Here is a 144179-nt window from a genome sequence, read left to right as displayed (position 1 = left end):
GTGTTAGAGGCAGGAGTTGAATATAGGTCTTCCTGTTTTTTAAGGTCAGTAGTCTATCTACTAGGCTAGGTGCTGAAAATACAACTTAAAAATGAAAGAGCCTATGTGTTCAAGGAACTTAAGGTTTAGATGATCATAGAGGAGAAGAATAGATAGGTAGATAAAAACAAAATATTTTCAGAATAAATATATGCTCTCAGAACCAGGCTTCTCCCCCCATGCCAAGTAACATAGACTTGATCTAATCTCGGAGGCTTCCCCAAAAGGCTCATCATGCCCATATTCAGTTTACTCTAGGAAAAATCACCAAATATTGCATGTTTCAACAGCTGTGGGAACAACGGGATCCCTTGAGCTAAGTATGAAAGCTCTTCTTAATTAGGGAATAAGGTCAACCAATCACATATGATCTAGAAAGGGATTGCTGCCTTAAAAGCCAGTCACTGGATTTTAGATCTTTTAAGGCAGGAATTGTTTAACTTGAGGCAGTAAAAAGACACACACACACACACACACACACACACACACAAAACAACAACAAAAAAACCCCCAACAAAAAACCACATATATACATATAGATAGATAGATATAATTTTGATAATTATATTTCAGTATAATTTGTTTCATTTCTAATATTGTGTATTTTATTTTATGCACTTAAGAAACATGATTTTGAGAAGGAATCCAGTCTTCACCAAAATGCCTAAGGGGTAGGGCCACGCTAAGGGAAATATTTTCAGCCTAGATTAATTATTTGTCGTTGAGAGCCTCATAGGGCACGTTTTTTGCTGGTCTCAATTGATGGCCCATTTCCATTTCTTTTCCTCCATTTCAGTTTCTCTGGAGAATGTCCTTCTTGATGTCAAGGAGCTCCAGAGAGGCATGGACTTGACCAAACGAGAGTACACAATGCATGACCACAACATGATGCTGAAAGAATTTATCCATAACAATGAAGGGAAGCTCAAGAAGCTACAAGACGATGCCAAGATTGCACAGGCATGCAGTGTGACCCCCATTTTGTCCCCCAGATAATATTTCCCCTAAAATATGAAAGGCTCCCTTCTTCTGTAGCTCCCTACTCTCTTCTGGTCCCCATCTTGATGTCTTCACCCAGTGGCTAACCAACTTGAATAGCTATGCAAGTGTAGATAGGGTGGATGATGCTGCTCAAAGCAGTCATGGTATTAGTACATTATAACCAAGTCCAGCAGAATGTTACAGAGCCCTGCAGCAAAGTCATCCCTACAACCAATTACCAAAAACACAAAGAGAGTGAGAAATCAGAATGTTGCTTTGTAATCAACTGGAAACAATGAAAGAGGTTTTTTTTGGTTTTTTTTTTTTTGGTAAAGAAATTTTTTCTGCTCTGCAGGCATACTTTCATACGGCCAAACCTGTGACCATCTCCTGTTGTCTCCTGTGATAAATCCTTCCAGGAAGTTGGTCACCACATCCAGCTTCCTTTAATGGTTGATGTAGTACAGTCCTTTGCCTTTCTTTTCTCATAGATGATGCCAAATCTGACCCCTTCATCTTTGGGGACTCAGTCAAGGCGCTTGGCTCCCCTATGATTTCTGCTACTCCCTGACCCTCAAGGTGGAGAGAGATAACACAACCAAAATATTACCCCCTGAATGCAGCCACTTAAATGGCTTTGGTTCATCTAGAGAGCTTGTAGCAGCGGTAGTGCCAATACCTGCCTTCTGCCTGATACTCCTTCTCCACCAGTCCCAATCCCTGTTCCTCTCAGATCACCCCTTGGCACTTTTATTTCCTGCTGGAGTTCATCCCTCTAAAAGACTAGTTATAACTTACGTTGTATGAATTGTGACTGCCTAGGAACATAATTCCCACTTATATTCTTGTTCCTGTGGAACAAGTTGTCCCCTATAATATTGTCTCAAGAGTGTTTTCTCAGACTCAAGTCACATTAGATTAGATGGGGAAAGTTTAGGTTATAATCTTTGTGTGAATTTTCCTTCCAGGTTCTAGCGACTAAAATTTCTCCAGTTATTTAAATCTGTCTTTATTTTTCTAAAGAATGTTTTATACTTGTATTCTATAGTTCCTATGTGTGTCTTGGTATATAGACTTTCAAGTATTTTATCTATTGATTTTGTGTTATAGTATTTATCTATTTAACTATTATCCTATTTTAATTGGAATTTGACTTTTTTTTCCTTCCATTGGGGTTTGTGTATCCTCTTTTGCATTGTTTGTATATCTTCTTTTGCATTGTTCAGAATATTCTGGATGGGATCTCTGTGAGAAAACCCAGAGGGAAAAAAAAGATAGAGGAAGGGAAGAACAGCAGATTGTGGCCAGTGAAGTTTATGTCTTCATTGCTTCTCCTTCAGTCAGCCCACTCTCCTTGGCAGAGTTGAACATTGAAAGCAATTCACTTTGGTCATATGAGAGGGGAAAAAATGAATGGGAATGAATGTACCAAAAAAAAAAAAAAGTGAAAACGAAAACAAAAACCCAAACCCAATGGAGACTATGAGAGAGTGAACTATAAGTTGCAATGACTTTTATGGGATGAGTTCTGTTTTTTCAATTGCTAAGTAGCTGTGAAGTAAGTTGTACCATATTGATATTCAGTAGTTTTTAATAAATATTTAAAAAAAAAAAAGAAAGCAAATCCTGGGATTCATGAAACTTAGAAATGTGCCTCTTTGCAGGATGCCTTTGATGATGCTGTAAAGTATTTTGGAGAAAATCCCAAGACAACGCCACCCTCTGTCTTCTTCCCAGTCTTTGTCCGGTTTGTTAAAGCTTATAAGGTAAATAGGAATACTTGCTGTTTCCCTCTGTACAGTTTGTCTGATTGACTGAGACCTGGGGCACAGGGACATCCAGCGTCCTGCTGTGAGACAAATCTCTTGACTTCAGAGGAGACTTTCTGCACCCTGACTTTTGGGGTTGAATGTTTCCAAGCAGTTCCACTTTCTTGGACCGAATGCCTGCTGCTCTTAGGAAAGGGTGGGCAACATCATACTAACAAGCTGATCCTGAGGCAATAGAGTACCTTTAGTGTACCTTTGGGTGTGTTCGAGTGAGTCAGACAAAGCTGATGAGCAGCGCCATGTGAGCATCACAGTATCCTGTAGTCATGGCGACACCTTGTGGCCACTTCTGTGCCTCAGGTACAAACAGCCCCTAACTCATCGTAGGTTTATATTTCTCTAATGACTGAAAAGAGTGTGTGAGCCATAGCTAAGTAAATTGTATCTGTTAATCCACAGTGAGGCAAGGGTTAGGTAAGGCCTGAGATTGCTGTGGCTTTAGGGCTAAGAGGAAAAGACAGTGGTAATTGATGACATTTTCACTTTCCAAAGTATCATCATCCCAGTGCTATTACTTCCAGAAAATAGAAGGGGAAGGAAAGGAAGGGAATAATGATTTATTAAGTGCCTATGTGCTAGGTACTGTGCTTAGCGCTTTTTACAAATACTACCTCATTTGATCTTCACGACAATTCTGTGAGGTAGGTGCTATTGTAATCCTCATTTTACAGATGGGGAAACTGAGGCAAAGAGGTTAAGTGACTCGCCCAGGTTCATACAGATAGTAATAGTAATAATCATAATAATAGTAATAGTAATAATAATAATAGCAATAGTAATAATAATAGCTGAGCTAATTTGATCCTCACAATAGTTTCGGGAGTTAGGTACTATTGTTATCTCCATTTTACAGATGGGGAAACTGTGGCATAGAGAAATTAAATGATTTGCCCAGGTTAGTAAGTGTCTGAGGCCAGATTCAAACTCAGGTTTTCCTGACTTTAGGCCCAGCACTATATCCACTGTGCCACCAGTGGCCTCTAATACCACCTTCTGACAACTTTGTGAGGTTGTTAGGATGATGTTTATCTTATCTATAATTTTTGCTGTTGTTAAGTCATTCGGTCATGTCCGACTCTTTTTGACCCCATTTGGGGTTTTCTTGGCAAGTATACTGAACTGGTTTGCCATTTCCTTCTCTAGTGTGTTCCCATTTTAGGGGTTAAGTGATTTTCCTAGGGTTGTATGCCTAATAAATATCTGAGGCCAGATTTGAACTCGAGTCTTCCTGATTCCAAATCCAGTACTCTATCCGCTGTGCCATTTAGCTGCCCCGTAGTGATAGTACTAGGGAGCTCTTATTACTTGCCAAAGGAATAAGTGACAGAGACTCAGAATTAGAATGGATCTCAATGACCATGTAGGTGAACCTGTCTGGAACACCCACTGCCACATCCCAAACAAGTAGTTAGACAAGCTTTGCTGGAATTCAGACCTGAGAGGTGGAAACCCAGGGCTAGTCCATTTCACTTTGGATTACCTATGTTAGGAAGCTTTTTCTTATATCAAACCCAAATCTGCCTCTGTGGAACAGATTATTCATTGCTCCTAGTTCTGTGGTCTTGAGACCAAGCAAGGTGGGGAAATCTAATCCCTCTTCATGATAGTCCTTTGAATGCTTGAAGACAGCTATCATGTTCTCCCATCTCCCATCACTTTCCTCCCTCAAGGCCCCCCCCCTCCAAAAAAAACCAACTCTGCAACTCATCACACGCTTATTGAATGTCTAATATATGCTGAGCACTCTTCTAGGGGCTAGGGACAAAGGCAATCTCAGTTCTTTCAGTTAATCCTTCTTTGGCAGCATCTTAATGCCTCTCACCATTCTGCTCTCTTTCTGGATACTTTCACAAGAGCTTTGAAAGCAATCATAGTATGCCTAGCACTGTTCTAGGTACTTTAGGGGAGGACACAAGAGAAATAGAACATTCTTCTTTGCTTTAAGGGACCTCACAATTTAACTGGGGAGCCAAAATATACTTAATAGAATTATAAAATTCCAGACCTTGAAAGTATGTAAAGATTTAGTTCATCTGCCCTTGTTTTATAGATGAATTGAGGCACAGAAAAGGGAAGTCGAGGGTCACATAGATCTTTAATGACTGACCTGGGACTTGAATCAGGTTTGCTGATTCTGCTCATTCAAATCCTAATACACATACACACAACATTGATTGAGCTCCTTTACAAACAAGGCATCATACTGGGTTGCATGAAAAGGACAAAGAGGAATAGGCCTGGTCCCTCCCTACCAGTAATTTGTAATCTAGTGGTGGAAAGAAGACAAAGACACAAAGAACTTTAATCCAAGGTGGAATGTGACAAATACTAGAGGACAGCTAAAAAGAACCCAAGGAGAGGAGGAAGGGGAGCCAGCTTCCAAATCGAGGCCATTAGGATCAAAGGTGTTATGGAAGAGGTGGCATTTGACCTGGGCCTTGTAGAGTGTTTAGGATTTCACCAGATAAGGTTGAAGGAAAAGAGGAAATATGGTGTAGAGACATTGTGGCCTGGTGCATGGAGTGCTAGGCTTGGAGTCAGGAAGACTTGGGTTCAAATCTAACCTCAGGTAATTATTAGCTATGTGACCATGAACAAACCACGTAACCCCTTTCTGCCTCAGTTTCCTCATATGTAAAATGAAGTTGGACCTGATGACCTGTTGGTTCCATGCCAACTTTAATTATCATACTTTGATCCTGTGAATAAAAGAGGCAGAGTTATGGAGATGAGAAAGCATAGCATATGTTCAGGGACTACATAGTCTTGGTGAGGAGTTCAGGTTGGATGAGAGGTAAGGCTCGCTGCCTCTAAAATGACATAAGAATCTCTGCCCAACCCCAAACCTGTAAGTGCAAAGAATGTACACAATTCCTATGATTGCTGAACAGTTTCAGAGTCAAGCAGGGATTAGAGTGAATTGGGGCTAAGGCAGGAAGGCTTCCTAGAAGTCACATATTTTGCATTAGGCTTTAGAAGTGAGTAATTGGGACTGGAGATCCTGTAGAATCAGTGGTAAATCCTGGGCTGAAAGTTTGCAACCTGCTGGATTCGGTTTCTGGGCCTGGCTTCTCTTAAATCATTGCCTAACAAAATCTAGCCCCCAGTCACGCGCTATTTAAAAGCAGTTCCCTTGTCTTTTAAACAGCAAGCAGAGGAAGAGAACGAACTGAGGAAAAAGCAGGAGCAGGCCCTCATGGAAAAACTCTTGGAACAGGAAGCACTAATGGAGCAACAGGACCCAAAGGTATGGAATCCATGCAGGAGCTTGTTAGTTGCTGCCTGATGAGCAGTGAAGACCTCTGGCCACCCCTTGGTGGTAGGTGACGGAAAAGCTTGCCTTGAATATGCTGCAGGCGTGTCCTAGTTATGAAGTCAGAAGAGCAAGGAGAGACCATCTCATCCACTGGCCATGCTAAGTGGTCAGCTCAGCCCACTTAACAGGCCTCTCTGCTGTCATATACAACCTGCGGGGAAGAAGATTGCTTCACCTTGCTGGACAACTTGTTCTGCTGTCTGAAAACACTTCTAGCTAAATGTTTTTCAGTTATTAAGCAAACATCTATTGAGTGCCTACTGTATGAAAGGCATTATGCTAAGCCCTGGGGGAAGGGGCAGTATAAGGCTTGGGTCCTGCTTACGTAGTTGAGTAGGAAAATGAGACTTGTACACTCATAACTGCAATACAAGGCAGTGTGAGGCGTAGAGGTCAGGGAGGACATTTGAGTTGAGGAGAGCAGAAAGAGTAAAAGTATGTAGGCAGATTACTCCTCATAGCTCTTTGAAGTCCTCCAGTATAAGGAATCATCAGTTAGCATCCCTTTTGTGTAGACTTTGTTCTTGGTGGACCAGATTTGTGGTTTCTTTTTTTTTTTTAACCTTTTTAGGAAAAGTTTTAATCCAGAGTTATATTTTTTCTTCCTCTCTCCTGAAACACTCTCTTGATGCCATTTTATTCCAGTGATCCAATGAGGTTTCTTTTCTTTGGGTTCCAGATGGTAGAATGGGGCCATTTGCCTCTGATTAGCAAGCACTCCTTTAAGTATTTTGAGTTTCCCTGAATTTCCTGTAGGCCATGGAGCACCATTGATCTCTTTCCTTTTATTCCAGTCTCCTTCCCATAAAACCAAGAGGCAACAGCAGGAATTAATTGCAGAGTTAAGAAGGCGGCAAGTGAAGGATAACAGACATGTATATGAGGGGAAAGATGGTGCTATTGAGGATATTATTACAGGTAAATGAGCCTTTTTTTATCTTAAACCCATGGAGATCCCCCCGTGACCCTACCTCCACTCGATGCATGCTGAAGACCCTCTTGCCATACTTGCCCAGTGTTTGCAAGTCCTTCAGTGGGTCTGATGATGTTCCAGTGTTACCTGCGGACAGTGGCTCCTCAGGTGTGCAGCAATGTTTATATGATGTGAATCTCGCGCCCAGAATGTGTTGCACACCTATCTGAACCCAACAAACTTTCTCTCAAACTACTTTGTCCCCCTCTTTCTGACTTCTGTCTTGTTTCTGAGCCCTTAATGGGGGCTCTTTCATTTATAGAATGGTTTTCTGTTTCTCACATTGAGTTACCATGACCACCTCTCCCCTCCACCACCTGATAAGTACTAGAAGAGAAAGCAGATTAAACCTCAGTATCCCAGCATGCCTTTCAGGACATTCTCAGGAAGCCTCTCTCCTCCCCTGAGATAACGGAACTCTTCTATCATTGGATGAGAAGCTTATGCTTTCATTAAAACACACTAACAGGGTTTTAGTCCCATAACTAACACACAGCTGGGGACAGATTGTTTCAGTCAGATTTGAATGATTTATCTCTCAGAGTGGTTCCTGTCAGATTGAACCCTACAGACTAATCCATGCTCTGCCCGTTGCCCCCAATTCTTGGAAGTTTCCAATTTTCCATATACAAGAAGGAAAACCCATTTTCATGGTGGTGACAAGAGACTTTCCTTGGCTTCCTACTCTGCAGTTTATCAACTCTTTGGCTTTTGTTTCTTTGACATCACAAATTCAACCCTATAAATAAACATCCCTAGCTAACAGACTCACAGAAACTTGTCACTTCTGAACTTCTACTCCCTGCCCCCAGATCTTGCAGGAAAAAGAAACAAATGAATCAGTAGGCTTTACTCCCCCCTCCAGCATCACAGTACTTGGTGGGGAGGCAAAAGTACCTCAAGAGAAAGCTCAGACAGAATGTTCCAAAAGTCTTAGCACAGGATAAGCTATTTATGTTTTAAAACTGCACTGTGACTTTTGGGAAAACCTGTATATGTAGTTCAAGCAAACATTTATTAAGTGCCTACAGTATGTGAGGCGTCATGCTTAGGTGCTGGAAATGCAAAGACATAAATGAAATGTGCCTGCCCTCAAGGAGCTTACATTCTGTTGGAATATATTGTGTGTCCATGGTGATGGATACGCTGTATTTGGAGTCAGAGGATTATAGATTTAGAGTGGGAAAAATCCTTAGAAAACATCTGGTGAAACCCTTTCATTTTACAGATGAGGAAATAGAGGCTCAGGGAGATGAAGTGACTGATTACAGAGCCAGGATTCAAATCTAGGTTATCACACTGCGAAGAAGAAGGAGGAGAGCATTTATTAAGTGCCTACTATGTACCAGGCACTGAACTAAGCACGTTTAAAAATATTTCATTTGATCCTCATGACAACTCTGGGAAATAGGTGCTATTATTATCTTCATTTTACAGCTGAGGAAATTAATGTAGACAGAGGTTAACTGGCTTGCCCAGGGTCACACAGCTTGTCAATATCTAAAGCTGGATTTGAACTCAGGTCTTTCTGACCTTCAGGTCCAGCATTCTATCCACTGCATCACCTAACAGCTCTCCTTTCCACAGCAGCACACTGAGTCACAGGACCTTGGGTTCAAATTCTACTTTGTCTAGTGGGGTGACCTCACCTCTTTTAGGAAATCAGTTTGTCAAATGGGGAGCTTAGAGTAGATGACCTTTAATGTCTCTTCTGACTCTAAATCTTATAAAGTATGAACACTGGCACACACACACACACACACCCCCACCATTCATACAGTTGTAGTACCAGATCTCAAACCATACACAAAGCAGTAAATCATCAAGATGATTCTATACTGATTAAGAATAGAAAAGTTATTTACTGGAACAGATTAGGTACATTCTGTATAGAAGCAAAAGAACACAGAAGCCTAGTGTTTGATACAAAGACACTAGCTACTGAGGTAAGAACTCACTATTCATTAAAAACTATTAGGAAAATTGGAAATTAGTCTGGCAGAAACTTGGTCTAGACCAACATCTCACAACATATGCCAAGATGAGATCCAAAAGGATGTATGACTTAGACATAAAGGGGTGACATCATAAACAGGTTAGAGGAGCATGGATCTAAAGAAGAGGGAATAGTTCATGACCAAAAAAAGGATAGAGAGGATCAAGAAGATAAAAAGGACAACTTTGATTACTTAGAATTAAAAAGCTTTTACATAAACAAAACCAATGAAGCTAAAATTAGAAGGGGAAAAATATCTTTACAGCAAGGTTCTCTGATAATGGCTTCATTTCTGAGATGTATAAGGAACTGATTCAAATTCAGAAGAATAAGAGCTAGTCTCCAATTGATAAATGGTTAAAAATCAAAATACTCCATAGTCATATAAGAAAAATGCTCCAAATTACTAATAAAAATTAGAAAATGAAAATTAAAGCAACTCTGAGGTGTCATGCATTCACTGAATAATAGCACTATAGATACCTCTAAAATTTAAAACTCAGATTTTTTTCCCCCTTTAACTCTTTGGTCCTTTCTGTCTCAGAACTGTGGGAAAGAACAACTTGATCTTAGAGAATGTAAGCTCACTGACAATAGGAACAGCTTCATTTTGGTCTTCATAACCCTAGTACCTAGGGTAATGTCTTGTATTGTGTTTGATAGATGTTCAGTAGGTGTAAAGTAACTGCTTGCTGATTAATTAATTAAAATGGGGAGGGGGCACATTTTTCTTTATTGTAAGAACATCATAATTTATGCTCCAACATTCAGTAACTTAGTACGTTCACTAGCCTGCTGGTCCTTCATTTTATCAGTTTGCCTTTCTAAAACAGTATACATACAGTTGGTGAAATGAATCAGACGTGCAATTGTGATTTACCTGTGGCACCAGTCATTCACCAGAATGAAGAGGTCGAATGCCTATTTGTTAGGCAATGCCAAAAGGATTTTGTTAATGCTCTGATTATAATAGTTGCCTTTTAACCACCTCTTTATCCCAAGTCAGGATTTGCAAATCTTCTAGTCCCTAAGTAGCTGACCACTGGCCCTTTGTAATCCCCTGTCCTCCTGGCCCCCCCTCCCCCGATCATTAACAAAGCACTAACTGATGCAGTCAATCTCTGCTTCTTACTCTGTTCTGTTTTGTTTGTCTTGTTTGGCTGTTATTTTCCATGCAGTGCTGAAGACTGTGCCCTTTACAGCTCGTACGGCCAAGCGTGGCTCTCGGTTTTTCTGCGAACCTGTTCTCACTGAGGAATTCCATTACTAAACTATTACTTTTTCACACCTGATGCTCTTAAAAGGTTGCTGTAGATTTTTGACCCATTTTCTCTATCTGTGTGGATATCAAACCGGGTCAGATGAATTGTAAATGGATAGCATGTATCTGATGTCCATGTGGAATTCTGTTTCATGTTGTTGCCATGTTGCACGGACTTGTATTCAGTCACCTCTGAAATCCCCATCGCCACCCTCATGATGACCTTTTTCATCTTCACATTCTGGAGATGTCTCTGGTCTGTGTGACAGAGCCATGGAATAGCAAGTTTTGAAATTGTCAAGTACCTTGTGGGGGAAGGGGAGGCCAAGATCGTGGTTTGTCGGAGTCATAAGAGATGGAAGAGGCCACATCTTAAAAATCCTCTAGTTTAGCATTCTCATTTTATAAATGGAAACACTGAGAGCTAGAAGGTTTGTAAGAACACAATTTCAAATCAGGAAGTCTAATTTTAGTGCTGACTCAACCAACCCCTTTTAAAACTTTGGGGCAATTATTTAACTTTTCACTGTTTGACTTTCCCCCTAAATAAAAGAGAAATAATGCGGGTTCCTTCACACTTTATTAAGGATGTTTTGGCAGTAAAAGAAGATATTTGTTATATGTAATTTAGAAGGCAAAGTGCTGCAGAGTTATTAAATGTTATTTTTTCCTCACTTTCAAAAGGGGCCATGGCTAGTTCTAAATTGTGACAGTTTGCTTGCTTTCCTAGGCTACCTCACCCAGCCTTTAGATATTTAATTCTGTGTAGTAGATCTGATAGAGCATGGAATAAATGAGCCCCCTCCACTAGAAGTATGCATGGACCGTCAGAAATAATATACAGGTTCCCTTATTGCCTTGTGAGAATCATCCAAGACCTTTCCTCATCAGTGTTGTGTGTACTGTCTTGCCTGGCTAACCAGCATGTGCATGTGAGAATGACCTGAGAAGAAGGGGAATCCGACAAATGTCTTGGTTTCATCATGCCATCATTTGTGCCCGGTCCCATGCCACGTCCAGATACTTCTGCTAAATCAGCTTCATGGTGATTTCTTGGGTTACCATACTAGGAATCATGGTCTCATCACCAGAAAACTAACCATTGGGTGGTGAAATTTTTTGGCTATAGTAACTCATGAAAACTGTTTACAAAAAGTGCAAAGGAGTTGATTTCTAAATTTGTTGATACATTAGACATCAAGAGAGATAATATACATGAAGTGCTTTGTAAATTTTCAAAGTACCCAGCAGATACCAGTTCTGATTGTTACTTATCCATACCTATGAAATCACTGTTCTTTTGAAGTATTGAAAAAGGCAGTGGTAGGAGTGGTGGTGTAAATGAACTACCAGTGCATTCCAGAAAAAATCAGCATTGTGACAGTCCCTAGAAAATTAAATGGACTTGGAACTGGGCACATGTGTATTAGGCAGTATTAACTGTTTGGAGAATGCACTTTAACCTGTCTTATGTGTGTTTCCATTTTGTCTTTGAGGAAGCGACAAGTGACCGGTGGGGGTCGGGGTGGGTCCAAAAACGATGGTGTTCTTGCTCTGTAGTGAACTTCACTTACCAGTGCTTATTAATCCTTTTGTGGACTTTAATCTGCTTGGCCTCTGTTTGCTCTGTCAAGTGAATTTGTTGGATTATTTTCCTGGAGCCAATCTTCAAAGCAGCTTGGAATTGGGTAGTCAGAGATCAAGGGGGGTGGGAAGACCGTCTCACCCTTTTCTTGCTTTATCTAACCCCAATTCATAGTGGTGACCTTCCACTCTCTTGTTCTGTTGGCTAACCTGCCTGGGATTTTTAAACTTTGAGTTGAGTTGCTCTTCATTTTCATCCCATTTTTACTTAACCATCATTTTGTGTTTTGTTTTGTTTTTTTTTCTGTTTAGCCTTAAAGAAGAATAATATCACTAAATTTCCAAATGTTCACTCGAGGGTAAGGATTTCTTCTAGCACACCGGTGGTGGAGGATACACAGAGCTGGCAAGCATCACTTTTTACTTAGCTTCCTCCTCTCTCTATATATGCCAGACCAATAACTGTTAATATAACTGAGGGTAATACTGGGGACAGTCTATCTCATGAGAAGTCATCCCATCTCACTTTCTAAAGATGTGGCCTTTATTCGCTCCTTTGCTTTTATTATACTTAAATACTTATTATGGCAGTTGCACCTTCTATAATATGGTGGCTTGTGTGAGGGTATTTGATGGTGGTTTCACTTGCTTTGGGTACAGGGTTCCACTTTCCTCTGCCACTTATTTTATGCTCCTGAATTTTTCTCCTCTCCCAATCTCCCTCTTAATTTCAGTTAATTAAGAAAAGATCACAACTGGGGAAATCACCTCCAACCCTTTATGGCACAAGGTTTTCTGAGAACTTGGGTGGTTTGGGCATCAAAGATTAGATCCAGGCTGGACAAAAGAAAGGGGTTGGCTCTCTTTCCATTCTCATTCCACACAATGAAGCTTGCAAACAATTTATTCTATATGCTTCTGTCCTTGTGGGGCTATGAAAGTAGGGCCAGTTTGCAGAAAGGGTGGCTGGGTAGGTGGGTGGGAAAGGGTCAGGGCTGTGTGTGTGTGTGTGTGTGTGTGTGTGTGTGTGTGTGTGTATGTTTGTGTGCATATTGCCTGAATAACCCCAGGAAACAGGAGGTAGGTGATGGGATACCATGGCCCCAGTGAAGTTTTCTTCTAATATTTTCTTCTAGTTTTGTTTTTTCTCCTTTGGAGAATTAGTATTTAACTAACAACATTAGCCATTAGTGAAAGTTACCAACAGGAGCAAAGCAACTAGTCTGAAACCTACTTCATTCATTCCCCTAATTCACATCTCTGTCCAAAGGTGGTAGCCTAGACATAGAACCTGTTTTGTCACATCATCTACTTCTGAGCATGCTCCCATAAATTCCTCTTCTTTAGCCTGATAACCATGCCTTATAATGGCCAACCACTTTGATAGAAAGACACAGAACTGTATATACATAGGTAGAAATAAACATTGATGGCTGGCAAATCATTAGCTGTGGCAAACCACTGATTAACCAGAATATTGGTATTAGTTGGTATTAATTGGATTTTTCTGGGTAACTGAAGACTGACAATCTCTCCCAACTTTTTTTGATATCAAACTTTGTTATTGAATATCTTTCTTATATGAATTTCCTGCCTTAATTATAATACAACAAAGACAATGGAATCTTTCTTTGCCCATTGAAGACACTGTGGTGCCATGGATAACTACTGTATAGTTAATAATAGTAACAACAATAATTATGATGATGATAGCCAACATTTACAAAGTACTTAATATGTGCTAGGTATGGTGCTAAGCACTTTATGATTAGTATCTCATTTGATCCTCATAACAGCCCTGGGAGGTAACAGCTATTATTATCTTCATTTTATAGATGAGGATACTGAGGCAAACAGGTTCTTTTGTCTTATAGGAAGTAACACATTGGGCTGAATGTGCACTAGCCTTAGGCCATTACTTGGCCATTGTTGCTTTTCAAAAATACATTGCTGATGTGAGTTTATTTTCTTCTCATTGGCCTTTTTATTCTTTTAAAATAAAGCACAAAGGAAAAATTCAATTTAATCCAAGGTTCTGGTTAATTAAGATTTTGTTAAATATGGTCCTCATCAAGCTTCAGAGCTGATCAACTTAAAGAAATTTGAATCCCTCCTCCTGTGAAAGGGTAGAATCTAGGGTTGGGGCAGATTTCAAACCTTAAAGATCAAATTCTATCATGTAACAACCATTTTCCAAGCAGAAGCTGCCCCGCAGAATAGGGAGCAGTTTCTTTGTCCAGTGATCTTTGGTAACTTGGGAAACTCAAGTATATCTACATGCATGAGAGACTGCTTACAAGCTGAGGTGTCCAGTAACTCTGCCATTGTCTCTAATCTTAAGGGGGAAAAGTAATTCATTTTTCTTTTTCTTTTTTGGTCACCTTTACCCTCATTACAATGACTTGTAATCAGATTATCTGCTTCTAGGATTGTTTATTTAAAGCTTCAACTGTTTCCAGTTGTTGCTACATTTCAAAATATAAAAATTAGACTTTCCAGCCAGTGACTGAAATCTACAATTTTTCCCTCCCAAAAGCCCACAACCTGCCAGTATAAAACTAGAAACCGTTCATTTTGTCATTGGCCTCACTTAAGCTCAATGAGCTTATGGCTCTTTGTCTAATCTTTCTACACAAGCTGCTTTGATTGGCTGCCAGCAGGACTTTGTTTTGTCTAGACACATGGCATGAAGAACCACCTCCCTCTGACTGGCTTTTTCCCTCTTACAGATCTTAGAAACCAGCCATACAGACGAGCCGATGCGGTGAGGAGAAGTGTCCGGCGACGCTTTGATGATCAGAATTTGCGCCCTGTTAATGGTGCTGAGATAACCATGTGAGCCAGACCTGCCTGCATATGTAAAGTGGAGGGTGTACTCCAGTGATAACCATGTCTGTGGGAACTCTTCCGGCTACCCTTTAATGCAGCCTTGAAAACAGTTACATTCTAAAGGGCCAAGAGGCCTCAAAATTGCATAGGAACTTCAAAAATAAAATAAAAAAGATGGGCTCTCCATTCAACTGTAGTTAACAAGTGCCTAAGATGAAAGTACCTGCTCAAATTAATCAAAGCAATAGGACTTGATTTGATTGGGTATCTTTTTACACCAATATGTTATTCAGTGTTTTTAACCAAAATGTAAATGTCACGTTATCTTCTTTTTGTCATCTGCAACTTAATGATTGTCTTATGGCCCACTTTGGTTTCTTGACAGGTTGTAAATAACAAATATTTGGGTGAGATCTGCTGTGGATCACTTTTGGCTTTTACATATGTCTCTGTACTGTCTAATAAGGAATTTATTTTGAACTTCAAATAGCAATTCTTTCTAGGTCATATATCAAAAGGTTTGTTGCTATGTGAGGGAAGCTATTATTCTCAGAGAGACTTTTTCTTCCAGTCACAGACAAACCCTGGTGAAGTATAAAGAGGATGTGATTTTATTAACACATGAAGATTCACCCAGTCAGTCTTCATTTTCATGTATGACTTTTTCTGTGCAAATGCCCTATGAGGGATGGTTTGAAGGGTAAGACTGCAGTGCTACACAAAATCATGGGAATATCATGCAAGACACATTTATGATTCTGTGTTCTTCAGAGAGAGGCAGCTTATAGGTAACACAAAGTATATTTATTAATTAGCATTAAGCTATTAACATCTCAGTAACCAGTATTAGAATCTCCAGGGACCATTATGGTTCAGTTCTGAGCACAGTGAATAGTCATGTGCCTTGTCAGAAAGAAGTTTTCTAGGCCCATTGACGAGCATTCAGATTGCATCTTCCATCGGCAGAGTGCTGAGTTGAGTAGGCATTGCTCTCCTTTGACAATCGCATTTAAGGTTTTTGTTTTTTTTTAAATGGAGGTGAGGGGTGCATTTGACCACTGGACCTAAAGAAATTCCAAAGGCTAGTCTAATGATCCCTCCCCAGGATATTTTAGGGGAAACTGGGGATTGATTTGTTGGGAAATATATATTTGGATGAAGTGAGGGAAGGGCATATGCAAAATGAGAATGAAAGGCAAGCCAAGCTCACTCTGTAGGTACAGGGCAAGCCATTGCTTTACTTGGCTTCTTCTTGGGCAGGGCACTTGATCTAGTCCAAAGTCAAGACCTGGACTGAAGCTAAAATTGTCATTTTGGAAGATAAATTCTGCTTCCAGCTTACCTTTCTTGGTAGCATTTCATCAATATGTTAATTGTAAAATTTATTGTATAGTATTTAACCACTGAATTCCTTTTCTTTTATGTTGTGCTTAAGTGAATCCCCGGTGAAGGTCTCATTTTCCTTGGATGATGTGTAGTTATATGATAATCTGTTTTTAAATGTACAGATATTTTGCTACAAAATTGGTGCCGTTTTTTATGGTTTTTACACCTCTTTTAATTCCCACTTTAGCCTCTGGGTAATATTGTAAATATTGTTTAAAAAACTGCATCAGCCTGTGCTATACAATCTGAATGTTATTTTAACTTATAGTTTGTTTTTTATATTTAACTATGAGGACAGTTGAGGGATCAAAGTTGTCCCATTTTTTTTGCTTACCAATTTACAGAAAGTTTCATTTCAAACTGCCACCTTCTAGCACATCTCCAGAAATGTGTATTCTACATGCTCTCAAAAGAACATGCCAAGATTGTGTCTGTCTGCTGACATTGATTGGATACTGTATCTAAGAAGCAATGATTTTAGCTATGAAATGGAATCAAATTATTGGCTTATATTCAGATACACAAGTATTCTAAAACTCAGTGCTAACATACAAATAAATTTCCATATCACATGTATTTATTATTCACAATTAGAATGGACCGTAATGTTGGCATGTTCTTTTTGTTTTGTTTTTCTTGTAATGGGCCTGCTTCTTAGCAATATTAGAAGTGTTTTATAAAGCAGTTCATGTTACTTTTCTGGTCTGTTCATGGCATATGAGCAAATAAACTATTTACACTACTATACAGCAATGCATTGCTTTTTCTTGGTCATAATATTGGGGCAGGGTGCTTATCATTAAGCATCATCTTTTACACCAAGTCCCCTCACCCTTCCAATGTCAAACTGCTATCCATAGCTTATAGAGAAAATAGCTAAGATAGAATGTTGCTAATCTCTTGCTTATCTACTGTGGTTTTTGTGATATTTTGTATTTAAAGATTTTGATTCTATTCTTTCGTCACCTGCCTTCCTACTTCTCTCAAACGGAAGACAAAAGAAGTCTTGTGCATGTGGGAAAACTTAGGAGCAAAAAGCAATTCATTCCTAGAAACTGTTACAAAGTAGAAAGGAAGTTGATCATGTTATAAACTTCAATGAGTCCTGATTAATCCTCTAAGTGTAAGGTGTTTGGTGCTGGGAATATAAGAAGATAAAAATGAATCCTTTGCTTTCAGGGATTTTCCATTCTACTGAGGATAGATATAATGTATTTAGTAAGTATAACACAAATTACGCTATGAAAAAGAAATGCCAAATAATTTAAGAATGCTGAAGGAGCAAAGAACACATTTACCTATGAGATTAGAGGCTTTATAGAGGTGACACTCTTGAAGAGGATTTTGACAGGCAAAGATGTAGAGGCAGTGCATTTCAGGAAGATTTTTATTCCTAACCAGCCATTGGTTTTTTGGAGTCCAGTGACATGATCAAAGCTGAGCATTAATTTAAAAGATGATTTTAGCAGCTCTGGGAAAGATGGAATACTGGACTTAGGGAGGCCAACTGGGCTAGCACAATAAGGCAAAAAAATTCAGGCAAAAAAACCCAAGGAACTAAATTGGGATAGTGGCAGTGTGAGTACTGTTATGTACATAAAGTCAGTAGGTTGTGGAAGACGGGATCTAGACGCCAGAGGTGAGGGAAAGGAGCAAGGGGGTAATTGATTTTTGAGGCTGGGTGACTGAAAATGGTAGTGCCAACAATAGAAACAGGGAAGCTGGAGAGGCAAGTTGAAAGGGAAACATGAGTTCAGTTGTGGATATGTTGAGTGGGCAGTTGTAAGTTAATGAAGCTCAGAAACAAAAAAGATTAGGGATGTATATCACCTGTGATAATCTGATAATTGTGAGAGGGATTGAGACCACCATTAAGAAAAAGAGAAAAAATAAACCAAGGACAAAACTTGGGTACATCCATTTTAGGATGTCAGGAAAGGAACGAGTTGTCCACAGAGTAGTTCTGTAAAAACAGGATTCGGTCTGATGCCTCTGAAACCAAGAGAATATCCAGTATATTGAGAATTGCTCTAAACTGTAGAAATAGACCATTAGATCTGGCAGTTAGGGGGTCTTTGATGAAATTCTGGTAGTGCAGTGAGACGGGCACAGAGTCACATGGCAAAGAGTTAAGGAGAATGGGGTAGGGATGTGACAAAATGGAAGAGGTTGCTGGATGAGAACAAAAAGAGTCTTCAAAAGAAAAGGATTTGAAGACATTAATGTATTTGGCTAATGATGAGCCTGAGCAATTCGAAAGGTCACAGTCCATACTTTTTAAGCTAGGATGTAATATTTAAAAACTGTTCCATGAAAAATGTCTGAGATCACATACCATTTTGCTGCTTAGGTAAACAGCACATCTGGAAAATTCAGATAAAACTTTGCCAAACAAGAGCAGTATGACTAAATCAGAAAGAAAGGTGGTGGTGTGGGCAAGGGAGGGTAAGTGGCAAGCGTAGAGCCAGATAATCCTATAGTCAGGGAGACAAGTGGCTAAATAGCAAAGAGGAAACCTCAAGGCAAACATCTTGTGAAGAGGCTGAACTATATAGTGGCAAATCTGTTTACAGCATACTGATACGGTGTAACAGTCACTGTTTGCTTCTTTTTTTGGCTAGGCAATGGGGTTAAGTGACTTGCCCAGGGTCACACAGCTAGTAAGTGTTCTGTGTCTGAGGTCGAAGTTGAACTCAGGCCCTCCTGAATCCAGGGCCGGTGCTCTATCCACTGTGCCACCTAGCTGCCCCTGTTTGCTGCTTTAAAAAACAAATAAAGCAAAAACGCAGGATCCGGGATCCTCTCCTAGTCACTACTAGGCCTTCCTATTTCCCATTTTTCTTGACCATAGCAAATAAGAACATGCTATTTGCCTGGGGACATCTCCTTACCCTACACTACTGGTGTATTTTTTCCCCCCATTGGAGGGCACCTGCAATTTTCCTACTGATGGTGGTGGTGAAATATGATTACAATTTGCTTCACAGTTAATTTGGCTGGAATTCACCTATTCCTACAGAGGCAACTAAACTGTCACCAAAATTTTGATACACATTTATAAACAGTTCCAATAGTATATAATGCCAGTCTATTCATTTAACACTAGCTAAAATATACTTAAATTTTACTTCTTGTCAAGTTTAGCCATGCATCTGATTCTTGCTTGTTTGAAGTATCCCAACAACTAAAGTCAGCTTTTTGCCTTTATTACCACAAAGAAGCACTACTTACTTCACACAGTCTAGTGGAAGAAATGAAATTGAGAGGTAATAATCCCAGCTCCCCACAGGTTGCCATTTATTTTAGCACTCTAGGCCTGAGTGTCTTCTTTAAGGAGTGGCCCATTAATCAGGTTCTAATATTTACAGGAACACAGTTGATCTCTTTGTTCATTCCGTTTTAGAATAGCTGCACTTAACAAAAAAACAAATCCACTGGAAAGGTGCAAAATAACCAGTGACCAGTAGATAGGACACAACAGGCCTATCTATGAAGGCCTTTGAGGGAAAAGAAAAAGACGCATATCCACTTTATTTAGTAAAAGCTGCAATACCTTTTTCTAATAAATTATTTTTATTTACAAAAGGTCTAATTTTATTTAACAACTATGAGGCTTTTAAATTAATTACATCAGAACAATATAAACAGAAAATTTGGCAATTACAAACACAGAAAATAGAAACCACTCTTTCCCATTTAACTCAGCCTTTTCTTTAAAGCAAATCCTCAGTTTAATCAGGTGAGACTACCACCTATCTAAAGTGGGGTTTTGCAAAACAAGTTTAAACAATCACATTCATATCCCCGGGGAACAACAGAAAGTAGATACAACTGGTAGTAGGAAATGGCTCAGTTTGCTTTTTAAAGGGTCATATTGAATCTGGTCCTGTTTAGCAGCTCTGGGCAACTACCCAAGTCATTCTGGCTGCTTGGCTGATCCCTACAAAGCCAACTCAGGTTCTGCCTTACCAAGTCAGCTGTGGCATTGGCAGTCAATTCATCACCAAAATTATATTGCTTATGCAGCACTGTACTGGGTCCTATGAATTACAAAAGACAAAAATACCACTTTTTAAACAAGATTGTGGATGTAAAAGGACTCTATTGATAGCCTAATATCCCATATCTATACAGGGAAAATTAAGTGGAAAAATGAAGGTAGTTAAAGGATGATGATAACAAAACATTCTGTAAAATATCCTTGTGAATTGGGCAAGTCACATTTAGACTTCCAATTTGTTCTGATTTTTTCCACTTCAATGGTGTCTTGGAAAAATCAACTTCGACTAGTTCTGATGCTTGATCTTTGTTGGGTGGATTTTGAGACCTGCCTGGGCTGGCCTGTTGCAAGAACATCTACCTAGAAAAATGATCTGACCTCTATTTCTATGGTATGAAGCAGTATGAAAGAAAAATCACCTAGGTATTTTGAGAGATTCCAAGCCACATTTATGAAGCTTCAAACCCACTGCTGTCTTCTTTATCCAAATACAAGGGGAGCAGGAGCCAAGCATTTATTCTCATTAACTGACTTTAAACAGTTCAAAAAAGATGGTACAGCAAGCAGATCATCTCCCTCAAATGTACCTCTATAATCTTAAGCCAATGCCCCTAACTCAGGTAGTACAGTACTGCATATATGGGCATGAGTAAAGTTTTAAGTTTTTAAACATTTATGAATATGGTTTACTGCACTAATGGTTTTAAAATCCTTCAACCCTTTATGTTGCCGGAAAGCTAGATGAAGATACTGAAAAAGATTTACTTCACTTCCTGAAACCAACACAATGGCTAAAGTAAATAAATTCAAATCAAACTAAGTTTATTTTATTGAAAAAGACTAGGTTAATCATAGTTTGAAATGAGAGGCATTACTAATAGTTAGGATGGATATTAACTTTCTGAACACATAAAATGTATGATTTTTCCCTTCTGCAAAACATGTGAAATGTCACCTATTCCAGTGAATGATAAACATGATAAACACATATTAGAATGTACTTTAATATTTATGTATTGCTGGTATTGGTGAAGCATCCCTAGTGGGGGGAAAAATTATGCCTTTATATTTATATTCAGGCAAGTGAAAATTTCCACATTAAGCTGAAACCAGGAAGAATTAATGTGCTTCATCCTACCTTGCTTTTATTTTGTTGCAAAACCTTGTTTCTTTACTTACATAATTCATATTTTTCTTACATTATGTACTTTAAAAATCCTGTTTTAAAATAATTCAAAACTTAGTCCTGCCTCCATCATTTGATTAAGAAAAGTATTTTCTTATCAAGTTCATTAAAAATAGTCAAGACTCAGTCACTATGTGAAGAGACTTTTCCCTTTTCATATTGTTATAAAATTACCTAGCCAGCACTGAGAACTCACAGAATCTTAATAGCTGGAAGGAACTTTTAAAAATATTGGAAGTTCAGCTTTTCCCCACCCCCACCCCCATTTTATAGTTGAGGAACCTGAGGCCTGAAGAAAGTGATTTGCACGTCACACAGCTAACTAGTGGCAGAGCATCCTTTTCAGAGGGAAAATGGTTAAATCAGCTTAATTAAAGAGGGCTACTGTCTTTTTATTCAATGCTAAGAAATTCTGAGCAGAGAATCACATATCTGCAGCTGTTTTAAGAAATATAATGCAACGTTGTCTAGAGCTTTTACAAACCTCAGTCGCTGGCATGCTTATTTAAGAATTTGAAGGAGTTTGTTAAATCATATAAAATGAATTTAGATGAAATGTTTCTTAAACAGATTACTTGTATGGCAATATTGTCTTACTATGCTTCCAGATGATATAACTCACATCTCAAACCTATTCAGTTTTCTTATAAATAAACTGAATTTAATGACAAAAGGGGAGGGTCACTTCCCTGAAGAACAAAAAACGCTTCAATATTTACGTCAGTAACTAATATAAAATGTACTAGTGGTTTTGAGGACAAATTAATGCTACCTCTTTGTAGTAGAGAGGTAGATCAAATAAACAAACATGCAGTATTTAATGACCTATATTAAATTTAAGCCGTTGAATCAATATTCAAGATTCCCATAAAGGCAAGATTACAAAAGTAAATCGAAGAGCTTTAATTCCCACATTCATAATTTCACTGTTTGAGCATATTGGTCAAAAACTGGCTTGAGTTTTGGCTTGTCTAACTATCCTCAGGGCTAGTTAGAGTCTACCCAGGGCCTTATATAATTTCTGGTGAGGCTCCAGTGTATTGTTGCTGGATGCAGCGGGGTATTTTCAATCAGAATGTTAATTTTAATTACATACAACTATTATTTTTAAGCCTTAGATAATTTCCATGGCTGATATAAGCTCTGGAAAGAGAAACTGAGGTTACTTAACAGTTCCCATTTTAGAAAATTCCATACAGATTGTCTAGCAGGGATTTAATGAGTTAGGTTGATGCAAAATATCCTTGAGAAATTCAGAAAGATACATAAAAACATGCTAAAACACATATATACAGCTTTTTATTTTTAATGGAAAAATAAAGACAAAACTTTTAAAGTAATATTTACTTTAAAAAAAAATCTTCCTCATTCATGGAAATTATAAAAGCAAAATGTTTTACATAAACTCTAAATTACCTTGTGAAACATTGCTACCTTTGTCAAAATCATAAGCTTATCTTAAAGATTTCCCACTTCTACTTCCATGTCAAATAAGCATTTGACATGATTAGTACTATTAACTATATATATTTATATATATTTATACCATAAACACAAATGGAGTTTCTCTGAAGGTAAACTAAAGTAAAAATAAGCCCCTGCCGCCAAAGCTTTTACAATTCTTTTTGGTTCTAAATACAACAGTAGAGTAAAACTTTAAGCAACTCAATTTGATTGCTTCACATTTTCTCATACATATACAGTTTGATTCTCATACCTTCTGCAGAGCCAAGTATCATCTCAATGCAGTGCAGAAAAATTGACTATTTGGAGAGGAGAAAGGTTGGGAGAAGTCACAAAGCTTTCATGGCTTTGCTGTAGGATAACATTGCAACTGATGTCACAGAAACATTTCCCTGATTACCACTAACCACTTTCAACTTTTTAAGATGGTGAACTTGGTGGGTAAAATCATCTCCTAATTTTTGCTAACATTGAACTCAAAATAAGGGTCTACAAAATGATCAAAATTAATGGATAAAATAGTGACTGATGGGTACCTAATAGTCTTAATATTAACACCAGATGTGGGGTATGCTTTATTTAATGTGAAAAAAATCTCTCGGACAAGAAGTGCTCCTTGATAACAAAAAAAATATGCTATAGCCAGTTTTATCTTTCAAGTGACAAATAACCAACCTCTAGAAGCAAGCATATGACATGATGCCTCTAGCGTCACTTAAACCAATTTCTCACAAAAATATTACGTATGAACATTTTAGTTTGAAGCACAAATAAAGGGGCCTCATATGCACTGATTTATTTATAAGTACTCTTATAAGTATCATTAGAAAAGCAAAGTAATCTACATGGGAAAGGAAGATGAATTATTAAGAGAAACTTCGACGGGCTTAGAGTAAATACACCACATTGTTGCTTAACTGAATCAGAAAATATCCATATTTCTGTTAGAGCTGTACAGCGTATTTCAAGTAGAAATAAATACTAGTACACGCTAGAAGAGAAGGTTTAATAATCGATAAAAATGTACAAAAATATTCAAATCAGAAATGCTTTAGAATGTGTACCACAGAAGTCAATACTTCTCACTGAGTAGGGAAAAGTTTTCCTCAATGAAAAACTGGACAGAGGATATTAAAAAAAAAGAGAGAGAGAGAAAGACGGAAAGAGATCTGATTTCTTTTTAAATCAAGACAACTTTTGTTAAAGAAAATGTTTAAGTCAACATTGATTTTTTTTTTTAGACAAGGATATTGCAACTGTCACTTAAAATTTGGTGGCACATTCTTTAGTAGGTCCTTAAGGCAACATATTTAAATTAATTTACAATCTGATTTGATGTTAATTTCTTTTTTAAACATCGCCTCAAAACAGATGTTCAAATAATGCCCTCACAATAGCCTTCTGTTTTATTCATCCAGATGCTCTTAAAATTAACAATGGTGGCTATAATTACAGCAGTGCCCATTAGCACTACTATTTAGTTAAGGGTTTCCATCAAAAAACACCTATTTTTTTTTAGTTCACCATAAAAATTCACATCAGTTAAACCAGTTAGGAAGTGCACAAAAAAGCATTTTGATCAGTTGCTGGTGCTTTTTTTGTACCACTATGCATCAAAAAAGGTTTCATTATATCTTCAAAATCCAACTTCTGCAAATTTCAAACTACCTCAAAAATGTATATTTGTGGCATTGACTTTAGAACACAAAAGTAAGGACAATCAATAAATCACCATCTCTAATCTATTTTGCTGTACCCTAAAAAGGGGCTTCAGAGTGATGATATGAAAATGATTCTCTATACAGAATCAAAAGTTTTCATGTTCAGTTTTGAATTTCCTTCTCTTTTGCAGATTTAAAGTCAACTCCACTGTAACATTACGTAATGCACTTCTTCCTGTGATATAATTAAAACCCAGTGTTGCTTCAATGGAATTTAAAACATCAGAATCCCTGTCCTGAACTAGACATTTTTTTAATTATACTGTAAACATATATTTGGTATAATTAATTTATTGATCATCATCCAGTTGTTCCAAGAGGGTCCTTCTCCGTTTTTCTAATTCCCCTTCACTCAGTTCACTGCCAGAAGTATCCCAATTACCCTGGAAAGACATCAAGAATTAACAGTATTTTTAAAAAAATCTTGAAATAACATAAAATTTTTTCTTAAGATGAAAATTACATGGTATTTTAAAAACCCGTTAATCTTTGCTGAAAAGAAAATTTATTATAAGGTATCACAGTTTTATCCCACAATAAAGATGGATAAAACTTTTACGTTCATATTACCTACTTACCTTCCTTTGTGGCTTCGGAGGAAAAAAACAGGAAAACAATATACACAATCCATTAGGATCATGTGTGCACTCAAGTTATACAACACTTATGTTCCACTCAACGGATTTTACCATGAATAAAACCAAAGTATGATGCAAAAACCTAATTTATTAGGTAAAGACTTTTACACTATAGGATCAGAAATCTAGAGCTTAATGGCTATCTAATCAAACTCATTCACCTTTCATAAAACTAAGGTCCAGAGAGGTTCTACTTGACTTAATCAGAGGACACACACATAAAATAAGCATAAATTACACTATCATTATTTATTGAATATTCATTTTCATGTGTATGTACGCACACTTATTTTTCCTGTTTTTGGAAGCATATCATAAAGTTCATTTTGCTTTTCATCTTGATTAAAGTTCTAAGACGTTATTTCTCCAGAAACAATGTAAAGCCCCATGTTTAGTGTGATCAGAATGCTTAGAAGGGTTTTACATCCTTTATACAAAAGCAAATTTCACAGCTTAACTCCCCATCCCACTTTGTGTCTTAAATACAAAGAAAAACTCCAGAGAAACCCCCAAAGGCATTAGGACTTTGTCTTAGAACCTGATATAAACCTGGTTCCTTGCCAGATGGATGGATTATCACTTTATGTAACCTTCCACATGGTACCTGAAAGCAGTTCTTCAGTTGTTTGTGGTGGGACTTCCACCTGTTGTCTTTTAGAATTAGCTTCTGGCTCTTTGTAGGTTTCATCAGTTTTCTTTCCCTACCTCCTTTCTTTCTTTCTTTATCTATTTATTTATTTAGGTGAGCTAACTGGGGTTAAGTGACTTGCCCAGAGTCACACAGCTAGTGAGTGTTGTGTGTCTGAGGCCACATTTGAACTCAGGTCCTCCTGACTCCAAGGTTGGTGCTTTATCCACTGAGCCACCTAACTGCACCCCCCAAGCTCCTATAGAAGATCACCTGAGGGCTTTTAAAGGGAGAGTAACTACACTGGAAATTTCTGGAAAAACAAAAACAAAACTATTGATTTAAAAAAATAGGTTGGATTATATATGAGATGCTCCACTGTCCTTTCTTTTGAGAGAGATCTCAACTTATGAGACATTTACTTGGCTCTAAGTGAACAGAGAGTCTCCTATTCTACTTCTCTTTTCTGAATCTTATCCTCCACTCATCTAAGACACAAAAGAGGAAACACCCTAGAATTCAAGTGTCTACTTAATTTTACAGATAAGAACAGCAAGCAGTCTTTTGCTCTGAAGAAAGATTTTGTAATCATAATATAGTACCTCATTCTTCACTAGAATAAGTCCTGCAGTGCTACAGATTTTCTTCATAAGTCCTACAAATATTCTAACCTTATGTTTATGTATAATGGAAAAACATTTTTAGGAGACACTACATTAGCTGAGACTTTGGTTTTTCTTAAGGATGTTATACTTGGCCTAAGGTTGGCCTCTAAACATTAGTTAATTAAGTATATAAAAAATCTGTGTAAAGAGAAAACATACACTTGAGGTAACATGAAAAAATACTTACAGAATCCTTTCCAGTCTTCTTTTTAGGTGATTTGTGTTTTGATTCTGATCTCTGCCTAGTTCTATCTTTTTCATTTTCTCGTTCTTTTTCTTTTTTATCCTTTTCTCGTTCAGCATCAGACTCTGGAGAATCCTACAAAAGGCACGTAATTGTTAAGAAAGTGCATCACTATTTAAAAACTATTCATTGGGATAACATTTAAGATACATCTTGTACAAAATAGCAGGTTAGTGTTCTCTTAGATCCACTAATAAGGAGATATTTGTCTTTTGCGGGAGGGCTCACGGCAGGAACATGGCATTCTAATATCATTAAGAAATGCTTCTCTGAAAGTAGAAAGACAGGCATTCTAAAAAGCACTGCTGGTGAAGCTGTGAAATGATTTAATTACTCTGGAAAACAATGTGGAATTATGCCAAGAAAGTGACAAAAATGTCCAGTCTTTGACTTGATATACTATTAGGTGTGTACCCCAAGAAGGTAAAATGAAGGTTAAATATATATAATATTGTTTATAGTTGCAAATAACTGGTAACAAAGTAAATGACCATTAATTGAGAGATGGCTAAAAAAAACTATAATGTGTGAACGTAATGAACTACCTCAGGATAAGAAATGATGAATTTATAAGAAGGTACAGAATAAACCAAGAAATAATAGGAAAAACAAAAAACTCAAAAATAAGTGCTAAGTACTTGTAATAATCAAGCTTGAGCCTGAAGAAAAGTTATGAGAAAGCAATCCCTTCCCTTTGCAGGAGGATTGCATATATGGTCAGATTTAACTGATGTGTTGATTTATTTATTAAACTGCTTTTTTCACCTTTTTATTTTTATTCTCATGGATGCCCTCTCAGCCAGGGAAAGATATATTGGGGAAATAATGATATAAACAAAAGATTGTCAATAAAACTTTTTAAAGTGGCTACCTAAAGCTCTGCTTTTGTAACATATAACCATGTCATATTCTCTACCTCTCATAATAAAATGTTAGTTAGGCCTTTAGCAGCCAGGTAAATCTTCTCACATATTAGGTACAGGAATGCCTGACAGATTGTTCCACCTACCCAAAAAGTGAATATGAATTAAAGAGAGCTATTATGGGTATATATTAGAAATTCATAAATATAGTGTAAAAGGGATTCACGTAGTGGAAAGAAGACTGAATTTGGAAGGCCTGGGTTCAGTTCCTGGCTCTGACACTACCAATCAGAACTTATTTTATCGGCAAAACGAAGGTGGTTGGAGTCAATACTCTCTAATCACTTCCATCTCCCAACCTACGACTCTATGAACTAAGATAAGGTTGTCTGAGGGACAGATGTAAGGCGACCACAGACAGAAAAATCAAAGAACATGGAAAATGGGCTAATGCAAAGTGGAGGGGCTAAAACCCAAAAGAGGTGCAATTGGAGCACAAACAGGAAAGGAATCAGGGTAGAATCAAAAACTCCACAAGTCAGAACCTAGAATGAAAGTCATCCTGGACTAAAAATGTGATGAGGTGGGTTCAAAAGTGATAACAGGGAACACCTAGAAGACATTAGTTGTTAAATATTATAAATATTATAAAGCTGTACCAGTTGGATATATTTCCAACCATACAGTGTGGGGCCCCAAAATTTCACACAATGTAGTAAAACTTGGTTTTGTAACTGAGCTTTGTGTGCTGGAATACAGTGAACCAGAAAGATCATCAAATAGTACAGTACTACTCTGTATGTATCTTGCATATACCTATAATATGTACATATCTTACATCTTACCCCAAGCCCATGCTGGAATGTTCACTCCATGAAGGAAAGACAACCATTTTTCTTGAGAATGGATCTATATTTTGCCTAGGCTGGAAATTAAGTCAATACCCATGGACCTGATCCAAATACTGATCAGCAAGTAAACTTTAATCCATTCTATTTTTCTAACCTGGACTGGTTTGTCCCCTCTTCAGTTATCTTGGTGGTCTATCCTCTCTGGGGGCTCATCACATTAGTGCCAGTCTTAGTGTGGACAACTAATTGGCTTTAGCCCTAGTTCAGCTGAGAACTCGTGAACTCAAGTGATCCACTAGCCTCAGCCTTCTCAGTGGCAGGGACTATACAGGCTTGTGCCACTACACCTTGTCATTTTTGTACTTTCTCTGTATCAAGACTTAGCACTTAATGCTTGACTATTGGTGAGCCACCACATGAAGACTGGCTAACTTACAGATTTGTGTCTCCTTTTCTTGCTTTTCTTCTTATGCTTTTTCGATTTCTTGTAACTTCTCTCTAAGAAAGATAAGGGAGAAAGAATGTTAGACTCCGAGGCAACATAAGTTCAAGTCAGTTTAACAAGATTAAGAGAAAAGCTCACCAGACTCAGCACTAGAAGAACGTTCTGAAGCAGACCGGGATTCTGACCTTTGCCTCTTTTTCTTTGAATGGCTGTCATCATCATCTGAATCTGAGCCCTAAGAGAAACCATTTAAGATGCAAATTCATAATAATTCTGAGAAAAACCTACTTATGGTCATATTCTGTGAACAAGAATCTTACCGATCGAGAACGTGAACGTTTCCTGTGATGTTTTTTAGATTTTTTAGAATGTTTCTTGTTCTTTGAATGATGATGCTGACATTCATGCTAAAGTTTAAGGGGAAAACAAAGAATTAGATTTGTTTTAGATAGCACCTTGTACCCATTCCTAATGATCCACCAGATGTATGTATGAGAAAGGGCCAGACGAACATATCTAAATAAATATCTAGAAGTCCTCAAAATAGGCATTAATAAGTAACCATTTTATACATTATTAGCCAAGGCAATTTCAAAGTTAAATTTTTAATACTATCCAAATGGTTGTACACCTCCCTCCAACAATGGTCTAAAAAGTATACATCTATAATATGACAGAATAGGGAGTAGGGAGCCTAGTCCAGATGAGAAGTGGCATAAATGAGGTTGAATTATTTGCTGTAGTCTAGGTAACTGATTTTCTAACATGCTGAAATACATTAACACCCTACTCCTTAAAAAGCACAGTGACAACGATCATATTTAAACAAGCGTATGCTGGTTAATTTAGTTCCCTAAGCTTCTATGCCAATGATCTCCCAAAATACATAATTCTCCACCACATAAAGATCGATAGCAGGATTATCCAGTGGCAAAAATGGGAAAACTATGGTATATTCTTTCTTTTTCTTTTCTACTACCTGCCATGTTATCCCCCACTCCCTCTTTAAATACACAACAGTGGTCTTCTTACTTTTTGAACCACCTTGCAAAACCAGAATGAATCAGGTATCTTCTATAAGTTGATAAATACCAGTGTGTCAATCCTCCCAAATATTTTCAATTCTTTTTTCCTCCAACTATGAAATGAAGGGCTCTGTAATTCAAAACCCCTGCAAAGCTGCTGGGGAACCAAAAGGAGGCTATCACCTTGCCTCTTAAATCATATTCTGCCTAAGGTAAACCAAACTTGTCTTTTAATATTAAAAAGGCAGAAGGCTAAATCAGAAGAATTCCTCTGATGCTACTCAAGACATTAAAAAGCCCCCAAATCCATTTTCCCTATGCTCTCCCTACTCCCCTTTTCTATCATGCCTCACTTGAATTGTACCATATAGCACAGACAGCATCATGTTTTCTTCCTCATTTCACAGCCTCATGACTCAAGCTCCTACTGCCAGGTATCTTCCAATACTCAAGAAAACCAGCAAGGGGCCAAGGAATAGATACTCTTGATGTAGTGATAAGGAGCCAGCATGGGAGAGTGAGATGGGATCATTTGGACTGTCAAGCTCTTGACTCCACTTCCCACTTCCCCCTAAATCTTCATCCAGTGGCCAAACTGCTGGTGATGAGCCATTCTGCATTTAGCTAAGTTGGTCGTAGACAGGAGACATTATTACAGGGATAATTATAACAACAGGGAAAAACAGTCAACATTTAAAGTAAATGCAGAGTAGAGAAATATCAGTGAAAAGAGAAAAACTGATAACTTTATTTAATATTTGTTTATAGGCATTTCCAGGAAATTTTTATCCAGTGAAGTCTAATTACTAATGTAACAAAATTGTTTTATACTGAAGATTTCAAGAATAAATTTTTTTAAATTTCTATATCATTAGCGACATAGCAAATTAACATTTCTACTGAGTACTAAATTTCAAGCTAGGAAGTTAGAGCAAATGATGAAAAGCAAAAGCTGACTGCCCATACAGTCTCAAGAGAAAGATTCAGTCTAAATTTACTCTCTTAGCTAAGAGATCCAGGTGCAATGTGAAAGTGGTTGGGCATAATTGTGTTATCCTAACAAGTACTTTCCAACTACCTCATCTTTCAGAACTTTTTCTATTTTTTTTTTCTACTTCTAATCAAAATTTTTTTTGATATACCCATCATTTCTCATGAACATCTGAAATACTACCTGGATGACATTTTGGGGAAGGATTTTAATTTCCTTCTAGGTTTATTTTTGGCAAAAGAAAAATGACCATAACTTTGTTAAATTATGTTGACACTGCCGTCTGACCACCAGATTGAAAATTTGTGTTTAAATTTTTTTTAAAAAGACTAATTAAGACTAATAATAATGATAAGAAGGTGTTCTACAATGAAAAGGTACTTAAGAAGGATCCTCACATATTATGCAAGAGATGATAGTACTTAAATCTAAACTGGGTTAATCAGACTATCTCCTTTCCCAAAGCCAGATAACAGAGGGGATATTTTATTTGCACTGATAAAATAAATCTATTTAACATGAAGAAACTAAATGGTGCTATAACCTTAAATTTTTGGACTGAACTATAGATTTAATGTTTAAAAACAAAAGAGATATTAAATAAACTAAAACAAAACCCTTCTGTGCAGCAAACATATAAACAACGGTATAAAAGACAGTTACTATAACTAGATTAAAATTACCTCAAGCACATGCATGAAATCCTTAAATATCCTTTTTCTTTCAGACTCTAGAGTGATGTCTTCAAATGCTGGTTCCTTTACAAATCTTTCTCGAATCTATATGAAAAGTCCACAATGATATTAATAAACATAAATGAATCCATAATTTTCAAAATAAAAAGAGGCAAAGCATTCTACAACTTCCATGTTTATGCTTCAAAAAAGACAGTCCCAGTAATCCCCCAAAAGCCTAAGGTAAAACAAGTGATATTAAAAGTATGAGTAATCCATACTTTTTTTCTCACATTAAATTGAGCTAACTACCTTCAACTTCTATTTAGACTACACAATTAGACAAAGAATAGTAAAGTAAAATGAATTAGGAATATTTTGACAGCAGAAAACAGTACAGAGAACACTGCACCCAGAAGCCAGAGGACTTATATTCAAATACTGGCTCTGCCACTCGCTACCAATTTGACCTCAGAAAAAGAGCTCTTGCTAAGCTTTTAATCTATGATCCTATGATCTTTATGGGCCTCAGTATCCTTATGTGAAAAAGGAGGAGATTGGCCCTTGAAGGACCCTTTTACATTGGTTTTGCAATACATGGCAATATTATTAATGAAATATCTACAGTGAATTGTACAAATACAAGAAAGCATAAATACATACATCTTCCCAGACTGCATCCAATTCTATCGGAGGAGCAGCTTGTTTCAACATACTCTTGAATGCAGACTCTTTTCGTTTCATCTTACGAGCCTCTTCCTTTTCTCTTTCCCGTTCACGGGCTTCTGCCTTTTCTAACAACTAAAGAGAAGATTTCCTTCTTAGCAGTAGATATAGCAGCAAGTAAATACAGTTTTAAATTCATATTATTTTTGACACATTCTGAATTCTATTACAACAAAACAGTATCACAATAATTTTAACTGATACAGTTTTAACATTAGTTGATACATGATATTCCAAGGGGCTTCAATTTCTCTCCCTTGCAAAATACAACTGTCATCCTACCTGATGTCCCTTACTCATAACATCAAAACTAAATATTACTTCACTGAACATATTTTCATAAATGTTAATTTTATTAGTACAAAGTTCTGTAAGGTAAGACAGTAACTTACACTATTAAAAGCCAATTTGATGTTTCCAGCATCTAATGTTGTTGATCTTTTAGTTGAACTGATTACTGCAACAAAATCTTCAAAGGTAGTATTTACTTCAACCAGAAATCCTTTATCCTATAAAACAAATATCTCATTTATATGAGAAAAACATAAAATCCAAATTCAGAGAGACCTTAAATACAGTTAGCTGTTTACCATTGTTAAGCCATTCAATGAAACACATCTCATCTCTTTACCTTTAGGATGTCTTTTATTATCTTCTTTTCATCATGATAACGTGCTTTTAGATCCTCAACATAAAACTTGAAAAGATCAAGTGCAGTTGATCCTAATGAAAAAACTAGAGAAGTCAAAAGCTAGCTCTAACCAAAGAGCTGCAATTACTTTTTTCATTTAGAAAAAAAAATATCTCCCACTCAAAATGACCTCCCCCCATCTGTCCATTCCACACACAATCAAATTGTAAGTTAGGAAGGAAAATAACCTTACCAGGCTGACCAAGCATGTTGGTAAATCTAATATCAGAACTAATTGTTGGATATAACTCCATCCAAGATGACATAGAATGCAACTGTCCATGTTCATGCAATTCATCTAAAAATATCTGAAAATATTCATATTTAGATAAAAATCAGCTATATAAACATAAAAGTCACATGTTATTTTAAATTGTGCTCAAGAAAACCCTACAAATACTCATCCCAGCCTACTTATATCAAAGTTATATTCAACAGCTAAGTTCCCATTTTAAAAAATACTTCCAATCAAAGAGATACCATAGACAATTTTAGTATTTAAGAATTTGCTAATGTGAAAGACTGTCAAAATTCCTGTACTAACCAGACCTTTGCACATGATAACTGTTCAGTAAGGACTCAATTATAGCTCTCAACCTCAATAACTGTTTCCAGTTACACATCTCTATAAAGTTAACTTGTATGCCACTTCTCTTTGGTACCTATATGTTGCTAATACTGATGCTGCTACCCACTTTCTCATACTATTTACCTCTCCATAGATGACCTGCACCTTGAGTTCTTTACAGACTGTGGTATTTTATAACTTAGTCATGTATCTCCAAGTCAAATCAACAAACATTTATTAAGAATATACTATGTGCCAAGCACTGTGTTAAGAGCTGGGAATACAAAGAAAAGCAAAAAAAAATCAGATGTGTGAGGGTAGGATTTGTCAATAAAATAGATATGAGGGGGGTGGGAAACGTGTGAGAGTAGTGAAAAGTTGAGGACACCATCTAGGTTATAATTCTAGGTGACCGGGAGGATGGTAGTGCCCTAGAGTAGAAGTCCTGCTGGTAAGCTAATAATGGTGCTTACATTTTATTGTTTTCAAAGAATGTAAAAACAATTCTCATAGGTCCATGAAAGGGCAAAGTCCATCCCTTCATTCCAGTGACTCTTACTCCAGATAGTAATAGGAAAGTTAGGAAGAAGGAAGAGGTTAGAGATTAGTGCAATGGTTAACAAGTTCAATTTTGGACATGTTAAGTTTAAAATATCTATGGGACATCCCGTTCAAAAGGTATTAAGAGGAGTTGAAGATTTAAGACTGAAGGTCAAGAAAGAAATTAAGATTAGATGAGTAGATCTGAGAATCATCTATATGTACAAGTAATAACTGAATTTATGGGAGCTGATGAGATCACCAATAGTACAGGAGAAAAGGAAAGAGCCCAGGACAGAACCTTTGAGAACATCTCTTATTAATGAGCATGACCTAAAAGACAGAACAAAAGAGACTGAGGAGCAGTCAGCTAAGTAGGAGAACCAGGATAGAATGGTATAAAATAAAAAGAAAAGCCCAGAGAAAAGGGAGCTTCAGTGTCAAAGGATACAGAGAAAACAAAAAGGATAAGGACTGAGAAAAAACCATTGGATTTGGCAATTAAGAGATCATTAGTAATTTGGAAAGAGCAATTTCAAATGAATGAGATTAGAAGCAGACCATAGAGTTAAGAGAGGAGAAAAAGTGGAGACACTGACTATAAGAATTTTTCAAATAACTTAACTATGAAGGGAAGGAAAGATATATAAGATGACTTAGTGGAGATGGATGAAGGGAGGGTTTTATTGAGGATGAGAGACATGGGCTTATTGATAGGTAGTAGGGAAGAAGCCAGCAGACAGAGAGAAAATGTAGAATACAGGTGATAGGGAAGACATTTTGTTAGAGAACATGGGACACAAATGTGATCATATGTGCATGTAGAGGGGTTTGCTTTGATGAGAAGGGCCACCAAAAGTCTGAGTTGTTCCCCCCCTCGGAAAAGTTTCGGGTCACAAAATGAAGTGCACAACTCACAGGCAATCCAATCTGTTCTATTTATTTTTGAGTATGTTCTCTGTTGATCTGTAGTGTCTTTCCAAAAATATATGTACTGACAGACCAGTTTTATAGGTATGCCATCCAAATGCATAACAAATCTAGACAACAGGCATCCTTCACCTAGGTAGAGATTCTTGAACAATTATGTACTACATTTTGAAGGCTCTGAAATATTCTAAGGAATGATGCAATCAGCAGTGTCAACTGCGAAAAAGGAATGTCCAAAAGACCTCATCTTCCTTACAAACTCCTCTTTTATCTGGATTATGCATTTGATAGTGGAGAACAACAGTTTTGACAGTCATGTCTTCCTATTTTATTACTGCTTAACATTAATCAAAAGATCAGTTTTGCTATAGTCACAGACTTTCATACCACCAGATGCCAATTAGCACAGATAAGAAAGATTAAGTGTTCATGTGAAGTAGTTGCATTACTCTAATTCAGGCTGCACAAACCAGTGAATGGAATTACCAGAGATCACAAGTGGGATCTTATATATTCTCTATACTTGTGTGACCATGAAGACAGGATCTGCTATAGAATATCACTTTCAAATGCCAATCTCTTCCTTTCTGATAGTTTCATCAAGGTTTGCCCTCAATACATGTATACATTACTCTAGAAGATTATAGAGAAATGGGAAAAATACTATGTACCAGTAGTTGACGTTCTCAGTTCCTTTCCATGAGATAATAACAACCTATGAGCCACTATTTCATGTGCGGTAATAAGGAGGAAGTGAAGTGCATGGTTCTGGAGTCAGAAGACATGGGTTCAGATCTTGGCTCAGCTCCTTAGTATCTATGTGACTTTGGGTAATTCATTTAAACTCTCTGGCCTCATTTTGTCCATAAAGATGAATATGATTAAATTCTTCCAAAACTATGTAACCTCACTGGTTACTAAATAAGAACTTTACATTTAGAATATACTAACTAGGCTTTTATAAATGGCTTAAAAAAACCATCTGCTCTTTAATATCTTCTATCTGCTTTTCTCTTAGTCACTACAGAAGTAAATGGCATCCCCTCCAGAGTACTGAAGGTTATTTTACATTTAATTGTCTCATGAACTTTTAAAAAGGGCAAAACCCCAAGAAGTGCATCTTACAGAGAATGAATTTCTGTATTCGAGCCAGACTGGATCTCAGAAAGCAGAGTCTGCTGTTGAGAAAATATCTGAAGGCTTTCCAGTATGAAAGCTGCCAAAGCTTTCACCTTGCTGATACAGCCATCAAGATGTTAGGGTCATCTCCACAGCATGGGAAAAGTGAAATACTAACCTGAAAAGATTCTCTATTTTTACGCTGCCGCCTCCTTTCTCGTAACAAACTCTTCTGTTTTTCTTCTTCCTCTTCTTTTTCTAAAGCCCGGATATGTTCTTCAAAGCATATCAATGCATCTTCTTTGTCCATGTCTAACGAGGAAAAAAATGCTTTAAACATAACTACTTGAGTAAGGAAAGTAAGATTAATTTCCTGTCAATAAAATGCTATACAATAAGGACTTCCTTTTAAAAAATGACCTAACATGGGACAGCTAGGTGGCGCAGTGGATAGAGCACTGGCCCTGGATTCAGGAGGATCTGAATTCAAATCCAGCCTCAGACACATAACATTTACTAGCTGTGTGACCCTGGGCAAGTCACTTAACCCCACTGCCGAGCTAAAAAAATAAAAAAAAAAATAAAATAAAATTTTAAAAAGTGACCTAACATGTCTGACAAAGGAAAAAACAAAACTTAAGGTTATGGAAATCAAAATTGTGGGGTAATAAATGTGAATGATCAATGAAATTCACCTACAACTGACAAGGAGTATTTTAGTCAATTTCAAGGCTTCTGTCTTGGAAAGTTTCCATTTTAGGAATAATTAACACATTTTCTAGAAATGGACAACTTATAGTGCTGTCCAAATTATTTCCTGATAAACAATAACTTTGAAATGGTTTCATTTATGATAGCAATAGTCATATATGAGTACTTCTACTAACAGAAGGCTGGCACTGATCAAATGAAGCTGCTTTGAATTGGGTTCCCCACCTTTAGTTACCTCTGTCATCTGAGTGCTGGATTTTGTACCATGCAGCCATGTTTCAATGCTGTCTTTTATTGTGTTTTTAAAACTGGGTAGTACTCTAAGGAAATATGCTAATTATGCTCTAATGAGCACACTTAATGACTACTAGTGATATTGCAGAGCTGTTGGTGTGCAGAAATATGTCAACAACTGACTGTCTATTGCATTACAATACAGCTGAATAACTCTTAGGAAAAAAACCAAACACTTTCAGAGGGCTCTATCTACTGGAAGGGTAACTTGTTACTGAGTCCTCTATAACAGAACAGTATAGGCTTCTTAAAGTTAAAAGCACAGCTGTAAGACCAGTAAAAACAGACATTGTTGGTATGAATAAAAAAAAATTATCATTGGGTAAGATAATGCACAGAAACTGATGATGGGCATCATATCAGACGGTAAAATAGCCCTCAAAAAGTTTTTTGGAAAAAAAAAAGTATTTTAAACTTTCAGTGAGCTTGGAACATTTGTCCAGAGAAAATGATGAACAGATGTTGAGAAGCAGAATTGTTCCAAATCACAAAAATTTTAAATGGAGACAAAATATTACAAGATGACTTTGTATCCTACATCAGGTCAAGAAAGACACGTATCTAAGAACAGATAGGCTTCAATGACTTGGAAACTTGCCTGATTAAAACCTATGATCACACAGGTTAGACTTGGAAAAATGGATTGTTTGTCAAAGGCAGAGTTAATATTCAAGATGTTGAAAATAAGGTTTCATGATGAATTAAGGATGTGACAAAATCTTGTGAAGTAAAATTGACAAATCATGTGACTGCAGCAAAAGGACATATTACATATTAAGTTTTTTCAAAGATATAAAGTTGTAAGGTTTACCCCAGTTATTTTGTATGCCACTGTATATTATAAGGTGTTAAATTACAAATCTCTCATGCCAAGTAAAAATAATTCACTTATTTCTAGAAAATCCTCTTTTTAAAACTGCTGGGTTTCTACAAAAGTATTTCTTGATTATCCTTACTCTGTAGCTCCTCATCTTCTGCAAAGGTAGGGTTATCCATCAGATACTGCTGGGCTTCAGACCAAGTAGTGGAGTAGGTAACATTAGCCATGTTGTCAAGTATATTTTTTAAGGCCTCCCAATTTCTCTTTCGCAACTGCTTTGCTTGTTCCTGCAACAACAGTATCAAAACACATAAGCAGAAGTAAATGATATCCGGACGTCAAAGAGTCACTGCTACGTTTGTCTTCAAATATATGTAATTTATTAGCCAACTCAATGAAAAAATGTTCTTGTTTTGGGTTTTTTGGGGAAATTTGAAGCATTCACAATAAGGGTAAGGGTTACACCTTATCTCCTTACATATATCTTCAACAGAGTATTGGACTTGGAGTTAGGTTGACAAGAGTTCAAACCAGCCTAAGACTTTTTAATAGCTGTTGTGACCCTAGGCAAGTTACTTAACCACTGTATGCTTGAGCTTAGTCATCTATACAATGGGGATATTAACAGCACTTACCTCACAGAATGATGAGAATTAAATGAGTTCATGCTTTCCAAATCTTAAGGCACCATCTAAATGTTAGCTAACATTTTTATATTATCAGGTTCAGACTCAAGTTAACTTGTTCTATGGATTCTTCAGGTAATCCTCTAAGCATCATTAACTCAGTTCCTCACTTTGTCTTATTTGGGGCTATTCAATCTCTATCCTCACTCATGACAAGGACTACATTACTATCTTAAAACTGCAGTCCAAAGTCAAGTTTCTTGGACTATGTAACCCCTTATGTTGTCATGAAAGCTTGTAAGTTGTTCCTTGCTTGCCAAGTTATCAAAATTAAAGAGTGAACTATTTATAAACTATCTTCAAAAAAAATACCTAACAACTTTTGGTTAGGTATTTCCTATTCAGGAGGTTATGTTGTGGAATGGTCTACAAAAAGGACTGTGTACTTACAAGTTTCAAAAACTAGTCTCTTTTCAGTTACCCAAAAAATATTGTTATTTATGTGCAAAAGGCCCCTACCAAGAAAGATACAAAGAACAATTTTATTTTTATAAGTTTCATTGCTACATTTTGCTTTTGCCATCATTTCTGTACTGACCTATCCCTTGTCAATGAACCTTCCCTTATAACAAACCAACTGATACATCAACCACAAAGAATCTTTTTAAAAACTCAGATGCTCCATAATTGTCAGACTATTCAACATAACAAACCATTAAGTCCTTCATGACTCCATTAGTCCTTCCAGAACACTACATGTTCCTTTTTACTGATATATAAACAAGCAAAAATGTTAGTACAAAGTATTCTGAGGGGGCAGCTAGGTGGCACAGTGGATATAGCACTGGCCCTGAAGTCAGGAGGACCTGAGTTCAAATCCAGCCTCAGACCAAACACTTGACATTTACTAGCTGTGTGACCCTGGGCAAGTCACTTAACCCCAATTGCCTAAAACTAAAATAAAAAAACAAAAACAAAAACACAGTATTCTGCGTAAAAAATATTGTTAAAATAAAGCTTTTACTCTATGATATGACTATGACCATGTTGTTGTTTTTTTTTTTTAATTTATTTTAATTGTTAAGTGTTTTCATAGCATTGAATTATACTTGCATGCCCGGCATAAATACTGGTCTCTTTCTCTTTGGTTTACCCTTTCTTGGCTTCAGTATATATCTCACTAAATAAATTTGGTGGACGTTTTTTCTTTCTCGACTTTTGAGAATCAGTTTAGTAATATGGGTACTAATTTTTCTTTAAAAGTCTGAGAGAATTCTGCAAATAGGAGCATATTCTTCCTTCCTCCCCCATAGCACCTTTAACATTATTTTAATTTCTTTTCTGAAATTTGATTATAATTTGTTTTGCTGATAATTCTTTTACAAAAATTCTAAGTTTTAGTAGTATATAACTCTGAATAGAAGGTTGATTTTTAAAATTCCTTTTCTGTTATGATTTCACTTTGTTCATTTTCTATTTGTTTACTGTTAATATGATTTTGCTCCCTCTTCTTTTCTACCAGGTTGGTTAGAAGTCTGTCAATTTTTGTTAGTTTTTTAAAAAGAATCAGTTTAATCTGAATATCACTAGTTTTTTTTCTTATAATTTTCAAGATTTAAACTTTCATCTTTGGTTTACATTTACGTAGGACAACTTATTTTAGCTATTCCTGAGTTGACTGGCATCTACTTTGTTTTTAAGTTCTTTGCTAATACAAAAAGTATTATGAATATTTTAGTATGTATAAAAAGGCAGAAATGCTAAAATAATTTCTGTGTTCTACCACACAGGTCTCATGTGTTACTAAGAAATAGGTATTCTCATTCAGAAAACTAGTGAGGTGGCACAGAGGAGCCAGGAAAACCTGGGTTAAAAGCCAGCCTCAGATACTTAATGAGCCTGTGGCAAGTCATTAAAACTGTTTGCCTCAGTTTCCTATCTGTAAAATGGGGGTAATAATAGCAACTCAGAAGGTTGTTGTGAGGACAAAATGTTAATATTTATGAAATGTTTAGCACAGTGCCTGGCACAAACAGTCACTATATAAATTTTTTTTCCCTTCCCTCCTTTTCCTTTCAAAGCACTTTACAATTATGCTAAGAAAGTGACTAAAATACCTTTAGACCCAAGATCCCACTATTATGTGTATGCTCCCAAGAGGTCATTGACACATACCAAAATTTTTATAGCAGCTATGTGTTGTAGCCAAGAATCGAAAACAAAGTAGATGTCAATTGACTGGGGAATAAAAAAGTTATGCTACATGAATGGGAAGTAATATTACCACCCTGTAAGGAATGATGCATATAATGACTACAAAGAAGCAAGGTCACACTTACGTGAACTTATATAAAAAAATAAGGTAGAACAATGAAAATGAAATATACATGACCATGTAAAAAAGTAAAACAGAGACAAAATTAAAACTTAATGCTGTGAAATTAACAATTACCTAGACTGACCTAAGAGAAGACACGAAAAAGCAACCCCCTGTATTTTATGAAGGTTGGGAACTATCAACATGGAACTGTATACATTTTATACAGAGAATGCTGTATAAAAATGTCAGACTTGGTTATCTTTTGGTTGGTTTTACTGTTTTTGCTCCTCTTTTAAATTCTTTCTTATAAAGGATGGCTTTCTGGGAGGAAAATGGGGGAAAGTACATATTGGGCAAACAGGTTGTTTTCATTCATGTCCAACTCTTCATGATCCAATTTGGGGTTTTCTTTGCAAAAATTCTGGAGTGGTTTACCATTTCCTTTCCTGGCTCATTTTGCAGGCAAGGAAATCGAGACAAACAAGATTAAGTGACTTCCCCAGGGTCATATAGCTAGTAAGTATCTGAGGTCAGATTTGAATTCTGAAAGCTGAATCTTTCTGACTCCAGTTCTGGTACTCAAACTCAGTGCCACCTAGCTGCCCCAATAAATAGTAAATTCATTTAAAAAAAAAAAAAAGAAAAAAGTTCCTCAAGTGTAGGGAGTGGCTACCTTTTCTATTTGTATCACCACTATGGGCACATAGAAAGCACTTAAGCCTTAACTAACTGGTTTGTGTGTGAATATGAATCCCCGCCCTCCAACAAAGGTATTCTACTTCTAAGAAGTTAAAAGCTCAGTATTATTGGAAAAAGAAGACCCTGAAACCCAGCAAAAGAAACAGGGAACTCTAGATGGGTAGGAAAAAAAAATCACCTTTTCTTTTTTTGAAAGAAAGAACAAGACATCTTCATAAATTTCAAGACGATCTCGCTCAGATATTGCATTCCATACTTCCATCTCTCCAAACATTTGTTCAGCTTTTCTGCATGTCAAAAAAAAAGTTGGCATTCAGCAAATTCCTCAATGTGCAAATTATGCTACTAAGCCTTGTCATTTGATGTCTATTGTTATAATGTCATAATATTTTAAAATTTATTATTTTAAATTAATGCTCTGATTAATAATGATTTTGCATACCTAAGAATTTATGTAGGCACTTTTAAGTTAAAAATTAATGTAATTTGTACATGTCTATATGTAAATTTTTAAGTATAAATGTGCTTAAGAATTATTTCCCCTGGAAACCGAAACAAATAGCTTGAAATGGAAAAAATGGAGTGAAAAAAAAAAAACATTTTGAGAAATTACTTATATCTGGTTGTGGAAGTCATTTTTTCATGGTTTTCAAGAAACCGTTGAAAGGATTCTTTAGCTTCCTTATATTTTGATCTTGCTTCTTCTTTTTCTTCTTTCTCCGTCTGGACTTTATATGCATTAAAGGCTTGCTTTTTTTCACTAAGCTTTGCCAGGGCACTGAAAAGGAAAAGAAAAAAAATCTTATAATATTAACTTTAGAAAGGGAAAATAAAGCCTATGCTTCACAAAATACCACACAATGGAGGAAATAAGTAGTTACTGTTGATGAAAAGTAAAATATGAAGGATCTTAAAAACAAAACACCCTCGTGACTAATCTGAAAATGTTTTGCAAGCCTGCCCATGCATAACCTATACAAAATTGCTTGCCTTCTCAATGAGGGGGAGTGGGGGAGAAAGGGAATTTGGAACTCAAAATTAAAAAAAAAAAAATGAATGTTCAAAATTGTTTTTGCATGAAATTGGGGGAAAAAATAAAACATTAAGGGGCAGCTAGGTGGTGCAGTAGATAGAGCTCTGGCATTGGAGTCAGGAGGACCTGAGTTCAAATCCTGACTCAGAGACATGACACTTAACTAGCTGTGTGACCCTAGGCAAGTCACTTAACTTCGATTGCTTCACCAAAAAAGCAAAAAACAAAAACACCATTAAAAACAAACAAATAAAAGACAAAAAACCCAACACAACCATGTAGTCCTAAGCACATTCAATTCTCGATGCTTAATCCACTAAAATAGTTTAAAGGAACTTCTACTATAATCAAACTACTTCACAAAATTCCAAAAGAATTAAGTCAGGTTCTGTTTTTGAATGATTAAATTTTCAAGAAAACTAACATAAGTATTCTAAACTTGAATTTCCAAGGAAATGTAGACAAAGAAAAGTACTACCTGTATCGGGGATCATTAATAATCATTTTCATTGCTTGCTCCCACGAGGCATTAGATGGTACTCGCTGTTAAGATAAATTATATAATTTAAGTGGGAATATTAATAGTTATGATATTAACCTAAAATATCTGTTTTTTGTTACCTTCTTATATGGAAATGTTTTCTTTATATATATTTAAAATAGAAAGAGAAGCACATCTTCAAAATGATGAAATCATAAAATTGCACTATTTTCTAAAAAATATTTTTCAAGACAAGCTCAAGTGCTGAAACAAGCTTTGCTATTCTAATTCTACCATCTCTGCAACTTGTGCAAGAGAACCAGCCCTGGAGTCAGGGAAACCTCAGTTCAAATCTGGCCTCAGACACTTGATACTTACTAGCTCTAGCTGTGTGACCCTGGGCAAGTCACTTAACCCTGACTGCCTCATCCTGGACCCCCCCACTCCCCAAAAAAACCATGTGCAGGAAAAATAGTGTCTAAGATATAGTACATACTAAAATGTACATTATTTCAAAAGGACAAAGAAACACAGTCCTGTTTCTAGGGTTATATTATTACTAACTACATGTCTTCAAGTAGCTCTAAAATAAGGCATTGAACAGTTTTAAAATAGTAACTTGTTTTCCCCAATTGATAAATGGTCAAAGGATATGAATAGGCATTTCTCAGATGAAGAAATTAAAAACCATCTATAGCCATATCAAAAAAATGCTCTAAATCATTACTGATTAGAGAAATGCAAATCAAAACAACTCTGAGGTACGACATCACACCTATCAGATTGGCCAACATGACAAAACAGGAAAATGATGAATGTTGGAGAAGATATAGGAAAATTGGAACACTAATGCATTGCTGGTGGAGTTGTGAAATGATTCAACCATTTTGGAGAGCAATTTGGAACTATGCCCAAAGGGCTATAAAATTGTGCATAATACCGTTTGACCCAGCAATAGCACTTTTAGGGCTATATCCCAAAGAAATCATACAAATGGGAAAAGGACCCACATGTACAAAAATATTCATAGCAGCTCTTTTTGTGATGGCAAAGAATTGGAAATTGAGAGGATGCCCATCAATTGGGGAATGGCTGAACAAGTTGTGGTATATGAATGTGATGGAATACTATTGTGCTATAAGAAATGACAAACAGGCCGACTTCAGAAAAACCTGAAAGGCTTGTATGGTCTGATGCTGAGTGAAGTGAGCAGAACCAAGAGAACGTTGTACACAATAATAGCCACGTTGTGCGATGACTAATATTGATAAACTTAACTTAAAGTATTAGTACTTTCTCTTACTTTTTCAAGCCTCTTCTCTATACCAGGGCTTCTTAAACTTTTTTCACTTGTGACCCCTTCAACACTTCTTAAAACTGTATTTTATGACCCACAGTTTAAGAAGTGCTGCTCTATACCATGGCAATACGAGGATCTAAGACATCTCCAGAGGCCTTGTGATGGGAAATGCTATCCACATCCAAAGAAAGAACTATGGAAGTTGAATTGCTATTTTTTTTTCTTCTCTTCTGTTGAGTTTTGTTTCCTCTTTCTGATGGCTCCTCCTATTGGTTTTAATTTCTACTTACAACATCACTAATGTGAAAATATGTTTAACATGAATGTAAATGTATAGCCTATATCAGACTGTGTGCTGTCTTGAGGAGGGTGGTGAGGAGGAAGGGGGAGAAAAATTTTCAACTCAAAAGCATATGGAAGTGATTATTGATAAATCAAAATAAATTAATAAAAAAAAGAATAACTTAAGAAATCTGTAATTATTTTGTAATATAAAACACCATCAAAAATATTCAAATAGAGATCAAATATGAAATACCTTTTCTTTTAATAACTCTTTAAAAGCTTGCTTTGCTTCTTCTTTTGTATTCCAAGTATATGTTTTTTTAGCAGGTTGACTATCTTCTTCCTCTTTTTTAGGGGTGTAACTATGAAATCAAGAAACAAAATTAAAATGTTATTATTCCTAGAAAAAAAAATCATTGCCCTCATTAGGAAAAGCACTAGACATTCCATTAGTAAATATTTGATCAGGTTTTTATCTTTTGTCATGGGCCTCAGACTTCATTGTTTGTGAGGAAATTCCCACTAGAAATCTGTATCTATAAATATTCTGCAATTTATAATCCTAAGAGTTGCCTGGGGGAACTGAAAGATCCAATGTCACTAAATAGCTAAGATGCATCAAAGGCAGAACTTGAACCCAGGTGTTCCTGATACTGAGGCTAAGTCTCTAGCTACTATACTTCACATTTTGGGGTATCAGTTTTCTTTATTCTCATAGATTTAAAGGTGGAAAGACCTTAAAGGCTATCAAGAACAACCTAATCATTTTTCTGATAAAGTAAGAGGTAAAAATAATAATAATAATAGTGACATGTGCATTATCACAGTTAGTGGCTAAAGCAGGACTTGAACTTGGGTCTTATAATTCCAAGTTCAATGCTCTATCCATTATGGCACACTGCCTCCATAGGCCAACAATGGCCTTTTTTATTTTCGCCTTGTTGAAAGCTTTCAAAAGTATTAGTACTCTTCTGTGTCATTAAATATATGGAACATAATTTTCTTTTATGAATCTGACAAGTGAGAACACCATTAGGTAAAGCAATTCTCAATGGGCAACACTATGGTCGGCAAGGGAGAAACTTGGGCATGCACTGATGCTATGACCTTCTAAGCAAGCTTTTTTTTTTTTAAAGACTGATTCTTATCAGCATGCTTTCTTGCCAACTGCCTCTGTTTTCTCTTACTCTTTCAAGTCCCTTCTCTATACCAGGGCTTCTTAAACTTTTTTCACTTGTGACCCCTTCAACACTTCTTAAAACTGTATTTTATGACCCACAGTTTAAGAAGTACTGCTCTACACCATCTCCTTCTCTTCCCTATTTCCAATTTCCCCCTCCCATTTACCTAGTGTGTTTTTAGGTTATAAGTTTTTCTAGTTGATCTATTCAATTTAATTGCCTTACAATTTTAAAACTCTACCATGTTGCTGATGAGTTAGTTTGAAGTGCTGACACTGATAGTATATGTGCAGTATCAGCTGATCTATCTCCAATTCTACCCTTAGAATGTAAATTACCACATTCCACTTACTGAAGATTTTTAATGGATACCTTTTTGGTGGGGGGAAGGGAAGGATGAGGAGGGAAGAGAGGAGATATGGTCTTAAAATTTTGAAATGCTAGAATCTGGTTCTGCTATATCTGGTCTAGTTATTATGAACCTCAATGGTACCACATAAAACCAACTTACTCTACTGAAGCCTCCTGCTTTGACGCTTCCTCTGGTACATTGCTAGATACTTCTGCACTTTGTTCATGAACAATAGGTGTAACAAGTTGTGCTTGTTCCTCAGTTGAAATTGTTACTGTATTGTCATTATCTATGACAGTAGCAACAATGGAAGTAACTTCAGGCTCAGTGACAATTGGTGCAGTTGAAGCAACAATGGAGGAAGGAGTTGATATGGCAGCATTAGCACTAGCATTGGCTGCGGCAGCTGCTGCAGCCGCGGCAGCTGCAGCAGCAACAACAGCAGCTGCAGCTTCAGCAGCAGCCATAGTGCTCATTGTAGTTGTAATTTCTGTTGTAGGAACTGGGGCAGCTGATGTTGTGGTTGATTCTTCTTTACTGTGAAGTACATTTAAAAAGAAAAAAAGAATGCACTGTTACTTCAATATTATATATTACATAAGAAGCAAACCACTATGGTTTGCAGCAGGAATGGGATTCAGGGGTAAAGGAGGGAGGGAGAGCAATGGTGCAAATGCACCAAGGTTAGGTCTCCAAGAATTCACCAAATCACCTCCATTCACAAAATAACGCACCACACTTTCAATAACCATGAAATGTAACCTAAAAAATAAAAATCTGAATGACTTGATGCGTTCTCCAAGAGAATTGGAGAAGATATGAAAATCTGTTTGAAAATAGTGTGTAAATTACTGATAAATTTGTAAGGTGATTTTAATGTAATTTTCAAGGCCGTTCAAAGGCATATAGGACCAAAAATGTCATCTATAATTTATAGAGTAGGCTATCAAGATTTCTATGCTCTACAGAAGTATCATCTAGCAGGATGCCACTCTTTAATTTAATAAACAATAAAATTTCCAAATGAATTTAAAGCTGCCCAATTTGGCAAAGCTAATAATAAACACCTACATACTACAAAAGCAAATGTAAAGCTAGAACATAAATGTTTTACTTAGAATAATGTCCAGTAATGGCATCTTCACATGTAAGGCACACCATAAGTGCCCACAGATCTATAACATTACTGAGCACCTACCTGCTTTCTTCAGCTTTGATCATGGCTGTTTAAAAAAGAAAAAGAAAATTAATCCATTGATGGCTACTTTAAATGTTGCTGAAAGACTTTAAAGAGAAAGGAACAAAGAAACCTCACTAGGTAAACTATACTACTTTTATCAACAGTTGGTTCACCACAAAGTTCTAATGTAGAAATTACATTATCCATTAAGGGCTTCTCCAAACCCCAGTGATTTCCCAATCTCTGTTTCTACTGCCCATAAACCAGTTATGTCTTAACCTGCATAATTAGGACAAGAGAAGTACTATTTTCCTAGGGATCAAAGAATTGATTGCTTAAATCCTAACCCAAGTTACTATGAAATCTGGAGGTCATATACTAGGATTGCGCAGTAGATAGGTTAGAATTAAAGATATCTAAAACCTAAATAATGCCACTCAGGTTAAAGTTGTTAGAAATTAGCTTTCTTCTTTTCAATGTCATGAGAAACAATCATAGTCTCATAAGCAACATGGGAATTTAGGCCAATTTTAGTCCCTATTTCCTCTTTACTCTTAAATAATGGAAATTTTGTATTCTGTTTCAACTTTTGCTCTTTCTCTAAAAGTCTACAGTAACGCCTCATTTATCCAGTATCATTCCTTATATAGTATTCCTTAAAATGCAGATTTCCTACATAGGATCTGAACTTTTTAATGGAATTTTTTAAGTTCGGTCTTTCTGAAACAGAACATATGAAAACCTAATAACTCAGGATCATAACTATGAATTTAATTGATGTACTATGCTGCAATAGAGGCAGGCCCTCAAAAGCTACCAGGGTATACGAAGGTATATGAATGATGATGCATTTTGCGGTCATCTGTTTTTTTTTTTTAATTCATATCTCCTCCTTTGCTGCACTCGATATGCAGGCCTTTAATAACCACTTACCTAATTAGCAAATTCAATTAAATTCAACTCATTTCAATAAGTGCCTATCATGTGGCAACCACTTCATTGGGCAGTAGGAATACAAAGACAAAAATGAAACAGTACCCTCTCCTTGAATTGGGTTCTACTGAATGGAAACATGTACACGGAAACAAAATGTATATAAACTAACCGGGGCTGAGGGTAAAGGTTGGGTAACATTTAACAAGGCAACTAGGAAAGGTTTTTTGTAGACAGTAGCACTTGAACTGAGCCTTGGAATGTTCCAAGAGGCAAAAGTGGGGAAGGGTACACTTCCAAGAACAGGGAGAAGCCTATGTAGACAAAACTGCAGGGGCAGGAGACAGAATGTTGTGTAGAGGGCACAGGAAGTAGGATAGTTTGGCTGGAGAATAGTATTTATAAACGAGGGGAAGCAGTGTGTAGTAATCCTAAATAAAGGTACTGCTATGGTTGTTGGCTTTCTGAAAGACAGGCAATGTGCCAGAAATATCATAAGCCTAATAATCGGCTATTAAAAAGACAACGAGGTTAAGGAGACTGATGTCTTAACCTGGACACATATTAGCTATATGGTCATGACCAAGTCACATCTCTTAAGTACTCCAGTTGAAGTTTCCACATTGGAAACTACACAAATCATCTCTTCTCTCCCTACCCACTCTGCTCTCTTTACCCTACCACAATATGCTATAAAGAGGAAAAAATTATATGATTAAGTTTGCTTGAATTATATCCAAATAAGAGTCTGTATACAGCAGGCCTGCACAACATATGGTCTGCCAAACGATGTCAGGTGGCCCATGGGCCATATGTTTGTGCAGGCCTGGTATACAGAATATTCTTAAAATTAAAATAAGCTTTTGTGAACAGACTCTGTTCTAGTTGTTTTGGGAAGACGTTTGCTTTCTGTCAAGTTCTCAAGAAAATTTTGAATATCTGAAGTGCCTGGATAAGTGAGGTATTACTGCACTTTAGTTTCCTAATGGTTCTTCTATGACTTCCTAAAATGTTAAAATGCTATCTTGAAACATTATGTTAGAAGTGAGGGGATCTAACTTCAAATCACATATGCCATTTCTTACAATATTCCCAGAGCATAAAGTAGATTTAGTTTCTTTCATTTTGGTTCATTTGTTAATACCATCACTAGGAAACAAACAAGGGCTGAATTTCATAGTGAAAAAATGTATCAAATTAAAAGTCTGTCAGGTCTTACTATATGATCATTTATAGTCAATTTGCCCAGTGAATCTGTCCAATAATGGAAAACAACCTTAAAACTGACATGAATCTAGCTTTTAGTTTTACTTGATTTGCAAGAAAATAACAGATTATCTTCAGTAAATTAAAAAATATATTGCTCATGTGATAACAACACCCTTAATTTCAAAAGAAATAAAAGCTCATTTCTAATATAACTCTAATGGGAATGGTATTATTTAAGTTTTGGATTTTTCACTGAAGAGTTACCCAAATCATGGTTAGTGAACAACTATAGAAAAGTAATGACAGAAAGTGAATTATCAAAGCAGCTCACCATGCAGGTTTGATTTTGTAATAAGACTTCCAGCAACAATGGTATTCTGGTATCCTAGTTTCAGTGGAATCAAATAAAAATCTATTTAATCTATAGAACTGGGATCTACAGCAACAACAAAAATAATATCCCACAAAACTGTTACACTATTTAAAATAATTCCAATCATTTGACTTTTAACATTATCACCTTTATATAGTCCTAAAGAGGGGATGATTCATTGTGAAAGACTTAAATCTGAGAAGAAAATTTAGAAAAGTTACCATTCTATATTACCTTCAAGATCCTCAAGTTCCTTGGGTTTGGCCCAACGAGATTCTTTTGTTTGAGAATTATAATAATAAGGCTTTCCAGAGTCAGATTTGTACTCCTTCCAGGGGCATTTAGATAATAATTGCTAATGGGAAAAAACATTTTTGGTCAACAATAATAACTACAACATACAATTGATATTTAAAGTCACAATTTTTAATGCAAAATTCTGATTTTTAAAAATATTAATCATAACATATCTCAGGTAAAATGAGTATGAAATATAGAAATTAAAGACTTGCCAACCATCAGTGATATGGAGGCATGAAGAGTATATTTAAAGTACTGATATATGAAATAGTTGAAGCAAATTTTGGTTCAACTGTGCTTGTAGTTTTCACTTTGAGAATAATTAAAAGAAACCAACCAATCTGAACTAGTTTGTGTTAAAAAAAAAAGATATAACTCTGATTCAGTTTAAGAAAATGTCATTTCTACCAGTTTCCTCAATATTGTATAGGCATGTTTTCTGAAGTATGTTTAACTAGTCATTTATCAGTCACAAAGTATACAGAAGTCTAGCCAAAGATGTTTATGCTCCCTTTCTATATTGCATCTGCATACTTTTTTTTAAAGTTAGTGTTCATTGATAAAAGTGAATAATTTATACACTAAGGCCCCTTTACTTTTTATGGTCATATTTGTATTTTTTTATTCATAAAAAAGCCCACTACAAACTTCTAGTTATTAAAAGCATAGACTACCAGATTTTGCTATGTAAAACTGCTAAAAATTCTAACCTTGGGATTCTAAGTTGCAGCCTCAATTCCTCTCATTTTTAATTTCTTGTTCTGGAAAGGGTAGGGTTTTAAGGGGGTATATATACGATCCAATTCTGAAGCTTAACAGCATACAAAGAAACAAACATACCCATCTTGTGGTCATTTCAGATTTAAGTTTCTCTCTAATAAGGGTCTTTGTCCCCCTACAGTATACCTCTAATTGTGAAAACACAAAGGGATTTAGTAAAAATAACAGTTAATAGTGTTCAGGGTGGCAAAGATGCTAAACATTATTCTTAGGTGGTTAAGTATCTAGGAAATATCTTCTTCCTCACCCTCATCAATATGATAGACCACCATATACTATCTTACTTCAGTTTCCTAGATGATGCCAAACCAAAATGATACAATATTTACCTCAGCAGGTGTTTTGAGATCATCAGGTTTTTCCCAGGTAGACTGCTTTGTTTCTGTGTTATAATAGTAAGTTCTTCCATCAGGAGACTTATGTTCAGTCCACATTGATTTCTGAAGAAAAAATAAAGTCAACATGAAGCAACTAAATTCAAATTAAGACCTCAAAAAAGATTAATGTTCTTCTTCTGTTGGGCCTGACAAAGTAAAATTCGTGATTAATTTTAAGTGCCATTTATATATATGCACGCACAGTATTTCTATCTAAGAGCTCACTAGTTAAAACTATGTAACTATCTTTTTGTAATCAAAAAGTAGCACTGATAAATCTACATACTTCAAACCTGTTAAACAATGAAGTAAATTACATCTTGCACTTTGTTTAAAAATATTTTAAGAATTGTACGGTACTTCAGGATACTGATACTTAGTGACAAACTTTTCACAAAATAATAAATGTATGAAGGAGAGTCTGATAACTGTGTGAACTGACTGGAACCTTAGAGGGCTGCATTTTAATAATAAACATGAAAATTGACTGCTACTGCCATGTCTTCCACCAGTAACATGAAAAATACTGGAATATTCTGGCAAGTTAAATCATTTAGAAGACATTATATTATAACAAGACAATTAGAAACTAAAAAATGGGATTTTTTGAAAGTGATAAAAAAAAGATTAATCCAAGTTAAAATTATATTCTTTTACAAGTCTTAGAAATCACAGCCAGAATATTTAATACTTAATATCATTCTGATATTAATTTCATATTCTCCAATGTCAAGTCTAAAATTATGCTAATATATCAAAAGTATTCTATATACATAACAAAACACAGGCCCATTCCTTAACAAAGCAGAGAAATATAGGCCATATGATAATATTAAGAGAACTGGTTAAAAAAAAAAAAAAGAATACTGGTAGCTGGTTTGAAAACTATACCCAACAAGTGCTTATCAATGAATCAACATAAACTAGGGTACACAGGTCACTAATTAAATGCCATGGACCTCCACGTCATTTAATATTTTAATCAAGTATTTAGATGAAGTCATTGAAAGCATACTAATTAAATATACATATGACTAGGGATGTATGACAGAATAAGAATTTCTAGGTCTCTGGCTCTACAAAAACCAGTAATTTGTACACTTTTATGTTCCAAACAATGGGCCACAGAAGTATAGGAAGAGGAGTAGAAGAAAATCTGACATGGTATGAGCCCATATGAAAAAGATCTAAGGAGTTTTCATTGACTATAAGTTCGGTATGAACAGATATGGTATAACTACTAAAAACCAAAGTAATCTTAGTATCCATGGAGAAATTAGATGCCTATAAAAATCACTAACATATTTTGAGTTATTTTCCTAAATATTTTCATATTTAGCCACAAAAGTTTAAGACTTAAAATATCTTGTGCTACTGAAATAATTCTCTCCTTCACATCTCTTTCCTGTTCTGATGGAATGTTTTTTCCATAGGAAAAAATGAACTGATGTAGAATATTACATAATTTTTAAAGCCCTTAATAAGTTAAACTTCTTTACATATGTCAACTGCTTTAAATATCAGCACCAGACCCATGAATTTTAGACAGTATTGCATTCTAATCATTTCTCAAAGGAGTTTTAACATTTGATCAGCCCTCTTAGTAATCAATTAGCAATTTCTTAACATTGAGCTTTAAAAAGTTGGCTTATATGCTAATTAATTTAACATTTTTCTATTTGAAAAGACTAGACTGATATTACTTAACTATGTGATTTGGGGAGTTTTTTTCTCTGGTTTTCAGTTTCCTAATCTGCAAATGAGGGGAATAAATTAAATTATTCCTTCCAAGAATCCTCTTCTACAAGTAAAGGAGGAGGGGTAGGAGGAAACTTTATCTGACACCAAATCAGTCCATAAGAAATAAGACTTGAGAGTTTTAATAGACTCTCAGATCAAGGCATGGTAACTAAAAGTTACTGCATTTTGTGCTCCTCAAGTCACATTTGGAGTACTTTATCCATTTCTGGATACCACAAAATAAGAGGATCAATGAACTGGAGCAGATCCTAGGGTTTAGTCAATCTCTACAGCCAATAGGCTATGGTTGTCACAAGTGATGAATTCAACTGAAACTTGTATTAAGTGAACATGTTGAGAAGGAAGAGACACATAGGAGGCAAAGGTTTTGCAAGATGAAGTGGTATCTAGAAAAGACTATTATACTAGTTCTAGTTTCATTATCACACTATTTTGCTATGCTATTAAAGAGATAGGGTCTAAGTCATTTACTCACTCTTGACCTTAATTTCCTCACTGTCAAACGAGGAAGGGGAACAGATAAGTTTTTTGAGCTGGAAGGGATCAGAGAAGCCATGATCCTAAGATATTTCACTTAAAAATTTTATATTAAACCGAGATGGAATAACGGTGTATGCTAATACTAGTATGTAACAGTTAAATCACATAAGAGTCAAATTGAACCAGATATAGGTCAGCTTCATGTCCAAGTATGATTTTTATATTATACATACGTAATATAATCCTACTAGAACATTATACAATCCTACTAGACCATTTTCCATAGGAACAATAATAAGACTACGATGCAAAATTTGTTAATGTGTAAACTTTCCTTTAACCTATTCCTCACTCGTGAATGCATCAAATTTGCAAAGTTATATCATGATATAATTCAATGGCTTATTTTCAGAAACAAATAATGCTGCTTTAGATAGATCCAAACTTATAATCATCTGCAATGTTTGCTATCCAACAAAGAACATTTTACAGCACCAGCAGGCAACATAAATGTTCCAAAAGTTATGATGAAAATTCATAGAACTGACATCCTAAAGTTGATCCTAGGGTTTAGTCAATCTCTACAGCCAAGAGGCTATGGTTGTCACAAGTGATGAATTCAACTGAAACTTGTATTAAGTGAACATGCTGAAATACAAATAGAAAGTTGAAATACAAATAGAAATTGCTATGGAATTACAATGTAGCTAACTAAACTGATCAAAACTGGGCACAATCCCCAATAATCTAGAGAAGAACACAGGGATCTTCCCCTAAATCTTGATTTATAAGTTCATACACTGAAATCTCTTCATTTCCAGGCCAGGTCAACAAGAATTACGCACGACAAGTTTAAAAGTCTCTGATAATATTTTATAATTCTCTATTGCTGCATTATCTCTAAAGCGATCTACTGTGTCTTCCCCACTGGAGTCATGTCGGCTTCAAAACTCAGACTTTGTTAGGAGGCAGACATTCTTTTAATTTGGGCTTGTATATAGCATAAACTTCAGCTTTACTCTGAGTCCCTCAAATTATTCTGTTTCCGATACAACCAAGTAAAAAACAAAAGGCCAAACATTTGAGATGTTTATTATCTTCTATAGGAGGTTTGTTTGTGCATCATGGATCCCTTTCTTGTAGTATTACAAAGAAAATAAATGATACTGAAATAGACTTCTAAAAATGTTTTCAAAAGTTTCTGGACCCCAAGTTGAGAACTTCTGCTATAGTTAATGTCTAGAATATTAAAACAGAGGACACATATGATTTCTATTAACATTGTATTTTATATAGCTGTGTTAACATTGTATTTTGTATGTTTTGGATTCAAATTTCAAAGGACATGAGTATAAGCAAATGTTGAAAAAAGCTCAAGCTGGAAATTGAAAAAAGAAATGTTCCTATCTCCAATATGAAAAGGGTAAGATGTAAAATATTGCACATAACTTTTCAAACAAATAACATTAACTTTTTTTTGGTTGAAGTCTATCATTAATTGTCTATAACGGAAATCTAACATTTGAACACTAGTGAAAATCCCACAGAATGGTTAAGAGCAGCAATGGACTTTATAGTTCATTTAATTCAACTTCTCTCATTTTACAGATGAGAAAAGTAATACCCTGAAAGTCTCAGAAACCTCCAGAGATCATATAGAAAGTGGCACAACCAGAACCTCAAACCCTTGCCTTCTAACTCCAAGCCCAATGGTCTTCTCACTATATGACACAACCTATTCTTTGTAGTAGCTTTTAAACAATACAAATCACAACTCCCTGTGTCAGAAAATGGATCTTGCTAGAGTCTTTTGCTAAAAAGAATTTTACACACACACACACACACACACCCCCAACCCCTCTATTAAATCAATGAGCACCAAGTAACTGCAGAAAGAATAAGAAAGAAACAATTTGTCTAGTTAGGACAAAGTAATAATGAGATTAAGCAAACTACTCCCCCACTTAGACAGTAATTTAGAGCATCTAAGAATCTTTTCTCAGTAATCCTTATATCATTCTAGGAGAAAATACAAACATTTAGTTGTATTTTAAACTACTATGTTGGGGATCAAACTCAAAAACTTTAGAGACATATATTATTAACATTATTAAGTCATGTAAGTAGATAATGAGTCATTACTCTACCATCTTGCAAATGACAACTAAAAAATGACAAAGACTACAAAACAAAGAGAAAATTTTGTTAAGACCAAACACCAGGGAAGAAAATCTAGACACACAGGAAGAAAAGTCAAGTTGGAGTCTAAAGAACCAAAAACAGGCCCAATCTCTTAAAAATGTCAACTCAAACACATACTATTTTATTTTTGTCTAGCCGTACGACTCTACTGATATATGTGACTTCATTGGTATATGGAACTCCCAGTGTTGAAACTTCCTCCAGCACTGCAGATCAGCAACCTTTCTGTAAAGTCTTAAAGAGCTATCTGGGGCATAGAATGGTCAAGGGACTTACCCATGGGTCTCACATCTAGTACGTGTCAGAGGCAGTACAAACTAGGTCTTCGTGATGCCAAGACAGGCTCTCTATGCACTATGCCACGCTGCCTTTCTACCTCTTTTTTAGGGCATAAAATCAACCCAGCATACAGGCTGACTGTTTTTTCTATACTAAAGAACATTTCATAACTTAATGCAAAAACAATAGTTATCTTAAGCTGATTCCTGCACCCTAAGAAGCTGATAGCTATAGGAGGGAGGGTTCTACTGAGGTTCTAAAATTGAGGCTCAATTTTAGACTTAAACGACCAATTTATATGCACTAATAAATGGTAGCAATTTAAAAAAGAGCCCTATTCTTCAAATGACAATTTCCATTATTCAACCTACTCTTTTCTCACTAACCAAGCTCAATCTTAAAGTTTAACAAAAAATACCGTAAGAGTTAATAATACAATTTTTCAATAGTTCTCAAACCTTTGGCTCTAAAAAAATTGACATTTTATCAATGAAAGAAGCAAAGGGTCACATCTTAGGAGTAAAAGCTAGTCTTCTAAAAGGGGACAAGAAATGAGTAGTGAAACAAAATATCAAACTATCGAGGCACATCTAGTTTAAATAAATCCCAAAGCCTTAGATTTTTACTTACTTGTGTGCCAGATGTTGCACCTAAAAAACAAAAAATGGATATTTATCAAGTGATTAAAATAATTCTCTTACACAATTAACATCCATAAAGATCAAAAGCATTATTGATATAAAGTCATGCACAAACCAGAGACCATCTCTAAATTCAACTTCTTATAATTGGTCAAAATAATTTTCTAAATATTACCTGTCACATATTGTAAAATTATTTTTTCTTCCAATCTGTCCTCTCCTCCCCCAATACCATACCATCTGACATTTTTCTTTTTCTTCTCTCTCCTTCCAAAATAAAACAATGTAGTTTAAGGACTTCCAGCAACTAATGACTTCTGAAACTTTAGTTTTCAATTCATTCTAAAAATTTTCCATTAACTACCCTTGAACTCTGAACCATATTTCGACAATTATCGTTTAAAACCCTTTGCTTCCTTCTAAGACTGTCTACCCTTGGCTAACTTGTTGCTCTCCAGAATACGACCAAACAACTGACAAGTACAGTACTACCTCACTTACCCAAAACACAACAAAATAAAGGTTTCTAAGCAGTTAAAATCACCCATGCAAATTTACTTCACAGTAGAGGCAGCATGGCATAGTGGAAAGAGTACTGGACCTGGAATCATCAGATCTAAGTTTAGTCCCAGCTCTGCAATTTACACGCTGTGTGACCATGGTCAAAGTCAACCACTTTAAACCTCAGCTTCCTGAACTATCCATAAAAAGGAGGTAATACTACTAACCTCATAGTGTCAGTGGGAAGAAACTGCTTTGTAAACTACAAAGTATTTTTAACTGTACGCTATTATATCATTAGAGGCATCTCACCCAGAGTCTAACGATTCACAATTATCAACTGTGCATAAATAAGTTTACTTTCTATAGGTTATAGCAGATTAAAAACTAAAAAAGGCAGGGAAATTGCCCTGCTGCTAATTGTAGATACAATGACAAGAAGAAGAAACAGAACTACAAATGCATGGCAGTTAAACATTGCCATTTGTCGTTGTTTGTCCTTTATTCTCTAAGAGGACCATGACATCAGGAAGGTGATGCCATGACTTGCAAGTGAACTGGATTTAAGTGAGGGAGGGTTGTGCAAAGTCACCAGCCTCACTTTCTCCTCCAGAGCCATCTGGGTCCAGTGGCAAGATATAGATCAGGATCACTGGAGATGGTCCCGGATGCAGTTGGAGACGTTGGCCTTTTTTAAAATGTATTTTTAAAAAGGTGGAGGTTGAAACTGTTGAATAAAATGAGGTTTGGGAGTTTCAATTACCAATGCTCTCCTGGTTTCTCATTTCCACAGATGATCAAAAAGTTACCCTACTTCCACACTGCATTCACTACTATGTGGCAGAAGTACTGCTCATGCAGTACAATATGCACTGATGCCCGCCCTGCACTTTAATTCATTCAATACTCCTTTCCCACGTCCTCAACCTTAGTCACTTCAATTCCCTCCCTGGGCTTCAATGAAATAAAAGAAATGAATATTTTTTATAAAAATGATGAATTTGTACAAAGACATCCTTAGCTATAGATGTATGCCTTTATCTCAAAATCCCTGCAAAAGTCAATCTTAAAAACATCTAGCAGAATGAACATTTTATCTTTTATATGAGATGTTACTTCTAATTTTTGTTCCAGACTCCACATCTGCTCTAATGACAATAAATAGAACCCATTTAATACAGCATTTTAACTTCTGATAAAGTAATTTAAAGTCCACTGATGAAAGGATTCTATTTTCTTTTTCCAAAACGATTCTATTTTTCTCCAAGTCCCAAAACAGAATACATTAGTATAAACATAACACTAAAAATTACTTATTTATTTAATATAGCATCTTATATTAATAGTCACTGCAAAAAAATTTGTGACAAGTGATACAATTTTCCTTCACTTACTAAAAATATTGAAGGAACCTACTCCTTTAAAAAAAATCATTTATAAGATTGGGTTAAGAATCTCATAAATTATATTCTTTCCCATTAATAAACCGATATTACATACCTACTGCTACATCCATATTGTTTACTCCTGGCTGTAAGAATAAAAAATAAAATTGATAAAGCATAGTATTTTATGTACAGTTTATGAATTCTTAATAGAACACTAGATTGCCTCCAACTGCATATAGGTTTCCAAGGTAATCTCTATAAAAATGCCATCAAATCAAACATTTCAAAAACTACAACTCTTTGATGCCCACATACACAGTAGGAATACAAACATTTTATTTTGAAAACTACTGTTCTTTTCAGGGTAAATACTTTACTTACCTAGGCCTGTAAGTTTTTTTTTTTTTAAACAGGATGATGACGTGGGAGAAGACATCTACGCATTTTTCAAAAGTTCTATATTTTATAAAAACTATTAATTACATTTCAAAATTAATATCTGTCCCAACAGTTACACTTGTTAACCAACAGCCAATGCTGTAGAAAACAGAATGGCAAACTAATTAGACTGTAGTGTGGTAGAGTGTAATGATATCAAAATTTGGACCATAGAAGAATACAGATTAAAATGTAATTGGGAAATATTTAACAAAATAAATAAAAAAATGCAATAGAACACGTTTACGGTTTTTGAAGTCAATATGCAACCTTCAGAAAGCACAGGTTCCAGAATCAATCCTGAATGACAATGCCTGTGTGACCTTAAGCAAATTATGTAAGCCCCTTAGGCTTCAATATTCTCTTACGCTGGAGCTGGACTATATGACCTTCCAGGTGTAGAAGTCAGACGGTGAGACAGAACAGTGGACAGAGTGCTGGGCCTGGGAGTCAAGAAGATCTGAGTTCAAATCTAGCTTCAGATACCAGTGCTTCCCTTAACCTATACAGACCTATTTGTCTGTCTCCTCATTTGAAAAATGGGGATAATAGCACCTACTTCCAAGGTTGCTGTGAAGATGAAATGAGATATTTGTAAAGTGCTTAGCACAGTGCTTTGCACATAGCAGGTGCTTAATAAATGCTCATTTATGTCCTTCCTTCCTAAGTCTATGATCTCATGTTGATAAATTTTTAATTTTCATGCTTAAATTTAGCTACCACAGTTTCTGAGAAAAGATAATGTAATTTTCTACTTAGGTGAATTCTATTTAACACTTCTGAGCTTTAATTTCCTCTTCTATAAAATAGAATATTTGCATTATCCAAACTCAGAAGATGATTATCAGGACATCACTTTTTAAACTGTTGTGATATGTGATTATCACTTTTTCCTGTTTTCATGAAATGTAATCCTATACATCCCTTCAACTCCTGTTACAATGCCTCAATGCAATAACCATGGATTCTACCCTCAATGGTAGGGATGCCATTCCTGAACAAAATTGTGTCAGGAGGGAACCTAAGTAAGTGATTTCACTATAGTGATTTGAGTTAAACGGTAAAGTACTCTTTATTAGAAAAAGCTCAAGAAATATAATTTAGTCTCAATACAAGTAGAAACTTTAATATCTATTAAACATAAGTTCACTGTAATCCTCATGCCACACTGGAATTCAGACAAACTTTTTTCAAAGGTTAATAGGATGTTCTAAAATTATCGAAAAAGCAAAAATTAAATTTGTTTTTAGAGTACATATCTAACATGTATGTATATGTTACTCCATATGCACTCTAAAATACTGTTTCTGAAATAAACTTCTTTTTATAATACCGAATCAAATAAACTTTGAAAAGATTACCGGTAAAGCAGGCTGTATGCTAGCCTGAGACATATGAGTCATCATCATCCCAGGCATGACTGAAGACATCATTCCAGGCATCTAGAATAAAAGGAATGAGGTATTATCATACTGTACAGAAGTACTACAATAATACTAAATTTTCAATGCATCTATCATAAAGCTAATAAAATATAAAGTTAAACAAAAATAATCTAGGATTGGGCTTAAATATCTACTAAGAAGCTAATTCCTCTGCAAACTATTTTCCTATTTATACCATGTGTACGTCATTTAAGAAAAAAGGTTATCTAAACTTTTTATGTTGCTTTTGTTCCCTAAACCAAGGGTTACTGACTTAATGTTTATTTTTATCGAACACCAGGAAAATTTTACTCATTTATCTCTTCCCCCTCCCACAATATTTTAAGAAAAGAACAACAACAACAAAAAAGGTTTCTCCCATCAAATTTCAATACAACCCCCACACTTTCCTCATTCAAAAAGGGTTTTAAGTTGTGGGCAGGTTCTTCTTTCCGCAATGAAAGCCCCAAAAGAGAAACGTGAAAAAAGGAAAACCTTAAATATAAATACCAGTTTTAAATCACTTGCACATCACCAAACTCTTACTTTCTACAGTCTCCACCCAGCCCTACAGGAAACCAGTTAATTAGTTTTTTGTTCTAAGGGTAAAGGAAACACTTCAGGAAAAAATGTTAGCTTAAATTTGCAATTAATTTCAGTATAATTATTCGTGAGTTACTGTACTCTAGTAAATATGAGCAAGAACTGCAAAGATTAATAAAGGCAGTCAAGGGTAGCAGGAGACAATGTCCCAGATAAACCAGCATAATTATGACATCCATCCCCATATTGCAAATATAAAAATATGGGGGGGAGGGGGGAGAAGAGATTATTCAATTAAATATAGTAGCAAGTAAAAACAAATCATAATCTAAAAGCACTCACTTAAAGAGTTTCAAGTAAACAGAAAAAAGAAACGAAATGGTAAATCTTAGTGAGAGGGGGTAATAGGCTAATATGCAAGGAAGATGAAAGCCTTTTTGACTGAGAAAAGCTCAGCAATCAAGATAACCTCTACAAACTGAATTCCAATCCCTGTTCATGTCAGTTTATTTTATCTGAAAGGAAAAGATAAAATAAATGATTCATTTTATGAAATGATGGGACGAATAAATAACAGAAGAGAAGGTATTCTTAAAAAGTATAAATTTATGTTTAAAATGATTACATAAAACGTTAATACTTATTTTGAAAAATTTCTATCAATCATTAAAAAGAAATAAGCTCAGCTATTTTTAATGAGGATGCAGTCAAGTGAGTATCCACCCCCCTCTAAAAAAACAAAAAAACAAAACCCAACCCTTTCTATTTAGTAGATTTGAATACATTTGGAAGCATAGGCAACTCTTAATTATCCAGGCTAAAAGAAGGATAAAGTAAGAAATATAACTGCAAACAGAATGTTAGGTAGTACAATTATGTGAATAACCTCTCCCTACTTAAAAAAACCAAACAACTCTAACTTTTACAGATTTTGTTTGTCCTTACCAAGGATTGGGGGGGAGGGATTAGAACTAATTTCATACTTAAGGTGTACTTGGGCCAAAAAAACACAAAGCTTAAAATCCCTAAATGAATAGCAACTGAACATTTTGGAGGCAAAAAATCAGAAACACACTGGGTAGTAGGCAAAAACCAGCCTATGACTAAAAGTAGCTTTAGATAAGTAAGAGTTGATGATTTACCACAAGTTCTAAAGCAAAAATTTAGACAGGAGTTTTCTGAAATTTTTAAATGATTCAAAATACCTTTCAACAAGACATATCACAAAAACTTTGAGGAAGCACATGTTAAAACTCCTCAAAAGTAGTCTAACACATCCCAAATTGTGGGTACATTCAGGTAATACTCTTAAAATGAATACAACCTTAACCAGGCACACTCTGTCAGATTAAGGAACGAACACAGGTTAAGTCCTATTACATGAATATAATATAAGGCCTAAGTATAACAAGGGGGAGAAAAAAAGCCTTCAAGTCAATAAGTTATCCTTTGTAACCAACACTGGATACAACAGTATTTCATTATAGTAGAGAAATATGGATTATCCCTCAATTTGATGAAATGGGATGTAACCTGTAATAATTATTCCAAATTCTTGATTATTTCCAATTTTCTTAACTGCTCACATTTGGGGGGAAGGGGCCGCAGTTCATCATATGCATGTAACAGTTACCTACTAATAACCAAATTTGTGTTAAGCAAATAGAAAATAACATTAATTTCACTCATTACTGTCTAATTACTTGTTGGCTGGAAAATATTGGTTTAAAACTTCTGCAGGATTTTTTTTTTTTATTAATTTGAAAGACTTAAAATTACCCAACCAACCGGGCATTTTCAACTTAAGCAGAGTATCATTAATATTAATTATAAAGTAGAATCTGCATCATAATTTACTATTTAAGAATCACTGTTACTCTCCAAGCCAATAGGGTCAAACTCAAAGAGAAATTAATCTCCACAGGCTATATAAGGACTCAGAAAACCACAAATTAACATTATCTCCATTTTACTATATTTTTATTTATTAAACATCTCCTAATTACATCTGGTTTAGAAAACACTTGGGAATTTCTGACACCTCTGTTCTAAACAAAAAACATTTCTAGCCTAAAGGATTTCCTTAAGTCTACTAAATACCCTAGGAAAAGACAATTATTCAACCCAGGAAATATCTAAGCTAAGGGAAAATATCCTAAAAAAAAAAAAATTTTTAAAAAAACTTTTTTTTTTTAAAGAAAGGATTTCTCTATTGGTTGATATAATCATCTTAAATTTCACGAGCACTGTCTTTCTTAAAAAGGAGAAATGGGCAATTAGCTTGAGACTAAATAAAATGATAACATGTAAAGCTTGTGAAATTGAACTTTATATAGCAAAAAATTTTTAAATTGAACTGTCAGTTTGTAGGACCCACAAAAACACTATTGCACTATTACTTGTATTCTTAGCAAAAATTCCTGCAAGGATAACTCATGCAAGTCTCTGTTAGTCATCTTTAGGACTAAATAATGACTTAACATCTCAAAATCCAGCTAAGTTAGTTTACTACCATAAGAAAATCTAAAATACAACACAAAATATACCTGCTATCATTAATAAATTGTTATATATTCACATGTAATGATAACAAATAGCTCCTTTGTTCTATTATGGATTTCCTTATGAATTTTGTAAAATTAATTTATTTAGATGTTGAGACCTTTGGATCAATACTGATCATAATCTAAATTTTTTTAAAAAATGTGAACCAACAGAACACAACACAGTATGTTTGAAAATACTTGTCTTAGCCATTTGTATAGTTCAACACAATTTTCTGCTGGACAACTTGCTCTTGATGCTAAATTTTTAGAATGTATATTAAAAAATATACAACTTTCTACCTTCTCTATCAATAAAAGGAGGAGCACGAGAGTCAATTTGATGATGGAAGCTCCCAGTATTTAGGTAGGCTGGTTCTTAAAATAGAGACAACCCACACCTAAACTCTTTCTGGCTTGGTAGGACCTGACAAAGGTTATGGTCCCTTGGTAAAGCCATTAGGAAACCAGGTTCACTGTCACAACACAATGAAGAATTACAGGAGAGGTCTACTGGAAAATATCAATAAGCATTCGTCACTATAGAAAATGGGAAAAGAAATAATGGAGAAGCTTCTCTTAGGTGTTTCTTACAAAAGGCTTTGTAAGTGAAGGCTTCAGTACAGTAGAAAATAATTAAAATTAAAATTTAAAGAAGCTACAGTAATCATAGTAGTGACAGTGTTGAAGTGATCATCACTTCACAATTCCTATCCTATTTTATAATTAGTCAAGTAATTTCTCTTTGAAAAGAAATCATTCACAACCTACCTAAACGTGTCTAATCCTAGAGAAACAGCAGCATTTTATCTATGCGAAATGATATAATTATCTTGAAGCTAAGTTTTTTTTGCAATCAACATTCAAACTGGACTTGACAGCCTACACAAATTTGTTTCAAGTATCTTTACTTTTTTTCCTTTTGAATAAAACCTAACAAACTAGAAAAGTACACTTAACTACACAAGGATAATGAAAACTAGTAGGTAACATGATTCCAGTTACTTTTAGTATTAAAGTAAGACATTTAAAATGCAAAAATTTATTTTTCTCAAAACACAAATGGGCTCAACTGAAGAGGAAAAGAGATGACTGTATGATGAGACATCCTTAACTTACATATATATTATGGAGGGAAAACTAGTTAATCTTTGGGTTTCTCATATTCTCTCTCCACCCAAAACAGATAAAATAGAACAGTCAGTGACAAGAAATACTCAGATTAAGATAACATCTCATATTCTGAACACAGGTTTTATTTCCTCAACCCTCCCACCTCCAATCTGCCTTATTTAAAATGAGTGTGGCTAATCAGTGTTATTTTTTGGAATATACCTAGATTTTTATACCCATGTTAGGGAAAGCCTGTATTTGGAAAAAAACAAAACTTTACTTACTTAACTGGATCTGTGACCGATGTTAGGACTCCCTCCAAAAGTGTAGATCACAACCCATCCACATGTTCTCATCCTGTACGACTTGTCCATATCCTCCTGCAAATCAGCTATAGAAGTTCCACCCATATATGCTGGGAAGGCTTCCTCTAGAAACTCCTGACTTTGCACTGATACCAACGGAGCACACATATTTGGTTATACCTTGCTCTCTCATTACAAGAATGAATGGCCCACTTTTTCCAATCGTACATCTCTCCAATGACATCCTTTATACCACTTCTCCTGAGCAATTCTTCATTGGATAATAATGTCTTGCAGCCTATTTAACCCACCATTCACCTCTCCATTGCCTTTGAGTGACCCTTCAACTTAAAATTCTTCAGGAATAACACTATTCCACAAGTCACAGCCATATAGCATTGCTAGATGATGATTATTGTTTAAAACATGAACCTTTGTTTCAAGAAGTTTTGAAGTCATTAAAAATAATGCACAACATTCTAGAAGCAATCCAGCTTGCTCTCTGCCTTCTGTGCAATTCTAGGCCCAGCTTATTGTCCATTGGTCGCACTGTCCAAAATGTATACTTACTTGACAGACGAACTCCATGGGTTGTCCATCCAACAACGTATAAAATTCTGGACATGCAGCACTCTCCAGTAAGTTCAATTAAACCACTGCTTATCAAAGGTCAACAATGTGCACTTGGTTTTCCCTGTGTGGCTAGTTATACCAAACTCAAGCAATCATGGATCTCATTTATGAAGCTCTGTAATGTTCTTTGGTTTGATGTCATCTGCAAAAAAGAACATCTGGAGGACCTCACTATATGTAGGGAATCTCTCTTCCATTTGGATTCTGCCTTGGACATCTTCCATGACAATGGCAAGCAAACACTGCTCCTGAGTATGTCTCCCTGTTTTAATGTCTTGCTTAATAGTAATCAGTCACTGTTACCTCAAAGTTACCTCAATTATTGTTACTTCTCTCAAGAAATCTTGTGTAACATGGGAAACACCTTGTTGTAGGACAGCCTTGAGAGCATTTTTTTTCTACTGAATGAAATGCTTTTCTATAGATCAAGAGAACTAGTTATAAGAATGAAGAAAATTCTAGGAAATATGATACAGACATACCAATGCCATTCTGTAATGTCATTAATACATTATAACCAAATCCCATAGTGCATTACGAAACCCAACTGCAATAATATTCAGCTGATATTTCAAGATGCAAATTGGACGGATGGTGAATAAGAGATAACCCCTTATTGTGACATCAGTCTGTTTACTATTCTGTTTATTAAACTGTTCCTAAGGAACTAACTTCCATAACACTATAAAGGGAAGAGGCTCCCAAACTTTTTGAACAGATCTCTTTTAACATCAAATTTTACAGATGGCCAAATGATAGTATTTATATCAGTTAATTAAGAAAACATATGACAAAGGCAGTATGGCATAGTGAATATAGTGCTAGAACTTGGACTAAGATGTGGGTTCAAATCCCACTTCCAACATTTATAAGCTATGTAATCACGGGCAAGTCACTTAAACTCTTGAGCCTCAGTTTTCTCATCTGTAAAATGAAAATAATACCTGTGGCAACTACTTCAAAAAGCTGTTGTAAAATTTAAATGACATTGCTTTCAAACCTTGAACTCCAATTTTCCAATAGATTGGTGATCTCACTGATGTAGGTGTTCTCCCCTAAGATGCAGATCACAGATTAACTCATTGGTATCCTTAACATGGCAATAACCTTTGCGAGGCAGTGTATAATGGCAAGAGGGTTGGTTCTGATATCAGGAAATCATAGGTTTAAGTCCCTTCTCTAAAATATAATAAAACATAATATGACCCTCTGCAAGTCACAACCTCTTAGTTCACCAGGCTTAAGGCCACAAGTTGCAGAGCAATTGCCAGATTTGCATTGGTAGAAAGGATTCTTCATAAGGAGCCCCACTGTGTTGATGAAATCACAGATCCATACTATTATCTCCTATTAAAAACCAAACCAAACAAAATCAAAACCAACAAAATACTTTGTAGTTTTACAAAGGCAATAGTTTCTCTCCTCCTGTTCAATTTTCACTGTCCACTTGCAAGACATGGCCAAAGTATATATGTACTAAGGGACTATTTCTATGGGTTGCCCATTCAACTGCATAACATATTCTGGATCACAGGCATTCTTCATCCATGTCTTTGCCTGTGGGAATATAGATTTCATGTCTCAGCAGTGATCTAGGGTTTGATACAAATAGTTCAATGTCAAACACAAACAGGGGCAGGACCTCATCACTGTTCTAGGTAGTCTTTTCCCTTATTCATCAGTCTTATTTTGACAGTGGTGACCCACCTCAGAGTTGGAAGTGCCAGGGATGTATACCTTTTTCCCAGCATTAAACTAAGTGATAAATCTGGGCAGTAACTATTAGTTATCATTGTTATTATTCATCAACCACTAAAACTTCATATGCAAACCCCATATAAAGAGATTCCTTTCTAAAACAGAAGAAACACTTTTATTTGTGTTAAGTATGGTATATTTTCACTTATATAGTAAGAGTTAATAAATGTTCTTTAAGGAAAGCTACTTGGAGCCTCATAAATTTGAATGTCAAAAGTTGAATAACTTTTCCCTCCCCAGTCCCTTTTCTCATAACTTATACAAAAGGCCTCCTCTAAGATAACCAACAGTAGCTTCCAGCAAGGTCATTCCCAGGATGCTTACTAGTATTCAAACAAAACAGACTCCCCAACCAGAGATAACCAATTCTTAATGGCACTGACTGTATATTATCCTTAGGCTAATTATGAGAAGCAGCACTTATCTAAGGCCACTGAAAGTTCTGAATATGTGCCAAGTAGCTTCAATAACCAATTATTATTAGTGTGAAAAAAGACTGTCCATGAGCTAAGTAAGCATTGGCACCTTGAGAGTTTACACTCTTAAATTTTCAAACACCTGAAGAACAGGGGAGTGGAGGGTTTGATGGTGATGTCAGTGATTTCTTTTTATAAATAAGAGCAATCAAGTCTCAAACTGCATTGCTGCTGAGGAATTGTCTTTTATCCTATAGAACACTGATGCTTATATATGAGCCTGAAAGAAAAGAAACAGAGAATCTATAAGGTCAGAAGTGTGTCCATTATCTGAAAGTACCAGATCTACAAATTTTAGTGGAATATATGAGATGTTTTTAGGTTTTGTTTTTATCTTTTAGTGGCATGGAGGTAATTACCATGTAATTATGCATTTGGAGGTTATCTGCTATTAAATACTGGATAATGGGTAAAAGATCCTGATCAACTATCCAACCTTTGAAATTCATCTCAAAACCTAGAACAATCACTATAACAATTTTATAGGAATCCCTCTTCCATTTGCATAGTACTGGAAATTCTCCATGACAGGATAAACACCTTCAGCAAGTATGTCTCTTCCTATTTTATGCCTTACTTGAAATTAATATTCTATAGATTACAAAATCTTTTAAGGAACTTAATGATTTTGACATATGTATAGGAGACAAGACATCTTGTGGGAGAGGTCTTTAAGGCAGCATTTTATTCTTAATCAAATGCATTTTTATAATACTGTAGAATACTGCTTGTAAAAATACATTTTCCCTTCTAATACTTTTCTTAAGGACACTCCAACTGTGTAGATCACAGGATTATAGATTTAGAGACAGAAAGGACCTTGGAGGACATTGAGTCTGACCCTCTCAATTTAAAGATGAGGAAATCGAGGCACCAAGTAGTTAAGTGACTTGCTCAGGATCACATAGCAAGTAAATGTCTATGGCAGCATCTGAACTCAAGTTAAATCTAGCACACTTATTTACAGATTATGCTCTGAAAAGTTCTGTGGAGATGGGAATATAGGCACACAGGTTAAGTTATTGTTATTTTCTCTGTTGTTTTCTTTTGGTAACAAAATAAATGATTTCCCCAAGGTTTGCTATACTTCATTCTTTCAGATATGTTAAGAATTGATCCCTCAATGTCCTCAAAATTGTTGCTTCTCCAGTATGAACCTCCTCTTTGTATACTTGGAATGGTCCAGCTGTTCTTCCCATTATTATTTTTCTTTTGTGCCATTTCTCTTTCCTCATTTGGCACACTGGGGGCTATGATATTAAGAGTACAAAGTAGTATTCAACTGCTTTGGATGATTAAGAGTTTACCCTAAAAAATGTTGCTAATCTTTTCATTTTGTCATCTCTCTTGTTCACATTCCAGTTTGATTCTTAAATGTCCATGGGTTGATTTTGTTAAGTTGAAATTCTCGCCAAACTTTATTTTTTTTAAAATTTCCTTGTATGTTTTTCTTTTTGTATTCATTTTCATCATAATTTTCCATCACTCTCTTCCATAAGATGTCTAAACTGGTGTTGCCCTTGGCTATAATGTCCACTTACAAGGAGGCCAAATTTTGTTGGATGAAGCAGTTTCCAGGTCCTTATGATGTCCATCATGAGAACTTATTTAGATTGGTTAGTTACACTACCTTAGAAAAATGGTGGGGCAGCTAGGTGGCAGTGGACAGAGATCCTTGGAGTCAGGAGAACCTGAGTTCAAATCTAACCTCAGACACTTGACACTTACTAGCTGTGTGACCCTGGGCAAGTCACTTACCCTGACTGCCTCACCCAAAAGCAAAAGTGACAGTTGGTATAGATGTTTGCTCTGTTACTCTTTATTTGTGATATTAATAAGTTAAAATAGATTAGGTTAGGGTTGTCTCAAATGTATATGCCATATCTCATTTCTATTTTTCTTGTAATGTGGTTTTCATTTTTTGATCTTTGATCTAAACTAAACAGAGTTGATTCAGCAATAATTCCTTCCATGGTGATAGATCATTTCCTACCTGTTCAAATAATCAGTTTTAAAGAGGCAACCCAGTATAGCAGCTGGCTTCAAGTCCTAGCTTTGTGAATCTTAGAAAAATCATTTTAACTTCTCAGTGCTCTAGGCAACTAAGACTCTAAGTTGCAAAGAAGGTGCTAACATCCCTCGACATTGGAAGTTTCCTTACCTTGGAATTCCCTGTTCTAGCAAACAGGTCCAGTTACTATTCCTCTCCTCAATCTAACTTTTTATGACTTTTTTTTGGTACTTGTTATCAAATACTTCCCAACTCTTCTCAAAGAAAGTTTCTGTATAGTCTACAAGTTTTTAATGGCCTCTTACCTTTCTTTTCTTGATGCATACTTTCCAACATTTTTTTTTTGCTTTTCTCTGCTCTATCTTTACATTAAAATTACTGATATGTTGATTTAATTTGGAGAATGCTATTGAGTTCTTTGTAGAATTTCTCTACTTCCTCACCCTCTGTAGAAAATCTTGGTGTACTAGATGCAATTACATTCACAGTGGTCTTTTTGAAATTGCTTCTTGTAAACACTGTAATACAACAGTAACCAAAAGTCCCAAGAAATGCTATTTCTTGCTGCTTTTAGATCTAAGATTAAAAAAAAAAAACCCCAACTCTGCAAACTCCTTTATTTGCCAGTTTTACAAGACAATCTGTGAGCTATCTTTTCACTTTGGTGCAACTTCCCTTGTCTTCTGCTTTCATTTATAGTGAGAAAGTTAAGATTGATGTGATTTAGTTTCTCTAGGCCTATGCCTATTTGCTGGTCTTTTTGCATTTTTTCTTATTTAAGGGGCTCTGTGATGGTAAAGTGGCTAGTTACATAGGTAACCTGATTCTTAGAAAATAGTCTGTCTCTGTATCACAACACAACCTATCAGAGCTTACACTTAGCATAATCTTTCAGCAGTCAAAGTCAGTTCCATTCCAATAAAGTTTAGGGAAGAAGATAGGAACTAGAACTATGATTTCATTGATAAAGGAATTTCCAGATGAGGATACTCTATCTATGCATATTAGCATCTTCTCTGTAACTTAGTCTTAGAAAGTTACCTAGCACATTGAGAGATTAAGTCACTTGCCCACGGTCACACAGCTCTTATGTATCAGAGGTACACCTTCAATAAAGGTATTTGTAGTCAGCTCTCTTTCCAAAATGCCATGCTACTTCTCTGAAAAGTAGGACCAACAATATCTATATAAAGCCTGTAACAAACAAAATACACTAATATGAATACACTAATATTTACTTTTTAAAAAATGGAATTTTGCCACTATGATACTGTTATGATATGAAAATTATTAGACTATCATGATGTTTCCCAAGCTGAAAGGTCATGACCTGAGGTAAAGTTGAAGAAATTTTGACATGTCAGTTTGACAGCATAACCTCAAACTTCTACCTAACACAATCAGAAAAACCTAGATATGGAGCTATTGCTGTCTTCTTTGCCTAGCCTGTAATAATAAAACCTCATCCTGTTCCCTTTCACTACCTCATACTTCGTCGACTTATTCCTATTAGATAGTTCTCTCCTAGAAGAAATAAGGGAAACGCTTAATGTTACAAAGAATTACAGCATGTACCACATCAATGATGAAAATGTAATTACTAGACAACGAGACTTAGCTACCTAACACTCACTAAAAGTACTTAAAAAAATAAAGGCATGTCAAGTATTCTATCAAGGAGCTAAATTACACAAAAGAATTTTCTGGGGGAAAAAAAAGTAGCCACCAGAAGCTATAAGGAAAGCTGGAAATCTAACAAAGACCAATAGGAGAACTAGAAAGAGAAATGTGAATGAGGATAAAATAACACCAAATACATTAGTAATATTTAAGCACAAGATGCCTTTCTTTCTTAAAAGTAGCGAAGTGGAGGGATATAGATTTCTAGATGTGATCCCATGAGATGAAAAATTTAGAAGATAAACTTGCCAGGTCAAATGAACTGAGCAAATCATAGCAGTTTTCACATTGAACTGCAGTATTACCAAGCAACATTCTAACAGAATGCTACAAATTACTAAATCAGAAGTCCAAAAGGAACCTGGTCATGTACTATTTCTGTCACCAAACACTACTGCATAAACAATCCAGCACAGAATGTTTAAAGTATTCTTAAAACCTTCTAAGAAGTAGATGAAATAAATACCATCTGTGTAAATGTTAGGAAGTCACTTTAAGCTATATATATACTTTCTACTGAAGTGTTAGCTTCAAGAAGATGATCACTGTCCTCTGTTCTATACCTCTGTTTACAAAGATAAAGACTGAAATTCATGAAAAAGTAACCTTTCAGAAAAATAACGTTTCTCTGGTTATTTGATAGCTCAATCCACACACAAGCCAAATGTGCAAATTGTCACTTAATGTTTATTCCCATAAGCTAAAAGTTTGTAATACAAACAGACACAAGAAGAGTAGAATGTAACACTTGTTGAATTTTAATATAAGACCAACAACAAATGCTAAAATAAGGATCAAAGACTAAGGTAAAGAAAAATTCTGTTCTGACTCCACTGGGTTTGTTTTTGCTAATGTGCTTTGTCCTTACCCATGTGATTAGGTGCAGTACTTGAATCTGAGACATATGCAGGTCTACCTATACACAACTGTCAAAGATCAGCAGGAGCAAATCCATGAATTTTAAATCCATAATTGCAAAAGTCGTTGTGATTATTGACCACAATACTTTTTGTCCACAAAGAATAAATAACTTGATCCAAGAATGGAAAGATGTTTTGTTCACTAAGGAGTCCTAGTATAGATACCAGGAGAGCGGTACTTCCAAACATAGGATTCATTATCATCAGTCAAACAGAAAGAAGTATCTTAGCTGCCACCTCAGTAATCAATACATTTAAAGACACAGTGAAGTCAGAAAGAGGAAATGAGAAAAGAGAGATTAAAAGGAACAATAACAGCTTCTGGCTTAGAGTTTTTAACTTATTCACAATTTTATCTGTCAAAATGTAACAAAATATAAAAAATCACCTGGATGTGAGGAACAGTGGGTCAGTCTCAGGTGTGAAAATGTCCACAAAATCTTAACATGTATACAATTTTTCATGACTGACAAGTTTCAGAAGTTACTAGTTGTAACATTAGTGACACAGTCCCCACCATCATCCACAATGATTAATAGCTGTCTATTTTGTTTTCTACACTAATATCTGTCAGCCCTTTTGGCCTGTCTTCATTTCTGCTCTCCTCTACTTACCAAATCAATTCTTTCTGGATACTCTCTTTTCCAGTGAAGCACACATACACACTTTTAATAACAATGTACAGACAGCTATGTATATATCTGCAATTTTACTGCTTCTACCTTCATATTTTTCACATCCTTCCCATCCTACTGCCACATCCCTGCCTCTACCCTTCCATTTCAAATATATTACAGTGCTGTAAGAGTAATATTCTTAAAAGCAGCTTTGATGATGGTAATTTCTAGTTCAAAAACCACCTCCCACTCTGACCCCCAGCAAAGTTTAACCCCTTAGTTTAGAATCCGTGGGCTTCCAAGTTCTGGCCCCCAACTGCTTTTCCCTTCCATGTCTTCTACTCTTCTATATGAACCTTGTACGGGGGAAAAAACTCCATGTAATAGAGGGCAGTGGTTAATTGGATTCTGGTTTTATTATGTACCCAAATGTGGAAAATGAAAATGAATGGATCTTCTGATTTCTAATAAAAATGTGTGACAGTAACAATATTCATTGTATTTAAGAAGTTCATAATGAAGATTAGACTAAGATAAAAACAATTCTTTTCTGACTGATGAATTTTTGCTGGCATCCTTGGTTCCTATGGATGCGTCTAGTAGATTCTGTTATATCATTAAGGTTATGAACATCCACATTTAAACTAAATTATTTACACCCATATTAGGACAACCGATTTGTTAAATGATGAGTATATCATCAATGCAAACTATTCTCCATTTAAATACTTTGTATTTAAATACCCATTTAATACTTTGTATGTAATGTAACATTACCTGTAGGCTGAATAACTAATGCCACCCTTTACTACCAGGTAGTGTCCAGGCTCAGTGACATTTGACTTGGTGGAAACTTGAATATTAAAATTAATGTGAACAGAAAAGTTAACAGCCTTTCTCCAAAGTAGTTTAAATCATCTTATGAACCTAAGATGTTAGGACAACTGAATTAAGCTGCATAAGGACATCTGAATTAAGCTGCATACATCCTAGCGAAGAGTGACTGCATGCATTTATTATACTTTCTTTGTAGGAAAGTGTATTCCATTCATTTATTTAAAAATATTTGAGGCAATAGCTGTGGCAGCGGCAGCGGCGGAGCTCAGCACCATATCTCATACCATTTTGTTGGTACAACCTACCAAGAAGCCAGAAGGCCAAACTTATGCTGATTATGAGTCAGTGAATGAATGCATGGAAGGAATCTGTAAAATGTATGAAGAGCATTGAAGAGAATAAATCAGAACAGTCCCTCTATCACATATGACATCTGTCAGTTGTTTGATTTCATTAATGATCTGGCAGATCTTAGCTGCCTTGTGTACCGAGTGGACACTCAGACCTACCAGCCCTACAACAAAGACTGGACCAAAGAGAAGATCTGCATGCTTCTCCATTGGCAGGCCCAACAAGTCGGCAAATAATCCAAGTGGCAGCTTTGGGGGATGGCAAACAGGTGTGTACAGCGTGCTGTAGTGGGAGCTTTGTATTATAGAAGTCCTATTTCCATTTTGTTACTATCTAGCGAAGGTTGAATGTATTAGGAGATCTCTGTCTCGTTCAATCTAAAGCCCCTGTCCCTCCCTACTTCCTTTTTTTACTAAGTATCTGAAAACTTCTCTTTGGTCAGTTAGCACTTCGTTACAGTTCTTCCAGCTGTTCATATTTGCTTATAACGTTCACTGTACTTGCCCTTCTGTGTGAGGGTTTTCCAGAATTTAGTTATGTCCTCAAAACTCAAAGGCTTAGTCGAGAATACAATAAATGCTCTTTAGTTAAAAAAAGAAAAATTTGAGCATCTACTATACTCAAAGCACTGAGGGGGAGAAGGGTGACAAAAGAAGTGTAAGTCGTGGGATCACAGATTTATAGCTGAAATGATCTGAGACCCCTCAGTCCAATCCCCTCATTTTACAGATAAGGAAACTAAGGTCACATGATTTGGCCAAGGCAGTACACTAAATAGCACAGCTGGGTTTCAAATTCATTGCTGACTCAAAATCTAGTGTTCTTTCTAATTCATTAAGCTGCCTACCTTCCAAGACCTCATAATCAAGTTTCAGAGATAAAATAATAAAATGTGTGCAGATAAATTATATAACAAGAAATGGCATTAAAGTCAAAATAGTGGCATAAATACAGTACAGTCATGGAAGGCCTCTTACAGAACTTAAGTTATATGTTTTAAATAGGCAGAGGCACTCCAGTTGTCTGCTGGAAGGAAAAGAGAAAGGAAGATATTCTTATAAACCAAGGGTCATAGTCTGGAAGAGACCAAAGCCGGTTAGAGCTCGGGGTTTGGGTTTGGCAGCAATCTTTACAAGACAAGGCTAGATACAGAAATTGAGATCAGAATGTTAAAGATGTTAAACAAAAAGTTTAAAGGTTTTTATTACAGAAGAACATGTGAACCACTGTAGGGAGACTAGAGTAAGGCAGTTATACAATGAAAGGAGCACTCTAAAAATGGTAAATCTAGCAGCAGATTGCAAGCAGAAACTTATAAGGTAGAATGAAACTGTTAAGCCTACAGGCATGGAGTTCAGTTAAGAAGCTATTTTAATACTCCAGTTAAGCTTTACTGAGTATCTAAAGACAGGACTGTAGCTTCCCTTCTTGGTGTAAAACCTAAGAATAGGAAACTGATGCATATTTGTAAAATGCAAATACACTCATTTGCAAAAGGTTATAATCAAGGCCAAAATTTATTATTAATAAAACTCAAACTAATTTATTCTTCCTTCCCTTCCATACCAAGTCATAAAAATTATTTTATACATTAGCCTCTGACAACATATTTTAGAATCAAAATCTTAAGAGCCAGAAAGTATCACATACTCTGAACCCATTTTACAGATTAAAGAAAGCAAGGGACGAGAGGTTAAATGACTTGCCGAAGGTCACACAGCTTCCAAAAGTATAAGTGAAAAAAATGTGAGGAGGGAAGAAACTATATAAAATAGGAACCTTAAAAATATCTGATTTATAAATGTTATTCCTGGGGAAAAAAACAAGACAAATACATTCTAAAGACAAAGAATTATTAACAAAGGGCATGGAGCAGGATAGCCGAGGCACTTCAATCACATTAAAATCTGTGAAGCTTTATTCCAATATAATTTGAACAAGCACAGAACAAGGTCTTCAGTTATTCCTTCTCAAATCCAGTACATTTTAAACCAGTGGTCCTCAGAACACTCTCTGTGAATATCACATTGTTCATAAAACTTGGATATTTTATGAATTCCCTTCAGGCTCTAAAACTGATTCTTTGAATTTGGAAACACAATTTACTAATAACAACCAATAGCTATGTTAGTTGGTAGTAGGAAAGAACCAATGAGTGTGACCTGAGAAATGACAACAACAAACATGAGGAGCCAAAAAACAAACTGGCTCTATGAATTTCAATTTATTATCTGGAAGCAGATAAGATAACTGAGCCTATTTAATTCTGTTTATGAACATTAAAAAGGGCAAGGACTGATGTAACACATATAAGCATATGAACCCAAGTCTCCTCCCCACTCTTTTTGTTGTAAATTAGAGATTAAGTTGCTGTGAAAATCTTTTGTTTTCTCTCAACCACTTTTAAGGAAATATTTTGCAAATAAGAAAAAAAGTTTAAGAAGTTTACTTCATAAATCACATTTGCTACATTTGCTGACTGTCAACAACTCCACAACTTCTACTGAACATACAAGACTGACATTAACTTTAGCTTTTCACATACCCTACATCAGCCCTAAATTGAAACATGAAGACTAGCCATCACATAGGTAGGCTCCCCAAATTCTAAGTCCCAAAGTCAAAACTATTAAGCAAACCTCCGAATTGGTTAAACTATATGGTAGAAAAACTCTACCAACTTTGGCACTCTGATACATATACGGGCCCTTTGCTTTTGCTTCTTTATACTTCCAGCCATTTCACTGCTCATGAATACCTCTATCAAAGGGTGGGCAAGTGAAATGAAAGAAGATGGAAAGTGAAACAATTTTGCTAATTGTTAGCAGTTCGGGGCAGCTAGGTGGCGCAGTGGATAGAGCACCGGCCCTGAAGTCAGGAAGACCTGAGTTCAAATCCGGCCTCAGACCAAACACTTGACACTTACTAGCTGTGTGACCCTGGGCAAGTCACTTAACCCCAATTGCCTTAAAAAAAAAAAAATTCCTAATTGTTAGTAGTTCTTTGGTGGTTTAACAGCGTGTAGGTTTAAATGGGGTTTCTGAATCATCCATGGATTTTAATTATCCATGCTGTCTCTGTCTCCTGTTACCATTGATAACCAAGAATTGGCTGTGCCAAGATCCAGGGCTCCATTTTTAAGTTCTAAAGACATCAATAAAAATAGGAGCATCCATAAGTATCTAGGGCAAGCACTGGAATGAGATTCTCTCTGAGGATCAGAGTTGAAGATTCCTGAGACAGCCACTTGTTATATTTACAGGAGTCAGTAGAGAGATGGACTCCTCAAAATTTGAGCAATCAAGTGAGATGTGTACACACATGACACGTTGGCTTTTGGAAGAGAATGTGGGAAAAAAACCACAAAGCACAGACTGCCCAATGCGTGAATGGATGTGTAATTAACTGGGAAATACACCCAAAAAGAAAGTGGTCACTACAGCACCTAAACCAGAAAGGCCTTAAGGTAAACTGTGACCAGCTGACAGCACACTAAGACAAACCAAAACAATTATAAAAAGGTAAAGTATTTGCATTTAATTAGAAAATGACTAATTGGTGTCTTGGTTTTTGAAAAATAGTGCCATGGCACCATAGCAAGGGTAAAAGCAGGTCAATCCCTTGCATAACTTACCTTGATTGGCCCAATGGAAACAGAAGGCCCCAGAAAAGAGAGAAGCATCTGGCAGTAGCAAATTGTTTTATTTTATCTTTCTGTGGAAAGAAACTAATTTTAAATAAGAACCAGAGCATTTAAAGAATAAATATTTTTTAAAAGCTCAATATCTAGTTAGAGCAGCTCTATCAAGAAACCAAGAGCTCCTTGCTGCTTGGGAGACTGTAAGGAACAGAAGAAGGATCACAGAATTGTTTCTCCACCACCAAGAGAGTTTTGAAACTTGTGTTGTTCCTAGATCAGAAGGCCAATGGCTCAATTATTTAAAGAGATGCTATGGGCAAAGAGCCAGTCTCTTGGGCCAGATACCTTTGAATAAAGAGTTTTAAACTACTAATTGGTTTTACTATAGAAAAACTACACAGAAGAAAAGCATTTGTGACAAACCTTTCTAGTTTTAATTAAAAAAAAAAAAAGACTCTTTTTCCATCCTGGCTGCTATACAATTTCACTATGAACTCAATGATCTTTTAACAATTATCAAACTAAACAAAACTAATTAGAGAAAGATCATATTCAGTACCTTTGATTGCCTCCATGTGATATAGCAGTCTAGATTTCTGATGATTTATCAAGACTCTTATGGAGAGAAACCGGCTACTTAAATTTCATATAGCATCTAACAGACTTAAAGCATAAATATCAGTCACAATAACTGAATTTAGTTACTCTTCCTGATTAGAACACTACAGGGTAACTGAGTTAGCACTAATGAAGCTTCTTGATACAAATCACTCCTATTTACAACTTATACTAGAGAGAGAAGGGACAGTTCATCAGTAGGAGTGAAGAAAATCAACAAGCACTTTCTCAATTCAAAATAAAAGTGTCCTATAGAAAATTAGGAATGTGGAACAGGAAAATGCAAGAAGACTGTTTTGGTATCAAAAAATGCATAACACTCAAATTCTAAGGCAAATACCTAAACAATGTTGCTGATGTAGGTTTTCTTATTCTTACATACATTTACCTCAGTTGGATAACCCACAAAATACATGGTGAACTGAACAGATAGTTTCTAGATTTGCAGCTAGGGCATAAGATCAAATTGACTTGCTTGACAAAAATCAAATCAGTCAACTAAAAACATAACCTTTAAGCTACCAAAAAACTGCTATTCAAGCATATTTTTTCAAAGTGGAAAAGGTGAGCATTTTTATGTGGACGACAGCCTCAGTACAGTTAAAACTCTGGTTACGGAGATAATTCAACATTTCATTTCACTTGAAACCTTTGACTATGTTTTTGGGGAAATGTCAATCCTTGACTTATTTACTAACATTTATCCATGCTTTAAATTATTTATCACAAGGATGCTATAAAGCAAATATAATTTTTAAAACTGTCTTACTTGTCCCATTGGAGGACCTCCCATAGGGGGCATCATTTGCTGCATCATTCCATGAGGTACAGGTTGCATATTTCCTCTCTGACCCATAGGGTGCATTCCCATGGGTGGATAATGCATGCCAGGGTGTCCCATCTGAAAAACAGTGTTAGTAAAGAAAACATCAATTAATAATAAAGTCTTCCCACCCCCAAAAGCACCAAGAATGCTATCACTGAAGTGAAGTGGTAAGATATTTGGTAAAACTAAGGAACTTTTATAGAGATTTGCCCATTTATAATATATGGATTTTATAAAGGAGGGAAGATCAGAAAAAGAACTGCCTGTTTATGTATAATCAAAAATGACGAAAAACAATTAGCACCTTAGTAAGCTATTGTGCTAAAATATAGTTTGCCCAAAAAAAATAAATAACCTATTTTAAGACCAATTCTAAGGAAGACCTGATGATTATTCTATTTATATACCAAGACAAGCTTTTAAATTTTAGCCTAAATTATTCTGTCTCACAGATAAAGGACGGATGATTTCAAAAAGTTCAACGAATAAAAACGCTACCTGTAGATGTTTCTCCAGTGTCAAACCTGTCATTTTCCCGAAAAATTCTTACTAAGGTAGATCAAAACATTCTATCTCTCTCCGAAAAGCTACTTTTCACTTTCAGTTCTAAAAGTCAATAACTATTGTTGGTTGGTCATTCTGCAAGCTATGTACAGAAAGTCCAACAGAAAGCGTATCTGCTTTAACAAGTTCATAAAATCAAAATTATTTAGGCCACAAAGGTGCCCAATGTCTCAAATCACGTAAAGTAATTATACTCTTAGCAACTCTACCCAGCCTTGCTCACTCTTTCCTTCCTTTCATCTTAAGTCACATCCCTCCCTTCTCTACTCTGGCCAAATCAGGCCTGCACCCCAAAGCAGACTTCTGCTGCCAACACCCAGCCACTGGCTCTGCCCAGGGCTCCCTCCTCCATCTTCGCCACAGTAATACCCACCTCCTAGGGACCCACATCCTTTCCTTTGTGCTATTCCGCCCTCCATTTCCCTCCCTCAGAGCCAGATCCCGCCACCTCAGGCCTTCTCCTCTGTCCACCTTTTTTTTTCTTCCCCACAAGGAGAAGGCTTCCTGTTTCTTTTTTTCATTGTGCCGCTTTTCCCCCGCCCCACCGCTCCCTTACCGAGGGCCGTCTCCTCAGGTAGCCGTCCGCAGAGGCCCATGGGCTGGAGCAGAGGCTTGAGCTGGACAGTCTCCGCTCCCCGTTCCCGGGACCCCGCGGTGGAGGGCGGTTCTCCATTTCACTCACCATGAGGCCTCCACGCTCGACTCCCGTCCCCGGCCTCATCGTCGGGCTGAGGCTGCTCCGGCGGCGGCCGCTGCCGCTACACATTCCAACAAGGAGCGATCTGAGTGGCTGGCGCCCGCTGGGGCCAAAGGGTAGAGGCTGCCCGGAGCTGCGGGGCGGGATCAGCGGGGCCAATAAGCTGACTGGCTTCCCCGCCGTCCAATCAGCGCGCGCAGCTTGCACGCAGCTCTGCGGCGATTCGCCCCCGGCCTCGGCCTCGCTCGGCGTCGCCTGCATGGAGGGGGGGAGGGGGACGGAGGAAGTTTCTGCGCCGAGTCCCCCGCCGGGAAAACTCCACCAACTTCCCCCGGGGAAGAGAAGAGTACGTAGGCCCCAGCCTCCCGGGCCTAACAGCCACCTCACCCCGTAGGGGGAGGGGCAGTGGGGGGGCTGCCGCCTTTACCCCCCACCCCAGTTACGCACGCCCCACAAACCTGAGGCCGCCGGGGAGCCAGGAGGGGGGGGAAGCAGCTTCTAGCGTTAGCGGTGGCTGGGACAGGATGCGCGCGCGCGACGCTCGAGGTTGGGCGGGGGAGGGGGGGGAAAGGGGAGGGAGGAGGGGAAGAGGAGGGGGCTCGAGGACGCGGAAGGCACCGGGTGAGAAAGCGCGAGACTGGCGAAGCACGCGATGGCCGGGGTGAAGAGGGGGAGCGTGACGCGGCACTGCGCGAGAAGGGGAGTGTGGAAGTGGGGAGAAGGTTGAAAGCCGAGTAGGGGGATGGGGAAAAGCAGTTTAGGCAAAGGAAGAGACAGGCCGTCGCGCGCTAAAGATGCTGTTTAGGCGGAAACCGAGAAAGTCCCCTCGTGTGCCTCGAAGGGGAGGACGGAAAAAAAAGCGGACGGACTAGGGAAGGGGTTTCAGAGGGGGTGCGGACGGCAGCAATGGCGTCGGGCTCTAGGACCGAGCGCCCGGATTTGCGGCTTAGGAGGGACCGGCTGGGCTGGGACGTGCTCGGCTTGCCTGGAGGCTACGCGGTGGCGGAGGCGGAGGTCTCGGGACTAGGACCAGACACCCCGAGGGGAGGGGACTGTACTTTTTGGGATGTCCGCCTTCTCCTCCCGTCCTCTCCTCCGCCTTCTCCCGCTTCCCTCGGCCTTCCCCCTCCCTCAGCTCCCAGTGTCGAGTTCGTTTTCTGATACACTTTTTCCAAGCGCTCCTGCCCCCTCCTCATCCCTGGGGTACACCCCCCCCACCTTCGTTGGTAGGCACCGGGGAGTCTTTGGGGCGCTAATTGGCCAATGGGGGAGGGGGGGCGGGAGGAAACCCCTGAGCTTCCGGGTTACGTTGCCAGTTTTCCCGCCATGTCGTTCTTTGCTAGCGGGAGCCGCTCGATTCGCCACCGCCGAGTCGGGCCTCCGGCCAGCCTGGTCCTCCCTGCCTACGCCTCCCCCTCCCAGGTTGGGGGTAGCTGGGGGGAAGGAGAGGATGACTACGAGGAAGAAGGGATAAACGAAGTGGTCCGGGATCTCCGAGCCGAGCTCTCGGCCGACACGCCGCCGCCTCAGCCCCATAAACACAATGGGGTCACCCCGAGGGTACCTGAGGCCGCCCGAGCTCCCCGGGGCCGGCGGTGGCCGGTGCAGATCCTCTCGGTGGTCTGTTCTCTTCTCTTCGCCGCCCTTCTTGCTTTCCTCCTAGCTATCATCTACATGATCGTGAAAGGTACTCGAGCTGCACGGGGAAAGTGGGGGACAGCAATGGAGTGCAGACGCTGGGTGTAGGGGGTGGGACCTCGGCTTAGCAGTTAGTAGTCAGCTAGTATTTATTTAGCACCTAATCGGTGGCCAAGCACTGTGTTAAGTGCTGGTGGTAACAAAGGCCAAAGACAGCCCCTGCTTTCAAGGACCTCACAGTCTAATTCCTGGAAAAGTACGTGGAAACAATTATGTACAAACAAGTCTATACAGGTTAAAATGGGCAACAGGTTTCAGAGGGAAGGCACTAAGTAACGACTGGTAAAGGCTTCTTGCCGAAAGGCCGGGCGGGGCGGTGGGGTCTTAAGCTTGGATACCTTACTGCCCCACTTGTTCTGTCGTTTCAGTGTTCTATTCTTTTTGACCCCGTTTGGGATTTTTTTGGCAAAGATACTGGAATGATTTGCCATGTCATTCTCCAGCTCATTTTACGTATGAGAAACTGAGGCAAACAAGTTTAACTGACCTGCCCAGGGTCACACCTCTAGGAAGAGTCTAAGGCCAGATTTGAACTCAGATTCCCAGCTCTATCCACTGCACCAACTAGCTATTCACCACCTACTGTCCCACAGAGATTAGTATACTGATTTCATCGTGTTGAAGCTTATGTTAGCTCAGTTTATTACTTGTCTTTGCCATTTTTATTTTTTAAAGGAAATAGAGACTTTTTTCTTTTTTTCCTTTTATGAAAGTCTGCAAACCAGTCAAATGGAAATGCTCCAGTTAGGGCCTCTTTTTAAAATGGCTCAAACTTCCAACAATAAATTTCTGGGACTTTTGTTGTAAAATTAGCAGTGGAGATCAAGCAGTAGTAGTAGATATGAGGATCACATCTCACTGTTTATTTCATAATCAGCTGACTCCCTAGGATTGTTTCCAACACAGATATACTACCCCTGCTTCATCTATTACTGCATAACAACTCGATTTTGCATCTTTGCATAGCTATGCACTCTCCCAATCTCTCCCCTTTGGTCTTATGTGGACCCATTGGAACAGTTAGTTATAACCTGAGACCTGAACACTGTATACTAGCTGGTAGTACATGAGTTGAAAGTGTACTCTTCTCTCTACTCCCAGCCACTGCATTGCTTCAGGCTGTCGTCATCCGTTGCCTAGACTATTGCAGTAACTTTCTATTTGGTTTCTTGTCTCAGATCTCTTTTCTCCAGTCTGTTCTACACACAGTTGCCAAAGGGATTATCCTGAAGTGCTGGTCTGACCATGCTTATAACTCCTGTATTCATTCCTATAGTTACATATTATAGGATAAGATACTTCATCATAATATTTTGTGGAAGTTTTGCAATATGGATAATTAGTGCAGTAGTACATGTTTATAACTTATAAATAAGTAAATTTACACAGGGGTATGTGCTCAAAATTTTTTTTATTGATAAGAAGTGTAGGATCAAAAAAGTTTGGAAACACTTCTGAATTTAGACCATTTATCTTATCAATGCCTGTTTTTTTGTCAAGTGAAGATAGTACCTACCTACCCTACTTATATGAAACCTTACAGGAATGTATTAATAATACTTGCATATATAGCTACAAGTCAAGTCAATAAGCATTATTAAGTTTCTTTTATGTGCTAGGGATAAATATAAGTGGCCCAAAACAGCCCCTTCTCTCAAAGAGTTTATAGTCTAATGGAGAAGGCAACTTACAAACGAACAGATTGTATACAGGATAAGTAGGAAATAATCTCAGAAGGAAGGCATTGAAATTAAAACTGGGAAAGGCTTCCTGTAGAAGGTGGGACTTTAACTGATGCTTGAGGAAGTTTTAGGAACTCAATCCAGAATCCACTTTATTTCCCTCATTTTCCATGATTCCTAATAGAAGGCATTGCCACCTGGTATCCTACCATGGTAGGTTTCATATGGAAAAGACAATGTAGCATACTGGTTGAACGATTAATTTCCACCCCAAAATACCCGTTTAATATGATCTGTCAGTGCTAAATTTCCCCTTGTTAATTAATTTCCTTATTTGTGTTTAGAGTATTACCATCCTCATCACAAGAGTTCACAATCTTAGAGTCACCCTAGGCAAGTTGTGAAAATTCTGCCCTTACAAGCTCTTACATCTGTTACTTGTAATTTTCTTTTCATTCCAGCGTTTCACCTCTTACCTGGCCTATTACCAAAGCCTCCTAATTGGTCTTCTAAGTACCTCACCTCTCAATCTTTCACACAACTGCCAAAGTGATATTACTAAAGCATAGGTCTGACCATGTTATTCAAAAAGATTGTATGTCTCCCTTCTGCTTCTGAGATACAATAAAAAATGTCTCTTAACTTCAGCTCGCCTTCCAGATTTATTACATGTCCTGTCCTAAGACTCTTTAAATTAGCCAGACTGGCCTCCTTGATGTCCTTTACATGTGATAATCTGTCTGTACATTTGAGGAATGACTTTCTACTCCTTTGACTCTTAGAAGCCTTAGCTTCAGTACTTAAGCAGGAATTCTTACTCAAGGTTTTTCCTGATCACCACTACCTCTCACCCTCCAATATTACCTTGTACTTTGTATTTCTTTATGTGTATACCTATTTCACTTACTAGAATATAAGCTTATTGAGGACTGGGATTTTTTTTTTAATTCCAGGTTCTTTTCACATAATTGGTGAATAAAAGCTTGCTGATTTATTGGGAATTAAATTTCTTATCAACATAAGCCCTCTTTTGTATTTGCAGAATTGCATGCTGAGAATTTGAAGACTGAAGATGGTGTAGAGACTGGTTTATTAGGTATGAACAAAATAGGCAATTGATTTACTTGATATTTTACTTTTTCCCCAGCTGTGAAACTTACTGTGCAGATAAATAGATCATATACAAATCAAGGTTGGGGGATTATACCAAATGATAAAATGGGTTCTAAAGAGTGGTAATGGGATTCAGTCCTAACTAACCCATTTCCTTCCTTTGGTATTTATCTCATATTTGAAAGGCATGTTAGTCAATTTTAAGAAAAATTGGATAGAAGGAATTTGAAAGAGTAGATTAAATTATCAAAGTCCATAAATATTCCCACCGTTTTCCATAAGGAGTTAATTGGCTTTTTATCTGCTCTATCACCATGGACTCTTTCTAGGCCCTTGAACTGCTGAATTTAGCCAGCACTGAAAGGGGTTCCTAGCTAATGGGGAGGAGGTCGATTACCTTAAGCTATCCTAAATGAGATATGGAAAATTTGATTTAGAGCCAAGACAGGGTTAATATTTAAAAAAAAATAGCTGGGAAATATCACCCTTTTCCCTCCAAACCATAGAAACACATTTTCCTGTTGTTGCTATATAGACAAAGGTTACCTCCGCAAGCACGGGTTATAAGGCGTCCATTCTTCTGAACCTCAACCTTGTCAGTATTGGATGCAAAACAAAAAAAAAAGATGAAAACTTATCATGTAGGAAATTTAGGATCTAAATGCTTACCAGGTCTTGCAAAGTTTTTTTAATCCTTCCCAGCATCATCTCTTGGCCTGTTTCCAGGGATTTCCTTTGGCTCTGAGCTAAGCTGCTCTGCCCTCCAAAATGGTTGAAGACATTCCCCTCTCTTGCTGCAGTCATTAAAGCTGTTTTGCTGCAATATTGAATATATCTCTTTATCTTTTCTGAAAATCTCTGAAAAGACTTACTTATTAAAGTTAGTCTGAAGCATATTTACTAGCCATTTAAGGCTGGTTCTATCCATGGGGGAGGCTGGTTTTCAGCTGTACTGAATAACAAGCTAACAGCCTTGTGATCTCTGGCTAGTGCCATCTTTCTGTGAAACCTGTTTTTATGACATCACTCATTCTCCAATAGTTAATCCTTCATCTTGTTAAAAAGCTTGCCACTTCTTTTCAGATGTTCACAAAATCCTTTGTTGACTGGGTTGTATTTGTACTTAGGTCATTTATAGTATCAGAACTGTTTGACATACCCTGAAAGTAAGAAATGATGAAGCCTCTCATCCGAGGCCCACTTCCCATACATCTTTATTTAGGTCTAACTCCAGGAAGTGGTCTTTCAAAATCTTACCATTACTATTTTGTAACATAACAGTAAAAATTAAGTAAAAATAACAGGAAGATTATTTAGAAGAAAAAGCCATGGCAGACTCAGAAGAAAAAAGGGCTACAATGCTGATTTTGTAGATTACTAGTTACAATTCTTATATTTCCATTAAATGGGCTCAGTAATATTTATGTAGCACTTTAAGATTTGCAAACCATTTTATACATTTATCTCATTTGTTCCGAACAGCACCTCTGTAAAATGGTGCTGTTATTATCCCCACTTTACAGATTAGGCAACTGAGGCTGAAAGTGGTTAAATGACTTGCCCAGGGTTACCCAGCAATTAAATTACTGAGGTAGGATTTTAACTCATCTTCCTGAATCCTAAATCTAGCACACTTTTCACTGTGCTGCCTAGCTGACTAATTATGCACTAGCTTTGTTAATGAGCCAAAATATATATTGGGAAATGCTGGTCCGGGGATTAGAAAAAGTTAGTGAAGGTAAGCTACCTTCTAACTCTCTTAAATTTGTGTGTGTGGGTATAACAGGGCTTTTGGAGAGGAGGGGATAACTGGTTTATAGGCATGTATATGGGTTTGTACATTGTTCCTACAAGAAGGCAATAGCACTTTGGAGCCAGAACTTAAGTCATCAGAATGCTATGCCACTTTTTAAAATCATTTGTGCCATTTATTTGTTTTGGATGGATCACAGTGCTAAACTTAATAAAATATCTGTTAGTATGCAAAATTGGTGTCCTTCACTTTCTAGTGTTTTTTCTGCTTTGCAAAAGCAAATAATCAGTCTTTATAAGTAGCCACTAAAAGATAGGCTATTGATTAAATAGTGGGTATGTTGAATATTTCTGGAAAGAGGGCAAAAGGATTTTCCCCTTCAGATCCTGTTTTGTGTGTGTGTGTGTGTGTGTGTGTGAGAGGGTGAGACATACACTGGCATTTTCCTTTTTATATATATTTTCTAATCAGACTTTTAAACTTAATGTCTGCTTTGCTCTTTGATAACAGCAAAAAGCATATTCAGTAGACTTTCAGCAAGGTGCATGCTATGCATATGTTAAATATTTGAGGTTCTATGACAGGTACAACCACAAAGATGAAATTATTTATCTTTCCTCTCCACATTGGCATCAATCAAGGTATAAGATTTATTTATTCTTCAAAAAATGTTTGGGGTTGTCATGGGGGATGTCCTGAGCAAAATTCAAATAGGATTTTTCCTCTAAATGGTAAGGACTTCCAGCTGGTCCTGTGTGTAGATGACATTGTACTGATTGCCTGGAGCTCCAGAACACTGTAGCCCTTCTTAGACTTAAACCCCATATGAGGTCTCAATCCACAGTTTAAGAAGTGCTGAAAGGGTCAAGAATTGAAAAAGTTTAAGAAGCCCTACACTATAGTACCTCTGCAATGAGATCCATAGTCATCCAAGAGGTTGGCATATGAACTTATATAGGGAAACCCTAATAGATGAAGAATAATAATACCATCTCAAATGAATCAAAATGATATCAACCAATGGATAATTTAAGTTTAAGTAGACTGTGGCATTGTAGATTTTTGATCTATGATCGATTGTCAAAAGCAAATAGCACTTCAGAAATAGTATGAAAGACATTAGCAAGGATGTGCAGGACAGGAAGAAGAGTGGGCAGAAGGTAACATGGACAGCCTGAATAGTGGTAACTTAATTATTCATTTATAAGTGGTAACCTATAAGAACTAAATGAAGACTGTCAGCATCTTAGATAGTGCCTTTGTGGAAATACAAGAATCATATAGGATAAGGCATAGATGAGCTATAATATGCATTAGTGGAAATAGTCCCCACATTGGCAACATCAAAGATACCATACCTTGTTACCTTGATGTGTGTGTCCTCTTAGTCTCTTCTCTTCCCTAAAGAAAGAGTACTCTTCTGTCTTGGTGATCTGGAAAAATAGTTTGTGGCCCTCATTGTTCCTATTTGAGGAAATTCCCTCTGCAGAGGAGATTAATTATTAGTATTAGATTAGGTACTCCAGTAATTGCGAATAACAGATATCGCTCAAAGTCCCCTATCTAAAATATCTGGCCCTTTCTAGAATGTTATTTAAAACGCTGTATAAACAGATTCTCTAAAGCATAATATTCCTTTTTTACAAGGAAACGTGTTCATAGGGCAATCGTTGTGAGACATATATCTAAACTATTAAAAATAGCTATCTACCCCATTCACACTATTGTGTGACTATTTTTTCCCCTCACTAGGAAATGATCAAAACACTTGAAGATTGGATATTGCATGTCTATTTATTCACAGGAGTTCCATAATTTTCCAGATGCTTTTATTATTTCGAGACCATGGCATTGTAGTATTCTTTTCTTTTCCTTTTTTTTTGGCTAGGCAATGGGGTTAAGTGACTTGCTCAGGGTCACCCAGCTAGTAAGTGTTATGTGTCTGAGGCCAGATCTGAATTCAGGTCCTCCTGACACCAGGGCCAGTGCTCTATTGACTGCACCACCTAGCTGCCCCTGTAGTATTCTTTATAGTCTATGAACTACTGCTTGAATTCATCAGACTTTAAGCTAAAACAAAGCAAATATAGTCTCTAGAGTAGTGCATACTTTTTCAAGAAGATACATAAAAAACAAGACATAGTATTCTAGTGCTGAAATGTTACTGTTACTATATTAGAACTAAAATACAGAAGAGTTTCAATGGAGCTCTTTTTTTTCTCTAGATAACTTAAAGGTATGTCCCACTTAAGTGTTACTTCTCCACTATTCCTAAACTCATCAAGATTTTCTCCTTCAGATTGAAGCTGTCTTTAGAATCAAAAAGTTTAGAACTGAATTGAATCATAAACATCTAGTTTACTTTCCAGCCAAAGATAAGCCAGAGAATTGATTTGTCTGAGGTCACTTAGGAAGGACCCATGTGTGATTTAAACCTAGATCTGATCCTCTCCAAATCAAGTGCCTTCTCTACTGTGTCACTCTGCCTCTCATTTTGTAGTGTCTACTTAGATTCCAACCTGGGTTTTCTACTAGGAATGATGTCAGTGCACAACTGGCTGGAACATAATGCTTAAGACCCTAAGTCTTGTCAGGTGTGTACTATCTATATGAATAATAATGTGATTTCTTTTTTGTTGTTTTTTGGGCAAAAATGTCTCCATTTAAGCTATAGCAGCTATGAAAATGTGAAGTATCACTAAATAAATATAGCTGTCTAATAAATTCACATTCCAAAGTAGTTTGTCCTAAAATGTTACCTTGCTAATAGTGGTGACAGCTTTTTAAATTGTATGATATGTATGTCCAATGTGATAAGATAATACAGCGTAGTCTGTTAAAGTAGTGCTTTCTGAGTGACTTAAAGTACTTTTCCAAATATAAATTGTTCTCACAATATGGGCACAGAAACCGAGGACTCAAAGGTAGGTTATAATATCTTTAGGGTCATATCGAGATCAATCAGCTAAGTGGTTTGGTTTGGTTTTGTTTACCTACTATATGCATAAGACTGCTCAGCTGGTACTGGGGGCAGAGAAGTGTTTCAAAAATAATTATAAGAGGGGCAGATAGGTGGCGCAGTGGATAGAGCACCAGCCCTGAAGTCAGGAGGACCTGAGTTCAAATGTGACCTCAGACCAAACACTTGAACCTGGGCAAGTCATTTAACCCCAATTGCCTAAAATAATTATAATAATAATATTAAAAAAAAATATAAGAGATAGTACCTGCCCTCAATGATATTTTAGTCTCCTGAGATGATAAAGCGATCATTAACAACACGTATTGATTTAAGGTATGTGAAGTATAACTCAAAAGTTTTGTGAAGTTGATAGTACAAACAAAAGGTCAACTTTATAGCACTATCAAAAATGTTATTAAAATTAGTCTTAAAATCCCATATGTATCCTGGAAACTATATCTTTTAGTCTTGGTGTCTTCGTGCATATGATGGGGTTAATACTTGCACACTTCAAAAGAACTGTATAAATGAATTATTCATATTCATGATAATTAGAAAATAAGGCCAAACTGCTTGGTCCTGAGCAGTCAGGAAAGTTTCTCTGAAAGTGAAACTTGAATTCCACCTTGAAGAACTTGGAGGTTTTAGATAAGCAGAATGAAAGTGAAAGTCTGCAGTACATGAAAAAATAATACAAGTGGGCATCTGAATTATTAGTCAAGGCTGCCAAGATATTTCATTTACTGACCCAATTCTGGATTCTATGAAAATTGACTCCACAAGATATGATTGAATGGATCCCTTATATTGTAGACATCAAGCCCAAGCAAAGAATCTTTCTACATAGACTTGTGTGTTAACTATATTAATTGGTGAAAGTATAATACTTAAACATTATTCAAAGCAGGAGGGACATCTGTGAGAAATATCAAGAGGATGACCTGGCTAGAAAGTGTAGTGGTAAATGGAGTTTGATAGGTAGAATTGATTTAGATTATAGAAGGTATTAAAAACAAGATAGAAAAATTCAGACTCTGCTATAGGGAGCTACCTTAGGTTCTTCACCTAGGAATTAAAACAATGTTTCAGGATTTTATGGGAGTGATTGAAAGCTATTAAGATAGTCCTAGTATAAGAGGACTTGTTTCTATTTTAAGGTGGTAGCAGTAGGAGCTGAGAGTAAAGGGTAAATCCTAGACTTGGTGACAGATTGGATTTGATAACTTGTGTTCAATGACTAATGAATTGCTTTTTCTATTAGCCTCTCAGTGTAACTGGGTTATGGAGATGCCTCATACTTTGGAAAGATCTGTAGAGTTGGGATTATGGAACAGGAGCATATGTTTTCACTTCAAGAAATTATATTGAATCAAATTGAAATGCTGATTTATTTGGAGTTGGAGAAAATTAAATCCTGGCTTTTCTTTCATAAAATAGAAGGGCAGAAATACTTGAGATAATGGATTCTATGGGAACCAGGTAAAATGAACCCAGATAAAATCACTTTTATATTTGTATCATAGGCGAACGGCCAAGTATCAGTAGGGCAAGTACTGAAGGATTCCTACGGATGTCAGTGGACTGATTGGAGGTAGAGCTAAGTGGACCAATTCCTGGCTTTAGGAAGGGAAATGAGGCATAGGGCAAAGGGTGGTAGAGGTAATAGGCTTAGCAATCCTAAAATAGTGAGAGCAACTGATAGTAACAATTCAGCTGAACATTTTTTAATATCCATTAGCTGGGCAATAAGGAAGAGGTATTGACTCTTTACTATTTTTAATTCTAATTACTGGCAGATGGGGTTTCTTAGGTTCTTTTCTTTCTAAATTGGCCCTTTTTGTGATTGGCAAAGATGTTGGGAGCATACTCTTAAGAAAAATTGATGAAGATAGAAAAAAATTACAAAAGGTTTTGGTTAAAAGTACTGGGTAGAAAAAATAGGGAAAAAACAGTTGGAAAGAATAGAAGTTACTAGCATTATATGATGATAGTTTTAGAACAAGAAGTGACCTTAGAAGTTGTAGAGCCCAAAAAAAAAAAAAAAAGTTGTAGAGCCCAATCCCTTCATTTTAAGATAAGGATCTGAGACCCAGAGGTTAAGTAACTCCCACAGTCACACTAGAAGGTAGAAGCAGAGTTAGGATTTAGCTTACAATACCACACTATGTCAAACCAAATACATGTCAAAGATTAATTTGATAAACCTATAGAAAATAAAAATTGAGTGAAGGATTCATTATTTCAGAAATACCATAAGAAAAATTTGTTAGTAATATAGAAAAAAATAAGCTTGGAGTCTCACTTTTCCCTATAATAAAATTCAGCTATCTGATAACATTGGAAATTATTTTTTAAAATGATTGAGGAAAATAACAATTATGAAAGGGAAGATAATTATCAAATACTGGGAATGAGGTAGACAAATTCAAGATACTGGATTTTATAACAATTAAATTTCTATATAGTAACAGTCAAACTTTAAAAATGGGGCACTATCACAAATATAACAAAAACATCAGAATTACAAGGGCCTGATAAAAATGGTCAAGCAAAATCGAGTTCCTAAAGGAACTGTTATAAAAGGATCCTAATCGACAATTTATAAAAGGGAAACAAATTTACAAATAATTTTGAAAAAATGTTCAGCCTCACACAAAATGTTATGTCTGACTTTTCATGACCCCATTTGGGGTTTTCTTGGCGAAGATACTGGAGTGGTTTCTCCAGCTCATTTTACAGATAGATGAGGAGACTGAGGCAAACAGGGTTAAGTGACTTATTCAGAGCCACAGAGTTAGTGTCTAAGGCCAGATTTGAACTCAGGAAAATGAGTCTTCCTGATTCCAGGCCTGGCACTCTAGCCACTTAGCCACTTACCTGCCCACACAAAATGGGGATAAATTTAAAATGATAATTTTGATGAGGCAAGTCACCAGCATAATTATACTCTCTGGTCCAATAATATTGGTAATATGTTGAGAGAATTATCAGAAAGTTAAAAAAAAAAGTTGTTTATAGCGATATTTTAAAATAATTTATTTTTCCCAATTACATATAAAAATAATTTTAAACATTCTTTTAAAAAAGGTTTTGAGTTTCAAATTCTCCCCCACTCTCTTCCCTAACGTGTTATGCAGTTTGATATAGATTGTACATGTGCAGTCATGCAAAACATTTCCGTATTAGTCATGCTGTGAAAGAAAAGAGATTTTTAAAAAGTCATGAAAAAATGAAAGTAAAAAATAATATGCTTTTATTTGAATTCAGACTCCATAAGTTTTTTCTCTGGAGGTGGATAGCACTTTTCATAAGTCCTTCGGAATTGTCTTGAATCTTTGTATTACTCAGAATAGCTAAAGTCATTCAGAGTTGATAATCATAAAATATTGCTGTTACTGTGTGTACAGTGTTCTCCTGGTTCTACTTACTTCATTTTGCATCAGTTCGTGTAAGTCCAGGTTTTTCTGAAAACATCGTGCTCAGTAGTGTTCCATCACAATCATATACCACAACTTGTTCAAACATTCCCCAATTGATGGGCATCCCCTTAATATCTAATTCTTTGCCACCGCAAAAAGAGCTATAGTGACTATTATTACAAAAACTAGAAATAGCCAATGTTTCAATGTCAAATCATTGGGGAATGGCTGAATGAATTGTGATTATAGTTAAGATAAATATTTTTTAGATACCCATGTGAAATTGTGGTTGTGAGAAGAAATGAACTGAATTTGTTTCATTGATTTTTACCTCTCAGATCCAGAGGAGTACCTTGGAAATAGATGCTTAATTAAGTCAATAAAGATTAAGTGCCTCTTGTATACTAGGTACTGTTAAGTCCTGGGAGTACAAAGAAAGACTCAAGACAGTCCCAGCTCTCAAAGAGCTAACAGCTAATGGAAGAGACAGCATTTAGACAACTATGTACAAACACCATATAAGATAAATACTTGTTGATTGATGGAGACACTGACTACAGTTATGTAAAAAGAAATATGGATATACTCTATATAGATAAGAACATTTGTGGACACTTAGAAAGCTAATCCAGCAATATTTAAATATAGTTATAGGAGCATATTTGTTAATGTTTACTTATTCTTTTTTAAAAGATAGAATTTTTCTGCAAAAGTAGTTTTCAGATACCAGATTTAGATTAAACAGAAGATGGGACTACATATGTGATTTCATTGATAAAGAAAGTTTCCGATGAGAAAATTCCCTCTCCAGGCAGGTCAGTCAGTAAGCTTTTTTTTTTTTTTTAAGTGCCTACTTTATGCCAGACACTGCTAAGCTCTAGGGTACAGAGAAAAGCAAAAGCCTTTTGAGAAGCTCACGATCTAATGGGGGAGATAAGCAAACAATTACCAACAAGCTATATACAGAAAAAACAGAGATGGGGAATGACTTCCTATAGAATGTGGTATTTAAACTGGATAGGAAAGAAGAGGCAGAAAGGAGGAAGGAGAGCCTTCCGGACATGGGGACAGCCAGAGAAAATGCCTAGAGTGAATAGATGAAGTACCTTATTTGAGGAACAGGAAAGAAGCCAGTGTCACTGGGTGAAAGAGGTTAAGAAGTATAAGGTGGTAGAAGTCTGAAAAATGTGGGGGGTAAGTTTTGAAGAAGGGCCTTGAATGCCAATAGAGGATTTTTTTCTTTATCCTAGAGATGATAAGGAGCCAATGAGTTGAGATGGTAAGGGTGAGGAGGAGGCTGGGGGACATAATCAGATCTGCTCTTTAGGAAAATCATAGTGGCTGAATGGAGGATGAGCTGAAGTATGGAGAGATTTATGGCAGGCAGATCCACCAGCAGGTTATTTCAGTACTCTAGGTATGAGAAAACGAGGGCTTGCACCTGGGTGGTGGCAATGTCTAGGGAGAAAAGGGGGGTGGTGTTTACTTGAGGTCAACCAGCCTTGCTACTGATTGGATAGGGGGAGGGGCAGAGCTTGGTACGATAGTGAGGAGTCGAGATTGCAAGCTTGGGAGACTGGGAAGGTGGTGTTACCCTCAACAGTAATGGGGATAGAGCACCGACCCTGAAGTCAGGAGGACCTGAGTTCAAATCTGGCCTCAGACCAAACACTTCACACTTACTAGCTGTGTGACCCTGGGCAAGTCACTTAACCCCAACTGCCTAAAAAAAACAAAAGAAAACAGTAATAGGGAAGTTGGGGAGGGGAAAGGGTTTAGGGGGAAAGATAAGTTCAGTTTTAGACATGTTGAGTTTAAGATGTCTACTAGACAGTAAAGTCAGGCAGTTGGAGATGTGAGACTGGAGATCAGTAAAGAGGTTTGCATTGAATAAATAGATTTGAGAACCATCAGCATAAAGATAGTTGATCCTTGCTTTCTCTGAAACTTGTAATCTTAAGAAAGTTTTTGGGGTACTGAAACCCTGAATTACACTAATTTGTCAGAGGTAGGACTTGAACCCAGATATCTCATTTCCCACTCAGCTGTTCTTATTTTAGTTTTCTTTGACTTCACCGTGCCCCTAGTAAACTCTTTTTTGGGAAATTTCATTTTTCAAGATTTAGTCAGCTTTGGTATTCACACCTCATGAAGCACTCTTGCTCCCCTGGAGGGTCAAGTCTTGTACTTCCTTTTCAATTTTCTTTTGTGTATTATATTCCTCTACTACTTTGTGAGCTCTTTGACAGTTGTGATTGTTTTTTGTCCTGCTTTGCAATTCTCCTCACTGTGCCTGTTCTTAGTAGGTGCTTAATAAGTGTTTCAGTGATTTTCCTAAAGAGCAGATCTGACCATGTCCCCCACCCTTACCACCCCAACTCAATAAACTCCCATTGGCTCCTTATCACCCATAAGATAAAGTGCAAAATCCTTTATTGTCATCCAAGGCCCTTCATAACCTACCCCCCACAAGGTTTTCAGACTTAAACTTCTTACACTCTTCCATCCAGTGACACTGACCTAATTCCTGTTCTCACACAAGGCACTTCTAGTTGGGCAAAGTTCCCTTTGCTTCTCTTTCTTCTCTCTCTACATAGTGTATCACACCATTACTTGCCAGTTCTCTGCCCAAAGGCATTTAAACTTTAATTTCTGAAACTTTTTTTTTCTTGTTTTAGTTTTTTCTCTTAAAAGCCATCCTTAACCCCAAATCACTCTGGTCCCAGACCAAGCCCTATTTGGTCACTGGGCCATGATTGACTCAGAATGAATGTAAGTAACTATTGTTTTTGTTTTGGCCAGAAACCAAAAGGGGAGGGGTCTTCCCCTCCCAGATTTTTTTTTTTAAAAGGCCATTGTTTGCCTCAGTCAGTGAAAGGGTGCTGCTTCAGTCAAACTGAGATCTGTTAAAGACCTTAGCTTGAAAAGGCCAAGGTCTCCCACTGCGTCCTGGCCCATCTCCAGTTGTCCTGATCCATATCTGGCCACTGGACTCAGATGGCTCCTGAGGAGAAAGTGAGGCTGGTGACTTTGCACAGTCCTCCACTTAAATCCAGTTCACTTGAATGTCATGGTATCATGTCACTTATGTCAGGGTCCTCTTTGAGAACAGAGGACAAATAGCAGCAATTTTCAAATACAGGGAAGGTTAAATAAGCTTAAGATTACTTTTAACTAAAAAAAAAAAGATTGCTTTGAACTACTCAGGTATTGGGATAAAGATTCAAAGGTGAAAAGGGAAAAATCATAAATCTATTAGTTCGAAAAGTATACTATAGAGTGCAGAGGCAACGTGGCATGTTAGAGATTTTCTTGGACTTGGAGTTAGGAAAATGTGGATTTGAATCTGTACTCACATTTTGCCAGCTTAATGACCCTGGACAATGACGCTGAACCTCACTTCTTGAGCCAGCTCCCAAGACCTTATCTGTTGAGATAAGAGGACTACAACTATGAGAGTTGTGAGAATCAAATGGGATCATGTATGTGAAGTGGCCAGCACTCCTTTAAGTGCTATTGTCAGTATGAGCTATTCGATAAATTGTAAGGTTGCCAGGCTTTATCATGGGAGGGTGTTAACTGCATTCACTTAGTATGGTATAGAAAGGGCCCCATCTGGAAAAAGTGCCATGATAAGGAATAATGGCAACAAATAAAGTGTAAAGTATGAAGTATAGTAAGGAAGAGTCCATTTATCTTGATAGTATATAAAGTTATAACTTTCATTTTTATGCTCTTTTTTTTATAAATAGAATATTGTTTTAAGTATAATTTTACTGATTTCTGCTAATTTTGATTTAATAATTTATCTTCTGTCTCTACAGTAGTAACATTCGTCTATTACTTATTCTTGGCTTCTATTAAACTTTATACTGGCATATAGGTCAGAAGAAAGAAGAGTTTTAAATTGGATACTGTTTGAGTAAAACTGGGCTCAAGAGTTTTAAAACTTACAAGACTCTTTTTTTTCTCTCTCCCTTTCTCTCTTATCAAGGATTCTGGACTTTGTTTGTTATATCCTTAACAGCAGGATTCTCATGTTGCAGTTTTTCTTGGACAGTGACTTATTTTGATTCTTTTGAACCTGGAATGTTTCCTCCTACTCCTCTTTCACCAGCAAAGTTCAAGTAAGTGTTTTTGTCTTTAAATGTTGCCTCTTTAGTTCTTTTCTGTCTGTGAGTAAATAGAAACCTGCATTATTTTTGAAGTGATTCCTTTCCCTATGTCTTTATTCCCTTTATTCTTAAAAGATAAACTTATTTATTTTTGCGTGCATTTATAATCTGTTCCACTATCTTTCCCCCTTCCTCTCTAAACAACAACATCCAAATGAAAAACAATACCTTTATTATAAATAATATATGTAGTCTTGCAAAATAATTTTCATGTATTGGCTATGACCATATATGTCTCTCCACTTTAAGTTGATAACTTGAGTGGCATGTTTCATTTTTATTCTTCTGGTCTCATGGTTTATCATTGCACTCACTGAGTTCTAAAGTCTTTGAAAATTGTTCTCTACAATGTTCCTGTGGTATAAATGTTCTCCAGATTCTCACTTTGATCTGTCTTAGTTTACAGATGTCTTTCCATATTCCTCTGAAGCTGTCTATTTTTTTCTTATGTTACAGTAATGTTCTGTTATTTCCATATTCCATAATTTCTTTAGTTATTCCCCAATAGCTTTCTCTTCTTAGCCAGACTCCTAGGAAAAACTGTCTAGATTTGTTGCCTCTACTTTTCTCAGTCCTCATTCTTTTTGACTTCTCTGCTGCGTTGGACATGTTGACCATCCTATCTTCTGGATTCCTTCTCCTTTCTGAGTTTTTACAACAATGCTGTCTCCTGATTCTCTTCCTCCCGTCTACCCAACAGCCTGTTGGAAATTTTAAATTGGACATCTGAGACTTAACATGTCTAAAAAGAGAATTTATAAATTTTTTCTCCCCAAATCTACCCCTCTTCCATACTTGCCCATTTATATCAGAAGTACTACCATTCTTCCAGTGTCCCAGATCTGTAACATTAGTGTAATCTTAATTCCTCATTCTCCTTTACCCCAAATATCCAACCAGTTCTAAATCTTGCTATTTCCACATAACATCCTTTAATCCATTCTCATTTCTGCTACTGTAGCAGCCCATTTTTCCCCTTGATGAGTTTTAAGACTTCCATTTGGGATTGCCAGCTGGCCATGCTTTATTCCCCTTTTCACTGGGCTTCTGACTGTCCTAGACTTCATCACCATAACTCAGCTGCCTTCTCACCCTGGAACATCTTTCCACCATGTCAGCCCTTTTCTCCCATTGATGAGTTCCTTCTGTCAGTCTCCATTTTGGGAATATGCCCGGGGCAGCCATACTTTATTCCTTTTTCTGACTCTGCAGACTTTGCCATTATGTCCTCTTGTGGGTGCCTTCTCACCCACTTTTTAGGTCTTCTTTATGTATTGTCTTCCTCTATTAGAATGTATGCTCTTTGAGGGCAGGAGCTGTCTCTCTTTTTGTTTTGTTTTATATCTTCAGTGCTTACCATAGTGCCTGGCAAATAGTAAGCCCTTAATAAAGATTTGTTGCCCACATCTACTTGCACCAGCACCACCTAAGTTCAGGCCTTTATGACCTCTCACTTAAACTCTGCCTCAAATCTCTCCCCACTGTAAGCTATCCTCCATACAGCTGCCAAAGTGATTTTTTTCTTAATAAGGATGAGTCTGACCATGTCTTTCCCCTACTCCATTGGCTCCTTATTGTCTCTGTAATGAAATATGAACTCCTCAGTTTGGATTTTTAATGACTTCACAATCAGTTCTCAATCTCTCTCTCCAGCCTTATTGTATATCTTTCCTTCTCTTTATTTTACAATCCAGACAAACTGGCCTTATATTTGTTCCTCACATAAGATAACCCCATCTCTTCTCTCTGTGCCTTTGTTTTAGTAATCCCTCATACCTGGGATACTCTTTTTTCTTAACTAGGCCTCTTAGAGTCCCTGTCTCCCTTCAAGATGAAATTCAGGCCCTGTCTTGTACATGAAGCCTTTCATATCCCTTCCATCTGCTAGTGTTCTCTCCTTCTAACTGACTTGTATTTATCTCCCTTGTATTTATTTTGTATTTATTCTCTTTACTATTATTCTGAATATACTTACATATATGCAGGTATATACATATGTGTATGTATATACTTATACATACACATGGAGCCATCTCCATTTGTACTGATCTGTATCTTGCCACTGGACCCAGATGGCTCCAGAGGAGAAAGTGAGGCTGGTGACTTTGCACAGCCCTCTTTCACTTAAATCCAATTCACTTGCAAGTCATGGCATCACCTTCTGATGTCATGATCCTCTTCAGGAACAAAGGACAAACAATAACAACAGTGATCTCTCTCTCTCTCTCTCTCTCACTCTCACTCTCACTCTCACTCTCTCTCACTCTCACACACACATACACACACTCATCTCTCCCCCAATAGAGGTTGTAAATTTCTTGAGAGTAGAGATTGTTTCATTCTTTGTATTTGTATACCTAAAGTCTAACACAGTGCCTGGCACATAATAGGTGCTTAATAAATGTTTGTTGATTAGTTTATTACTAAATTCTTGTTGATTTGACTAATGAAGAAAAATGTTGCCAACTTTAAATTGTAGTAACCATAAAGGCTACAGATTCAGACATAGTATGGTATAGTAGTCAGGGGAGATCTGAGTTTGAGTCCCAGGTCTGAAACCCATGACAAGTCATTTAATCTCTTAGAATTTCAGTTTCACTTCAATAAAACATCAGTTTTTATAACCTTAAAATACTGTGTGTAAAAATATGAATTATTTTAGGATATGGATAGCAATCCGTTATGGGCAAATAATGTCCAAAAAAAAATGAAACTTTGCCTGTGTACTGACTTAAAGTTAATGAAACTTTTTTTTTTTTGCTTACCTTAAAATTTAATTTATATACCCTTTGAAAGTTTGGATTAATCCCCAACAAATACCAAACATCCAAGTTGAAATAGGATAAATTCAGGTGTCCCCAGCAAAGGAGATACGGTTTCTTTTTTTTTTTTTAATTTCCTTTTTTTTTATTAATTTATTTTGATTTATCAACAGTCACTTCCATATGCTTTTGAGTTTAAAATTTTTCTCCCCCTTCTTCCCTACCACCCTCCCCATGATGGCGCACAATCTGATATAGGCTATACATATACATTCCTATTAAACATATTTTCACATTAGTGATGTTGTAAGTAAGAATTAGAACCAATAGGAGGAACTACCAGAAAGAGGAAACAAAACTCAACAGAAGAAAAAAAATAGCAAATAGTGTGCTTCGATATGCATTCAAACTCCATAGTTCTTTCTTGGGATGTGGACAGCATTTTCCATCATGACGCCTTTGGAGATGTCTTAGATCCTTGTATTGTGGGGAAGGGTTAAATTTATCAATATTAGTCATCGCACAACGTGGCTGTTATTGTGTACAACGTTCTCTTGGTTATGCTCACTTCACTCAGCATCAGACCGTACAAGTCTTTCCAGGTTTTTCTGAAGTCAACCTGTTCATCATTTCTGATAGCACAATAGTATTCCATTACATTCATATACCACAACTTGTTCATCCATTCTCCAATTGATGGGCATCCTCTCCATTTCCAATTCTTTGCCACCACAAAAATAGCTGCTATAAATATTTTTGTAGAGATGTGGTTTCTAAGAGGCCTCTTAGAACTTAGAATTCTAGGCAAGTTGAGTACTTCCCTTTCCCCAAAGCCAACTAGGACTCTGGTGTTATCAGGACAAGATGACAGAAGGCATATGTAAAAATGAGCTAAAAAGATGTAGAACCACTTACTCTCTTTTCCACGCCCTGGGCAGAGCCAATGTGGAAGTTCAATTAATATGAATCCCAAAGAACATGATTTAAAATTGAAGCTTAGACCTTTTATAGATTATAATCAAATGATAGTTGTTGAAAATATTAAAGCACTGCAATGAAATTTTTGATTGCTATGGGGAGCTGGTACTTGGAGTTTGTCAAGTCTTCTCATTAGTCACCAGTTTAGTAATCCTATCTAAGGTTTTGTTAGGGATATCTCTCCTTTTTGATGAAAAGTAGGACTTTTACAGTTTTCTTGTATTCTTTTTACATTGCTCAGTTTTTCCTATGAATACTAGGATCTTTCTATTTACAGATTCTTTCAGGACTCTAAACTACAATGTCTAAGCCTCAAGTGTTAGTAATAGTTACTTTTAGCAGTAACAAAGTAACTAGCTACTTTCTTACAAACTTCTCACTTTTCTTAGTTTTGTGTTCCTAGTATTATACTTTTGTTTTATTGTTTCTTAAATTGAAGGTTCATTCTTGTTAATGTGTACCATTTATGCAAGCTAAACCTTCCTTCATCTTCTGTGTTGCCATTAGCCTTTTTTGCAAGTTTCTGGTTATTTGGTCTGTTAGTCTTCTCAGCAGTCACTGGTTTCTGTTCATTCTTGTATTCTGGTTACTTGTTACCCTTTTCCATCTTTATACATGTCCTTTTTACATTTTAACTAATCAGAGAGGTTTGTAGGTTCATTGGTTTCTTTAGATGCCTTCCCCTTTTGTTAGCATTATCCATCACTAGTTAGTTATAGTTTAACTTTTCAGAATCTTTCATCTGTCCTGAAAAAAATTAGTCTTACATTTTAAAATTTAAGTTACTGAAATGGAATTTATCTCAAGAAGGGTAGAAATATTTTTCAGGAAAAGATAGTAGCAGGTGAACAAAACTTTTTGTTATATAGCAGTTACTTTTAAACAAACCCCACTCTGATGTTGAGTATCTTTGGGAGCCCCAGTGTTATTCTGGTATTGTTTAAGGACATGTCAGGAAGGCCTGGGAGACTTCTCAAATTCTTCCCCAAATCATCTGGGACATCTATTCTAAAGTCAGACTAAGCCCCAAAGTGTATTGTACAGAGGTGCTGAGCTATTTGGGGAGGAATTCTGAGAAGCTTGAATAGAACTATATAATTGCATATGCTGATTTTCCTTTTGTATATTTACCTTCTGCTATTATGTAAAAAGAATATACAAAATTCAAACTGTTCAACTCACCCTACACAAAAAATTGTCTTTCTAGCCCCTACAAAATCTGCTCTGTATTTCTTTTTATGGCCACTAGAGGGAGATATTTAATTATTTTTCTTTTTCTTTTTACCTTTCCTAACCTGACTTCAACAAGGAAAATGGAATTTTTTTTTTTTTTTTTGAAATTTCCTTTCTTTGTGCAGCTTTCGGCTCTGAGAGAGGACATGGCTTGTTGAAAAATGTTCAAAAAAAGAATATTTGACATGTTCCCCAATTCTATGCAAATATAACCAAGCAAACTCTCAATCTTATTTTTTTGTGGGTGTTTTAAAAATCTGTTTTATTGCCTTCAGCAACAATCTTAGTTGTCTGGGGAGTAAGGTTTTCCCTGAAGGGTGAGGTGGGAGAGAACTGCCCAGCCTTTTGACCAAAATGGGACATTAAGATTTTTGATGAGTTCAGAAAAAACCAATAATGTAAGAAAATAATCTATAGAGAGCTATTTGGGAAATATTCCATAACTCTTCCAGGTACTTTTACGAGCACAGATGTCATGAGTTTAACATAGGACAATTATCCTCAATACTAGAGACAACTTTTCTTTGATTATTTAAAAACTCTTAACTTTTCCTTCCTTGCTATATATTCTTTAAGACCAGTGCCCAAAATGATCCTGAACTTAAATATAGTACCTACATTTCCTTATAGTAAATGAAAAGATACAATATATGGGGTTAGGCACCACCCTAGGTGGGTTTGATTTTCATCAGCTTTGCCATCTTTTTAGGTAATAATAGAATAATAACAACATACTATTTAATTAAGCAAGTATTGTTAACCATCTGTTTTATCCTAGGCCCTGGGAATATAAAGACAGCTATAACAGTCTCACATTGTATATGTAAATGCTTATTTATTTGGGTTTTTTAAGTTCAGAATAAAAGAAAATAAAATAGAAAAAAGAAGAAAAGAGAGGAACCAGACTCCAAAGGGCTTTAAAAGCCAAACGGAGCAAAATAGAGGGAGGAGATTGTCAATATAGATCTCCCAAGTGAGATCCTCTAGAAAGTAGTCATTATGAAAGAAAAAGAAATTCACAGAAAAAAATCAGAGAAGAACTATTAAGTAAAACCCATAACTTTAAATATCTATACAAACATGCCCATAGTTTAGGCAAAAAACAATGGGAGCTAGAAATCCTTATATAAGGAGGCAAATTTAGCTTCATATGAATTACTGAGATATGGTGGAATGAAACCCAGGACTGGGTCATAGCTTAAGTTGAGTAAGTGGAGGGTCATTAAGAAGGTATACTCAAGTGAAGAAATCCAGGAACTAGAGTGGAAAAATAGGACAGCATTTGGGTGTAAGGCAAAGGAGAGAGAAACAAAGGTGATTTTTATAATTGCAATATACTACAGAATACTTGTCCAAAAAGAGGAAATAAATGAGTAATTTGGTAAACAACTCACAAGTCTGGCACAAAAGCATGCTGTAGTAATGATGGAAGATTTCAGTTACCCAGACATCTGCTGAAGTAGTCTTTCTGCCAAAAACAGAGCCACCAATTATTTCTTGACTTGCTTTAGTGATTTGGTAGAGGAACCAACAAAGGGAAATTCTACTCAAGATGTGATTCTCATACTAATAGGGAGGAGCTAATAGCTGGCATGCAAATGATTGGAACCCTGGAGGTAATGACCACTCCATCCTAGAGTTTGTGATAGAGAAATAGAGGAAGTCTGATCTAGGTGAATTCTAGCCCTAAAGCATGAGGCTCACATCCTTTGAAACTGAGATTGTTCAACTTAAGTGGTCTGGCTGGAGACAGATTCTTTTTTCTAGATAGCTGGAAGGTAGCTGAGTCTCATCGAGGCACTTCACAAAGGAATGGGGTAAAAAAAAAATAGGAGAGATGAGGAGGAAGAGAACCAAGGGGAATAGACCCACCAAAAAAAAATATGCTAAAGTAACCAAAAAAGCATAGTTCTGTGTTTATAACAGAAGAGGGGGGAAAACATAACTTGAAAAAACCAGTATCAGAGACAAATGGAGGAAAATATAAATTAACGTATTACTTTAAATGTAAATGGATTTAACAATTTGATAAAAAGAGTGGCAGATTGGATAAGAAATCAAAACCCTACAATCTATTGCTTACAAGAAACACATTTAGAAAACAATAAAGATGGGGCAGCTAGGTGGCACTGGGTACACCGGCCCTGGAGTCAAGATGATCTGAGTTCAAATCCGGCGTCAGGCACATAAAACTTACCAGCTGTGTGACCCTGGGCAAGTCATTTAACCCCATTGCCTAGCCAAAAAAAATAAAACAAAACAAAAACAATAAAGATATATACACAGAAGAAAATTAAGGGGGATATAAAAAATTTTACCGAGCGTCAAGTGAATCCAAAAAAAGCAATTGTTGTCAGCATGCCATCTGACAAAAGAATGCTAAAATTCAGAATGAGCTGAGGTTGACTAGGGAAGCTAAGGGCAACAAAAAAAGCTTTTTTTTTCTGTATTGGAAGAAAAAAGGATCAAAGAAGCAATAGGATCTTTGCTTGGGATGAGTTGTTGTTCAGTTGTTTCAGTCATGTTTGACTCTTCAGGATCCATCCCATTTGGGGTTTTCTTGGCAAAGATACTGAAGTACTTTGTCATTGCCTTCTCCAGCTCATTTTACAGATGAGGAAACTGAAGCATATAGGGTTAAGTGACTTGCCCCGAGTCACACAGCTAGTAAGTGTATCTTAGGCCCAATTTGAACTCAGGAAGATGAGTCTTCCTGACTCCAGGTCCAGTGGTTTATCCATTGAGCTATCTAGTTGCCAGAAGCAGTTGTTTCTGTTTCCTCTGCAAAGGAGAATGAAAATTACACTGGAATTGACAGAACAGAAGTGTATGAAAAGGAAGTTAATACCCAAGGTAAGTAAAGAGATAGTAAAAGACTGAGCTGCTCTTAGGTCCTGAGAGGACTAGCAGACACTCTTGCTGAGACTTTTTTTTTTTTAAATTTTCGCTGCTGAGTGATTTTTGAAATAACAATGAAAAAAGGGTGAAATAGACAACTGAAGAAGAACAAATGTCTTGATTTTTTTTTTCTTGGTGAGGCAGTTGTGGTTAAGTGACTTGTCCAGGGTCACACAACTAGTAAGTGTCAAGTGCCCGATCTAAGACTGGATTTGAACTCAGGTCCTCCTGACTCCAGGGCCGGTGCTCGTAGCTGCCCCAGATGTCAGAAAAGGAAGTGAATAGGGACTACAAACTATAGGCCAATAAGCTTCGCTTTGATTCCTGGAAAAATTCTAGAATTGCTCATTAAAAAGATGGTGGCACACATTTAACTAGAGAAGGAGAGATTTGGGTAAAAAAAAAGCTGCATGGCTTTATTCTGAATAGGTTATGTCAAACTAACCTCATTTCCTTTTTTGAAAAGACTACTAAACTAAGAAGGGCATTGATAAGCTGGAGAGTATGAAGGATAGTGGAGAGCAGCTAGGATAGTGAAGGGTGTTGAGAGGATAAAGTTTGGTTAAAGGAATGGGGAATGTTTGACCTGGAGAAGAGAAGGCTCAGAAGGAACATGATAGCACATCTCTACGTATTTGAAGAGCTGTCACGTGAAAGAGGGATTTGAATTGTTTTGTTTGGTACTAGAGGGCAGCACCAAGAATAGTAGGTGGAAGTTCCGAAGAGGTCACTTTAGGCAATAGAAATGTCCAAAAGTGGAATGGATTGCCTGGAGAGCTGGAAGGTTCCTCCTCTTAAGAGGTCTTCAGGTTGAGGCTAGATAACCCACTTGTTGGATTTGTTCCTTTTTTGGTTTGTTTCGATTAGGTGGTCACTAAGTTCATCCTTCCAGCAACCAAATTCTGTCATTCTATGAGTCTGAATTTTATCCTAGAATCAAGATGGTGTCAGTGAAGCTTATTGAGTATAAGGGAGTTATATTCAAATCCAAATTTGAACATTGGACAGGTTTACAACAAACATTTCTTATATCAAAATAATTGTGCCTAGGAATTGGTGATGAAAGGAAATAAAGTAGCTCTTGCTGTCAAGGAGTTTATAGTCTTGGGAATAAGACACATTTATTCAACCAATAATTATTTGTTAATAGCCTGCTATGTGTCACATACTTCGAGGATATGGAAACAAAAACAAAGTAGTCTCTTTCCACCAGCAATTTATATTTTACCTGTGAAGACAACATGTACCCTCACTAGGTAATATCAGAGTAGACGTATTAGCAGCTAGGAGCATCAGGAATAGTCTCATACAGAAGGTAGCTTCTGAGCTTAGTTTTGAAGGAAAATAGAGATTCCAAGATCTACAGGCAAGGAGGTGGTGCTTTCAAATGGGAGAAAGTATGTATAAATGACCTGAATGGGAGATGGAATATCATGAGAGACAAACTGCAAGATCAGTTTGACTGGTTCATAGAATGTTTGAAAGGATGCAGTAATATAATAAGGCAAGAAATTTGGGTTGGAGGCAGGTTGAAAAGGGCTTTTAAAACAAGCAGGGGAATGAAATGTTCCAACCAGTTCTTTTTAAGAATATCACTTTGGCAGGTGGGTAGAAGATGGATTGGAAAGGAGGGGACTTGAAGCTTGGCAGACAATTTGGAGGTTATTGTAATCTAAGTGAAAGGTGTTAAGGTACTGAACTAGGCTGCTGATGGCAGAGAGAAGGGGAGGGATCTAAGTGATGTGGAAGTAAAACTGTCAAAATGTGGCAACTAATTGGGTGCTGTATTTCACTGCATAATTGTTGCAGATTTTGTGGCGACTTTTTGTCCAAAAGTTGGTGCAATCCTTATGTGAAGCTTTAAAAAACAAACACAAACCTGTGCTGGTATTACTTAAGAATCATTTATTGCTAAACTGTCTTTGGTGCAAGATTAGGAATACTCATAAATATATGTTAAAATTGAAAGTGAATACTGACAATGCATGTGCTCTGAGAATTCTAGGCTCATGGCTCACGATGTGAGAGATAAATGCATAACTATGCCAGTGGTGAATACGTTGCTGCTTTTTTACCTTTTAAGCAGCGTGACGAACGGAATCATACCATGCGATGATTACGTGATGAAAGGTTATAAACCAATTTTTGGATTAAAAAAAAAAAACAACCCCAGGGTGTGACAGTTATGCAGTGGCGACGATTATGAGCTGAAATATAGTATGTGAAGGAGAATGAAGTGTCAAGGATGTGAATTTGGGTGCTGTCAGCAAGTGAACTAGGTGGGTTTGATGAGGTCTAGAGGTTTAGGGGTGCTGGGACTGGTCCTGCCAGAAAGAATTTGACCCAAGCCTTCTTTTAGTCAAAGACAAGGTTTATTAAAGATCTGCCATATTAGCCAGACTCTTAAGGAATCTGAGCATCTATGAGCTATTGGCTAGATTGTAGGAATTCCAGCAGTGGCAGGATTATAAGAATTGTGTTAATGGAGACAAGATGGACCTTATATATAGAAAGACTATAAAGACTATGTATATAAAGACTAAAGAGGGATCTAGGAGTGGCCAAGTATTCTATGAGGTAATAGAACTCCAGGGGTGGCCAAGGGAGAATGCAGCCTAGATAGGATTAAGGGTGGGAAATGGAGGCCCCCCCTGCCCCAGCCCGGGAGGTAAGACAATAGAGGGCCAGGCTAGGTTAAGGGTAACTGAGAATTGGGAGACTGGGTGTAGCCACAAAGAAAAACCAGTTGATGTGGTTATAGCCTCAGGCAAATGCCAGAGATTTGGCCATGTGGGAAAGTCCAGGATTTTTCCTTTTTAGGGTCTAGCTCCCATCCTCATCAGGTTTAGTAGGAAAGGTAATGAGTTCTGTTTTGGGCTTGTCAAGTTTGAGAAGATAGGTATAGGATATCCAGTTGGAAATATTTCATAGGTAGTTAGTTATATGGGACTAGAACTCACTAGAGATCTTAGATCTGGAAGTCACCTGTTTAGAGATAATAATTGAACTCATAGGAACTAGTGTAGTCATCAGGAGAGAGTCATCTCAGTAGAGAGAGAAATAGGAGAGCACAGGACCGAGCCTTGGAGTACAATCAGAGTTAGATAGACAGATGTGAATGATAGTCCAACAAAGGAGGCTGAGAAAAGGAGTGGTCATAGAGCAGCAACTTGAAAACCTGGAAAGGGGAAACTTTCCAGTAGGGAGGGGTTGGTCTATGTATCAGATCTTACCCAAAGGTCAAGAAGGATGAGGATTGAGATAAGCCATTGTATTTATAGGCAATTGAATAATCAAATGATCTGATAAAATAATTATGAATAAAAGCAAAATGTGTTAACTGCAAAGGAAAAATAAATTGCTATGAGAAATTTAAACTGGACATAATAATTTTTCTTTTGGGAGGTAACAAAGGATGGACATAAAGGAGAATAATTCTGTGGTGATTCTGCTCTTTTAGAAACCATTGCCATGGTTCATGGGATATAATTAGCATAATTGCTTCATACCGTACCCCAAACATTAAGAACTTGTACTAGTTTTTCTCCACTTATTCTGGGGAATGAGAGATCTCTTTGGATAAAATATAAGTTGACTTTAACTACCTCAGCATATTTTTTTCCTAATATAGAAATCATTGCATGTTAAAATATTTCTTTTTAATATGAGAATGGTGCCAGATTAAAAACAGATTCTGATTCTGTTCAGATCACAATGTTATTAAGTTCCTTTCAAAATATAGTGAAATAACTTTAAGGCCGAAGTTTTGAATGATTATAGACATCAGAAAATAAATGTGTGTAGTTAATCCTTCAGATAGAACACAAAAGTCATATGTGGTACTCTTGTGGGTTATGTAACAAGTGGGATTTCTGGTTAGATTGTGAAAATCCTGCCATCTCTTGTCCTTTGTGGAAAATACGTGGATATTAAAAAAATGTTAAATAAAGCAGTATATACTACATGATGCCAGCAGGGTGAGTGCTTGCACAGGGAAACAACTTTTCCAAGCTTTTACAGAGTTATGTACTTTTAGGCTTTATTTTCCGTTGAATCTGATTGGTATAGTACATAAAAGCTTTTTACTGGTGTTCAGACTCAGACTTCTCTTTGCACAACATCAGCTTCTTAACAAATTTACATTAAATAATTCTTTACATTTTCATTTTTAAGCATTCCTAAGGACCTTGTTGTTTTGTTTTTTTTAATTTAAGGAAGAGATTCAAACACCATCTAGTTTGAAAGATAATTTGCAAGTAAATTAAATTCTTTCTATATGTGTAGCAATTTTTTAAAAAGGGTTTTTACGATGACTTGAACAAGTCAGTTCACCAGTCTTGGGCCTCGTGTTTCTTCATCTGTAAAAGGAGAGAGTTAACTAGATGAACATTAAAATGTTCTGTCTAGTCCTAAATCCTATGTTCTAATGCCAGCAATAATTTGCTTCTAACTAGAGAGAATTTTTTTTAAAGTTAAGAACATTTGCAAGAAATGTTTTCTTTTGCTTACATAAATATGACATTCAGAGCAAAGACAGGCATGCCTGATTGATCTGAGAGCAGTTGGTTAGGTATTTAGATAGTCTATTGGTATAGCATATATAATTTAAAATTTACGTAGTTTTCTTTACAATATTACCACTAGATGTCAAAAATTTAAGAGCATGTTTAGTATATTAGTCCAGTGCTACTAAATTGTATCTCTGAAGAAACTTGTAAACTCGTCAACGGCAGGAGTGTGACAATATATTGTGTAAACCCATTATATCTAGTAAAGGCTGTGCAAATAACCTATGGCTAAATATTGCTATTGCTAATGTACTGTGTTTTTGTTCCTGTGGAGCCAGGGCATAGACAGTGTTTAAAAAAAAAAAAGAGAGAGTCATTCCTGAGAAAAGGTAAAGCATTTAATAGTCTCTGGAAAAAAAAATGTAAACTAATATGAGAGGTAACACAGTAGCCAAATTTACCTACCAATTTAGATCATTGATTCATATGGAGATATTAAGATGTAAAACAGCTCTTATTCCTGTTTTGACATTAGAGTGTGCATTGCATATTTGCTTTTCTGTTATTAAGAGCATGTTATGATACTTTGAAAAGATATGTAAGTATATGAAAAGATATATATATATACTTTTTGGAAATATAAGAACACTAGAAAAAAAATAGGTGGCTAATGAGTTGTAGTTATAGTGTGTGTATGTTTCAGATGTATCTCCTCTATCAGCAGCTCTTTGTTTTTCCTCACATCTAGTTGTCATATTGATATGTGTATATATATATATATATATATATATATATATATATATATATATGAACCTTTTCTGTTGCTGAAAAGAACAGTTGAATGTCATTCTATAAACTTCTTTACCAGAGGAGAATGATTTTTCTTCTTTCCTTTTTTATTTTTGTCCTCCCCTGATATCCTGTGTTACCACGTCATGGAGTGACTCTGGGCTCATGGAGTCTATGCCAGTTGAGTGTAAGCTCCAGCAAGGACCTACCAAGAAGAAAAGGCTAGGGATGTGGGCAAGCAGTGAACTCTTACCAAAAGGCTGAATACTAACTACATGGTGAATTTTTTTCAGCGTTAGCAACTCACGAAGACAGGAGTCTACTAAGGCTTACAGGATTTATGATTTGTTGTTAGAGGAGTGCTTATGCCAATGAAATCACAGATTTTTGAAGTATTAAATATGTTTTTGTCATGTGTTAATTGAATATTAATATTGTCATTGATTTTATTATTACTTAAAGTTACTAAAATGTGATAAATAGGGAAAATAATTCATTTCCATGGAGATACATGTAGATCTTGTTTTTTCCTGGTTATAAAAATGTCTAATATTCTTGTGGTTGGATTTAAAAAAAATTTTTTTAAGGCAGCTTCTTATCTTTTCATACCTTCATCAAGTACACACAGGACCATAGATTTAAGGCTGGATCGGACCTTAGAGGCCATATAATTTAAACACTGCCCTCCACTCCATCCCGGACACATTTCACGGATGAGTAATTGGGGCCAAGAGTGATAAAGTTATTTACTCAGGGTGCCATAGTTAGTAGGTAACAAGTACTGCATTCAGACCTGGACCTTCTTTCTGTTGCACCACTCTGGGGCATGCATAGATAGATTTTGCTCATAAAAATTTTAGAGTAACACAAGAAAAGGCATGTGGGTTGATAGGTATTGATATTCTTTTATTCATTTTTTCATATAACTAATAGGTCTCAGATTTTTTCTTCTCCTTTGGCATTCTTCTGTCTTTCAGATACCTTGAAAAATCAAACCATCAAGATCCTCAAAAGAATTATATAAAGCATTGTCCTCTGTATGTAGTTAGTCTAGTTTCACTGCTTTTCCCATCTTTGTGTTTTTAGTGATATTTAAAATTCCTCATGTAGCACTTTGAGGACTCTGGTGTTAGAATCCAAATTTGTTGGCTACATTGTCACTTCTGGTACTTCTTTACTGATCTTTTCCATTTCTTGTGAACCTGTTGTCCTTCTTCTAGTTTCATTCTTAAGTGCCCTCAAGATGACTTTTTTTAGTTGGATCTATTGCTAAGCTTTCTTTGGACTTGTTTTTTCTCTACTACTTCTTGTTTTATTATGTGATACTACTCATAATCTTCCACCATCATCTTCTGAAAGATCTCAGAAATGAGTTTGCACTCAAACTGGTGTTGTCTTGGCTGTAATATCTTTTTTCTTGGCAAAGAGATCAAGTTTTTGCTGACCAAGGTGGTTTCTAGGTTCTTTAGGTCTCCTCACTGAAATGACGAATTAAGTAATTGGTTAAACATTTAGGAAATGATAATAGTCCTTGCCAATGCCTGGTCTTATATCCATTTCCCATTTTTCTTGATCAAATTATTCATGATATATATTTATGGTATTATCTGTATAATCTACCAGTCTTTGACCTTGTCAGATGTCATTTCTTTGTCCTCAGTCATGTTTTCCCTTTATATATATTTTTGGTTCTGCGTGCCTGTATCCCTATGAGCTGTTAACTTTTGCTTTTCTCCTTGGTCTAGCACAAAAGTCTTTTCCATAGTAATAAAGACCAACCACTAAATTTATGGCAGTATTTTTATACCCTTCTGCTTCCTTTTTGTAAATTATAATATATCCCCTTTACATTTTATGTAGGTTTATTTCCCATATGGTATGAAGGAAATTTTTAAAGGTCAAGACCCTACATCTGCCTTGAGTTTTGGAGTTTAAAAATAAAGCTATATAGCACAAGTAGAATTGCAAAATTGGAATTGAAAGAAAAGTGTGATTGGTCTTTAACTAGAGGGATGGCCTGCCCTGGAGCATAAGAATTATTTTGATATTTAGCTTAGAAATTTCTTTTCCAAAATACACCAGATTTGACGGTGAGTACAATGCATTGTACTCTTTTTATAGCACTTTTGGAGAGTTGCCTCTTTGTAGAATCAGATTCTTTATTGCTATGAACTAATGAAACAGATGTCAGATGGCTAATTGCAGTAGGAAAGAAAAAGCTGCTGACAAAAAGAGGATAGATTAAAAAAAAACTTGGCCTTGGTGTTTGAATATCATGAACTTTTCATTATCTAGTGACTATCTTTGGAGCCTCAATTCTAGTGCTGTCACCATGAATGTAATTTATTCAAAAGTTGTGGTTTCTAACATCAGAGGGTTAAAACACACAAATCTGAGATTTGAGTGGTGTAATACACATACACACATGCACGCACACACACACACACACATACACACAGCGCTATGTTTGAGTGGGATAAAATATATCCCATGGAAAGTAGAAGTAGACAAAACATAATAACTATTTCTGGTTTTCATTTCTTTTTGTAAAATTTTCCAGATAATGAAAGGTTACTTTTCCTCCTGTTTCATGACTCTTGACTACAGATTGGTAACTTGAATAGGGACCATTGGGTTTTTGCCACAAGGCATCAAATTTAGAGGGTTTTGATCATACTCATAGTCTTATCTCCTGCATTGAAACAACTGAGCTTGGCACTTAGCTAACAGGGATAATTCATTAAAATGGGAAACTACCAGATGATAGGTTAAAGATGGGCTTTACCCCTTTGCATAGCAGCCTCATACTGATAGCCTAGTCTTTTGTCTTATCCTCAGAAAGCTTTGTTCTTGGCCTCCTCTGTCCCTGCTCATCTGTGGACACATTTACTGTTGCTTTACCAGATGCAAAAATCCGTAGTTATACTTTTGCTTAATCATGTTAATTTATAGCACAAAGAGTGAATGAGTGGGTCTAAGAACAGCTGGAAGGCTCCAGAACAGAGAGAAGTGTTATTTGGTAGGTAACAGTAGCACTTTCATGTTTTTGAACTTGTTTTTAGTGGTTCATGGGTTTTGAATACATACAGGATAGGGTGGGGAGTAGTAGTGGAACCATAATTTCTCTGCCTGTAATAATGCTATATATATATATACATACACACACACACACATACACACACACACAAAACTAAAATGAAGATCATTCTACTTTCTTGAATACCTCCATTTTTCTGTGAAAACCTATTCAGTGGCCTGTCATTATACAAGTCTAGCTAGGCTTTCTGTTTTCCATTCAGAAAGCTCCTGAAATGCCATTTCATGCATGTAGTCTTTTGCAACCAAATCTAAAGAGAATCAAGAAGCAGCTAGGAGGCACAGTGGATAGAACTCTAGAACTGGAATCAAGAAGACCCGAGTTCAAATTCTGACTCAGACAATTACTAGCTTTGTGACCTTGGGCAAGTCACTTAATCTGTTTGCCTCTGTTTCCTTAACTGTAAACTGATGACAATAATAGCACCTGCCCCCCCACCCCCCAGGGCTTTTGTGAGGATTTGATGAAATAGCATATGCTAGCTCTTGGCAAACCTTAAAGTGCTATGTAAGTGCTATTGTGCTTATCACAAGTAAGATGCAGTCTAAAAGAAAACTCCCCATAACTTCCTCATTTCACTACCTATAAAATGAATGAATGAAAAAAGGCATTTTAAAGCACTATGTGTAGTAAAAATTGTATGCTAAGTGTTGGGAGATAACAAATAGAAAAACAAGACAGTCCTTGCTTTCAAGGAACTCACATTCCAATGGGGGAAACAACACAGATTGCAAGTTTTAGTTGCAAGTCATCTTGAATGGCCTCATGTCATGTTCCTTAGGGAGCAAAGAAAATGGTAATGCATCTTCCTTAATATTATTTCCAGTGATAAAACCACATCCATTTCTGATGTTAAATCATTTGACGCCAAGGAGTTTGGTGGCAAGAACTTTGTTTTCTGGATTTTTAGTAGCTGTGGCTGCTGAGGAATTAGGCAGCAGAACCTGTAGAAGCAGTTGTTACCAGACCCCATCTCCATCTTTCCTGGATGATAGTTGCCAGGCCTAGACTGTGGAAGGAAGTCTGGTAATGTGGAAGGTGCTGCTGTTATTCATTGGGCTTTTGGGCTTAAGCTCAGAGTCTTGGGCTTCTCTGTGGTGATCTAGGTAGTACCAGTGGTTTAACCTGCCAGGAACGTAACACTTCTTCCTCTCCTTTGGGATGCCGTGCTGCTTCAGCTAGACTGGCTTGCCTAAGGTGGCAGTTGATGGCAGTGTCTGGCTTCTTCTCCATAAGGCTTGCTTCCGCAGACAATCTTAGTGATGACTGGTCTTAAAATGGGGCCAGTAGTCTATGAGACACTGTTGTTCTCAGAGTTCTTAGGCTTGCCTAACTGATAATGCCAGCTGGTCAGCAGTCAGTGGTGACAGTGGAGAGAATGATGGGTCCATTCTCTATAATCTAAAGGGTTTCTTCTGTTTCCTTTTTTGAATATAGAACAGCGCATCCCTAGTCGAAATCTAATATAAGGTGGCTCCTTTTTAGACAGCTTCAGGTATACTAGGAAGTCGTCACTTCTGTAAAACCCTAGGCACATACGTAATAACCCTTTCTCCTAGTATCAGAATTATGAAGTGTCTCCTTTCCTAGTTATTTTCACCCCAACAGATTCTTTTGAAGTCTGTCTTTTCTTGATATTCTATATGAGAGCTAAACAACTATGATGAAAATCTAGAAGTACAGCTAATTGATTAAATATGTGTTTGAGTACCCTCGGCATGCTTGTCACCACAGGGAAAAATTTTTTTTCTTTCTTTTTTTTTTTTAAAAGGCAATTGAGGTTAAGTGAGTTGCCCAGGGTCAATATTTTTAAATGCTTGATTTCTGTTCCCTAGAAATTCAACATTAGAATTGAGTACTATTGACAAATGGGGTCATTTTTAGCTTTTAGGGAGGTATATTCAATTTATAATGTATTTTTTATCAAAGGCTAAGGAAAGTCAGAAGATCTACATAGGAACATGATTTTTTCTCTATTTCATTGGAGCAGGTTTCTGAAGAGGTGAAATAATTATAAAGTACTGTTAAATAATTTTTATATATCTTTTTGGTTACCGTTTCAAATGGTAGGCATTAATTGCCTTATACTTTTAGCTAACTCATGATTAAAATTAGATATTTCCATTATTCTTAATAAAAATTGCCAATTTATTTTTCCTTTGTCAGCACAAAACTTATCTGAAAAAACTATTGAGAAATTTACCATTCTACCTCTTTGGTGAAGGACAAGTGTTTATTTTGACTATAATTTGAGTTTAGGTCATACCTTTACTGCTCTGCCCTATGCAATATTACTTAATCTTAGCAGTTATTTAATCTTAGTTACTTATTCTTGCTGATAGATAAAAGCAAACATAGCTAGAAGCAAAGGAAAAAAATGTCTATCTGCTAAAATAGGTCTATCTTTGGAGGTTTCTTTACATCCTTGTATGTAGAGAACACTAGTTTAAAAACTAAGTTATTAAAAGTGGTTTTAATAACTAAGAGAAAATCTGTTAACAAAGTTATCTATCTTAGCTGTGAATTTAACCAGCACATGAATAAAAGAGTGAACGTCAAAATGATAATATTACACCAAATAATATTTGAAAAGGCTATCTAAAATGATGAGAAAATACATAAATATTTACAATTAAAATATATTTATTTTTTCAGATCTCTTTGCATATTGTATTTTTAATGTTATTTCCATATAATTTTTTCAGAACTAAGAAATAGGAAATAAGGAAAAGCAAAAATTGTAGGCAAAGAGGCAAGGAAGATAATTTCATTTGAAATTTTGAAATAGAGAATTCAGAATAAAGAAATAAAGTTTTGTTGTGAGGTGCAGCAAATGAGTTTCAGTAGGACTTCTTTAAGTTGAGGGAGTAGAAGAGAAATGTCTTGAAATGTAGAATAAGAGTTAAAAAAAAATAGATGAGAAAGTAGAGCAAGACTAATAGTTCTCATAGCAGAAAGCCTCAAATTTCATTCTGAAATGAAGATCTACTCATTCAGGTTACAACCTGTATAAATGAGACTTGAGGGACATAAATGCAAAGAAGCTGTGGAGTTAATTGTGTGAAAAAAAATGAATACAATAGATGATCACTTAATTTCCTTCTGCTTATCTTCTTCCCGTTCCTCCTTTAATATTTTCTCTCTGAACAGGTATTTGGGAATGGAGGGGTATTGGAGGAAATAAAATTCTCTCTCTCTCTCTTTTGTTTTTTTTTTTGTTTGTTTGAGTGAGGCAATTGGGATTAAGTGACTTACCCAGGGTCACATGGCTAGTAAGTGTCAAGTGTCTTGACTGAGACTGGATTTGAACTCATGTCCTCCTGACTCCAGGGCCAGTGCTCTATCTACCACGCCACCTAGCTGCCCTGTAAAATTCTCTTTTAACATCATGCTGAGCATCCTTCTTTAATCTTTGAGATTATCAACCTAATTAAAATTGATTGTATGGAATCTGAAATTGCTAACATTTCTTCTTTAGCAGTTTTTCTGGTCTCTTGAAAAATAATACCAGTACAAGAAACTTTTATTTCATTTGTATCTTGGGATGTCATGACACAAAATTTTGCACACAGTAGGAACCCAGACATATCAGATAACTCAGCCACCTATTGAAGTTTGCTTTTGTTAACCTGGAAAAGCTGGATATGAATTGTACATGCTTATGTGATAAAAGGGTAACAACACCTTTTATTGGTGGGGTGGGGTCTAGGGAGCAGTGTTGGAGCACTTGCTCTCAACGACAAGACCTCAGGGATGCCTCTTGGCTCAGTAGGCATGCAGGTACAGAATGGGTGCAGTCCTTGGGTAGCCTGACCTATACAGAGAGTAGTCAGACTCTTTATGTCCCAACCCTGGAGCCCCAAGGAAAATGACTCATATCTGGTATGGGGCCCCCTATAAGGGGAGGAATAGAAAGATGCTCAGTTTATAATGTAAATCAGGTATAGGACAACTATTTATTTCCTCTGTACACAAAAGAAATGCCTGTTAACCCACAGGCACACTGACAGAAAAACTTAAAACAAGCAATAGTACTTATAAGTGGGCAATTGGGTGGCACAGTGGATAGAGCACTGGGCTTGGAATCAAGGAGATTCATCTGCATGAGTTCAAATGTGGCCTCAGACACTAGCTGTGGGACCCTGGACAAGTCATTTAAACATGTTTGCCTTAGTTCCTCATTTGTAAAATGATCTGGAGAAAGAAATGGCAAACTGCTCTAGTATCTGCCAAGAGAAGTCAGATACAACTGAAATGACTCAACAACAAAAACTTAGAAGTACTATTATGTTCTCCCAGAAAGTTGATACTTAAAACATCAAGACATTAAACAATTCTGGGGACTGCTAAATTAGCATTTCATGTTTCACTTCAGCTCTCCGTCATCCAAAGCTTTCTCTCTAGGCCTGTGTCTTCTGGCAAGCCAGGCCATAGGTTGAGCTCCTCCTCTTCTTGATGCAGCAGCTCCGCTTCTGAGAATTCCTTGATCTCACCCTTCTCATTCTTCCTAGATGAAAGTGTTTTCTCCTTCCTTAGATTATCCTAGAGCATTTTGTCTGGATTATTTTTTTTCCTCATTATACTTTTTTCTCCCTTCATTCCATCTAGCATTTGTATAGTGTTTTTACTTTTCAGAAGATTTTCATATATATCATCTATTTTTGTATATATCATCTATTTATATATATATATATATTCATGTATATCATTTTTAGAGATCTAAAAAAGATATTATTTCCAAATACATATGGGGAAATTGAGGTATTATAACTTTCACCTCAATTTACTGAGTCAGAGTTGGGACTTAAGCCCAGATCTTTGTAATTCTATCTCACTGTTCTTTTCACGGAGTACATAAATCTGACTTTAAATAAATAAATAAATGATAGAGTGGAAGTCATTCTTTTTTTTTCTGTCTGTACTACTATTGACAATAATACTTTGTAACTTTCTACATAGTGATAATGAGGTCAAGTTTATATGTATAACGCTATACAAAACAATTAACTTTTAGAGAATAAATCAGTTCTACCGATACACACTGTATTCAAATATGTTTTGGTTACTGGGAGAATAACTGGTATCCAAACTCTTGCCTAGTTGCTTTCCTAGTAGTCAGAAGAATGTATTTGGAAACTGGATTCAGGGTTAGGGGTACAGCCTGTACTTGTAGAATTGATTTCCTCTCTAAAAGTTAACTAGTCTCTATAAAGGTTGAAACTTACAACCTTGGCTTATTTCTGTGGAGAGAGCACCACAGTTATTAATAACAGTGACCTAGGTTTGCCATCTTGGAATTGTCTTTCACTTTACTTCTCCCTCATTTACTTTATCCATCTAGTTGCCAAGTTGTAATTCTACTTCCACAATATCTCACATCCATTCCCTTTTTCACTCTCATGTGACCACCATCCTAGGCAGTCATGCAACCATTAGAGTTTCCTGTGTGCCAGACACTGTGCTGAACATTAGGGATACAAATACAAGAAAAGAGAAAGTGTTAGTCTTCAGGGAACTTAAATTTAATAGAAGAAAACAACCCAAGTAAGGGAGATAAGAAGTTGAAGGGTAGAGGGGAAGATAATCCATAGGGGACACGGAGGCAAAGTCTCTCAATGTCAGAAACTTAGCCAGGAGAAGAATGAAGGATATTTGCCCTCCCCCCACAACCTCCCCAAAATGGAGGCCTCAGAAGGAACTCAATTGATGGGAGGGAGGGGGTGAAGAGAGGGATGTTCTGGTGTGAGAAGGCCTTGGGCAATGAAGAAAGTTGTAGAATGAGATAGTAACTGAGGCACCTTGAAGGAGAAATCTGGAGAGTTAGAAGCAGAACTGGAAGAGTTCAGGCCTTCATCACTTTATCGTTTCTCACTGATACTATTGCAGTGGCCTACCTAGTCTCCCTTTTTCTGATCTCTTTCTTCTCCCAGACATTCTTCACATAGTTGTCATATTGATATTTCTACTCTCCTACTCAAAAAATATTCAGTGGCTCCCTATTACCGCTGGGATAAAATACAAGTTCCTTAGCCTAGCTTTTAAAAGTTCTTCATAATGAGATTCCCACCTGCATTTCTGGATTAATATTATGCTCCTTCGTACACTTTATACACTAGCCAGACTGTCTTACTAGCTGTTCACCAAACTCATTCTTCTTCCATCTTCGTGTTTGTTTTGCATACCTGGAATACTTTCCCTCCCTGCCTCTGCCTTTTACTGGCCTCAGCTTTCTTCATAGCTATCTTGGGTGATCCCTCCTGTCCTAAAGCTTAGAAGATACCTATGCATTTCCTGCCTCCCAAGTGTTAGTGCTTGCTCCTTCCTCAAATTCAGTTATATTTATCCATGTATACGTTATATCCTCCCTAAGAGAATGTGAGATCCTTGAAGATAGGAATGATTTTGTTTTTATCCTTGTTATTGCATTTAATAGTTGTTGAATTAAATTAAAGGCTGTCATTATTTCCAGTTATTTTAGCTATTCCTTGCAAATGGTGATAAATTACCTCACTTGACTTCCGTTTCACTACTCCTGTTTCTCTTACCAGTCCTACCATTCCTTTTCCTCTGCAGTTTTATCTTCCTCCTTTTGTCCCTGGAACACTTTACATCTGTCCTCTCCTCTCTTGTAGTTTATTTTGTATTAGATTCATTTGTGTACATGACATCATTCTTCATGGTAGATTGTAAGCTCCTTGTTAGTGGGACTTGATTTCTTTTTCATCTTTGTATTCACAGTACCTAATGGAGTATCTTATTAATGTTGTAGATATGGTTAGATATTTGGTTCATATTGGACATGTGTTGTAGGGAAAGGACTTTTATCATCTTGTTTACTTAGGCATACACACAAACACATACAGAGTAATCACTACTTAGCTGTAATTCTCTTGGGGAAGAAATAACGTATACATGGATAAATATAACTGAATCTTCTAAGCTTTAGGACAGGAGGGATCACCCAAGATAGCTATGAAGAAAGCTGAGGCCAGTAAAAGGCAGAGGCAGGGAAGGAAAGTATTCCAGGTATGCAAAGAAGTATCAACTTTTAAAATGCTCAGTTTCTTCAATTTTGTTAAATTTTTAATTAACAAAATTTGATTTTTTTTCTTCTACCTCACAATTTGAAAAGAAAAACAAATCACTTATTACAAATATGGCTAATCAAGCAAAACAAATTCCTGCATTGACCGTGTCCAAAAAGTATCATCAATTTTGAAACTTTCCCAAAGTCTAAAATAAAGTGGAAGATCTTTTAAAGGTAAACATTTTTCTTTGTGTTACTGTACAGTTTGCTTTCCTGTGTTTTTCCCCCTCTATTCATGAATGCCAGCCAGATTGGAAATCCATATGGTATGACAAAGAAAATCAAATCATTTTTACAGCACAACGTATTATCTTTCCATCAGCCTGAATTTGGCAGTATTCAGCATTAAATATGATGTACTATTTTGCCTATTATTCAGCGGAAATACATATATATTTCTGTCAAACTTAAAATATAGTAAAAATGTTTCTTCATCTGAATCAGCTTTTGATAGACAGTCCTCCTCTTAGAAGTTCCATGGTTAAGAGCACTATTTTTCTTAGGGTAGGTCCCTTTTGTACATGTATATCAGATATCCCTAGCTGTAATTTTCACAAAGGTATGTGAGCCATTGGACAACACTTTTTTCCTCTCACTTCCATCCTTCCCCATTTTCCCATCATCGTTTGTTTTCCTGTTATCTTTTTTTTTTAGTTGACCTTCTATAGAAGTAAAAGAAAATGGATGAATGTTTTAATATTGCTTCAGTCATTTTCTATCATGTCTGACTCTTTGTGACTATATTTGGGGTTTTCTTGGCAAAGATACTGGAGTTGTATGCTTTTCCTTCTCCAGCTCATTTTACAAATGAAGACTGAGACAAACAGGGTTAAGTGACTTGCTCAGGGTCACATAGCTAGTAAGTGTCTGAGGCCAGATTTGAACTCAGGAAGATGTTTCCCGACACCAAACCCAGCACTCTATCCACTGTGTCACCTAGCTGCCTTTTTAATGTATTGGCCTGATCTAAATACTCATGGATCTTTCTTTCCTTCTTTCTTCTTTCTTTATTTCTTTCTTTTTTTTTGCAACAAGTATTTTAATGAAGAAAATCTAGCCTATAAATGGTCAATACTCAGCTTACTCTCTTGAAAAAAAATGACTCAAAAATCACTTTGGATGATTGAAATTAGTAAGTAAATGAGGGTAACCTTGACAGTAACTTTTTCTGTTTTCTGTATTTTATACAAGAGTTCTGTAATATATTTACTCCTCAAAAAGGATTAGAAGAATCTTCCCTGTAGGAATTCCTTGAAAACAGTTGGGAAAACCTCAAAAATTAAATATCAGTTCTCAGAACAATAGTACTTTCTTTTGGTGCCACTTGGATAAGTGCTCGGTCAAGAAGGAAAGAAAGAATGAACTATAAGTGAGCAGTGGCTGTCTCAGTACCACAGGATTTGAAAACTTTCTTTATAATCTATATTTGACTATATCCTACTTCCACTTTTTCCCTTATGATCATAAGTGGAGAACAAGAATGGATGATACTTGTTATCCAAAAGGAAGTCTCAGTACTTTTACTGAGGGAATAGCTATTGCTCCCAACTTTGGTTATTTGTTTTTTTCTTTTAAAAAAAATTTTATAGATGTCCTGTATGTAGAGTCAGCACCATTTCCATTCAGACTATTTCAATCAAACTAATTCAAGGTATTTACTATAGTATGCGATACTATACTACATATTATACTAATTTAAGGCATAAAGTTCTCTTAACAAAAATGAGATAGTTTCTTCTTTACCAGGAGTAAATCAAAGGTCTAGACTTTTGAGATACTAGTTCAATTTCAGTTTATATCTTCACATTGATAGGCACCATGGGATCACAAATAAATTGCTGGAATAAAAAGAGTCTGCCAGAAGGCTTTGGTCCTTCTCTACTAAAAGATAATTGATGAATATTTTGAAATAAGTTGTGGAGCATAGTGAGTGACAGACTTGAAAAAGATCTTATCAGAGCAGAGCATTGGGACTGAATTCAGTAAGATTAAATTTAGTAGGGGTAGTCTTAGGGTTCAAAAAACTCTCAAATATAGGATAAGGGAACCATAGTTAGACATTTTGTCTGGGAGAAAAAAAAACTCTGTCTTTTAGTGGACTCAAAAGGTCAATATGAGTCAACAGAGTGATGTACAGCCAAAAAAAAGCTTCCAAAAATAAGGAAAAGACAGTGACTTTGTACTTTGCTCTAATCAGATGATATAAAGAATACTGTGTTACATTATTGGCACCACAGTTTAAGAAGGATAGTGATAAGCTAGATAATGCCCGGACAGCAACCAAGATGGTGAAGGACCTGGGGTCCATGTCATATGAAGATCAGCTTAAAGAACTGTACATATTTAGAGAGAGGAGAACACTCAGATTGACTGTTTAGCTGGAAAAGAGAAGGCGTGATTGCTGCTTTCAAGTAAATGAAGGGCTGTCGTGTGGAGGAGGGAATGGACTTGTTTTGTGTGGTTTCAGAGAAACTGGGTGGACATCACAGAGATGAATTGAGGCTTGAGTCAGGAAAAACTATTAGAATTGTCCAAAAGGGGAATAAACTGTCTCAGGGTTTGGTAAGTTCTACTTTATTAGAGGTATTTAAATAAAGGCTAGATGGACCACTGATTAGGATACAAGGGAGAGTGTGTTATAGTTGTTGTTCAGTTGTGTCTGACTCTTCTGGAGTGATTTGCCATTTCCTTCTCCAGTAGATTAAGCAAACAGAGGTTAAGTGACTTGCCCAGGGTCACACAACTAGTAAGTGTCTGATGCTGGATTTGAACTCGGGTCTTTCTGACCCCAGGCCCAGTGTTCTATTCACTAAGCCACCGTGTTATAGTAGGGATTCTTCCCTGTTATAGTAGGGATTCTTCCCTGTTATAGTAGGGATTCCTATCAGGCATAGGCTAGACTAAATGACCATTGAGATTTCTCCCAGCTCTAAATTCTGATCCTCTGTTGTGTTTTAAATACAAATTTAAATTTCAATACAAAATGGATTAAATTTGCCTGGTTTGTAGGAGGTAGGAAAACATAAAACAGTGAAATTCAAATCTATTTCTATTCTAAGGCAAGCAGGGCAACTGAGCTGTAGGAGCATGAGCACATTTTCATTAGCATTGAACTGCTTTACTAAGCTATGACTTCCTTTTGTCTGCAGGGAGAAGCATAAGTTGTGGACTAGCATTAGTTAAGCTGGTTCATTCTACTGCTCTTGCAGAGCTGATTCTTTTGGAAGTTAAGAAAAAGAGCCAAGTGAGACCTTTTGGTACCAGAGCAATATTGCTTTGAGATTCTGTTGTTCTGAGGTAGTTTTTCTAGTGTATTCCCCTATGCTCTTTGTGTTCCTAGAATAATTTTGTATGCCTAAGCTACCATAGTGGCAGCTAGGCACACACTAGATAGAGTGCTTCACATAGAATCAGGAAGACTTCAGTTCAAACTCAGCCTCAGGCACTTAACTAGCTGTGTGACCCTTGGCAAATCACTTAACCCTGTTTGCCTCAATTTCCTCATCTGTAAAATGAACTGGAGAAGGAAATGGCCAACCACTCCAATATCCTTGACAAGAAAACCCCAAATGAGATCGTGAAGAGTCAGAAATAACTGAAAAGGACTCAACAACAACAGCATCAAAAGGCTATTTCAAGGTATTTGAAATCTGGGGCACAGAGAACACCAAAGCAATTGATGGTGTGGTCACAAGATCAATGACCTCTGTCTTCTTGACATTACCTACTGATGATCTATTATCCATTCTCTTATGTGTGCTTATATCAGATCAAAAGATCCTGCCAAATCTGTATTATTTTTATTTTTGTTATAAGCTAGTGAAAAATGAATAGGAAGTTCTTTTCCATGGTTAACTTCATTTTGTTACTACTAATGTAAATTTATCTAAGCTATCAGTATGTCTTTGCCACAGTATATGACAGTACTGATATTTCAACTTTATGATTAGATTAAAATAGGTTTATGTTCATTGTTCCATGAATACTTGAGAAGTCGCTACTTTTAAAAGAGTAAGAAAACTAATGGAACTGTTTTATTGAGTAATGTGTAATCCAGTCATACAAGTTAGTACTTAACCCACACTGCAGATATATCTAAAAATGGTCCTGGGCTAGTAAGTGAGGCCTGGGTAGGTCAGCAAACAGAAAGAACAGAAGTTCTTATTTCTGTTGTGTCTGTGTAAAGCAACTTATTTAGACTTTGAAGTATGGAAAATAACAATTTTAAGCACTTTTTATCTTCCTTCTGCCACAGAATTCTGGTATTATCTAGGACTCAAACATATCATCCAACCCCTAGGTTTTGTAGCAAAGAAAAATAATAGTAATCATGGAGATTTTAAAACTGGAAGAGAAGATTCTCTGGTTACCCCATGCTTTAGTACTTCTGTTTCTCTGTATTTGTTGTCCAACAATGCTCCTAACCCATGTCTTGACTCTTTACTAGATTTGATGGTTGCTATAACCAATAGGAATCTATTCTGCTTTCTATGCACTATAGAACTATAAATTTCACTCTTTTTTAAATTAAAGAGTTTTTCCCAATCAAAAATCTGCCTTCTCTTTGAGAGAAATGACTATTTCTCTCTTATATTAATAACCAATTATTAATTGACATTAAGATTTTTTTCTCTTTCCTCATTCAGAAATAAAACCCCGTAGGCCAATACAACCAGTCTTTGAAGGACATTACCGACCTTGCCCAAAAATTTGCCCCACCTAAACAATATTATCTAGGTAGAATTGTTACCCCACCCAACTAGAAAAACCTTACAAAGAGAATCTAATCTAGGTGAATTTTGGCCCTTTGTGTCCAACTCAGGCTTGGGGGGTGGGGTGTAGATGTTTTTGTCTAGTTGCCAAGAGTTGGAGGTTGTCTGGAGTACGAATGACATAATCAAAGTCATGTCCCTTCCCCCAGCCCCTCATTAGAATAGGTCCATCTCTCATAATATTCATTCTTTCATTAATTGTTAATCAATCTGAATTGATTGCCCCTGTCAGGAGTACCCACTCATCCAAGAATATATAAGTATTGAGAGGCCTCCATGATTGGTCTTTGGTTTATGAAAGAATGACCATCCTTTTATTAATTATTTACTGGTCATAATTAATAAAATGATTGTTACCCAGAAACTAAGTGTCTTGAACTTTTCATTCATCACATTTTTGTTACCTCCTCTACCTCCTCCCATCGAGAAAGTAAAAGTAAACCCCTATTACAAACACATAATCAAGCAAAACAAAGTCCTGCATTGACTATATTCCCCCCAAAAAAAGTCTCAATCTGTACTCTGAACCCATCACCTCTCTATCAGGTAAGAAGTATATTTCAGTACAAGACCACTGAAATGATGGTGGGTTATTGCATTGATCAGAGTTCCTAAATATTTCAAAGTTGTTTGTCTTTAAATATTACTGCTATTGTATAAATTGTTCTCCTTGTTCTGCTCACTTTAGTATGTATCCATTCATACAAATCTTCCCTAGGTTCTCTGAAATAACAACAATGCTAATATTTATATAGCACCTACTATGTGCAGGCATTGTGCTAAGCACTTTACAGACATCTCATTTGATCCTTAAAACAACCTTTTGAGATAGGTGCTATTGTTATCTCCTTTTTATTGATGAGGAAACTGAAGCAAACAGATTAAGTGACTTGCCCAGGGTCACACAGTAAGTATTCTGAGGCTGGGTTTGAATACAAGTCTTCCTGACTTCAGGTGTTGAGGTTTAGGGGCTTAGGGGTGCTTGGACCCCAAAATCACAATACGTGGATTTTGCCCGAAAGAATTCGACCCAAGCCTTCTTTCAGCCAAAGACAAGGTTTATTAGAACATCCGTCATATTGGGCAGACTCTTAAGGAGTTTATTAGTGAGCTATTGGCTAGATTATAAGAATCTAAGCATCTTAATGGAGACAAGAAGGACCTTATATACAGAAAGATTATGGGTGGTATCTAGGAGTGGCCAAGTAGTCTATGAGGTAATAGAACTCCAGGGGTGGCCAAGGGAGAATGGAGCCTAGATAGGATTAAGGGTGGGAAGTGGCCCGGAGACTTAGAGAGGACTTGGCTAGGTTAAGGGTAACAGAGAATTGGGAGATTGGGTGTAGCCACAAAGAAAGACCAGTTGGTGTGGTTATAGCCTCAGGCAAATGCCAGAGATTTGGCCATGTGGGAAAGTCCAGGATTTTTCCTTTTTGGGGTCCAGATCCCATCCTCATCACAGGCACAGAGCTCTAGTATTCTATCACATATAACACCACTATATGTATAAAAGTTATATCACTATAACTTATTTAGCCATTCCCCAGTTGATGGGCACCACCTTCTTTACAGTTCTTTCCCATTTGCCATTCATCCGGTCAACTTTCTGGGCTACTATATTTTTGTACATCTTTAGTTAGAATTTTTTTGCTTAGAACTAAATCCTCCTTTAGTTTATCCTCCCTCTTATTTACCCCTGTCCCTTCTCCCCTTTCCCTCCTATTTCTCTGTTGAGTGAAATTTATTTCTGTACCCAGCTGTGTGTGTATAATATTCCTCCTTCCTTTCACCAATTCAGAGGAAAGTGAGGTTTATGTGTCACCTACTCCCCCAATTCACTTCCTCCTTGTTTGTATAGGGTTTTACTTGCACATCCTAGTTATATTAGATAATTTTTGCTAACTTTCATGTCCCTTTTCCTCGAATGTATTCCTCTTCCTCTCCCTTCTCATTGTTCTTTTAAGATCATCAAGGTATAATAACCGCTCCCCCTCCTTTGACTAAATGGACTACCTTGATGACCCCTTATTATGATTATAAGTTTCAGAGGGGACACATATCATCTCCCAATACTACAACGTAAACAGTTTATCCTTGTTTGATCCCTTATGATTGTTTGCTTATACATTAATCTTTTAATGTTTCTCTTGATTCTTGTGTCTCTACTTTCAAGTTTTGATGTATCTCTGATCTTTTCATCAAGAATGCTTAGAAGTCTTCTCTTTTTTTTTTTTTTGGTGAGGCAATTGGGGTTAAGTGACTTGCCCAGGGTCACACAGCTATATAAGTGTCAAGTGTCTGAGGCTGGATTTGAACTCAGGTCCTCCTGACTCCAAGGTCAGAGTTCTATCCACTGTGCCACCTAGCTGCCCCAAAAGTCTTCTATTTCATTAAAGATCCCTTTTCCCCCTGTAGTATTAAATACTAAGTTTTGCTAAATGTGTTTATTTTGGCTGTCAACCTATATCTTTGCCTTATGTGATATCATATTCCAAGCTGTCTGCTTCTTTATGGTGGTGACTGGTAAATGTTGTGTGATCCTGACTATGCTTCCTCAGTACTTGAATTTCTTTTTTAAATTTATTTATTTTTAGTTTTCAGCAATCACTTTCCTATGCTTTTGAGTTTAAAATTTTCCCCCCCTCCCTTCCCACCTCCCTCCCAAAGATGACATGCAATCTGATATAGGCTCTACATACACATTCCTATTAAACGTATTTTCACATTGGTCATTTTGTAAGGGAGAATTAGAACCAATAGGAGGAACCACAAGAAAGAGGAAACAAAGCAAAACAGAAGGAAAAAAAAAAGTAAATAGTATGTTTCGATCTGCATTCAAACTCCAAAGTTCTTTGTCTGAATGTGGATAGCATTTTTCATTATGAGTCTTTTGTAATAGTCTTAGATGATTGCGTTGCTGAGAAGAGCTAAATCTTTCAAAGTTAGTCATTGAATAACGTGGCTGTTACTGTGTACATTGTTCTCCTGGTCCTGCTCATTTCACTTAGCATCAGTCCATATAAGTCTTTCCAGGTTTTTCTGAAGTCTGCCTGCTCATCATTTCTTATATATATACCATATATATATATATATATATGGTATACATTCATATACCACAACTTGTTCAGCCATTCCCCAGTTAATAGGCATCCTCTCAATTTCCAGTTCTTTGCCACCACAGAAAGAGCTGCTATAAATATTTTTGTGTGTGTGGGTCCTTTTCCCATTTGTATGATCTCTTTGGAATACAGCCCTGGAAGTGCTATTGCTGGGTCAAAGGTTATACACATTTTTATAGCCTTTTGGGCATAGTTCCAAATTGCTCTCCAAAATGGTTGGATCAGTTCACAATTCCACCAGCAATGTATTAGTGTTCCAATTTTCCCACATCTTATCCAACATTTATCATTTTCCAGTTTTGTCATTTTGGCCAATCTGATGTGAATACTTGAATTTTTCTGGATTCTTGAAGTATTTTTCTTTGACCTAGGAGCCCTGGATTTGGGCTATATTGTGCGTGGGAGTTTTAATTTAGAGGTTTCTTTCAGGAGGTAATTGGTAGGTTCTTTCTATTTCTGCTCTGCCCCATGATTCTAAAAGACCTGGCAGTTTTCTCTGATGATTTCATGAAATATGATGTTTTGGCTCTATTTTTTGGTCATGGCTTTCGGAAAGTCCAATGATTCTTAAATTTTCTCTTCTTAATCTGTTTTCCAGGTGAGTTTTTGCTATGAGTCACTTGAATTGTCTTCTATCTTTTCAGTCTTTTAGCTGTGTCTTAATAATTCTTATTGTCTCATGGAGTCATTAGCTTCTATTTGGTCCATTCTAATTATCAGGAATTTTGTTGCTTGGACAAGGTTTTGTACCTCTTATGTCACAATATTAATTCTCTTTCCGATTCTTTCTTCTGTGGCTTTTATTTTCCGTTCTTTCATTTAGTGCTCCCATTTCATCTACCCAAAAAAAATTAACTTCCTTTTTAAAAAAACTCTTATTCCAAGAATTCTAGCTGAACTTAGGCCCAAGCTCTGTTTTTTTTTTACCTTGAGGCTTTAGGTGTTTCAGAGTCAATCCTTTTCTTCTGCATTTGTATCTTGATTCTCCCTGATACCATAATAGCTTATTGTGGTAGGGTGTTGGTTTTTGTTTGGTTGGTTGGTTTTTTTTCTGAATTTAGACTTAATATTCGACCTGGACTCTGCAATACCTCTCTATCTCACTCTCTCTCTCTCTCTCTCTCTCTCTCTCTCACTCTCTCACTCTCTCATTCATCAGAGTTAAGTGATTTGTCCAGGGTCACACAGCTAGTAAGTGTCTAAGGCTAGATTTCAACTCAGGTCCTCCTGACTCCAGCTTCAGTAGTCTATCTACTGTTGCCTTCTTCAGGTGTTATGCTATTGCAGGATCTCAGGGACAGGTTGTACAACTGTAAGCTTTCAGTGCTATCAGGGTGGTCTGATCCAGGACAAAGTCTGGTAGCTATCTCCCTGGTCTCAACTTTACAATTTGCTAACCTGGTTTGGATATGTGCAAGAGTAGCTGCTACTGGACTCTGTCCCTATCAGATAGCTAGAAAGCTCTGTTGGTTCATAGTAACAGGATTGTAGGGTCTCCTTTTGTTTGATTCCCTCCTTGGTTGTTCCTCTACAGGCTTTGAATTAAGGTCAGAGCCAAAAGCTGCTGTTTACTTCTGAACTTGCTCTTTGGGAGGTACATAGTCGAGAGTCCACAACTGCTTCTCACCCTCGAATGCTACTCCACAACACAGGTTCCCCCCTCCGTCTACCCTGGATCTTGTGACCCATAACTGAGTAGTAAGCTACAAAGTTGCCAGTTAGCACCTACTCCTGCAACCTGCACAAGGTCAAGACATTCTGTGATGGATCTGGGACCTCTTCTTCCTCTCATTACATAGCTTCTCCTTGCACTGGAATGCTCCATGGAACCATTCCTGCGTAGATGTCTTTCCCAGTATCTGCAGACCTGTTTTCTGTTGCTGATATGAGATAGAAAAATTACTACCTGTGATTTTTTTTCTTCTTGGATTTCCCAGTCCAGACTTGGTCTGGTGGGTTTTCTATATTTGTATAGAAGAGTTCTTCCTGCTACTCTGCTATTTTAGCTCCTTCTCTTGTGAATCACACCCTTAATACCCTCTTACTTTCTGCATCCCTTTTTCAGTATTAAGAGGGAAAGGATATCAAGAGTATTGTTTTTTTCGGAGCTGGTGGTATGGGCTAAAAACAGGAATTAAGAATTCTTTATGTTATGAAGAACAAATTTCAGAGAAAGTCTTAAGTATAGCAAAGCCTAACATTCATTTGCTTTAATTATTGTTATATGCAAAAGCGTGCCTTTGTTGACATAGCATAACTTGTCATAAATGAAACCTCAAATATTTGTAAAAAAAAAAAAATAGAGGAGAGGGTTTATTTAGAGAACCTCTATGCCTAGTGAGTCCATTAATTATCATTTAAGTCAAAAAAATTAGGAAAAGGAGTCTTCTGCCTACCACCTACCACCAACTGTTGTTGGGCATGTCTTAATTTTTGTGTATAAATGTAAAACAAGTTTCCTTAGCATGAACTGTCTAAGGTCTTATAGATGGTAAAGCAAATATTTGAAATAAAATGTGTATTTATAGTTGGATTGAAGTAAGAAAGGAAGCAGAGAAACACAATTTTAATAAGGAACCAATGGATGAACAAGATTCTAGCACAATAATTAACATATTAGCAATGTGTCTTGTCCAGCTGGAGTCTATGGCCATGAAGCAAGAGTTAAAATAAAACTATGATGTTGTCTATGTTCTGAGTTAACTGGCCAAGAAATTCAAGTAACTTGATTTGATTATTATCAAAGTAGGACCATTTTGAACTAAAGCTACAAAAATGAAAAGATCAATATTCAATTACTAATCCTTTTAAGTAGCCAATTTCACTAACAGACATATTATAACTTTTAGAAAAGGTTTGGAGAACTAATTCCCAGGTTTTAAGAATTTTAAATGAATAATTATAATGTCTTGTTGCACTAAACTGACATTTTGTTTTGTTCTTCCCTAGGAGATTGACAGGTCATTCCTTCCACATGGGCTACAGCATGGCAATTTTGAATGGCATTGTGGCTGCTCTCACAGTAGCATGGTGCCTCATGTGAATCCACATTGGTTCCCTGGCAAAATCATTTTCTACCGAATGCAGAACATCTGATTCATGTTTTTTTAATAACATAGAAGAGTATCATTTCCCATTTTAAAAGACAGGATTATCTACTATTCATTGAATGCTTCAAATTCATCATCATTAACAACAAACCACCACCCTGTTGAGGTATTCTGTGTAGGTCACTGTCCTAGATAAGGAGAATCTCCAGCTTTTAAAGTTTCAGGTGCTTTCATATGGAATTTGAGAGTTTTACCTCATTTTTTAACATTTGTATGTTTATATGTTTTGTTTTGTTTTTTTTAAAAGAAAGTAATCCTAAAACTTGAATGCAGGTCCTAAACTTGACAGTATGCTTCTATATAAGTATACTGCCCTTCCATTAAGAAACATCAGAATTACTGAAATAGTAGAATTGTAATTCTGATTTTTATATTATATTAAGTTAGTGTTATTAGATTAGTAAAGGAAACACATGCTTCCTACTTTTACATTTCATAGTTAAAAATTGTTGGTGACTTGTACAATCAGAATTTTTAGACTTTGAATTATTCATTCACTAAGAATTATATTTATAGATATTTTTCTATTTTAGTATGCATTTTATAGTGCTTTTTGTATTTTTAAATTTTATTTTGAATTCTTTTAACATCAGTGCCAATTTAAGAGATTTTCAAAGTTAAAAAGTAATTTTAGAATGTCATTAATTGGTTTGTATCTAGTTCCTTACTCTCATTGCACATTGTTTTGCTTTTGGTTTTGTTTTTTTAAAGGAAAAAAAAACACACTACAACACTAGATTTTTAATCATATTTTTATAAAAATAACTTGTTTTATTTATTATAAGAATTGATTTAAAAAGTAAACATTGAGATTAGAAAATCACCTCAATTCTAGACTATGGAATTTGAAATAAGTTCTTCTTTCTAACACCAAAATTAGATTAGGAAAGCTTGTGATGTCAATCTACTTGCATAAGATAAGCAAGAATACAAAATTTTCATCACATTTCCCCAATTTTGGTTAAATATTTTGCTATGTAAAGTGATTTAATGAATAAGTTTTCTAATAGCATGGAATTTGTGTGTGTGTGTGTTTAGTGTCTTTAAAAAGCAAAAAATTACGATGGCTGCTGTAAGGTAAACAAAATAATGTGGAGTACTTTCACAGATTAATGGGGTCTGGAATGTATATTTAAATCAATGAGGATTAAGTATTTAACAGTTGTTTTAGTGATTAACTGCTCAAATTCTTAAGGATATTTACATCTTATTGTGAATGACTCTATTCGGAATAAATGCTAAGATCACCTCTTTGAACATAAATATTGCCAAAAGCTTTCATACCACTTAGCAGTCCCTTCTAGTCTGGTGCTAACGTGGTATTTCCTTTCACTAGGATACCAACACATTACATCAGAAATTCTGATGGTCATCATTCTTTGTGACAAAGAATGATATATCTAGGAAATTTTGTTTAATGATGTGGTTGGCCCATGGTCTGTCTTCCCTTTTTTTCTGGTTTGACCTAGCTTGATGTGAAAACCATCAGTATTGTCTCACTACATCTCTTTGGAAAGGCACATAGATGATGCTCTTTGTGGCCATAACCAAGAAATGGACTCATTGATCTCAAAGTGCTTTGAAGCTTACTAAAAATCTGTTCTGTTTTTAATCTATATGCTACTTCATAAGGAATTGGTCTTTAAATCAGAAAAAAAGAATTTTAATTGTCTCTTACTGATCTGTTATTCTTTGAAAATGTTGTTCTTGTTAGACAAATTATGTAGCAACACATGCAGTACTGCTAGTATGTATCAGGAATATAAATCCATTTCTACAGATTTTTTTGTGGCATTAAATAAGGTAAAGACATATTTGTTAGATTTCAGAGGTACTTTGCTCCCTAAGAGCAATATCACTTCCAACTGAGACGATCACTGTTAAACCTTCCAAAGGAGCTCTTACCTCTTAAGAAGTTATGAACATTTCAGCAATAAGTACGTATAAAGAATGCTAATAACAATAATAACACATTTATATAGTGCTTTAAGGTTTGAAAAATGCATTACAAATATCTCATTTTAACCTCACAACAACCTCAGGAGGTAGGTGCTATTATCATCTCCATTTGACACATGAGGAATCTGAGGCAGAGAGAGATTATAGGATCTTTACCAGAGTCACATTATGGCTAGTCAGTGTATGAGACAGGATTCAATCCCAAGTCTTCCTTGACTCCATGTCCAGCTCTATTCATTGTACAACCTTGATTCCTAGTTTAAGGAAATAGAATATTTCAAATAGTTGAGGCAGTATTGCTTTTGTCTTGTAACCAATTTGTTTTTGCTTTTGATTCTATTTTTTTCCTCAGGGGATAAACCAGTTAGCTGATAAAAAGCTCCTTCATTTTTGGGGTTTTGACTAATCTATTCTCTGATGTTTCTTGAAGTATGTTATGTATAGATGAAGCAAATCACTAATAAGAGAAATGCAAATCAAAACAACTCATTATTTTACTTGAGACTCAGTCAGTTGGTAATGAAGCCATCCGTACTGGAGGGGCTGTGGAAAAATAGGCACACAAAGTGGTCCAACTCTCCTGTAAAATATTTTGGAATTATACAAGGCAAGTGAATAACCATGTCCTTTGAGCCAGTAATTACATAGACAGAATATTAGTTCACACTGTGATTATATATGTGTACCTGATGGGTGATAAAGAAATAATACTCACCTCTCACTCCTCCCCAGCATGTTATGAAAACTAATGGCTGTTTATGAAATGCCTTATCTCAAAACTCTGCTTAAAGAATAGATACCAAGTATTTCATAATTATTTTAATCCATTTGTCTAAGGTCACAAATTTGAATCCCTCCAAGGTCAGATATCCCTCCTCTTCTTCCTGCCTCCCCAACACCCACACCCACTCACACATACACACACAAAATATATGGAAGAACTATAGAATCATACAACTGAAAGGAACCTTAGAGATTATCCTAGTCAAATCTTTTCATTTTATAAATGAGGAAACTGAGACAGAAGAAAGTTAAATCACTGCAGTTATTTCATATAATTAATGAGAGAACTAGGACTAGAACCCACATCTTACAGTTCCTAGTCCTTACCAAGCTTCCTCTTGTTCTGTATTTATTTTTCACTTTCAGTTTTGGGAAGAAAATTGTAATTTTTTTCTCTATATAATTTCTTCCTTTTGACAGTAGACTGCTATGTCTGGCATCAGGAGCCACTCAGAAGGCTGGGTGAGAGCAGAGCCATATAAGCAGATACGAACAACTGTCAAAAAAGGGAGATTGCTTAATTATTAATTTGCTTATTCTTAAACCATCAGAGGTTCAACCTGGAAAAGTTTGTTATAAACTATAACTTTTGTGCTATATCCTGTCAGTTCATATAAATAAGCATAATTCTTTTTTTTCCTAGTTAGCAAAATTGCCCTAAATATGGTGTATTAGCTATAGCCTTATCATGGTCTTCATTGAAATATTGTCTTCAGCCTGTCTATTCTTGTTGCATTTGTGAGATTCTTCATGTTGCATAGCTATTTAAGAGTCTGTTTTATATATTTAGTAATTTTTTTACTCAAAGAGATTGGTTTTGTAATTTCTTAATATCTATCTATTCTTTTTAATCATGCTTAACTAAAACTATGTTCATCATATATAAAGGTTTAACATTATGTAACTGCCTTTTCCTTTAGTGTATATGGTTACAGCATTAAAATAAATTTTTTCACAACCAATTTTCTAGTTTTTTTTTAATACCATTTCTTTATAGGAGTACTTTGTGAAGATTTGAATAAAAATATCTCCAGGTAATTTAATTCTTGGGACTTTTCCATTCCTCTTGAGTTGATTACCCATGAAGAATTTTATATTCTGGATAACATCCTTCCTTTTTCTGAAGTGATTGAATTGTGCTCTTTGAAAATCTAATCACTAATAAAAAGAGAAATAGAAATTAAAACAACTCATTATTTCACTTGACACCCAGTCAATTGCTAGTGAAGCAGTCAGTACTGGAAGACTGGGAAGAAAGGCACACTAAGGCACTGTTGGGGAACCCATGAAGTGGTCCAAACTCTTCAGGAAGACATTTTGGAATTATTCAGGGAAACTGATTAACTAACTATTCATGTCCTTTGAGCCAGTAATCCCACTAAGTTCATCACTTCTCATGACCTCCTCCTTTTCCCTATGTCAGCTATACACAAAGATGGTCATATGCTTGATCTTGCCATCACCCACAAATGCACTACCTCCGTGTTCAAGAATTTCAAAATACCTTTCTCTGACCATAATCTGTTGGCTTTCTACCTCGCCCTCTTCCTTCCCTTACCGAACCCCAGTTTTCCTCCATTTCCATTGTCTTCCAGTCCATCCACCCCTCCCTCAGTTCTCCTCCAGGCCAAATTCCATTTGAATTGTTTTAGGAAGATTCTGAAGATCACCTGGCAAGGTAAGGTACTGGATACTGAGGTCTTTTTTTGAACTGAATTGCCAAGCATTTAAACTCTGCTTCAGAGAGCACAGCTCTGATGTTTGAATGCTACACACAAGTTTGCCTAAAAGACTCCCAGAGAGCTCACACAAGGCAAGCATTCACAGAAGAAGCAACACTAGGATACTCTCAAGGTCTCTCTAAAGAACTTTGGAATCGATTGTGAGACATGGGAAGACACTGGTAAGGACCATCCAGCATGGCATGCCCCAAAGAAGGTACTGTTCTCTATCGCAATAGCTCAAAGCATAATTGCAGTAGCTCAAAAGAAACATGAGATGCACAAATTTAGAGCTATCTCCACTACAAATGTTTGCGTGGACTTTTTGTTCCAGCCTGCGAGAGCCCTCTCAACTTGAGATCATACTGGTCTGATCAGCCACGGGAGGACACCTTATACCTTGACACTCTTCAAGCACAAAGGACAACTATCATCCAGGCCATTTCTTCTTTACTAGCCACTCTCTCTTTTCCCTATTTTGACCCCTTAAGTGAACCAGTTCAACTCCACACTGTCCTTGAGTCCCTGGCTCTCTTATCATATTGCTGATTGCTTCCTGCTGATACCACTGGGCATAATAAACCCCAAGGAGGTCAAAGATAGAAATACACAACACAACTGAAATACACAACAGCACTTTCTGTGTTAGCAAAGAACTAGAGACAAAGCTGGTGCTCATCAATTGGCAAGTAGCTGGAAAATTGTGGTATAAGACTAATGAAATATTATTGTTCAGTAAGAGATGACAAATACAGGCAGTTCAGAACATTCTTCAGAACTGATGCATGATGCAGAGTGAAATCAACAGGATCATAAGGATGATCACTCAATGACACAATGTAAATGAAAAGAACACTAAAAGGAGGCCAGATTCTGAGCAACTGCAAAAACCCCAGTTGACCCCAGAAAATAGATAATGCAACATAATTCTATCTTTTGCAGAGGTAGGGGACTACATTCACAGAATGATACATATATTGCCATGTAAGATCGCTATCAGCTGTTTTCACATAATGAGTTTTTATGTTGTCCATTCCAGAGCAGAGGTAGATAGCCAAAAATACTATGAAAAAAGAAAAGGTATCAAAACTTTAAAAATCTAGTGTTCTAATTGGAGCAGACTAGCTTGTGTCTGCTCTGTCACAATTCTAAGATTACTGCTCACATCCCCTCAAGGTTCCTATCACTTTAAGTTCATCTAGTCCTTCATTTGCGATCAGATCTAGGATAGCCATTACACTTTTCATTTCATTCACCTCTGAAACAAGGAAATTATTGAAGTAGCAGAAATTTATAAGCTATTCTGCTTTTGGTAGACAACTCTAGCAAATACGGAACCAGCAGATCTAGGTTCAAATTCTGACCTTGCCACTATATGACAGGCAAGTTAACATCTCTGGGCTTCAGTTTTTTAATCTGTAAAATGATGTGGTTGGTCTAGGTCAGTGCTTTTTAAATTTTTTTTTTTTAGTTTTCAACATTCACTTCCACAAGATTTTGACTTCCAAATTTTCTCCCCATCTCTTCACTCCCCCCACCCCAAGATGTTGTGCATTCTAAATACCCCTTCCCCCAATCTGCTCTTCCTTCTATCATCCCCCCCACCCTTCTCTTATCCCCTTCCTCTTGTATTTTTAAGATAGATTTCTATACCCCATTTACATGCCAGTTGCATGTAAAAACAATTTTTAACATTTGTTTTTAAAATTTTGGGTTCCAAATTCTCTCCCTTCCTCCCTCCCCACCCACCCTTATTGAGAAGGTAAGCAACTTGATATAGGTTATACATGTGTTGTCATGCAAAACGTTTCCATAATAGTCATGTTGTGAAAAACTAACCATATTTCCCTTCATCCTATCCCACCCCCTGTTTATTCTATTCTCTCCTTGGATGCTATCCTTCCTCAAAAATGTTTGCTTCTGATTACCCCCCCTCCCCTAATCTGCCCTCCCTTCTATCATCCTCCTCCTCTTATTCCCTTCCCCTCTATTTTCCTGTAGGGTAAGATAGATTTCCATACCCAATTGATTGTGTATGTTATTCCTTCCTTAAGCCAAATCCGATGAGAGTAAGATTCACTCATTCCCTCTCACCTCCCTCTACCTCCCCTCAGCGCTTCTTAAACTGTGGGTCGTGACCCTATGTGGAGTTGCCATCCACGATTTAAGAAGCACTGAAGGGGTCGTGAGTGGAAAAAGTTTAAGAAGCCCTGTACTAGAGAACTTCAATATATGTATAGACTTTTCCTCTTAGTTCATCTACCAACTCACTTCTCATAACCTATTCTTCTACCCTACCTCAGCTATACACAAAGATGGTCATACCCTTGGTCTTGCCATCACCCAGAAATGTGCCACCTCCATGTTTGAGAATTCTGAAATTCCTTTCTCTGACCATAATCTATTGACTTTCCACCTCTCCCTCTACCTTCCCTTACCGAATCCTAGGCTTTGACCATACCAGGTCTTCCAATCTGTTGACCCCTCCAATTCTCTTCAGGTTCTCTTCCAAGCCATCACTCCTGCACTAGCCACTCTCTCCTCATTTCCCTGTCTTGACCCCTTAGTGAACCAGTTCAACTTCATGCTATCCCCTTGAGTCCCTGGCCCTCTTATCAAATTGCTAATTGCTTCCTGCCAAGCCTCACCATCTCTCACCTTCAGTCCTATACACATGCTACTGAATGGAGGTAGAGAAAATCATGCAGCTATTCTGACTGGATCCACTATAAATTTATGTTTCACAACCTCAACTGGGCCCTCACTGTTGCTAGGCAATCTGTCTATACCTCCCTTATCAATTCACTATCTCATTCTCCATAGCAGCTTTTCTAAATTTTTTCATTCTTCAAATCTCCCCATGTCTCCCCTTCACTCACTTTCTCAGCTAAGAATCTTGCCTCAAATTTTACAGAAAAAATTGAGATCATTCATTGTGAGCTCCCTCTTCTTCATCTCATGTCACTCAGATGCATTCTACCATCATCTCTTCCACCTCTGTCTCACATGAAGAGATGGCCTTACTCCTTACCAAGTCAAGCCTCTCTATTTGCACTAGTGATCCCATTCTATTCTATTTCCTCCAGCAGACTGCTTCCTGTCATCCCCACTCTATCACATCTTCAATCACTCCCTGTCTGCTGACTTCTTCCCACTATCTACAAACATCCTCATGTCTCTTCTATACCCAGAAACCCTCACTTGATCTTTCCATCCTTGCTAACATATCTCTTCTCCCCTTTGTGGCAAAAATCCTTGAGAAGGCTGTTTATAATAGGTGCCTCTACTTTCTCTCCTCTTAACTTCTTATAATCTGGCTTCCAATCTCATCCTTCCACTGAAACTGCTCCCTCCAAAGTTAACGTTGCCAAATCCAATGATCTTTTCTCTACCTTCATTTTTCTTTTTTTTTGTTTTTGGTGAGGCAATGGGGTAAACTGACTTGCCCAGGGTCACACAGCTAGTAAATGTCAAGTGAGGCCTGATCTGAACTTAGGTCTTCTTCAATCCAGGGCCAGTGCTCTATTATCCTCATTTTTCTTGACCTTTCTGCAGCCTTTGACACTGTTGATCACCCTCTCCTTGATAATTTCTTTTCTCTAGGCTTTTGGGATATCACTCTGTCCTAGTTCTCCTACTATCAAACTACTCCTCTGCCTCTTGCTGGCTTTTCATCCAGGTCACAACCTCTAAGTGAAGATGTCCCACAGACCTCTGTCCTGGGACCTCCTTTCTTTTCCTACTATAATACTTCATTTAATGATCCCATCAGCTCCCTTGGATTTTATTATCATCTTCATGTTAATTATTCTCAAATCTAGTTATCCTGCCCTAACCTTTCTGCTGACCTCTACTCTTGTATCTCCAACTGCCTTTCAGATATCTCAAACTACATGTCCAACAGACATCTTAAACTTACCTCCTCTCAACCATTCCCTATTACTGTAAAGGGCAAAACCATCATCCGAGTCCATCAGGCTTACATTAGCCTGTTGCCAAGGGCTGTGGGTTTCATCTTTTCAGTATCTCTCGAACACACTCCTTTCCCTCCTCTGATACTCTGATGGACTCTGGTGCGGGCACTTATCACCTCATGCTTGGACTATTGCAATAACCTACTGGCAGTCTTTTTTCAGGTCTGGCTGCCTTTTTTGTACCTCCTGGATTTTCTGACTTCCTTCAAGTCCTAATTAAAACAGTATCTTCTACAGGAAGCCTTCCTCATCCTATCTTAATTCTGCTGCCTTCTTTCTTCTAATTATTTCCCATTTTTTAAGTTTTTAAAATTAAAATTTTTTGTTACATTTTAAGTCCCAAACTATCTCCCTTCCTCCCTTCATCTCTCCCCACCCCTCAGTAGAGAAGGCCACCATTACACACACACACACACAAACACACATATACACACATGCATGCATATTTACATACATACACATACTCACAAACACACATATACACACATGCATGCATATTTACATACATACACATACACACATATATTTACACATGCATACACATACATATATGTATACAGATGTATATACATACATGTGTGTGGGGGTGTAAAATTGTACTGTACATACTTCTATTTATCACTTTTTTCTCTGGAGGTGGATAGCACCTTCCTTCATAGGTCCTTTCCAGTTGATTTGAGTATTTACAATACTCAGAATAACTTAGTCATTCACACTTACTCTTCAAACAATATTTCTGTTATTGTATATAATGCTGTCTTGGCTCTACTCATTTCAGTCTTCATTATTTCATGCAAGTCTTTCCATGTTTTCCTAAAAGCAACCTGCTCATTGTTTCTTACAACACAGTAGGATTTCTACATAGTTGTTTGCATATTGTCTACCTCATTAGATTGTGAGCTTTTTCAGGGCAAGGATTTTTTTTTTTTTTTGCTGTTGTATCCAGTACTTAACACGGTGCCTGGCACATAGTAGGCACTTAACAAATGTTGAATTTAATAAGATGAAATTTAGTAGAAATAAAAGGAAATTCTTATAGTTGGGTTCAAAAATATATATGAATGGGTAGACCTAGCTAGACAACAGTTAATTTTAAAATATTTGGGGAACATAAGAGATTGGAGATGCTTGGAAAGGAAGAACTGCTGCATGCTTGAGATCGTTAAAGCCACTTCTTTCAGTTATTCCCTGAGTGTTTTGTTAGGCCTATCAATAAGCATAACAAAGTAGTCTCAGTGCCAGTATAGGTTGTGGATTCGTTGGGAACTGGTCAGGTTGTAGTGAATGATAGATTGGGAACAAAGACCTTACTTTATTATGGTGGAGTAAGCTAATGAATTGAGCATCTGAGAGAGCATTCATGTTGAGTGCTTGGAAAGTCATGAACTGGTACTTGGAGAGAAAAAGTCATATAAAGAATTAGTTCAGTGTGAATCTATTAATTGAGCGGGAAAGGAGTGAGTAGTATTTGAGTAATACGTGGAACTGCCTAGGTCTGGCTGTGCATTGAAACTGTCTGTGGTAATTTGGGCCTTATTAGTATTTGCCTGTACAGTATATGAAAGGTCAATGACGAAAGGGTTTTTTTAAAAAAAATCAGATTTGGTCATATGTCACTTATCTAAATCTTTCGTTTTCTGATACTCTCCCAGTCTGTTTCACAAAGCATGCCCAGTGGGGTTCAAGACAACCAAGGTTAAAGGCATGCATGAATGAGAATGAAAAGTTTACCACAGCAACTCACTGGCACTCCCATAGAAATCCTGAAGAGTCTGTGGATAGATTTCAGCCTGTGAGCCTGAGTGGAAAAAAACTTACAGCTCCATTTCACTCATCTTTAACTGAAACTAAGCATTTCTTTCAGTTATGAATGTAGACAACAAATATTTTTCTGAGAAGGTGTCCATAGATTTTCTCAGACTACCAAAGAAATCCATGACCCACATAAAAATAGGTTAAGAACACCTGTTCTACAGGAAGTTGATTTGAGGCAGTATAGAGCTTAAGGAAGCAACTCCAGATGGTACGGTCTTGGAGCAACAGAATCACCTAATGTGTTACATTGTCTTACTTTCCCAATCCCCATAGATATAATACATAAGCAAACAATCATTTCCCAACCTATTTCCAAGTGGGAGGTAAGTAGCATTTTGAAGACAGTAGTATCACAAGTGGCAGCTCTCCACATTTGCACCTGAACAGATCTGGCCCTAATTGTGCATTGAATGCCTATCTAAGAGAGATTGTGTGGGAGAATAAGGGTTTTTAGTGGAATCTTGGAGGTTCTAGGGAACTGCAAAAAATATGAGTCAACTTTGATAAGGCAGCCAAAAAAGCTAATGCAATCATATACGACATTTAGAACAGAGGTTCCCAAACTTATTTGACCTACTACCCCCTTTTAAGAAAAATATTCAGCACTGCTCTGGAAATCTACTTTCTTTAACTCTTTAATGATTTTTTCAAATTTGCATCATTTCAAAAACATTTAAAATATTTTTTAAATGGCACATCTTAAATTTAATAATTTATTGTAAATTTGTGGGTTTTTTTTACTGCATTGAAATTTTGATGACACAATATTGCATCATGCCAATGCATGCTGGACTTTCTGACAATATGCAACACACTTGTCTGCCAACGCTTACTTTGTTAAGACCTATCAGTGGACTTGGCCACTGATGAGTTAAAGTTTGCATTTTGTGTGTTTATTTGGAAAGTAATGTAATCACTATGACTTTAACTCTGTAACACAGCAGATGAAACATGTAAGAACAGTTTTTCAAAATTTTCTTCTCTTCTTTCCCTATTCTTCCACAACCCACTTATTTTTATTCAACACCCCCAACTGTACCTGAGGCTACTATTGCCCACCCCATCATTCCAGTGCCCCCCAGGGGATGATATTGCCCACTTTGGGAACCTCTGAGAAGTATAATGTACAGAAGAACAAGGGAAATGATAGTACCCTCATCTGGAGGTAATGTGATGTCATGGAAAGAACATTAAGGTTGGTTTGGGGTGATTAAACATCATTTGCTATCCTAAACCTGCCACTTGACCTCTTAAGTACTTTTGAACTCTCTATCTATGAACTCCTCATCTAAGTAGCTTCTTGAGATGTGCCTTTGCTGCCCCACTTATTCCATTGGTAGTAGCTGAAAAGCAACTGTGGTCATAATGTTGAGGTTTAGGGGTGCTGGGACCCCAATATCACAACACATGGATCCTGCCAAAAGAATTTGAACCAAGCCTTCTTTCAGCCAAAGACAAGGTTCATTAGAAGATCTGTCATATTGGGCAGACTCTCAAGAATCTGAATGTTAATCAGCTATTGACTAGATTGTAAGAATTTAAGCAGTGGCTAGACTTTAAGAATCTGAGCACCTTTATGGAGACAAGATGGACCTTATATACAGGAAGATTGTGAGAGGGATCTAGGAGTGGCCAAGTAGTTTGGGGTGACTGGAGGAGGGGTCTAAGGAAGATCTGAATGGGAGTGACCAGTAAGCTGGGGTAAACAGAACTTCTGGGACCTGGACCTCGTGGCCAAGGGAGAATGGAGCCTAGCTAGAATTAGGGGTGGGAAATGGCCAAGGGTCATAGGGAGGTAAGACAATGGAGGGCTAGCCTAGGTTAAGGGTAACAGAATTGGGAGATTGGGTGTAGCCACAATGAAAGGCCAGTTGATAGGATTATAGCCTCAGGCGAACACCAGAGATTTGGCCAAATGGGAAAATACAGGGTTTTTCCTTTTTGGGGTCTAGATCCCATCCTTATCAATAAGTTGATGTAAATCATTTTTCTTCTGGATCTTCATGAAACACCATATAAGGTTTTGCAAACCTGGTTAAATTCTCCCTCAGAAAATGGAGCAGATATTGTTACATAGTCCATGGGAAGAATATCTTGCATCTTCCTTTG

General features: G+C 36.6%; 3 protein-coding genes and 1 pseudogene across 14 annotated transcripts in view; 3 read left to right on the top strand and 1 right to left on the bottom strand.

Annotated features, from left to right (window-relative positions):
• Positions 1–16941, top strand: part of LOC114045698 (formin-like protein 2) — a 371038-nt gene extending 354097 nt beyond the window's left edge. The window contains exons 22-27 of one of the 4 annotated variants that reach the window (XM_027865809.1): positions 836–999; positions 2685–2786; positions 5998–6096; positions 6960–7083; positions 12292–12338; positions 14709–16941. In XM_027865809.1, the coding sequence (XP_027721610.1) occupies positions 836–999; positions 2685–2786; positions 5998–6096; positions 6960–7083; positions 12292–12338; positions 14709–14747 (575 nt within the window). In that variant the 3' untranslated portion in view covers positions 14748–16941. Of the gene's footprint in view, positions 1–835; positions 1000–2684; positions 2787–5997; positions 6097–6959; positions 7084–10312; positions 10948–12291; positions 12386–14708 lie in introns of those variants that run through there. The other 3 variants (XM_027865808.1, XM_027865807.1, XM_027865810.1) reach the window with 3 other exon arrangements.
• A 6674-nt stretch (positions 16942–23615) lies between these two features.
• On the bottom strand, positions 23616–81016 carry LOC114045874 (pre-mRNA-processing factor 40 homolog A-like). 9 transcript variants are annotated; one of them, XM_027866048.1, is made up of 26 exons: positions 80523–81016; positions 79346–79477; positions 60469–60549; positions 58782–58812; positions 56770–56789; positions 51370–51480; positions 50195–50315; positions 49919–49972; positions 47464–47488; positions 46425–46802; positions 44986–45094; positions 43145–43209; positions 42247–42411; positions 41812–41920; positions 38125–38275; positions 36342–36475; positions 33200–33314; positions 32947–33050; positions 32708–32824; positions 32253–32390; positions 31599–31694; positions 29220–29306; positions 29038–29134; positions 28891–28952; positions 26684–26815; positions 23616–24948 (listed from the first exon to the last, which is right to left on the bottom strand). In XM_027866048.1, exons 1-26 carry the CDS (start codon positions 80922–80924, stop codon positions 24856–24858), a joined length of 3129 nt encoding a protein of 1042 aa, XP_027721849.1. In that variant the 5' UTR covers positions 80925–81016; the 3' UTR covers positions 23616–24855. The 9 variants fall into 9 exon arrangements, with proteins under 9 accessions (XP_027721849.1, XP_027721850.1, XP_027721853.1 ...); XM_027866049.1 differs by having other exon boundaries at positions 32947–33038; XM_027866052.1 differs by having other exon boundaries at positions 80649–81016.
• Positions 61776–74569, top strand: LOC114045791 (annotated as a pseudogene).
• A 910-nt stretch (positions 81017–81926) lies between the features above and the next one.
• Positions 81927–133848, top strand: LOC114045877 (ADP-ribosylation factor-like protein 6-interacting protein 6). The gene is made up of 4 exons (XM_027866057.1): positions 81927–82350; positions 85086–85139; positions 97285–97417; positions 131658–133848. The coding sequence occupies exons 1-4, from the start codon at positions 81927–81929 to the stop codon at positions 131749–131751; spliced, it is 705 nt and encodes a 234-aa protein (XP_027721858.1). The 3' UTR covers positions 131752–133848.
• Positions 133849–144179: the final 10331 nt, after the last annotated feature.

Source organism: Vombatus ursinus, unplaced genomic scaffold (genome assembly GCF_900497805.2).
Source record: "Vombatus ursinus unplaced genomic scaffold, bare-nosed wombat genome assembly UNPS02014779.1, whole genome shotgun sequence".
Classification (NCBI taxonomy): Eukaryota; Metazoa; Chordata; class Mammalia; order Diprotodontia; family Vombatidae; genus Vombatus; species Vombatus ursinus.
Note: the sequence above shows the minus strand (reverse complement) of the source record. Positions and strands in the feature narration are given on the sequence as shown.

Excerpts from the sequence above, each read along its gene's own strand:
- LOC114045874 (XM_027866048.1), bottom strand. The coding sequence starts at position 80,924 with ATGCAGGCGACGCCGAGCGAGGCCGAGGCCGGGGGCGAATCGCCGCAG. Across the intron at positions 33,315-36,341 it reads AAAATAGAGAATCTTTTCAG|ATATTTTTAGATGAATTGCA; the intron begins GTTAGTATTTCA and ends GAATATTTTCAG. Across the intron at positions 26,816-28,890 it reads AGAAAAGGAGACACAAATCT|GATTCTCCAGAGTCTGATGC; the intron begins GTAAGTTAGCCA and ends TGCCTTTTGTAG.
- LOC114045877 (XM_027866057.1), top strand. The coding sequence starts at position 81,927 with ATGGGGGAGGGGGGGCGGGAGGAAACCCCTGAGCTTCCGGGTTACGTT. Across the intron at positions 85,140-97,284 it reads TGTAGAGACTGGTTTATTAG|GATTCTGGACTTTGTTTGTT; the intron begins GTATGAACAAAA and ends TCTCTTATCAAG. Across the intron at positions 97,418-131,657 it reads CTTTCACCAGCAAAGTTCAA|GAGATTGACAGGTCATTCCT; the intron begins GTAAGTGTTTTT and ends GTTCTTCCCTAG.